The sequence below is a fragment of the Leptosomus discolor genome, chromosome 4, assembly GCF_034619465.1.
Source record: "Leptosomus discolor isolate bLepDis1 chromosome 4, bLepDis1.hap2, whole genome shotgun sequence".
NCBI classification, from domain to species: domain Eukaryota; kingdom Metazoa; phylum Chordata; class Aves; order Leptosomiformes; family Leptosomidae; genus Leptosomus; species Leptosomus discolor.
In genome coordinates, this window is record NC_141394.1 from 26445107 (window position 1) to 26589285 (window position 144179).

The 144179-nt window shown below is 38.9% G+C and overlaps 3 protein-coding genes across 5 annotated transcripts in view; 1 reads left to right on the top strand and 2 right to left on the bottom strand.

Annotated features, from left to right (window-relative positions):
- Positions 1 to 18483: 18483 nt before the first annotated feature.
- On the bottom strand, positions 18484 to 91175 carry GSTCD (glutathione S-transferase C-terminal domain containing). Its single transcript, XM_086464208.1, has 12 exons — positions 91158 to 91175; positions 85339 to 85770; positions 83244 to 83705; positions 77239 to 77493; positions 76452 to 76545; positions 33896 to 34011; positions 33638 to 33682; positions 33105 to 33233; positions 28162 to 28295; positions 26326 to 26356; positions 22067 to 22136; positions 18484 to 19095 (listed from the first exon to the last, which is right to left on the bottom strand). The coding sequence occupies exons 2-12, from the start codon at positions 85747 to 85749 to the stop codon at positions 18959 to 18961; spliced, it is 1884 nt and encodes a 627-aa protein (XP_086320334.1). The 5' UTR covers positions 85750 to 85770; positions 91158 to 91175; the 3' UTR covers positions 18484 to 18958.
- A 5150-nt stretch (positions 91176 to 96325) lies between these two features.
- On the top strand, positions 96326 to 112959 carry INTS12 (integrator complex subunit 12). Of its 3 annotated transcripts, XM_086464178.1 has the most exons (7): positions 96326 to 96344; positions 100055 to 100218; positions 103339 to 103491; positions 104039 to 104226; positions 108066 to 108225; positions 109553 to 109705; positions 112039 to 112959. In XM_086464178.1, exons 2-7 carry the CDS (start codon positions 100063 to 100065, stop codon positions 112618 to 112620), a joined length of 1392 nt encoding a protein of 463 aa, XP_086320304.1. In that variant the 5' UTR covers positions 96326 to 96344; positions 100055 to 100062; the 3' UTR covers positions 112621 to 112959. The 3 variants fall into 3 exon arrangements, with proteins under 3 accessions (XP_086320304.1, XP_009946123.2, XP_086320305.1); XM_009947821.2 differs by lacking the exon at positions 96326 to 96344 and having other exon boundaries at positions 99769 to 100218; XM_086464179.1 differs by lacking the exons at positions 96326 to 96344; positions 100055 to 100218 and adding an exon at positions 102557 to 102625.
- An 8157-nt stretch (positions 112960 to 121116) lies between these two features.
- ARHGEF38 (Rho guanine nucleotide exchange factor 38) overlaps positions 121117 to 144179 on the bottom strand; it is a 37184-nt gene continuing 14121 nt past the window's right edge. The window contains exons 4-14 of the mRNA XM_086464446.1: positions 140806 to 140953; positions 137826 to 137843; positions 133212 to 133411; positions 132563 to 132696; positions 130808 to 130912; positions 129483 to 129605; positions 126801 to 127121; positions 125056 to 125196; positions 122522 to 122720; positions 122081 to 122340; positions 121117 to 121302 (exon numbers count right to left, since the gene is read on the bottom strand). Of these exons, the coding sequence (XP_086320572.1) occupies positions 121117 to 121302; positions 122081 to 122340; positions 122522 to 122720; positions 125056 to 125196; positions 126801 to 127121; positions 129483 to 129605; positions 130808 to 130912; positions 132563 to 132696; positions 133212 to 133411; positions 137826 to 137843; positions 140806 to 140953 (1835 nt within the window). The remainder of the gene's footprint in view (positions 121303 to 122080; positions 122341 to 122521; positions 122721 to 125055; positions 125197 to 126800; positions 127122 to 129482; positions 129606 to 130807; positions 130913 to 132562; positions 132697 to 133211; positions 133412 to 137825; positions 137844 to 140805; positions 140954 to 144179) is intronic.

The window sequence follows — 144179 nt, forward strand, 5'->3', positions numbered from 1 at the left end:
TGGCATGTATGTACATAAGGTGTCCCAGCCCTTGTCCAGAAGAAGAAAGTGACAAGTTTAAACGCTACCCATGCAGCACCTAGCGACATCCTAGAACCACTACCTATAGCAACAACTGCAGCTGCGCTCTACATTAACATGCTAAAATACAGCAGTTCTTTTTGCTCTGTTTCTATGAACTACAGCTTGTGGGACTTACTGGGGGACACCTTTAATAACAGCCTATCACCAATATAAGGTCAGAGCTGCTCTGAGACCCCTCCGATCACAGACGGACTAAGTTGCAGCATTGGTTTTGATTTGTGCCTAAACCAAGGCTAAAGCTCATCAGCTGTTCCTAGGAGCTTGGAAGCAGAAAACAAAGATCTTCTGGGTTGTGCTGTAACACAAAGCCAAACCCTTTAGGGAGCATTTGGATGCCAAATAAGACTTCAAGCTTAAGATTTAAGCTGGTAGTTCTGTACACAGCATTTTCCATCTTCAAAACACTTCCCAGAAAATTCAAACAATGCTACACAAAGGTAACTACTTTTTGCACAAGATACAAATTGTGCCAGTGAGCTTTTGAAAATTACAGCCTTCCCCAGAGTGGTTTTCCCACTTTCTGCTCAAGTTTGCAGCAGAAAGCCCCCTCCAATGCTCCTTGCCCTGTTTTTGTCATCTTTTCAGGACCACACGTTGCCCATGCTAAGCCTTCTGTCCATAGCCTCAGCCCAGCACAGTTCAGCCACAGAGAAAAAACAACCGCAAAAGCTATGAGGTGACAATTCTGCAAGGTGCTCGTAACTTATGCTTAGGTAACAAGCAAGCCCCCTTAGAGGACTCTAGTAGATATAAAACCTGCACTGAGGACCAAACCTGGTTCCCTCCATTCAAATGAGAAGCTGGGAGCCAAACAGTGAAGACAACAGCACAGTGGCATCTGGGACAGACAGGAGAGTATCTGGCTCAGATTAGATTCTTGCTGAAATATAGAGCTGATTTCCAGCTCTTGACTGATCAATCACTGTTGTTTTGTTTTGTTTTTTGGTTTTTTTTTTCCACTTGGATGTGTGCTGTGGGATAACAGACCATGCAGAATTAATTCACTGTCAGGATTTTATGGGCAAAACAGGAGAAATCCTACTTGTGATAGCCACAGGAATTTCTTTCTCGTAACAACATCTGCCTGCATCTCTCTGACTTGTAGAAAAAAAAAAAGTGTCCACAAACTACACTGCAGCCAAGTTCAGGACAGCTGCCAAAAGCAACATTTGAACTTCACTGTGAATTAAGGTCTAGGGCAACCTGACACTTTCCCTCTGTTTTCCAAAGGGACATGTCATAAAATCAATTCCTTTCATGCAATGCTGGATAGTGGTACTTCTGTACCCAGCAACTTTAAAGCACACGCTACTCATTTAAAGCTTGTATGCTCACAAATGATTGTAAGATCATTTAATCTCTCCAGACTACACTGAGTATTTAAGATTTCCTCAGCAGCCTGTCTGGCACTCTTGTATGTTAAAAGTAGCGTGCTGGTCAGCAGATTGTCTGTTCTTGGTTAACTTCTGCTGCCTTTACAATTTGTTTTGGAACATCAGCCTGAAAAAAAACAGTTAACCAGCCACTGAAAGACCACATATTGCACTTCGTTACCCACCAATGGGATGAACATCCAGTCATTTATGAATTCATTTATTTTGGCAATGCTTTATCAATGCCAGCAGAGTTTTCTTAATGAGGTAGTTTCTCATACCCAGGACACCAGAAGGATTACTGAGTGAGCTGGCAAAGAACCAAATCTCTTGACAAGTTAAAGGTGTATAAAGCTGTCTTCCACACCCCGCTGCTGTGCCGGTGTGCATCAAGGTAATACACAGAAGATGGAGAAGTTGTTGGAAGTACTACTAGAAGCATTTTTGTGACATGTTTGGTGAAGCAGTATGAAAGCCTGGTAAATGTTGAAGCCATAGGATGGGCTGACCTGATGTTCAGCAAGACATTAGCAATAAAAGTCCATCAGCTGTGCATCAAGCACCCGGATGGATGACTAGCACATACTCAACTACCAAGCAGACGATGAAGTGGAGCAGAGACAAAAGAACAAGTATCCAAGAAAGTTTTTGCAAGGATACTGATAAGACACTTCATTGAACGAAACATGACAGTCAGGTTTTTAGCCGCAGATTAGCAACAGTGAAGCAGAAACACAGAGGAAAACATAGTATTTTGAACAGCAATGCTGTACCCTTGTCTGTGAAAAAGTCAAACACGCATGCAGCAATTGCAAATAGGAAGGTAAATTCTGCCTGAAAAGGTGTTTATTTTATGCAAGCATAGTGACCCTTCCCACCGTGCTTATTTTGCTCTTCTCTACTCCCCCATAAAGATCTTTATTTACCTTGTGCCAAAGCAGCCACACTATCAGCCATGATCCTTATCTCAGACTTTCAGTCTCATGGATATATTGAGGTCAGGTTGAGACCCTTTGGCGAAAATCAAGACCCTAAACTTGTTAAAATACTCTGTGTTGAGAGCAGAGGAAAGGTCTACAATACTTGCAGTTGCCTGTGCCACTAGAAAGCCCGTCGGGTTCTAAATTATCCAGAATTTCCCAGGGGATGAAGTCCTAGGTACTCTATTGCTGTATTCTACACCATAAGTGATAAAGGCACATCTGATGACACACAAGACAGAATTTTGGCAATAAGGTGGCAGAGAGTGAAGAAATACTCTAAAGAGCGGGGCTTGTGAATTCTGCTGCAGCGAGGGTGAAGGTGTTGATGACAACTGCTGTTTCTGGGATGGCAAGTGTGACAGAGTGACATCTGGCACAGTACAGTCAAATGACACATGCAGGAATGTGTTCAATGTACCACTCAGTACAGTATTCATATTTTTCCAAAAAACAATACAGGGCAGTGTTAAACTCCATTAGAGAACCGATGTCATGAGCACTGTATGTAACGAGTAATACAAGTAACATCAACTAAAAAAAACATGTAAACAACAGGAAACCCAGGTCTAATGAAATGACGCTTACCTACAGTTTTCCCTAGTGAAATGAATCTGTCTTGTATGCTTGGGACCTGTTCCGCTTTAACAGTAATACTTACTTTTACGTCACTTGGGGTAGACTGTGCCCAGCGGTCTCAGTGTTTAAAACTTCAGCTGCAGGGCTAAATACAAGTTTATAATACACTCTCTGGCTATAACCATTCCTGAGGGGAAAACACAACAGAACAAAAAGTTTCTGGAATACTCCCTGGCATCGACTGGACAGGCAATATTAAGAAAAAAAGAGCTGAAGAGATACAAGTGGTAATACGTGAGGCTGTCAGATACTGGTAGATAAGGCAGATGATAGAATATGGCAGATATGACAGAAATCACACAGAAACAACTTGAAAATTTTTCTTCACTGTTACAGGTAGCTATGAACTGGACATAGTCACACCAGTAAAAGATACTGCTTTTTAGGGCAATCTATTGCCAGCTAACTTTTCTTTGAGGGAGGCATTAAATGAGTAACTTCTCTCAAGTCCACTTTTTTAATATTAACTTCCTCTTTGTTGTCTTAAAACACATCACAAATATTAATAAAGTCCTCTATTCAGCACAATCAGGCAATATTTTTTTAACTCTTCCATTTACATAAGCAGAAATTAAGGAACAGAAAATGATTTTCCCACAAATCATCTGTCATCAAACCAGAAACATATCTCCCGTTTTCCATTTTTGTACTTAAACCACAAATCCATCCTTCCTCCCTTCTAAGTATTGCACCCTCACTGAGGCTAAGAAAGTTAACCGCAAATACCACACTACCCCAACCCACTGTATCACACTATGACTTTTGTAAAAAACACTTTATTTGTAGTTAATGGCATGCGTGATCATATTCTGCATTTAAGATGCTAATGTAACATGTATACTTCTTGCAAAATGGAACAGAAGAAAAAAATCCAAGTCCACATGATCTATGAAACTTCCAATGTCACTACTTTTCCTCTGGGGCTATGCAGTTCTGCTTTTCAACCAACTTTATACATGGTATATTTAAAAGTATTTATTGAGTAAATATTATCTCCGTCATATGCTAGGTAACAATCTCTGTCAGTCCCACGCTAGTAAGAAAACTGTGAGGAATCAAGAAAATTCAGCAATTCAATCATCTAAATCAGTCTTGGCACTCCACCTCCCTCTTAGTAAACTTACTTGAAATGGTAAGAGAGTCATCAAAACTATCAGCCACTGTAGTATCAAATTACCTTCTGTACAGACAAACACTGTGCTTTGGAAATACTAATTAAAAAATTTCCAAATGCTTTTTTCTACATCAGGTCTTCCAAAGTAATTTGCTTTTTCCAGTAAGTTTTTTCCACACATACTCGATCCTTCTCTAAAAACAATGAGTAGTGTTTGTGTTGAAGCTTCCTGCATTTCATTACAATGAAAGAATTTATTTTCCCCATAAACAAACAATAATTTACCATTCAAAGCCCAGTAAAATCCCACTCCCTTCTACATGTGTCTTTTAAACAGATTTCTAACTGTCCATGTTATCAATTTTTGTATTTTGCATAAGGGATCAGAATAATAATCCTCCAAACCTAACATTACCCTGATCATTAGAGAGTCAGTCTTACTTGGCCTCACTTGCAATGCAATCATTGAACGCAGAATAACCTGCAACTGATGTAAAAGACATCTTCAGTAGGATGGCGAGGGACAGCACAGCCGACTTCAAAACATGGTGCTAAACTGCCTGCACTCATCCCAGCCTTGCACATGCTGCACTTCTCAGTGATGCCAGCAACGAAAGGGCTGCAACTCTTGGAAAACATGGGCTCAAGAAATGTTTTTGTGGACAGGACCAAGGAAGTACATTACACTGATCCCCACTTGCAGGCAGGCAACAGGGTGGAACTGGGACGAGTTCTACATGTGAGCGAAACAATTGTGAATGCCTTCACAGACTGAGCAGAAAAACACACGTGTGGCCTCTGATGCTGTCTTGAAAAAGGGAGAAAGAGAAAAAAGCTTTTGGATCTTCTTGAACAAATGATCGACAAACTACTTTATGCAATCAGATTGTCAGCACTGAACAGAACGACTCCAACAACATGTTTGCATCATTGTTACCTACTCCAGGTGGTTTCAGCTCTCATTTTTCAAGGCTCTAGTTCAGTCAGCCTTTGGGAAAGCCTCGCAACAGACCAGCTACGTTCGATGAGAAGGAGGCAGGGCTAAGTTTCCCAAGGAGCCTGGCTTAGTCATGCTTCCGTAACAGCATTTTCCACATAATGTTTGCAAGGTTCTACTGTTCCAATAATACACTGAGTCCAACACAACTCCTATAGTTTTAGGGCATGTGTTTTGCTGATCGTACTATAGCTCTTCATGTCTTGTTCTACACTGTGCAGCCAACCTCCAATGCTGTCTCCTTTCCTCAGGACACCAAACACTTGAACACAAGCAAACTGTTCAGTACATCACTTATACATTGTCACCTAAATCATTATCATCTCCACGGGCTACATGGACACGCACTTAGCAGTCAGAGAGAAGAGACCAGAACTGAGGCACAAGCAAGACTTTTAGCCTGAGTGGAAGTTACCAAAGAAATATTACTTACATGGCTGATGACAGATTCTTTAAAAAAAAAAGGCAAAAATCAATTCACCAGATTACTATAACTAAAAGAAAATATAAAGAAAACAAAATTGGAAAAGTGACACATGTCATACAGAGGGTAAACTATAAAAAAGCTGTTAAGAATCAAAAAACCAAAAGTACATGAGCTGAAACCAAACATAACCTCACACTTTCTGCCATAACTTCAACAAAATAAAAAGACAATATTAACAGATCTCCATGAAGACATGTTCTTGACCACAGTTCTAATGTAAACTGATTTGAATCAAGCACGTGAACTGTTTTGTTCATTACCTGAAATAATATTGACTTTACATGAGTTTTCTCTTTCATGAGCCCAGAATGCAAGCTAGGACTTCTTGGGCTATGTCAGAACTTTAACATATAAGGAACAGCCATAAATCAGCCTGAAAAGTTACCAGAATTGTCTTCAGGACAAAAGCAGCAAATAATCTGCTGCAGCATGGATTCAATTGTTTCGGCTCATGAAATACAGTCCCTATGGCAAGGAATACACTGGGAGATGCAGAACCAGAAGGAAATGATTTACAGTAGCCTAAGATACCAACTTTGACTATCACACAGTTTTTGTAACTTTGTCTTTCCCCATGCCTTGGGCTCATTGCCAATATCAGACAAATCAAAAAGTCAGAGGTCCATATATTAATACAGGTATGCTGCCCAGACTAACTATATAAATTATGACAATGACTTTCCAGAGAGAATTGATCAAGCACCACTTTAACCCCACCCTTCAGATTGTTTTTCTTTTTTCATACTGAACCTGAATTGCTACATAAATTCTGGCAAAGATGGAATAAATTTGCTCAAAATATATAAATCACCCTGGGTCCTGATTTTCCCTGTTTCAGTTGGTTTCAGGTGCTGTAACTTTGTCTGCCTGAGCTGAGCTATAGCTATGTAATGAGATGGATCCTCTGGTACTGGTTGCAGATAAATTGACCTAGAACTACACACATAAAAGGCGACTAGCAGGCAGGAAAACCTACTTCAGATGCTCTCAAGGAGAGTTTTCATATAGTTACAATATTGTTGTCCCAGCTCCTGTGTTCAGCTCCATACTGTAATCTCTGAAAGAACTTTCAGAAGTTAAAACAGTGTGCACAGCTGATTATTTCTATCGCTGTTTCACAGACTCACAGAATGGTTGAGGTTGGAAGGGATCTCTGTAGATCATCTGATCCAACCCTGCTCCTCAAGCAGGGTCACCTACAGCTGGTTTCCCAGGACCACATCCAGGCACCTTTTGAATAGCTCCAAGGATGGAGGCTCCACAACCCCTCTGGGCAACCCATGCCAGTGCTCAGTCACACAGTGAAAAAGTGCTTCCTAATGTTCAGATAGAATCTGCTGTTTGTGTCCATTGCCTCTTGTCTTGTCACTGGACACCACTGAAAAGCACCTGGCTCCATCTTCTTTACACCTTCCTTTAAGATATTTGTCCACATTGATGAAATTCCCCTCCGAGCCTTCTCTTCTCCTGCCTAAATTGTCCCAGGTCTCTCAGCCTTTGCTCATAGGAAAGATGGTCTCTTCCCTTAATCACCTTAGTGGCCCCTTGCTGGACTGTTTCTGGTAGCTCTGTATCTCTCTCGTACTGGGGAGCCCAGAACTGGACACAGCACTCCAGTGCTGAGTAGAACAGACCACCTCCCTCGACATGCTGGCAACACTCCTCCTGTCGCAGCCCAGGACACCATAGCTGCCTTTGCAGCAAGAGAACACTGCTGGCTCATGTTCAACTTGGTGTCTACCAGGACCCCCAGGCTCTTTTCTGCAAAGCTGCTTGCCAGCCAGGCAGCTGTCAGTGTATAGTGCACAGGGCTGTTCCTCCCCAGGTGCAGGTCTTAGAACATTCCTTTGTCAAACTGCAGAGGCTTCTTGTCAGCCTGTTGCTCCTGCCCGTCGAGGTCCCTCTGGATGGCAGCATGACCCTGTGGCATATCAGCCACTCCTCCTGGTTTTGTGTCACGAGCAAACTTGCTGGGGGTGCACTGCACCCCATCCACCAATTCATTAATGAAGAAGTTAAATAGAACTGGAGCCAGTACTGACCTCTGTGAAACTAACAATTTATACTAATACATTCTTCATATGCTTTAAGTCAAAACAAAGTAAGATCTCATAGAAGTATAGTGTAGTAATAGTTAAATAAAGCACATGACTGGTATGAGGATTATTGCACAGATAGCTGCTTGTGAGCCTTTTAAAGCCTTTCAGCATTACAGATTTTGTTTTGTGGTTTTCGTTACGTAGGACTTCAGAGACTAAAGTGTGCACGAAAATCATGTCTTCAGAACACAGCACGAGAGACAAGAGAATGGAAAAGATTTAAAATGGGTTTAAGTGCTCAGTATGAAAGGAAATGAAGCAGCTTCAGGGTTATCTACAGGTTTTGGTAGACAGTTACTGATTCTTCTATACTCTGCTAAAACAATGCAGTAACATTCAATTTTACTTTGTATTATGTTCTTCTTGAAGCTGTACATTCAAAACCACTAAGTCCAAATTACACTTCTAAAGACTTCTAATAGTTTTCAGGGATACCTTTTGAGATAAGACAATAAATTTGGGATTCTGTTTTAAAATGCAATTCGACACATGCCTGAACTGCTGAAATAAACCAGAATTCTCCTGAATTGTAATTTTCATAAGGTAAAGAAATATAACAGTTCTGGCTGAGATGGATTGGGAGCACCAGACTAGAAGCTTTTCCCATCCATAATAAAGACACTCTGCAGAAGGAAAAGTGGGAAAATTTCAGGAATAGAAACTGAATGGTAACAGCTAGCATGAAAGCAGAAGGGAAACCTAAGAAAGACTAGCGCAAATCTCCAACAATTTTGAAAACTAGTTTGTAGACTACATGAAGATGTTCTAGGACAAATGAAAAACAGTCCAAATTTTAAAGGGCTCTGTAGAACTTTAAACAGCAGAATCCAGAGGTGACAGACTTAATGAACAGTTCTATGGACAGACAGAAGGTGGAACTAGGACAAAGGAATAAAAGTTGGTTCCTGTCACGTTTCAGAAAGTACATTTTATTCCTGTCTTTTTAGTTCTAGCACATAAATAACCACGACTGATAACTATGCTTGGTCAAGTAGGGGAAGTATTAGAGTTGAAAAGAGAGACAGGAAAGTGTCTATAAAAAGCTCTACTTTCAAGAACTACAGCCTGAACTACTCTAAAATATTTTGCAATAATCTGAATAGTGTAAAAGCTGCACCTTGAAACCAACAAACTGTCAGCTCTCAAAGACAGAGGGAAACTATCCAGATAAATGAGAGGTCATTAAACAATGTCAGCTGCCCCTCAGAAAATTAGACTGTCAAGCTTGCATAGTACTGTTCCTGCTTTTACTGAAACAAAAGGCAATGATCATGCAAGGGAAAAGGAATACATCGTAAACATGTCAAATGAGGAGGCAATCAAAGGAAGTCCACTTAAAGGATCAGATTTGTTTGTACTGTAAATGACATTAAAGATTCTAATCTCTGGTTCTTGGCTCCCAGAAGCTTATGATTTTGGGATTCAAATCAACATAGGATGAACCCAATTGAACCTGAACCTAGTTGTACCAAACTTTTAGTTAATTTAGTTTATAAATCACTTCCCCACTTACTGGCATGAATAAAAAGTTGGGTGTGCACACTGGTAGGGATACTTTCTACATCACACGCAGCCCCAAAGAACATTGCATCAGTGCGCACTAGGGATGCATTTCATTAAGCAGACAGGTCATAGAAATTTCTATAGATTCCTTCCTGACTGATTTTCTCACTCTTCACACAGTGACAGCACAACGGGGTTTGGAGTACAGCTTAGAATTAAACTAGCACGTCCTGGCATTTTCTGCTTTTAGTTCTTTCTTCCCATTTGGCTTCATGGGTGTTGACTTCGGCTTTGATTTTCTTGGTTCAAACCAGAAAATTACTGAGTAAAGAAAGGTATTTTCTACTCTTTCTCACTGTGTGGAAGCTGCATACAATTAGAAGAGGCAGGCAGCACTCACAGAAAACCTGCTGCACTTCATGTAGGGTATAAACCTAGTGGACTTGAACACCCAGGCGTAAAGTGTTAGTGTTCAAAAACAGTTTGAGAGCAATAGCCGAAACCTTTGTCTTACTGCTTTCTGCACTGCGTTGACTCTTCTCTCTTGGTGGTAGGTATCAAATCATACCAATCTGGTGCACGTGCATGCCTACATGTTAATGGATGACCTTCAGATAGATACGAACATTCTTTAATATTAGATGCACAAGACTGACTATTGTGAAATATTTAAAACTATACTTTCTAGGTGATTTCTCCACAGAGCAGCACATTCTGAATAACAATAGCAGACACTGAACGGTGCCATGTTATGACTTGAATGCTCCCACTTCTTTCAAGCAAGTTAAGTCTAACATCAAATTAATTAGATGATTTATGTCTGTCAGGTTGACAGTATACATGTCAATGATGATTATTCTTGTAACAGTAACTACTGTATATACCAATAGCATACAGATATATTGCTAATGTAAGATTATTAAGAGCTAAAACCAACTGCAGTTGCAAATTCTCTCAGTAAGGGTTATTCAGCTGGAACATGTTTTACTTTAGAGGGCTCTTTGGTATTTATTACAGAGCATATAAAAGTAATCCAATTGTAATAAAGATTCATAAACTAACTGAAGGTTTCAAATTGCATAATTGCTTTAAATCACTTTAAAAAGTATTTTCTTTTCCAGAATCCTACTTTGAACATGAAATGTTACTCCAACATGGATGAGGCTTCTATTTATAACCAAATGTTTGTGTGTAATGGTCAAATACAAAAAAGAGGAATTGAATGTTTATTTTAGTCTTGATTTTCATCCAATACCTTGTGTAATTTATCCTGAAATTCTAATTATATCCCCCTACATAAGCACTGCAAATATGAAAACAGAAAAATCTATTTGCTAGAGCTTCTTTCTTCTTCTTTTTCCAAAGTAAAGAGACGCTTGTGGTCGAATTACTTAATGAAAAGAATTCAATGTGTCAGCAATCATCCTAACAAAGAAAACATGTCCATTTACAGTATTGTTTAACTATTTCTATAGTTGGTGACCACATTAAATGGGTATTTGTATGGGAACATGCCAGATGAATAAAAACAACCTTCATGGATGCCAAACGTTAGCTATTTCTACAAAATCAGCATGCAAAAGCAATGTGTAAAAGTACACACACCTACTATAACAACTGGCCTCTTAGGAAACATGCACAGTCTACAGCAGATGTGATTTTGTTTAAGAACTCAATGTCAGTAAAACACACCAGGAGTTATAACCAGCCCATTATGTCATCAGCCAAGCTTATCTTGAAGCGCAGCAATATATATGTATTATAGCTCAGGAACGGTGACACAGCAGAGGTATGAAAATGGGTATAAATTCATAAAAGAAATCTACAGTTTATGCTGAAGTACATGAAAAATAACGTTAGCTGGACAAAAACCATAATAACCAGGAACTGTGCAGTTCAGTTTAAGAATAAAACTGAATAAAGTTAATTTTAGGAAGTCAGCCACTGCAGACCGCAATTAAAGGAAGGCGCCTGGGATTTGCAACAGTGAATCAGAACTCTGATTCTTCTGGTTGCCAGTAGTGGTCCAGGCTGGAGGCCTCTGAGAAAGGAGCAACAATGTTTTTAACGAGCAGCAGCTGGCTCCAAGTTTTTGGCCTAAGTTCTAAAACATGAGGCTTCCATCCCCCATGATCCTTCCCTATCGTCTATTTTAACTATGGATAACTTCATTATCCTTATTTTAAAACCCTCTATTTAAAACCCTGATTTAAAACCTGACTCAGTGATAGTTTGTCATGGGTAATTCCACTGGCTAAATACAGATACCACAAAGAAACATGCACGTTATAAACACTGTCACTTACATTTACGTTTGCAAACTTAATGGCACTCTCAGAGTTCTACACTAAGCTGGTTATATTACCCCAGACCACCACTTCTGTATTTTCTTTGCAAAATAATAGGAGTTTTTGTATACAAGCTATTAAAATCACCTACATGATTGTCCTGGTTTGGCTGGGATAGAATCATAGCCCAGCCATGCTAGGCAGGCTCAAGCCAGGCAGGGCAGCTGACCTGAGCGAGCTACAGGTGTAGCCTGTACCATGATGTCACACTCCTTATAAAGGGGGAAGGTTTGCTGAGGAAGGGGAGCTCCTGTGGGGTTCCTGCTGGGGTTCTTCCTCTGGCTTCTCTCTGCTCCTGAGGACTGGATATTTGTTTGGCTAAGTAGGCATAGCTCTGTTGATACTGGTGTTATTAAAATCTCTTCTCACTTCCTCCCACAGGTCTGCTCTCCTTTTCCCCCAATTCTCCTTTCTGGCTGGTGAGGGGTTGCTGGGTGATAGAGCATCTGTTATAGTTTAGCCCCAGGTACAGGCTAAATGCAGACAATTATTTTTGTCACCTTATGTTTGTGTTTTAATATGTATTTTTATACAGACTGAATGCAAACAAACAGTAGGTCAGCTTGTACCAAAAAAAACCCCACCACCCACATAAGCACCTCTTACATCTATCAATTCAAACAGCCATACATGATCCTGAAGTGGTCCACAGTCCAAGAAGTACCACATGAAAAACCACAAAAACATACAGGGGGTAGGGAAATAAAATTGCTAGAGGGAGTGATTTCCACAGCTGGAATATCTCAAATAACCATCATCCACTCAACTTACCCTTCCCTCTCCCCATTACACCCCACTGCTCCTCTCCACATGCCTGCACCCAAAGTACCCTGGCTGTCTTGAAACTATTAGGCTAAAACAGCTGATAAAAATCAGATGTTCCTCAGTGGAGTAGTTACTGTGCAGCTTTTTTTTTTTTCTTACGTTAATTTTAGACTTCTTCACATTTATTTCACAGGTGAGACCTGACCTGTTTCCTCCATGTTTAACATTTCCCACCATACCATAGCCACAACCTGTTTCCCCCACTTGGACGCTGCTCTCCAACTCATACAAATACATAGGAGTAGGTCGCACACATCCAAGAGTACTGGGAGAGCTGGCTGCCATCATCACAAGGCTGCTCTTTATTGTCTTTGAAAGGTTGTGAAGCCTGAGGAGGTTCCCCAATGATTTCAGAAAGGTAAATCTCACAGCAAGACAGACACAGGGAACTATATGCAGGCCACTCTCACTTCCGTCCCTGGGAAAATCACAGAGCAAGGCCTCTTGGAAGCCCTCCAACCTCATAGGTCTATGATTTCCATCTAACTTTGTAGCCTTCTGAAGAAACAGGCGTCACCTCCCCATGCAAGCTCTGAAACCGCAAAAATTCTCTCTCCTCTTACCTGCAACATCATTTTGGGAACATTTGTTCTGGCACATCAATCCCTAATCATTCCAACATGACACATCTGTAACTGGAGCCATGCCAAGGTCTTTGACATGTTACTGTTTGGGGGTGAACAAAATTACTGAAATCTAAAGAAAAAACACTGAAACTGAGAAACACGTCGCAAGTTGGTCATCAAGACAACCCTTGAGATAAAGGAAATAATTTTTGAGTTTTCTGTTCCACAGCACAGATGAATTTACCATTACATTGTTTACCTTAGATATGCCTTTTCCTTGTTACTTCCATAGAACTTTGTCTCCTGTGTCCATGACCAGACAATTGCATTTCTCTTGAATATAACTTAGAATTATATTGCTTATATAATTGCTTATAAATCTAATATATAATACATATATTATTATATTTCAATATGTATAATTGAAAGTTGTACTGGTAACAGTTCAAAGTACAGTAACTTATTCTATCTTCATACATTTGAAAATATATTCCTTCCAAAATGGTCCAAATTCTAATTATAATGTTAAATGTTACCACACTAAACGCAGCAAAAGCAACCAAACACTAATAAAAATGTTGAAAATTACAACAACGACAGAATAAAAGGCACAGTAAGTACACTGGCATGTTATTTTAAATTGACAATTTAACTCAGAAAAAGCTGTTAAAAATATGCATGGAATGCTGTACCAACACACCCAAAGTAACCATCTGGGTTGGAAAACTAGCACTGGGAGAGGGGAAAGCAAGAAAAATGGGAGCTATCACAACACAATAATTTAACACCCCCAAAAAGATCAGTATTCACATTTGATGTTTCCAAAATAGAAGCCCCTTAAAAACTTCTCAAATACCCTCAGCAATGAAGTCTAAACATAGAAGGGGCTCAGTACACAAAAATAATTGAAAAGTGATGTTGCATGTATTTGAAAGTCAGTGGATGAAAACCTATTGTCCTCATGGAGAGCTTGCCACCTTCAGCACAGCTGTGATTTCAACCCTCATGTATCCTAAGTGCTCTGCTAATTCTTAAAGCTCAAAGGAAATCTTTCACTCAAGAAGAATGACAATTTTATCACGAGGAATGTGACAGTAAAACTGCTGAAGCCATACAAGTACATTTCCATTCATACAACAAGTTCGCATTTCTCCATGACACTGGAAAACTTTTTTTTTAATAAAAGATTAGCACTAAAATTAGTAGTCATATTCAATATTAGTAAAATTATCATTTAGCAAACCTGTTTCAAGGGCACCATCACACCTGACACTATGCAATCTTACAAAAGATCAGCAACAATCAGGTAAAATATAGTCTGAAGGGGAAACAGCATAGACTTAGTCAATAATTTAATTCCTAGAATCAGTGATTACTTAATTAACAAGAATACTCAAATACTATCATTCACTTTCTGTAACATGAACATTTCCACTACTGCCTTAAAAAAAAAAGGCAAAAAATTCAAACATTTAAATACAATAATTCTGAGTTACAAGCTAGGAAATATACCACTTGACACATACAAAGTTTAAAACCTGTTCTGTTTTCACTTAGAAATTACCCGAGTGATTTGTTATAAAACTATCCTAAACACTCTTCCTTACATATGAGGCTTATCAGGGGAATTTTGAAAATACAGATATTTTCTTAAATTCACTCTGAGGAGAACAGCGCAGAACAGGACACTTCATTACTCATGTCATTTCTGAGTAAATAAAAGCTACAAGCAAAGAGAAAATTAATTTGGTTTCAGTTTTACTGTTTGCATATAATCTTAATATACTATTAATTTAGAATTGATTTCTTTTAATGATAGTTGTAGTAAGGTGAAACTTGCTAAGGACAAGCTACTGAACTAAAACCATGATAGCCAGGCAGTTTAAGCACAAGTCTGAGCGTGGAAAGTTCTGAGGTTTTCTTCACTTTAAAGAGGCATGTAAGTAACATTTTTGACACTTGACATACCAACAGTACATGTACAATAACTACATTTTTCCTTTAAAAAAAGAAGTGGCAATAAAATCACAGGAACGTTGACTGAGATTGTACATCCGGAGTTTTTTATGATAGGTGAATTCTCCCAGGCAAAACCACTGAAAGTAGTACTTGAATAGGCTTAAAGGAAAAAAACGTGCTTTTCTTTCTGCTAGCAACTAAGCACTGGGTCTGAAACCAACAATTCAAAAGCAAAGCTTTTCTAGTTCAATACTCTAAAAAAAAAAAAAAAACCAAACCCAAACACGTATATTCATTGAAAGGGTAAATTAGTAATGCTGAACCAAAATCTTGATAGAAAATAGCTGCAAGTACAGCGTCTAGCCAAATAAGATCCATATAAAGCCATTATCAAATCAGCTGTGTGTCAGATTACTTAAAGATCAAAAACTTACATGTGTCCATACTTGACCATACAGGTTTTTTTAAATTCTTCTTTTCAATGAGAATACCTGGCATAGCATGTCACCTAGGAAGACAGCTATTTAAAAAGACACTTCTGCTTATCATCATTGCTTTTTCACATGACAGATCCACCAGGTAGCTGAAAGTCAAGCAATAATCAGAAACAGAAAACATCACTCTAAAATTTCTGGCAACTCTACAAATGAGTCATTTTATATGTGTCTTTGTAAGAACGACTGATGGGTAATTTTGATAAGACATGTAATTTTCATTTAAAAAAAAAAATCAATAGATTGGTTTACTAGAGTAATACTAATATCTCAAATTGGTTTTGTTAAGATCAAGCCACAGAAAAATTAGGGTTCACAACATACCTAACTAGGAATGTCCCTTGTTTATTACTACCCATGCCTAAATATGGTAATACTAACCTCTTGAAAGAGGACTAAGGAAGCAGATAACTAACACGATAAAGACAAAAAAAAACAAAAACAAAAAAACACACCCCAAAATAAAGATATATGTACTCAAAGATGACTATCACAGAGGAGTTCAGTTCAGTTTGGCCATCTGTTTCCTGTTTAAACTTATTTTTTCCAGCATTACTGGCTACAAGGGTAGCATAAAAGAAGACTGGCATGACAATGGAAAATTATGACTGTTAGGACAATATTTTGTTCACCCTGCAGCTGGTTCCAGTGAGGGCAGACACACAAGAAACACAAATAATATTTAGGTCTCCATCTTGGACATCAAGCTAGCTCCTTGCATAACAAGCTGCTAGATGAACAACAGTTGTTCACTTACCAGGACCACAATGTCCAGTCACCTTCTTCAGGGAATTCAAGGCTCTATTAATTCCATACCATTTATGTATATGGAAACATGTAACAAATTAACATGCCTAAAAATTAATATAATTAAGCTCACATTTCTAGAGGGAGGAACATGGCACAGAATGGCAATTTAATCTGTGGTAAATTAGTCGGTGAAAATACCTTCTTTTTATGCCTTTTTTCCTCTGGTTCTCCTCAGTTTTCAATAAACAAAACATCAGCTGACCTCAAGTATATTTCAGGCTTTACTATTCATAGTAAGGTAACTCCGTCCTTAGATATGAGGAAGATTCTGTTCTCCTGAGAAGAAAAGAAACCAGAGCGCATTGATGCCAACAGTGACAAGGTCACAAAGCATAATTACAAATGGGATGCAGTCTCACTATCATGTAAGCCATCAAAATGATGGACACTATGAAATGCCACCAAAATATCCCTGATCTCTGGGAGAAAAAAAAAAAAAAAAAATCTGTCATTGTAACAGGTCTGCCTGAGATGCAGCCCTCACCATGCTGTGCAGTGGTAACCAGATAACACATCAGTGTTTTGACTACTGCTGAGCAGGGCTCACACAGCACCAAGGCTGTTCCCCCAACATTTCCCCAGTAGGCTGGGGGTGGGTAAAAACTTGGGAGGGGATATAGCCAGGATAGCTGACCCAGACTGACCAAAGGGATATTCCATATCACATGACGTCTGCTCAGCAACAGACGCTGGGGAAAAGAAGAAAGGGGGGGACATTCATTTCACATTTGTCGTCCAGAGCAACCACTATGCGTACCGGAGCCCTACTTCCCAGAAAGTGGCTGGACATCGCCAGCTGATGGGAAGTAGCGGATAAGATCTTTTGTTTTGCTTCTGCTTCCACGCGTGGCTTTTGTTTCATTAAACTGTCTTTATCTGACCCACGTGCCCATTGTTATATTTTCTCTCCCCTGTCCAGCTGAGGGGGTGAGAGTGATAGAGTGGCTTTGGTGGGTACCTGGCATCTGGCCAGGACCAAACCACCACAGTCTTAAACTCACTTTCTATAGTTTGGCTCATCCAAGAAAAATGGGATGTCATAATGCGTACAAACACAGCACTAGTTTTGCAGGTTTTTCTCCCTTGCTTCTATAAAATTTTTCTTCCTGTGAAGCCCACTTCTATGTGGGGCAACAGATATACTAATTTACTTAAGTCACAAATAAGCAACACTTGTGGGACACTGTCATTAACATGGAAACAAGTACTTTAAAAAAGAGAAAGAAAATCCAAATGAAACAGAGATTGATTCTTGTGTGGCTTTAGCTATTTTTCTTGACTGTGCTAAGTACCTAATAACCTGTTGGACAAAGTATATTGCCATATATTTTATATCTGCTATATATTCTTCCAACCTCCAGTTAATCCTGTAAATACAAAAAGCTGCAGAAAAAGCACTGCGTCATTATCTACTTGCTCACCTTTGTGCTTCCAAGTAAGTGTGCTGCTTCCTTCAGTCTTCACATTAAAAAAAGGAAGCATTTAGATCTTTTAGAGCTGTAAGTTTCATGAAGAATAAAATATTTCAGGATTTTTAATTTTTTTCTTCAATACCTATTGTTTGTAATTCTGTTTGCCACATCCACTGAAGGTATGTTCACACTGACCAAACTCCAGATATATTTAAATTAATCCATGGCAGAATTCATAAAGGTATTAAACCAATAAACATGCAGTAACTCTCATTAGGAGCTGTTTTCCATTGTGTTAGTGTCCACAGACAATTTTAAATTAGGGTAGAAAACTGCCTACTAATAAGAGCACAGAACAACTTTTATTTTCATTTTTACAGTAACATGACTGTGGTTGATCTTTCCAAATGGTTCTACAACTTCAACTTTGTTCAGATTTTAAACTGAATACAAAATCATTGAAAATTATGTATATGGACACATGAACTGTCCTTAAAATTTTCTTCTGACAGCGTATTTCTTCAGAATGGGAAGCAACACACTTCAATTCGCAGAGGTGGCAGTGAAGTATCCATTTGTTGACATCACCACTAGGTTCTTGTTATCTGGTCAATGGATAACTAGGGGTTTGCTTTCTTTAACTAAACACACTTTCAAATGCCTGGTTACGGAATCTTTGTGTAACATTTAAAGATAATTTTTAAGTCTTTTTAAAAAGATTGCTAAGTTAGAATACATTTTTGACATGCAGAATGATACCCAAAGTATTCTGATGAACTTTTATTAAAAATAACCTTCCTACAGTAGTATGGAATTCTTCAGCAAAGTCAAGCCACAACCTGTTGCACAGTCTTCTTCACCAATACAATAAATTTGATCTTTTCTGTTCCTCTACGGATCTGCATTATTGGCTGATAACTGAATACAATTTTGAAGCAGGCAAGACAGCTTTAGTAAAAAGGAAATCACCTTCCCTTCAATGCGACCACCTTTTTTCTAAGCCTTTACAGAGGGCTATGATTTCATGCACAGTCGTTAATCCAGAAACTTCTCAGTAAGAGAACCAGGAGTTGCTTAATGACACAAGTATGATTTGAGATGCTCTGCATGCAGTTCACTTTCTAAGACTCTTTGTGCTGCTTCCTTTTCAGAACGCAATGAGATCAAGATGTGTGATGTCTGGTTCCCAGCTATGCTTGTATCTGCTGGATGTCATTATGCACTGAAGATTTATGTTCAGACTTCAAATCAAACGCAGGTTTCACACTCTAAGTGGGAACGCCCACAAACATATTGTTCTTTGGAGAACAACTCTCTGGCTCCATTGATATAACTTGGACAGAGTAGTTATGTTCTTCTGCAGCCCAAGCCCGATCCAGATCCACAAGCCCCATACACTGCTTTCCTAAAACAAGAGCACAGGAGAGCATGGAAACTCTAAAAATGTAGAAACATTATCAGAAATGTGCACTTCAATATTCAATGTTAGGAAAACACACCAGTAAGTCATCTAAAAAATAAGTTCCAAATCCACTTAGGAATCTTAATCTGTTTTACTTCAAATAGATAGTCGTTAAGAGTTCTAAATCACATCTGTGACTTGAAAAGATCTTCAAAAGGATTATTAACTCTTTATATATGGAGAAACAGAACATGCACAACTATTTTTAAGTATTCTCAAAACTTACAGAAAAATACATGCATAAATATAAAAGCCACAAGAAGAAAAAAATGCCCAGTTTACACCTTATTGCCTGAACTGCCAAATTTCTGCTTCCTTTATAACCATAACTGTTTTCCTCCTGTACTTTCATCTAAAATCTGAAAACCTCTGGTTACTGAATATCAATAAAAGACTAAAATACCAAACAGTGACCCAATGTAACTGATTTCAGACATACAAATGTAACTGCTTATGAACAAAAATACTAATTAAAACTAATCTTATCTCAGATTCATCTGCAGAAAAAAATGGGAAAGATAAAATCAAGGTTTTTTTCTGCTTAGAAGTTTGTGTTATGATACAGCCATGCCAAGATGATGAGGCCATTTGTCTTTACATATTTACACATTATACTTTATTATTATTTTCTGAAATACAGAACTGATTTGTCAGATTATATTTTCAGCAGTTTGAAACTCTCTTCCAAGAAAGACTTAGCACTTCCCTGAAATGTTTTAGAGTCATACAGTCTCAGGTCACAAACCAGGCACAATCCTATTTCAGTCTCAAAGACAACGATCCTACCTCATTTCTTGCTTCTGAAAGAGTTGTACAGTTAAATATATTGGGATCTGAGATGAAGGGAAGAGAGAGGAGCACTCGTTCTGTTTACCATCAGGATACAAGTGTGGCATTCCAAACCACCCTCTGGAACTGCCTACCTCCTACCCCTGAATATACAGAGAGCCTGAGCACCTGTATCATCGCAAGCCCCGGCATGCGCCTGTTAGATGCCTGCAAAAGTTTTGGGTAGGTGGCACAAACATGCCCCTCACTATCCATTAAATGAAATCTACATGGTTTTCTCTATATCTGATCACGCATTGCACAAATTAAACAAACAAACAAAAAAAAGTCAAAAAAGTCTTGCCATGGCTGGGATCAATAACACTGATCTGATTCAGTCTTCAATTATTTGCAAGCAAAACTTAGAAGTACCACAAGATTCCCATAGAACAGTTTCAAAGCTGAAACAGAACACTAAAGAGGGAATGATCTTCACTGAAAAAGAATAGTATGACATGGAACTTAAAGAAAAAACAGCATTCTTTAAAACAGAAAAAGCAATGATGTAAGGGAAGTAAGAAGAATAAAATTTATGTGTTTATGTGTGGATGTTTTGTCAGGGCAAAGCACATAAAAGTTAAATTTGTGAAAAAAAATTTGCAGTTTCAGAGACAGAGAATGGATAAAAGTTACAATCTTTCAAAAAAGTTTTTTGGGTCCTTTTCCAATTTTCAGTCCACCTGGCAAACAGCAGGAGACAATGTGGGTGTTACACTGATACCTGAACAATGCCTTTTTTAAAAATTTTTTTTTTTTTCAAATTCTGCAATGATAGCAAAAGAGCCAACAAATTTATCATAAAATAGTTATCTCTATAAGTATTATTTTCTTTTTGTGCAGCATGTATAGGAAATACTTTGAATTCTTCAAATGAAGCTTTTTTAAAACATTATGATTATTTGCTACTACTGCTTTAATATACTTTCAAAGGGTTTCTTGCAAGCCAAGAATGCACAGTTATATCCTGAATGTTCCCAGCCCCTTCTGCCTTTTCTGACCTGGAAGCTAGTTTATCGCTTCCATCAGAACATTAATACCAGACAGGAGCAGATTATACCTTTTTGTAAGTCTACGGACACTACAATATGACACATAATGAAGAAATGGCTTTGCTTATTCCAAATATTTTAAGTGTTATGTATTTCGCTGTCCTTCTGAGTAATGAAATTCCTGCTATCACTCTTAATGATAGCTTCTTGCAGTTATTTTCCTCAGAAATCATTGACACCTGACCAAGAAACTTAAATCTCAGGGATCAACTTACTCTGGCTGTTAATTGCACAGAAATGACCAACAGAAGGCAGCTGCTCTTACTCAGAATGGCAATAAAGTACAAACCTGAAACAGAACTTATTACCAAAAGGCAAAAATTGACTTATGCTCTGCTGTAGCTATAACATAACTTTTCCCACAATGGCAAGGCTGGTAGACCAGATAAGGGGTAAGCCAAACTGCGTTCTTTGCAAAGTTTTCAGATTATAAATATTATTCACTACTGAAAAAAAAAAAAATCCCAGAAAACCTTCTGGTTTTTTTCCTAAAATTATGATGATGATCCTAATAATGAGGTGGGCCAAACAGGTTTGTATGCTCTTAAGCCTGTCTGTACCAAAGCTAGCCCAGCCTCTGCCTTATTGTTTCCAGCTGGCATTAGATATTTGCCCTTTTAGCTAAGAGAGTTACCAGCAGCAATTTACAAGCAGGATGAAGGGTGCACACTGAAAATCATGACTATGAATAGCCTGTGCATTTAATGTAAGATAAACTGGCAATAGCAGGACTTCAGTGAACTTTACAAAGACCTCATTCTTGTCAGAGAATGGTGGGAGGAAAAAAAGGTGAAGCAACAAAAATCAGTAAAATGCAAACCCTCTATCTCTTACTGATAATTCTGAAAGAAGAAAACAGTGTCTATACCACAGTTCAGAACAGCAAGAGGCGAAATGTGAAGAAACGCAAAGTTTTCAAATGTTATGTGAAGACAGCAACTTAATGTCCTGTTCACAAATGTACTACTACTTCCCTTTATATATCAAGGTGAATTCATTACTAAGATAGTTTACACAACCAATGCAGAAATTCATACCAATTAGCCTGCGTTCAGGTGGAAGCTGAACAGCTGTCTGATCTGCAAATCGGCAAAGGATCATGTGCTCCTAGGGGAAAAAAAAAAAAAACACAATAAATTTGGTCCAGTGGCATTTCCCTCTTCCAAATAAAATAAGAAAAATCTAATTGAATGTTTAAAAGTATAAAAAACACTATCATATTGAAGACGGTATTTCTAAAAAAATTATCTATGTGCAAATCCTAATTTTGATGCTGATTTGGCTCGTAAATGTGTGTGTAAATCAAGTGTTTGTAACTGCAACCACATCTCGACTCATGAGTATTTGTTTCTTGCTAAATTTTCTCTTATTTTCTGCAGCAGTTGAATTGGATGCAGTGTATACAAGATAGAATTCTTCAAAGACATACTGCAGACTAGTTTTGCCTTCAACTACTGACGAGCAACACAGCCTTCTCTAAGCACAGTCATCATGGGGCATCCTCTCTGCATCAATAAACAGCCAAGACAAAATTCTTAAATAGGCAATTTGAACTACTGTACATTTCTCCCAACCACTGATTTTGAATCCCAGAAGAATTGCCTTATGCTCTGCCAAATCCATTCAGGATCAGTCCAAACGATCCCAAAGGCAAAACTTATCCTGAAGGTAGAAAATACCTGGCTGTAAATAGGAGAGTTTCCTACACCAAAATGAGCACAATTCACTTTCAAACTATCCCTGCTCCACTTAAAGTTTCTGCAGATGCTTCTACAACAGCTGCTGTTGATTTCTTCCAGTCTTGTCACCCAGGGTTATGGTACAGTGGAGGGTTCACCCCACCACCTTACTCCTTACTTAGATCACTACACAAGCAGGCAGAACCCCACTGTCATTCGCCTTCAAAAATCACTGCCTGTGCTAGCACAATGGTTTCTCAAAGACCAGCCAGGCCAAGGAAGGCAAGTTAGCCAGATGGTGAAAGAAAAAGCCTTGAAGGTGTAGTAATGACATTAATGCTTTGACGAAGCTGTGCACTTTGGGACAGCTGCAATATTAAGTACAGGACAGAGGAAGTCAGAACCATTTCAGAACTGTACAACATTCCCAAGTCTCCTATAACGTCATGGGAGAAAACAGAAATGGACAACAACAAAAAGTGCTCTGCTAAGCAAAGCTTCCAGTGCTATAGTTCTAAAAAAAACAAAAACAAAAACAAAAAAAAAAACCAAACAAACAAACAAAAAAAACCCCAAAAAGGACATGTGTCTTGCATCAAAAAGAAAACCTTTCTTTTTATTTATTCTTGTCTGACAAAAATGATGGTTTTAAATGTCTGGTTCCTGTAGCAGATGAAGAGAACAACTTCACCTAAGGATACTTCAATATCCTTCGGTATCCTGAAGTAAGGATACTTAGCCCAGCTTTTTATTAGGGGGACATAAACGTCCAGAAGTCTTCATTTCACAAAAATCCTGAATGAAATCCCACTTCATGTTAAATCAAGATGGTAACTCCCTCCATAGTACACTCCATCCAATTAACAAATTTAGTAGACATCTGACCACAAAAAAAAAGCTTGCCCACATATAAAATAAAATATTATCACTACTTGATACTCAAATATTACTCATTTAAATAAGTTTACAGTATCTTGAGGCAGGGATATTTGTTCCCTAGTACAGCTCATTCTCATGAAGGTTTTCAGCTCAGAGCTCCATAGGAAATATGCAAGCAAAATCAGAAGATGTTATAACATGCCCAGTCAGTTCAGTTCAAATATGGCTATTTTTGTTGTACAAGAGAGCTGAAAATGTTTAAACCCAGATGTGACTACTGGAGAACAGAGGAAAAGAGAGCCACAGGCAATGAGGCTGCTGTTTGGAGAGAAGCAGCAGTGACAGGCAGCCTGGGGAGAAAAAGCACAGAACCCCTCACCAGCCTTCGGGCACCCAGCACAACTTGGCTTTTTGCAACATGAGGTTCTCAGCTCACCTGACTAGACCAGAGCCAAGACAAGCCTTGCCACATAACCTGAAAATCTGAACTGACTCTAATGACATGGCTTCCTCCAGAGGTGATCCAAAACGTTAAACTAAAGCCTAAGTTATGACTACATCATTTCCCCATGACACAGTCATTAAATTGTCACATTCTCTGTCAGCAGAAATAATAAGAAAAGCATTTCTAAAATAATGAAGAAGATAATTATAAACCGCCCAAACTTTGTGTGTGCATAAGCAGTTAACTTGCTTACTAGAACACCCACACTTTTAATTCCTATTAAGTTTTCAAAGCCACATGTGTGAAGGTATTCGGTTTTACTTTCCAATTCTCCTGTAGGGAGAGTGTCTTAACAAAGTCTCAAAATGTATCATGTAGGAATCTACAGCTATCACAACCTTCTTCTTTGCAGCTATAAACTAATGAATTACAGCATAATGTTCTCATCAAAAAAGTTTTAGAATCGCCAGACTTCTGGATGTCTTTTTAGATCTCACTAAAATGAAAGATAAGAGAAATCAATTTAAAATGGAAACTGAAGGGGGGTGACACAGGCAATGTCTGGCTAACACATGGTAGTTTTGGCTACTAGCCAATAACCTGTAACAATTTATTAATACGAAATATAAAAATGCATATAGCTAGCTGTATAACTAAAGTTATTTATAACTAGGATTATTTGAGGCACCAACCAGCCTAGACCATTTGTATAGACTCTTAAATTATTAAGAGCAGCAATATTCTTTAGCACTGCCCTTGGCCCCTGTGCCCGTCTGCAACACAAATAATCGAATGCTAGAACTTCTAAAGTCTTGACAAACCCTGTCATTTAAACGTCTACAGATTATTTAGATTTAGATTATTAAGAAAACATTCACTGATCTTTACTGAGATTGTGTACACACTGTCCTAATCTAGGCATCTTTGACTATCATTGCCACCATCTCCCTCTGTAATGTCAACAGATCTGTTTTTAATATTATGCTAGTAAATAAACTTCTTCTGAACTGAAACCTGAGTTCTTTGTGATTATGTGTTAGAAACATATAAATGTGTTGAAAAGAATGCTAATTGAGCAAAAATAATGGCAGGTCCAAATCCACTGTGCCGCTTTTATCATCTCAATCTACAGACGTTTATTTCCATTTAAATTAGTGAAGTGTACCTAAACTGGACTTTCTAAGATCAGTGTATTACCAGGTAACTGAACTTCCCTATGTAAGACTGCTGAAAATTTTCTGGATTTTTTTAAAAGCCCTCTTACTTGAGGATTAAAAAGGATAATCTTCATTTTCCTGCTACATATAGCATCTTTGCTATGCTCACTGTCCCAAAAAACACTGGACATTAGAAATACCATCTCTCATATTTCTAATACAAAGGATTATTCTGCATCTCCAAAATTCATTTCTATATTGTAAACACCAAGACCCTTGTCTAGGATTTGACATCTAAACTTAGTAAAGTTTCTATGTAGCCTTGCTTCTCTCAAACGGAAACCTTTTCTTTCTAAGCCACATTAAGTGCATCTAACCTTCAAATTTCTGGTTGCTCATCACTAATTAGTTTAAATGCACTAGACAAAGCTGAATAGATCAGTACCAGTTGCCTGCTGTCCACATCTCTGCTCTTGTCCTCCTTCACTCCTGTTACCTGTTATCTTCATTCTGTCAGTTGTGTGTCTCATTGATTTTTTCCCAATTTTCTCTTAGACCATCTCCACACAGATCCTGGGTCCCCAGCATCAAAACACATTTGAATATTTTTGAAATAATTTTGAATAACATTTTTAGAACAATACTGTACAAAATTCTTCCTGATGAGTATAAGCTCCTTCTGTTCACTACATCCAATCTTCTAGACATATATTAGAGGGAAAAATCTAATGCTTACCAGAAAATAGTATCTATAAAAGCAATAGTTTTACTTAAAAAATGATCAGACATTTCCACAGTATTAACAGTTATATTCAAGACCTAAATAAATTGGTATCCTGTAATTGTTAACTGATAGATGTTGGAAGTATCTTAGGAATAGCTCTCATACATAATAATAAAAAAATTCTTTTGTGGAGAAATGATTTAATTGTATTGAAGAAAATTGTGCCTTAAAAGATGGATGGTGGAGAGAAAGCAACACAATGACATCTGCACTACTAATGAACAGTTCACATAACACACGCTTCTCCTTGCAATTAAAAGATAACCACTTATATTTGGTATCATAAGAACATACAGTGAAATGCAGGAAACCGCACATAACCCTCTCCCCACCCTGCAACCCTTTTACGTACCTTGTAGGACAAAATTTCTTTGAACTGATGACTGAAAAAAAATAAACCAATTCAATTAACATCTAAAAAAGCAGAGGTGGAAAATAGAAGCAATTGTTACATACCTGAGCACATTTTAAACAAAATAGCAATATCTGTATCCTACAGAAAGGCACTAAAAAACCCAGAAACCATTACAGTTCCAGTTTACTAAAAAAGAAAAAGCATATTTGGTGTTGTATTTTTTTTTCTGCTGTATTATTCATAAAAATTCTCTCTTTAAATCATTATAAACACTAACACATTTACTGATGTTTCCACATTGTCACATAAATACTTTATTACATGTACACAATCTCTTGACATGCATGTATTTTGTTTGTATCACAAAAATAAGGTGCCTCTATGAGGGAATTGAGTATAGGACACAGACAATACGGGGATATGGTTGGGCTATCATGTTTTATGATCATATAAAATAAAGAAAAAAAAAAGAAAAAGCAAACCCTAAAATGCAGCTTAAGCCTACATAGAAAATTATCAACCCTAGCTCATGATGTTAGATTCAAAATTTTAGCAAACAAAACCATAATTTACATTCTTGCAGTGTCTACAGCAACAAAAGTTCTCTAACATAGTGAGCATTTCCAGTCTTCATGATCTAAAAACATTATGGGTCAAAAGTTAAATAGTATCCAGCCAATTTTAAAACAAGTCAGAGAAAAGCTATATGCTTGCTGACTTTAGAAGGCTTAGATTTTATTGCCTCTTCCTTAGGAATATTTACATATTTTACTGTGTCACAAGAGAAAATACAAGGGACACACGTAAAGAGATGAAAGAATCAAATTGACTAAGAAAACACTGTTAAATGCAGTTTATCAAACTGACAAATTCTGAATATTCACTTTCCAAGCACTTCTGTGACAGCACACCTTGATACTATAGAAAAATACGAAAAATATTTAACATGGATATGTAAGATTTTTTTAGATTTGTTGATTCCTTTTAAGACAGCATGTTTCAGTTCCTTATTTTAGCAAATACATACTTAAGACAATGTTGTAATTCCTAGTAGAATTGAATCTAATTCAACTTGGACATCCAAAATGTGAAGCTCATCTTTATGAAAACAAACAAACAAACAAACAAAAACCCCAAAAACAAACCACAACCCTCTTCCCCCATCTAGTTCTGCCTCAGAAAGCTGTTAGCCTCTTATCTTCTGCCACTTTATGCTTACCCTTCACATTTTATTTACATCAAAGGCATTGCAATTCTTAAGCCCAAGAAATGTAAGTATCTCCAACATGGCAGACTTGAAGACAACAAATATCTACACAGTCTGTTGAAAAAGTATTAAAAATACGAACTGAAATATAGGAAAGCTTGTCTACTTGGGAATAAATCAGAAGAGTTTTACAAGCAGTAAACTGCGGTATAAAACAGACCCATTTATTTAAGCTGATTGCTTACATCTTTCTCCAATGTTAAAATGCCAATTCCCCTTCTGACAGTAATTTTCATATGTTTTCCATTAACTTCATGATTTCAAGGTAAAGGGTCTGCATATTACATAGATTCCCACATAGTATATCTACTGTGTTGATGGTATAAAGTCTTCTGAACTATGAATAGATAAATCGAGAAAAAAATAACCCAGGAATTATCAATCTGTCTCCCTTTCAGGGTGAGTTTACAAAGAGAAACACGAGGAAACAGTTGCATGATAACTGTGAACCAGTTTAGCCTAGACACTTGCAATAATCTTCAACTGATTAATTCTATACTCTTTTAGAATTTTCTTCCTTCATTTAAGTTAATATTTTAAAGCTTATCTTGTTAGCTCTAGTTTACCTTCGTGGATATTTAAACTTCACTGTGTTTTGAATGAAGCCGTAACAACACGGGGAGATGACAAAGGCTGCCCGTGCCTTGATGCAGTGTTCAATCACCATGTCTGTTGCCACACCACATGCATGCAGAGCCACCTAGAGCGTTAAAAACAAAAAACAAAGAAACAAGCAAATTCTTTATAGCAACAGTCTAAATACAATCCTGTTGTAGGATTGTTTTGGTTGACTGAGTTACTTAAATACATGAGGAAGTTTTTGCGATGAAAGCTGTTATGCCAAAGGCCTGATCCGTAATTCCTCAGGCCTTCCTTTCTTTCCTTCATATCTATGCCGAAGAAAATTTATGACCTATTCCAGTAACAAGGGAACCATCAACACTGAACAAGGGTCACTCACCAAAAGCACTCAAAAGGTAAGTGTGCCACATTGTGATATCAAATAAATTAAAAACGAAGCTCCAGAAAAATACTAAAAAGAAAAACTACTGTGGTGATTAGTTAAAAACTTTTGTCAAGCAAAAAGGACTCAGAAATACAAAAAACTATTTCAAAACTGGATTTCAACTTAGCAGATAGACCTGAAGGTCACATTTAAAGGACAACATTTATGCATAAATTTTGATCATTTGATTGTACGGTATTGAGTAAAAACTTTAGAAAAACATTGGCAGGGAGGGTGGAAAGCATCCAATACAACTTGCCTTCCTTTTTTTTTTTCCCCTCTTCATTCTTTTCTTTCTTTTTCTTAGTGATGGGCTCTCAAACTAAAACTAGAATGCCATTCAATCACAACATCTACCTGCAAGCATTGATGTGTGTTTGGGCAACGCACAAGCTGCACCCAAATTCGTCATGCTCTCCTACAGAAAGGCAAGTTATTGCTGTGCTCAATCTACTGCAAGGAAAGGCAAGCGGCTCGCTCCTATCAATACCTGCGATACAAATGGGCCAGGTGAACGGTGGCATTACTTTCTCTGCCTTCTTCCATGTACTCAGTAGCTCAAAGAAAAAGTAAAGTTGGTGCATACACATTGCTCTATGTTTTCATTAAACTAAGGACACTTTTGAGGTACATTTTTAATTTTATGCAGCAGTGTGGATTTGTAAAAGTGCATTGTTTTCTTCACTTTTTGTTCACTGTAAATTTTGGAAAAAGGTTTAAAACTGCAAAGCTCAGATTTCAGGGTTCAAAGTTGCTTTCCAAGGTACAGCAATGGGAAGATAAAAACTTTGCTCTCTGATATAGATTAAAAAAAGACTTTTTTGTTTGCAGACTGCTTGATGTAAGCTCAGCTGAGCAGACCATTAATCATCAACTGAACTACATCTGCATACAGATAGTAACAAATATTCCTGTCCCATGCAGAACATTAAAAAATACAAAAATAATTTCACAATTAAAGTTTTCTGCTCATATGAATTTAACAACAATAAAACTAGTTTAACATCAGAAATAGATTCTTAATACCACAGCTATTAGACTATCATGGAATATAATTATAGTTACTTCCTCATCTATCCAAGCAGAAAACAAAGACCTCTGCTTTGCTTGCATGTTTGGAAGAGAGACTTTAAAACAGCATCAGATAAAATCAGTAGCTTTGCTGAGCCTGTATGACCTTTTACACCAATTGATTTCTTCTTTGTGTTTCTCGGAATTAATTTAGCTAAGCGAAATAAAATTCCAGACAAAGCTTCTCAGGATATCCTATATATTAAATGCACTATCTGAAAAAATAAAGTGAGGACTAATGCAGATAATGCATTTGGTTAACAAATACATACATCTGTAGACACAGAAAAACAAAGCAGCACCTGAAGAAAGCAACAGAGCTAATGCAGTGTGAGATCATTGCCCTGTATTACTCCTCCGGCACTGCAATTCCTCAGAACAGCCTAGTGCACACAGAAGAGTGAAGGGAAAAGAACGTTTCATGAAACCTCAGGTTCACTTCAGTGACCTTAAAAAAAGAAAAAAGAACTCACTCTCAAAAATATAAACCCCCAACCAAACCTTAAATTTTTCAACTTCTCAAATTAGCTGAGAGACTGTGAGTACTACAGAAGTATTAAAAACTAAGATCTCAGAGGGTCCTCTGGGCATTGGCATATAAATGAACACTGCATGCAAATATTTGGAAGCTTTCACTTTCAGGCTGAAATCCTTTATTGTGGTTGATAGCTGTACTACAACACGTAACAGTACAGTGTACCAATATGCTTGGCACTCAAACAGGTTGTTTCAGAACCTTGATCTTCATTATCCCAACAACTCATAAGGGCAGAAATTTTATATGGAGCACAAGATAAGTGGTTGATATAATTTTTTTTAACCTGCTTTTGAACTCCTTGCAGATAACAGTTAAGAAAATAGCTAAGTAATGCAGATTTGATGTCAAGGTAACTAAAATGCATATAATCATGTTTTAAACTAATACCAAAAGCAGAGAGATGATGACTTCTAGTCATGTTCATTTTTCTATACCGCTTTAAATTTCAAGTACTATAACCAGTGAATTTCTTGTGATCATGTCCACTCTCACATTTACACAGACTGTTTTACTGAAAATGGTGAAGTTGTGCAACAAGTGAATGGCTTTACAAGCCTTAGAAGATGGGTTTAGAAATGATGCGCTGGCAAACTTTGTACATATCTATGTATTATGGTATTATATCGTCATTTCTGTATCAGACCAGTGTTTATGATGTAATGATACAAAGAATCACAGAATCCCAGAATGGTGGGGGTTGGAAGGGACCTCCAGAGATCATCTAGTCCAATCCCCTGCTAAAGCAGGTTCACCTACAGCAGGTGGCACAGGACTGCATCCAGGCAGGTTTTGAAAGGGACTCAAAAGGGGACCTCTCTCCAGGGAAGGAGACTCCACAACCTCCCTGGGCAGCCTGTTCCAGTGCTCTGCCACCCTCAGAGTAAAGAAGTTTTTCTTTATGTTGAGGTGGAACTTCCTGTGCTCCATTTGTGCCCATTGCCTCTTGTCCTGTCACCGAGCACCACTGAAAGGAGCCTGGCCCCACCCTCTTGACACCCACCTTTTAGGTATTTATAAGTGTTGATAAGGTCCTCTCAGTCTTCTCTTCTCCAGGCTAAAAAGCCCCAGGTCTCCCAGGCTTTCCTCATAAGAGAGATGCTCCAGTCCCCTCATCATATTAGTAGCCCTCTCTCCAGTAGTGCCCTGTCGCTCTTGTCTCAAAAGCAGCTAAACTTTACATTATTTACTTTCAAACATATCAACCACTTGTGCTATCTGTCTGTAAACCAGCCAGCTTCTGTCCTAAATGTGGCTGCATAGAAAAATTAATCCTGAGTTAACAAGTTAATCCTGAAGAGTGGATCATGGTACGATACAAACTAATTCTGAAGCTGATATTGATACAGGTCTCCCATAACCAGAAAGCTCCAGGTTTGTCTGTTGAACAGATTACAGAATCAAGGCAAAGAAACTGAAATCACAGGCCCAGAAATGAAGAACTTCCAAGGGAATTTTTCTGACATATACTTCAGTATTTTCCTTATCACAAAGGCAAGAATATAACACTTTTATCAAATAACAACTCCACAGAGATATTTGACTTAGTATTAACCTTAAAAATAGACCCCAAAAAATTAAGACAGGAACTCCAATAATCACAAAACTGGAGACTCATTTCACTGAAAAACTTACACATTTCACACACAGAATTCAGTAAATTATTCATTAGATCCTGATTTTTTGAAATAGATCTCTAGTTCATCCACTGAGGTTTCTATGACAATGTAGCACGGAAAATAAAGATGAGGAATTGGAAATTTACACTTGGAAGGACTAGGCTAAAATAATTTATTCTCTCCTCTTTCTCCTGTACCATATTTCTTTTCATTTATTAAATAAACCAAACACATAGTTAAACAGCACTGTTCACGTACCACAAACCTTCAACATTAAACATCCTCAGCTACGGCCAAAACAGGCCCTTGGATGGATGATTTAAAGAATAGTCAGACTAGTGTTGAAAGCTTGGGGCTTGCTGCAAAAGTTCATCATCTGTTAACAGAATATAAAGCTGGAAGACAGGAATCTTTACAGAGTTACAAAAGACTATTTATGCCTTACTCTTCACTAGTGCTGCAGAATTCTGGAGAGGACGTTAATCTAATTTACTTTCAGGCTCTAACCTATCTATGAATCATATCATATCTTATGAATCATATCATATCTTTGAATCAGTATTCAAATCACCTACTTTGCTCCTGCAGAACTCAGATTCCTGCCTTGGCCTGCTCATTTACAGTTAATTGGGAGTCAAAATAATCGCCTGTTGACTGCAAGTGGAATGCTCAGCATGAGTCCTACAAAACTGAGATATCATTCTGCCTTTATAAATATAGCTCAAGTATACACATTGAATCACATGTGTTCCATTATTATAACATTCCCTCTGTCATGACAGCTCCTTCTCAGTTTTCCTTCATGTAGTTTTGTTCGTTTTATCTTAAAATGCTTTTACTGTCACCTAACTACACTTCTGACCTCACTTTACTGTACTCAGGCTTAATTTGGACAACAGTAGTCTTCTCTTCCCATCTTCAAAACCTTCTCCAGAGTATATCCATTAATGAATCCCTGATTTTAAAAATAACATGATTAAACCAAGAATCTACCCCACTGTTTTATAAACATGGTGAGGCAGCACTCATATTTTTGTATTTGATTGGAGCAGGCACTGTTTCTTCACTCATGTAACATAAAAGCGATGCCAATTTGCAACAAATAGTAAATACAAAACTAACTTAATACAGATTAATATAACAATGGTGCTTCTCATAGCATCAAAAATACCTCCCTGTAAGAACATACAGAATTTTCTTCTCTCATATATTTTAGTTGTTTTAAGAATAATTAACTGGATATTGAAGTTTTCAGGTGGCAAAGTTATAATCACTTACCCCAATGTTAAAAGTCCCATTAAAATAGTCCAAATTCGCTTGAATGAACCAAATGTTGTTTAAACCTAGTTCATCACTTCTATCTTTAGCACGGATCAGAGACAACTCCTTATTTTCTATGAGCACCACCTAGATTTCATACATAAGAGAAAGTAAGGCAAAACAGTATTGAGAAATCAAAGTACAATATTACCAACAAACACAAAACTTTGTAGTTTAGTTGAGAAAACCTCTGAATTACTTCTGGCAGAGATGGATATCTCCAAAAATGATTAGCAGGAAACCCAACAACAATGGAAGGCATTGGTAACATCAATCAGCTTGCAAATATTTTATATTTTCCTGTAACTTTTGTTTTCTTGGGAAAGCACTGTACATATTTGGGATTACGCTAAAAATTTGCATGTTTCAAATTAAGTCCTCTGCTGAGACAACTATGTCTGCATATTTATGCTCCCTACATGCACTTCTTTTTAAGATGACTATCAGAGACCAAAACCTTGCACCGTCTGTACTTTTTATTTAGAATTTACCTTACATGATGGCATCATGTGAGCAAGAACAATTCCAACATGGCCCTACGAAAACAAAAACAACAAAATCTCAGTCACTTTTCAGTGTCTCCTGTTGTTGACTTTTTTACAGGATAAGCATCCCCTAACCTGTGGCAGAACCCTTGAAAGCAGACAAAATTTCAGCAGATGCACTTTTGCTTTGCTTTGTGGCAGCAACCCCCTAGAACTGGAAAGACAAGAGCTGAATTGCATCATGTAAACAAAAATATACATTACCCCTCCACTGCAAAAATCCACAATCACATCTCCAGGCTTAGCAATCTTCGTCACTGCTGCTACCAAATTATTCAATTGCTGCTGCTTCCTCAGAGCCCGGTCTCTAGACATCTTTCCTGGGGATGATAGAGAAAAGGCCCAAGTAGTGATCAGCAGTTCTCAACAGTGATAATTTTAAATTGGTAACATCAAAGCACGGCAAACGAAATTTATGGCTGAGACTAAAAACTGGCTGGAACAATCGGGCATCTGAAGCCACTTTGAGCTAAATTCACAAATATTTGTGAATATTTTCCATAAAGAAACCTTCACCATATTTAAAAATTTACTTTCCAGCTCTTGCTGTTAATGTATCCTTAGGAACAGACTTGTATAAACTTACTATAAAGTAATCAAACTGGTGTAAGCTTTAGCTTGATTATATTCCAAACGTGAGAATCATGCCCAGAAACAGAGCTAAAACCCATTCACAGAAAGGTTGTCAAAAGAAATCCCTATTTTCTCTATCTATACACTATCTTTAAGGCATCTTGTTTTAAAAAGCTGTACTCTTTCTCCTGTCAATTTTCACTTTTCTTAATAAGCAGCCCCGTTTATTTAAATGACCGTGTGTCATTTAAGGAGGTACTTCTCAAAGCAACTACTCCTACATAGCAAAGTCTGGCTTTCCATCACATCTGTAATACAACCAGAAACAGAAAAACTATTAATTTCTTTCAAATTGCTTGGAAAGTCCAACATACAGTTGCTTAAGATATAATGAATTTCTTTAGTCAGCAGTTACATATTTGTAAAGATGCATTTTTTGTCTCAGTGGGGCTAACAGAGTGCTAATAGACCTATTTAATACTCTTTTTCTTTGTTCAGAATCACAGAATGTTAGGGGTTGGAAGGGACCTCAAAAGATCATCTAGTCCAACTATATACATAGATATTGACAGTAAAAATATTCATGAGCTCATCTTTACAATAAAAAAAGGTACTGAAACAACTGTCTTGAATGAGTTTTCATGAAGGAGTTTTAGGTGTATCAAACAAACCTAACGTTCTCTGAAATGTGAACATATTTCCTACTTGGAGCACCACATCATATTTGAGTATGGGCACTCTCCAGTTTTCTATTAAATTAATTAACTTTGTCTATCAAAAATACATTTTTCCCAGTACTGAGGAGTAGTTTAGAATAAAACCTACAAATCAGTGAAGTTTCCTGGTTACTACAAAAGCGATTTAATTCTCACAATCATCATCATAAACTGCATTTATTACACAGTTTACAGTTTAAATCTCTACCCTGAAAATGTATTTTCTTCTATTGTATTTTATTGTAAATAATATTTCACTTTACAAATAATCCATCAAATTCAAACTCATCAGATAAAATTATCACTACATTGCTCTGGGTAGAATGAGGGGAAAAAATAATCAGTTTTCAGGATATTACATTCTATACTGTCAGGGCAAAGAAAAGAGAAAAACTGACAACAGAAGGCAGAGGAAGTCGGGCAGAGATCATTCTGCACAGTTATTGCACAGAGACGTTTAAAAAAAAGAGAGTAGTGACCTTTTAAAAAATATTCCTAGGTGACTGCACTGCATGGTGACATACTAAAACACATACTACTATTTAACGGAAATTAAGAGATTGAATGCAACCTCCTCACTTCTTATCAACTTTGTAAGTATGAAACAGTTCATTCTATAAAAATAAAACCACTGTTACATTTCAAACAACTTTTACACTTCGTGAAAGTTACCATAAAGGAACAGTCCCAGAAAATTAAGTTTTCTAATGACAAAAATGTGTACAAGGACTGTGCATATGAAACCTTTACTCCATTATTTAAAATGATAAATACATTTTAAGGAATAATCTCTTTCACATGAGTAGGTCCCTAGAAAAACCTTTTATGAAAGACTATACTGGAAACACTAATTCCTTGTGTGCCAAATATCCATGTGAACTGCTCCACAGCTTGCCTCCAATTTTCATGCTTTGATTCGACAAAGTAATGTTCAAATGTTCTCAACACCTACAGTTCTAACAGTAGCCAATGGAAGATGTAGGCATTCCAGCATGCACAAAATCAAGTACTGTCACTGTGTTTGAGCTAGAAATTCTGCTTCTGAGGTCAAACCTGTAATTTGTTAGGTAGACAGGGATTGTGATATTAATTCCTTGAAAATCCTATACCTAAAAACCACACAAGTACGTTCTCTGCGTATGTATGTATGTAAGAGTATGCACATACCCTACACACACACAATCAAAATGGATGGTTTGAGTTTTAAAAAGTAGCTGTTGTCCTGCACATAGCTTTAATCTAACTGAGGCTACCTGAGCAATAAATTAAAAGAACAAAGAAATCTAATTTGTATTTGTCTGCTATATCCTCCACGCCTGAAACACAGCTGTGGCAAGGGGGGCACTATTAACAGATACTTTCATCTTGATAATGCAGGCTACTACTCGGGTTTGTTTTCATCAGTCAACAGATCTTATTGGTTTCAATTATTCCAATCCTACCTGATAAAGTACTTCATAAAACAGTTGTTGCTCTAAACCAAAAATGACCAGATGCCTTCCCTTTTTATGGAGGCAGCAAGAAACTGAGTCACATTTCTTTCATCTGATAAGCAAATGAGCAGCCAAGCAAGTCCAGACTTCCCAATAGATACAGCTTCTTTAGAAGCCCACTAGAAGCTGTCCACACACAGTATCTACATCTGACTATGATTACACAGCTGTAAGAGGTGCGACTGCAGCTCAGCTCAGTAAATGTGAGCTTGCTTTAGCAACCCAGTTTGGACACAGACAACACTGCTATGAGAGCTCTCCATCTAGGGCAAGTTAGCCTTCCAAAAACCTGTTCAGCTCCTCTGCTGCTAAAATCTAAGACACCAGATTAAAATTAGCTCGGCCTATCTCTATAAACTGCAGGCACACTTCCAGCTGTGGTATAAGCCTACTCTTGTGATATTGCAACTCCAGAATCAGTGGACACGAGCAGCAGGCGCAAATAGCAAGAAGGAAGCAGTACTGAATCAGTACTGAGTAAAATTTCAGGTTTAGCTAAAAACTTTCCAAAAGCATGATAAAAGCATAAACAGAGGGGTTTTGTTGACAGAATTCAGGATGGACTTGTTCTTTTAACCTCAGGACAGCCAAAGCACACTGAATCCCTTTAGCCTGAAATACTCTGTGAAGGCAAAAGGTCAGCCCTGTTCTCCAAAATGGGTTTGAACACAACAAAATTTGCCTCATAAGCTTAGGTGGCTTCATTTACACGATAACTCGTTTTTAACAGGGGTTGGCTCTTACAAGCATTATCATAAAAAAATCAAACCAAAACAAAAAAACCCACACAACCTACTTTGACCTTCACAAATTTTCTTTCTTTCTTTCTATTTGGTGAAAACAAGTCATAAAAGTACTTAAAGCTCCTTCACGGTATAAAGTTCCGAGTTCTCTTGGTGGAAAACCTTCAGAGTTCAAGGCTTCCTGAGCTCAAGTAACTCCCTCAATTAATTTAATGGGATTTGTCGTAAATGCTTTTTTCCCTGGTAACTTTTGTATCACTGTCTTATATCCACTTTCAACTTCAGTCTTCATAATGATGAGAGGGACCAGGCAGACAATTTTGTTTCAAATTCCTGCCTCTCAACAGGCATCAGCACAAATGTTCTGAGCCATTTACTGCACAATACCGAAGGACAGACCACACCTGTCATGCCACAAACTGCACAAAAATCCATGCATGCAAATGCTCTTAGTTTCTCATCCAGCTTCTCTGTTCTTATTCTCCAACCCTAAGGTTTTTCCAAGAGGTGTGGAATTTAATAATATCAAGTACAAATCCTGAAAAAAACATCGAATTTTCATACTGTGCATAGTTTGCAAATAGATCTTGGAGTCACTAAAAATCAAAAAGTAAAATGATGACAGGTTTCATCAGCAACAGCAGATCCACCACCAAACAGTCAGTCAGTCGACCTCCTGAATATCACACTAGTAAGAAACACTTTTAAAAATTATTAGCTTATAGCCTCTAAAAACACTCTAAAAATTAGCTCTCCATGGTCACCAACAAACAAGGTTTCATCCTCCCTTACTGTGCGGACACTAGGTAGCATATGCTCCCTTGAAAGGAGGAGAAAACCAAGTTGAATCAATAGATCTTTTATCTGCTCTACCTCTGCATTTTGAGCTTGGTAGCTAGAATTACGGACACACAGCAAGCTGCAACATACCCTGTAGAGATTGCTAGTTAGCAAGTCAACTAGTCCTTCATTACAGCAAACAGGCAATAAATTCAACTAAAACTTCTGCATCTAAACATACTACGGCTCACTTTGCATTTCTCAAGCCCTGTGACGGTAAAAAACGCTAATTGTGGTCTTCAAGAACAATAAGAGAGAAAGTAGCTTGAAATTTAGCACGACAAGTCAAAACCTTGACGAACAGGACCTTTTCCTACAACACGCTGAAAGGCCCCCTTAAAATGATTTGTTGCCTTTGTAAGAACCCAACTGACAGATTGCCACACAGTCCCTGAAAGAGTCATCTTCATTTTAAATTAATGGTCACAACAAAAATATTTTATTTGGCTTCACAAATTACAAATTTAACATTACTGTTAATTCAGCCCTTCTCAAGCAGAGCTTTAAAGTCTCTGTGGCACTTAGAGGTCTTACATTTTGGCACAAAGAAATATAACTTTTCAAAAGGCAAAAAGCCCTTTATTTTTATATTACCTTTTGACAGTGTTCAAGCTCATATAATCCTTCAGTCCTCAAATAATACTTCCATATTTCTCAAGTTAAACTTGAAAAGTCATTAAAGTTTCCTTAAATAAACAAAACCCAAACATCACCTTCTAAGACTTTATTCAGCACCCTATTCAACTTTGAAGTCATAACACAGTACAACTGAACACACAGCAACCAAAACATACATACAATACACAATACATGCATTCTCCTATTCCATAGAGCAGAACTGCATACTTCTATTGTTTTAGCACAAAAATCTTTTTATTAGGTTTTCCATAAGCCTCAGCTAACTAATTCAAATGACAGCGTGAGTCTACTTTCCACAAAAATTCAGGCAGAGTACATCTATTGCTATATTGATTGAGGAGATTTAATCTTAGTACAGCAAAAAGGCTCAGTAACTCTAAAGCAAAAGTGACAGTTTTATTATTTCATACTAAACTGAAAAAGTTTTACAAAATCAATGCTTTTTTTTTTCCTAGTAGCTCCTTATGATAATTCAGCATATCTATATCTAATTATTTCTTAATACTCAGCTCATAAATCCTTCACCTTTATGATGTTATCTCCTGCTACAGTATTTTTGGTACCTGTTGGCAGGAGGGAGGGTTGTTTGCTTCGTTTTGGGGGTGGTTGCTGTGGCTTTGTGTAATGGGTGTTTTTTTCTTTTTACATATAGTGTTTGTCAGATTAATATAGCTGGTACAGTGGTGCCCATGCAACTGCTAGAAAAAGCAGAAGTCAAGCAGATGAAGGATGCTAGCTCAACTGACATTTATTTACAAAGAAATATTCTTACTAGTGAAAAATAATACCTTCTTATAATGAACTCTGCCAAATCTTGCAATAAATACAATTAGCAAGGGCAATAATTTTGCTGTGGTCCAGTGGTCACCTTGGTTACTTGAACAATATTCTTCATCAACTTCAGCTGCTTTAATTCAATCTGCATGGGCCAGGGCTGAAAGCTGAAGATCTGCCATCCCCTTCTCCAGCCTGGGGCTACCTTCCAGCTGCCCCCTTTCACTGCACCGACCTGTCTCCCTTCCCCTCCCTCCCAAAAAGCCACATCTGTTTCCTACTCTTGTTGCATGACCACACCACAGGAGAGAGGAGAAGTAGCAGGAGATGGGCCAGCCTGTCTCAGCATCACCTACAAGTATGCCATGGTAAAGACCCAGCTGAACCACAGTCTGAAACACATACTACATCAAATGGCAAAGAGGCATGTGAGAGGCAAGTGTATGTCAATCCTCCTCTACCTCTCACCCCCTTTTATAACAATGGAGGGAAGCAACTTTGATTGGGAAAACAGCATTATTATCTTTTTTGAGTAGTATTTGAATTCAATGTAACAAATAGCGTGTTTGTGGTTTTTACACTTGGTGTAACTCAAAGTGGGGGACCCAGAAAAGAAAATCTGGTTGTTGAGAGAGAAGTTTGACCACATCCTCTATTGGCACTTGAGTATGTCCTAATTGGTATAAAACTGTCCATTTAAAAGAAAAAAGTTACATTCTTCAAGAGTATGGTTTCAGCTTCGGGAATAAAGCAGGCTCTTACTCCAGAATAGCTGTAAAACAATTAACACCGCTAAATGTCCCTAACGGATTCCTCACGGTAGTCAGACTGTAGAACGACACTGACCTTGGCCCTCCATTTGTCAGGCTCAGTATAACTTGTTTTCCTTGTACCCAGCTCCCTAACTGTTGCATAGCTTCGGGAAATAATTCAGTCTGGCTGCTTCCAGTGATGCTGGACTAAAAAGTTCCTGTCACTGGAAGTCTACCTCTTATTTACAAAGATTGTACTCCTTTACTAAGTGCATTAAGTCTAAGGGTCAGACTTTGAGCTCTGACTTGAATGCAGCATTCAAAGCTCGGCCTCTAACACAGAGTAGTTTTGAAAAAGCATTTTGCATACTTGTTTTTACTACTTACACAGACATACAGGACAAAGTCATTTGTTAGCAAAGATCTTGCTGCTTCATCTCAAGAACTCTCTTTCTTTCCTTTGCTAAGAAAAATATTAAAGGGACACCTAAATGTGAAAAATAAATTTGAGTCCACTCAAAAAAGGAAGCCTGATCCAGACCAATGCTAAAACAAACCATTTGACATGCTAAAATGAAATTTTATAAGCTTATGAAGATATGAAATAGACTGAGAAGCAATGCTGAAAATACTCAAGAAATGCAAAACCTGCTGAATTTGGTCATAAAAGTATTTCTTATAATGTGGAATACTAAATCTGCTGGAATTGACAGTGACAAAGAAAACATCAATCGAATTATTGAAAAAAGTTTCATTGTTTTTACATTTTCCACTACATCACTTCCTTTTAAAAATTAATACAATCAATTTGCACAATAGGTGAATTTTCCAAATCACTCTCATCAAGAAGTAAATGGAAACATTTACCTCAGAATAGCTTCACAGAATTTTAAAGTAGGTATTTAATTAGCATTTTCATTGTATTGAGAGATAGTTCTGGGTTGTCCTACCTGCAGCAACATATGAAGACTAAGAATCTAATTCACAGTTTGGAAGGCCAGGGAACTGAATCATCTGCAACAAGACAGACCCACTTCGGAGCATCACCAAATATCAAATAGTTCTGCAGCCAAAGTTCTATTCTGGAAATTACGTTTTACTGTAGAGAAAACCACAGCAAACCTTAATTTTTTCTGTTTCATTCTTTTGATCTTGTTGCCTTTCCAAGACCTTCTTCCTAAGGTAAACCCAAAAGGCAGCTTGCGGGTGGGGAAAGTATATGCTTTTTGGCTCTTCAAACAATCTCACAGAGTTGTAATGTGATATAAAGACAGAGGGGCCAGAGATCTCCAGAGACCACTGGGAGAGCTAAACACTCAAGCCATTTCAAGAGACACAGCTACAAGATGCAGTAGAAAGATGCAGTTACACAAGGTGATGGCAACTGCACTGGCTCTTCAAGCAGTAACAGTCCTGTTAGTGCAGTGTTAAACTCAAATTTCTTTGTCTCTACTACTACTTTGTCTACTATTCTTTTGTCTCTATTACTACTTTCAGGGATCCTTACTTGTCTGTAAGGTGCTGCACTGCACCATATGAAGTAGGTCTCACTTACAGCTTATTCGAGCACGCCCTAGTGCTGTACCACACATTTACATGGTATACGCACACTTCAGCTTGTCCCTTGGCTTTCTTTAGGCACTGTAACACTGTCCCAGAAAGCAAAAGAGCATTTCAGGACAGAATAGAAAAGCTTTGTACTTACAAAGACTGCTTGTAACAATTCTTGTAGGTTTTCTTATGCATATGGCCATCACTTCCTCTACTTAACCACATATAAATTCCTATGCAAAAATCAGACTAGAAGATCGGCTTTACTACCTGTATCACCAAGGGACAACATTAACCATCTTTTTCCGTAATTCTGGATATAATATTAAAAGAATTCTAGGGTACAAAAGGGAGCTTGCAGGTGAGGGGACAAATTGCTCACTGATCAATTCTCAATAGAACACTAAGTAAAGCAGAATAGCATCTATGCTGAGCAATCACCTGCTTCCCAACTCCTACATCAATGACTGAGGACAACCTATCATTATTTTTTAGTTCTCAGAGAAATAGAAGCCCATTCAACTACATTCAAATTGTCATGATGTTTACACAAGCTAAAACATGTGTTCAATCAGACACAAGATCAGATAGCTTAGGGGTTATTATTGACTCATTTGCTCTTCCTTTACTTTTGGAAACTGCTATTCTGATCTTTCTTACCACCACTGAATATGAAAAAAAAAGCGCACATATATATGTACATATGCATATATACATATATATCTGTATTAAAGTACTGTATTTTAAGCAAAACCAATGTAGATATTCAACATTAGTTAATATAACATAGATACACTAAAAATATGCCAGTGTCTCATTTCTTTTCAGCTTGGACTTAAATCGATTGCATTGGCTTAACCCGATTTCCTCTTAAAACAGTTTTCCCACTGATTTAATTTCAAAAGTAACTGAGCTGGGCCAAATGTAAAAAAAAAAAAAAACAAAAAAAAAAAACAAAAAACCAAAATCTGGCTCTGACTGTATAAATATTTCCTTACTTCTGCATCAGAATTTTAATGCATTAATCCTATCATGATGTATCCTACTTCATAACAGACATAAGCAAAACAAAGCAAGTGAGTAATAAACCCCAGCAACATTAACTGAAGGACTGTGCTTTTATTACTGTTCTCCACACCTCACCTCCTCCCATTTTCATGCTATCTCTCCATTCGCTCTTGGAGAACAAAAGCATGAGCTAAAGATTCAGGGAAGTGTTTTATAGATCAGGTTAAAATGGAGAAAACCTCATTTTCCTCTATTTTTACTATTAACATTTTATAAAATAACTTGTTTTATAATATGCCTGTTTGAAGCAGACAGAAAGACATCCTGCTGCCCAGAGAGTATTTTTATGAACAGAAGTAATCAGCAGCCACATTAATCCAAACAGTTCAGAGGAAAGCGATTTTTTCTTTTCATTGTTTGTTGGGGGTTTTTTACCCTGAATGGTTGTTTATCAAAACATATTCTGGAACTATGATGTTTGGAAACACCCCACACACCTTTACTAGTTGGTAAAAGGGCATGTAAATGCTCACTTTTAAAAAGCAGTAGCAAGTACACATGCCAATTCTGCAGCTTCATATATTTCTAAAAGCAGCAATCCCTATTAAATGAAGAAAATTTATATTAAGTTGTCTTGGCATAGAGTCTGTTTACCTTGTCCTTTCAGACCACTGGATATTTTCATTGTTACTTTTCCAGTTCATCACAACAATAATTAAATTTTCAGGAAAGTTGTGTTGCTTTGTGTTATTTTGGTTTTTTAAGCAACCACTGATGAGGATGGGACCAACGAATGGGTTGACAGAAGCCAACATTTGTCTCCCGGAGCCTCCTTAGAGGTAAGAATACATAGCTGCTCTGCAATTTGCGGTTCAGAGTGCATCAGTCTTCATTCTGCAAAGACCAGACTTTGCACACCTGAATGTTCCTGGCAAGCCTTAAGAGAACTAACAGCATTCATGAAGTTACTAGTGTGCACACATGTAAAATAACAGCCTTGGCATTCACTGGGGCGGGGAACAGAAAAAAAAAAAAAAAAAAAAAAAAACCACAACCAGAAAACAAACCAACCCTAACATCATAAATAAAGCCTACAAACTATCCTTCTGGAGAATGTATAGCATGCACTTTCAGTCAACACTTAAGGCCAGAAAAGAAAACCTTGGAGTACGCATTATTTTTTACTACATAAAGGTTTTTATGATCAAATGTGGTGATAATTTAGCTAGTCAAGGGAGTGAAAGAGAATGCTACAATGCGTGGTTTAAAATACAGAGATACAGGGCAGTAATAAAAAGGACAGGAAAGACAACTGAATTCCACGAGATCATTTTATTGGTTTTTTAGATAGGAGTCCCTCCTGGTCTTACTAACCAATCTGCTCCTTATTAAGGCAAGCTTTGCAAAATAGCTTTATCACTTCAGGCATAAAAAAAATCCCTTCATCTCACATACACTATCTTGGTGTAGTCTCAAAAGGTCAGACAGCTATGAAAACTGACCTTTGACAACCTAAGCAGGAATTTGGCCTGCTTCCTTTTTTGTATTAGAGGATTTTAAGCAACAAAAGAATAAGTCACCTTTAAAAAAGTAAAGATGAATATACACTAGTCAAAAGAAATGGAAATTAATGCTGGGCTCCCCCTGAGTGTAACTACAATCTACTTAGAAAAGTTTTTGAGTTTTTTCCAATTGCTCGTCTTCAAAACCCATCTTCTGAATATTCAACGAAAAGCAATCCGGACATAAACAGCTAACAACATTTTTTACACATCTAATTTAGTATTTACACCATTTTTAAACTTTTTTGTACCAGATTATGAAGCCTCTATATGTACTCAAATTAATGAGTGTTATCCACACTAGTATGCACTTGTTAGAGCCATGCTTTTCTAAGTTTTTGACATTATAGTATTGCCAACAGCAATCTTTAGTAAAATCATGTATCAGCACCTTTTCCAAAACACTAGGTTAGTTCCAAAATTCTGAGCTACTACACCTTTACGCTCACTGACGTGTTCATCCTCCTTCTCATTCTGAAGCCTTTGAGATTCCTATTTTCAAGCTGTTTTTCCAGAATCCCAAAGATTAGGGAATAATTTTGTTTTAAAATGAAAGCAGGCAACATTATGCTGTCATGGGATTTCAAGGAACATATCAAACGCTGCGTCATGACAGAACTGAGAGGGAAAAAATGACATTGCATTTACCCTTCTTTCACTTTTTATCACACTTATTCATACACTGCCTCTCCTGCACTCCCCTCTCTTTTTTCCTTCACCTTTCTCCCTTACCTTCACTTCTTTAGGGCCAAGATGCCATAGAGAGAAGTCAATGTGTTCAGAATTCATGAGCAATTCCAGGACCTCATAACTGACCCTACTGGACTACATGACCGCCTGAGGTCCCTTCTAACCTGACTTAACTTATGATTCTACAAGTGGATATGTTACAGGTAGTAAGAATGCTAAACATCTTGCCCAAAGAGCAGGTGTCAGAGCAAACACAGTACAGCAGATAGATTTGTAATGGCTTTACAGCAGTGGTGTACCTTTAAATTTACATCTCCTGTCCTCACCTTACCTCCTCTGTTCCTGCTACCTGAGCAGCCACCCTTTTGCCTTTATCTTATGTTCCTCATGTGCCCAAACCCACCTACCACTTATAGCAAAGTGTTTGAGTAAGATCTGAGGAGGAAAGAACATCAATACAAACCTTAAAAAGTGAAAGATAATAAAACTTTTGGGGAAGAATAAAGGAAAGGGAAAAGCAACCTCTGCTGTGCTAAATGTGGAAAAAGGTCTCTAATCCCAAAAGGAGTGTTGTTTTACCTATGCACAACATTATACCCCATCTCCAGGTTTGAGAGGGTCTGCTCACTTTCTGCAAAATTTCTTCAGGCGAAGATGTCACTGCCTGACAATAAAACAAGAATAAAACGGCTTCTTTGCCTCTCATAAGCCTAATACACTGATTGACAGCTACTGTCTTGCTGAGAAAGGGGAACACCTAATTCCTGCTGCAGTCAGTGCTCACCAGGGGTTAAGAGAGGTTGTCTTGCAGAAACAGGAGAGCTCCTTCCCCAGCAGGAACCAGAGATGGGTCCCTGCTGAGGTCAGAACAAGGGCCAGAAGTCCCTGCTATTCACATTCACAGCTGTTCAGCAGGACCTTGGCTCCAGGGGACCAACTCTCAGTAGTTAAGAGGCAGCCTATTCACAGTGCACGCAGAAACACAGTAGATTTCCTAGAGTTCCTTATGCTGAATATCTATAACCAACTGTCAAGGAAAAGGTAAGAGGTAAACGCCTCTGTACAGTAAGGAGTAGTGAATCACAAGTAGTTGAGTGAAAGACCGAAAGACACCTTCTGATATATATAATCTCATTAATTCCCACCACAGCCTCCAAATAAGCAAAAAAAAATTTAAAATATTAGGTATATTAATAATTTGGGTGATTCCTGTCTCTGATTTGCTTATCAGTAAGAGTGACAGAGCCTGAATTAATAATTCAGAAACGGAAGAGCTGGCTTAGAAGACAGACGTGATTTATTTGGCCCTGATGTGTCAAGCAGTTCAACAGCTGGCTGCTGGACAACAAGCAGTACTTTCAGCTTCATGTCTGTTTACTGCACAAAGATTAGTGGCTGGAGGAAACCCTCCAAAACACCCTGAGGAAAAGGAATTTCATCCTTGAAATTTCATCCTGCATTTCAGTCACTACAAAAAAGTTACATCCCACACTGCAAAGGGTTTAATGATAGATTCATAATTCATTGACATTTTAATACACAAATAAACACATAATTTCACAAAGGCTGGATATGACTTCCAAACAAAGGCATTCTAGTTGCACACAGAAAGGCCAAGGTTACAGATTTCTACCTTGTCTGATCTACACTACAATTACCACAGCGTTTATAGCTTCTCCTGTATAAATCCGGAGTTTATAAAAATTTTAGTACAATTCAATTTTTCCCATATTAAATGAGCATCTCTTCTATTCATGTGCTTTATGTTAGTTAGAAGGGCTGAAAAAACATTCCATAGTTCATAGAAAATATAGGAATTACATGACTCCATCATAAGGTTTTAATTCAGTAATAGTAACTGCTTGACCACTTCACTGTTCTCCTTTCATTTATTTTTCTAATTCATTTTCTTAGTGAAGTTGGAGTGGGGGGGGAAGTCAAAGTGAACTGCAGCTTAGACAGCAAACACAATTAATTCCTTAGAATACCTAGCTAACTAGGATGTCTTCTATACAGTTTTGAAATGAGTCACCAGCTTTGGATAAGCGCTCTTTTAATCTCCGATGTTGAAGGTCAGTATCTGCTTCTGCCAGGTTACCATTCTATCACTGTAAATGCTGATGACCAGCACTGAAGTTTGTATAACCTCCAGAATTGCATTCTATAATAAATAAAATTATGTTATAACAAGTACATATGACAGATTTAAAAAAAAACAAAACAAAAGTTACTTTCAATTTGCATTTCTATTTCCACAGTTTTTTCCCTCCAGTGCTTTCTCATACTACAAACACGAGTAAGCCACAAGTGGCTGAGACTGCAGTCCTTTAGCCATAATTAAGTTCCTGTTACTGAATGTTAGCTGTGCAATTTTGCAGGTAGCATACCACAGCCAAGTACGGTTACCAAGTAGTCCTTCGACATGTTTACGGTGCTCTGGGTAACCAATCAGGGTCAGAACCAACATGTATCTCAGTGTTCTCAGCTCTGAGGAGCTCTGTAACCATGTAGAGCCAGACCACTTGCTAAGCAACTTTGGCATTTACTATTATGAAAAACCCCAGGCTTCGTAACAAACGTATTCATAAAGACAGTCTACTGGTACCCCCGCCGCCTTTAGAGCTGTGATAGACAGGTTATTTATCCACAGTAATACCATCAGGGCATTTTGCAGAATGCTCCTGTTCAAACTACTCCTTTTCATTGCTGTCAGTAATCCAAACCACCCATTCAAATCCTTGCAAACTAGGTAAAGCACAAATTGACTATAATCAGCACCAGCTAATTATAATGCAGTGGAAGATAAACCAACGAAACTAACAGAATAAATACCTACTTTTTTCCTTTTAATAAATAATGGTGCGATCATGCGGATCATACTTCATAGCAATAGTTGTCCATTATGAACAAATGCTACTTTACGGCACGCTTATGACAGAAAGATTGTGAAGTTACAACAATCCTGCCATAAACAGAAATTTTTCAAGATGGATCAAAAACATGAACATGTAGACAATGTTTCACATCAAGTTTATACGAAGAAAATGAACTAAAATTTCATCATGTTTTAATGCACTTCTGTAGGACTACATGTAAGGGGAAATGCCTCTCATGACACAGAAGCGTCAGCTTATGCTATACAGCACTTATTCACAAATACATTCCTAGAAGACTTTCAGAGCAAGTATAAAATATCAATTAGAGATAATTTGGATATATCAATTCAGAAAGCTGCCTAAAGACAGAAAATATTTTAATTCTGAATAATCTAATGTAAGATCACTTCAGAATCACTGCTGAAAAGCTAATTGTGCACACAGTTCTCCACTACAAACATACATGCCCTTGACAAAAGGGAAAAGAGAGTCTTTCCTTACTGATATTGTAAGGAATAAAAGTACTCAAGCTTGAAAGACTGTCACAGGTTAACTCATTTTCCTGAAATCCAAAGCAGAGGCAAAAATTGTGTTTCCAAGACAATGAATATCTACACTTGGATTTGTTGCCTAATCAAAGGTTCTAATAACAAAAAGCTCCTTTCACTTGTGTCTTAAGCAGCTTTTGCTGGGTGGCCTTTTGTATTATTCTTACATAGTTTATGAAAGCAACTAGCCAGGAAAATCCATAAATCCCTTCAACAACCTTTGAAACAAGAGACCAGGATTTAAATGGGAAAAAAAAAAAAAAGTTAATGAAACTGTGGGCACCAGCCTGGTACTGTACTCCAGTCCCCTAGGCTTTACATGTAATGAACGTTAGAAAACAAAGACATGATTTCATTTGGCCCTTCTGTAGCAAGGAACTCTGAACAGCTGGCTGCTGGACAAACAGCAGTACTTTCAGCTTAACTTTACATGTCACTTCTGTTTACTATACAAACTATCAGCATACTTAAGGTCATCTAACTTAACAGTAAGGTCAGCCATAAACTTATCTCCATCATGAAAACTCTGTATTAATTAACTTAAGGGAGGAAATGTATGATAGTATCTTCCTGCTCTTTATGGTCTCCCTTTGCAGAAGACAAAACGTCAGCACATTTCTCTCCATCTTCCCAATATATTTTAATTACTTTATTATACTTGAACAAAAGTAGACAAGCAGTTTTGAGGCGATGGAGAGACAGAAAAATTGGGTAGCATGGACTGAAGTCATTCAAACAGCTTGCTGAATTTCCATAAATATTTCAGGAATTGATCTGAAGCCAACAGAAACGAAAAACTATTAACTCTTTTCCAACAGAAATTAATCAGCTCAGCCAACTAAACAAAGAACTCAAGCTAAAGAAACATCTGCCTTCAGAAACTCAAAAAGAAAATATATCTCCTACTAATCGCCAGAAGGCAGGTTCATCAAAACATCTACTTTAATGAAAAATACACGACTAAACACAAGAACATAGTAAAAATATGTGGCAATTCAAGAGTATCATAACATAAACCTAGGATATTTAAACAACAGGCAAATACTTGTAGGGCGTTGTGTAGAAAATGGTCTCTGACACAAACTTTATATGCCAGTATAATGTCAAAGGAGTCAAAAGCTGGAAAATGCACAAAGTAAACAGCACAACAAATCGTCAGAGCAATGTTTTTTTGGATAAGACCTCCGTAATTATTCTGGTACAACCTCCTGATCCAATTAGAACTACCATCAAGACTTGGTCAGGTCTAGCCAGGTCTTAAAAAACCCCACACGCAAGTATCACAGGTCCCTGGGTAACCCATTCAAGTGCCATATTGCCCTTCTAGGGAAAAAAAAATCATCTCTCATAGAACTCTTTTTCCTTCATCAACATCTGTGGATACAGAGTTGTGGTACTGAACATCACACAGATATATTTACTGCATCATCGTCATCATATAACACTGATGAAGAAATTGACCTAACAGGTCACCAAGCATCTGGCCAAGAAATGCCTCAACAGTGCCTCTGCTAAGCAGTGCCTCACCTAATAGTTCTTAAACATAAAATCTATTCTAATTACATAAACACACAAATTTCTGATAACTGACTGGAGGAATGCTTTGCATCATTTACAAATGAAGACACTCAAAACCGACTACATTAAAGTGGAAAATAAAATATATTCTTTTTGAAGTTATTTAACTTTTTTAAATATATGGATAACATACAAAAGTTAAGCCACTTTAACACCACTTCCTCCTTAAAATTTCTTCAGTTTACATTTTCTCAGGCATGCAATTACAGTCATCACATATTGAAAAACAGTAGTTATACCACTGCTCATCACTATTCTAATGAAGGAAATCAAGCATCACTTCTGCTAGAAAGATGAGAAACTAAACTACTATATACTCAAGGTCAACAACGTTCCCACTATCACAGCTAAGACTAATAAAGAATCCAGAGCAGCAGCAACATAAGACATATAAAAGCTCTGTACTGCACGGATTGTTTGGTGTATTTCAACAAAGTTTGCCTGTCACACATGTGCATGGACAAATTGGGCTTAAGCAAAGGCCTATGAAGCTAAGACAGCAATATAGTCACCTACCGCATGGTCACTTCAGAGTGGGGTTAGTAGTTTGCCTTTTTTGTTCTCCTATTTTTCCTTTGTTTTCCTATTCACAAACTCCACGCAGAAAAATCTGCAAGATTTGTACTGCATCCCATTCTATCTACAATGGAGGCACTGACAAGCAGAATTATTTCTCTGGACCTGTAACTGTGCGGGGAATTGAGAAGGGAAGATCCCAGTAACACAGGTCACAAGGAAATCAAAGCTCCTCAAAGGAGCTGAAAGGAACTGAGAAACATGGGGACCCTTCACCTTTGCATGGACACCACCTATGACAGCAAGGCACATACATACTCCTGCTGTACTTCTGAGACCAAAGTTCTGCATATGCTTGAGCCCTTATATACCCTGAGCACAAAGCAAGCATTCAAACAAGAGCAAGCTAAAGGGGTATTGACATTGCAAGCACATTCTCCTCAAAGCCAGAGACATAAAACTGTTTTGACAGTAACTAATACAGACACAACATAGCACAAAGCCTAACCAACAGAGAAAAGTGTTATCAGTCAGATCAATACTGTCATACAAACATAATCCTTCAAATGGGCGTTTCTGGTATAAGAATGTGATTATTTTATTTAGATTAAACCGCTTGAGTAAACCAAACTGAAAAGACCCCAAGCCAGAACAAGCACCTCTATACTAAAAGAATTATATTGCAATTACAGGGAAAAGCATTTCTTACAATAGGGAAAAAAAGACTATACATGAGTATAGAAGTATCCACAACTGAGTGTTCAGTAAATTTAAAGGGTATTTTTAATTACAAAATGCAAGAAAACTTGAGATGTGATAGTAACCACAACCTCCGTTGTGTACCTGTGTAACAGTGAATAGTGGCAGAAAAGTGCAATATAAACAGTCTACAGTCACTAAAATCTGACCATGGAAGATAAAGTAACTGATGGTTTTCAATTTATTTCTCCCTTAAGTACAAAGGAGCTCAACACCCCTTGATAATCAACGCCTGTTGTGAAGCCCATTTCTTCTCTTTTACTGCAGCTTTATATAAAAATATAATCACAAAGTATGTTTCTTGTTTTACTCATCCAGCACCTGCTGGATGTCTTATGAATGGACTATGGACCACATTCCATCAGATCTGACTTCTCCATGAAGTTGTTTTGAGTCAGTGACTGAAATATTACAGGGTTAGGGTTTTTTTTAATTAATTAATTATTACTGAGTTGAAAATACTTCAGAAAAGTAATTGAAAATAAATGAGTTGAGCACTATGCTCTGTCCCTCTCTGACACATAATGAAGTTAAATCAAATGTGAAATTAATGTCATATGGAGAACTTGACTATGCAGCATATTCGTGATGCAAAACTGAAAGAATACACTAAGAGTCTTAAAATTTATTTCTTTGGCTTTGTGTATACTGCACAGTAGCCAATCTAACTGAATCACCTTAATGAACAACAGAAAATTAAAGCTGTGATTCTACTGAAGCTCTTGTTGATTGCACAGTTTTTACACAGGACTGCTCCTACATTCAAACAATGTACAAAATATGGTTGCAGTAGGGAAGAATAAGCTCTACAAGTCACTGTAAAAATTAAGTTTACTAAAGCCAACAGAAATAACCAAACTAAAACAAAAGGAAGTTTCCCTGTATCCTTTTAACTAACTTAAGAAACTACTGGTTTTTAAACAAGTACTTCCCTATGGTATTTACTAAAATGAACAACTTATGCAAAACAAGCTCTACATTCATAAAATGCTTTGGACTAGATACGAGATACTACCTAATTATTAGAGATTAACTTATCCTTGCAGGACCTTCAGGAAAAAAAACAGCACAAAATCTGCTCATCTCCCTGATAACAAAATCATGATAACAAAATCATGAACAGATACGTTTGTATAGACCTGCATGTTTTGAACAGGACAAAACCAGGTGAAGCTGAATCTACAACCAACCAGCGTGTTCTGCAGAAAGCTACTGCAGTGGTTTGGAGCCTTACTGTTCACCATTGCAACACCTACAAACTAATCTTTAAAAATAATTTCTGACATTACGGCTCAAATAGTTCAATACTCGTCATCTCTGCCATATATTCTACTTGCTCCCTACAAGCAAGAATCAATTGTGGCTGTAATCTTTATGCCTGCAAGATGTGTCCATCAACCACAAAACAAGAAAAAAAAACAAACAGGGGACACGAATATAGAAAGAAGAACCTAATCTTTGTTTACAAAGCAATTAAGATCCAAAATGTCAAGAAAGCTTGATTGAAGGTATGATTTATTTTCTGCATCACATCTTACTTAACATTGTCCAAAATGAGTTACAGAGAACTTATAATTCAAATATACATCAAGCGGGATCACAACTGGGCCAAAGCATCCAGTAACAAGCACAAGCAGAGGAATGTCAAATATGTGCTGCAGATAAGATGGAAGTAAACCATTTGGCCAATGCTTTCTGAATAGCATAGAACACAGGATTAAGAACTGTTCTGTCTCAGCTCAATTGTTTTTTGGGGGTTTGTTTTGCTTTTAGAGAGACAGATTAATTAAGAAATCATTTCCAGTCTTTCAAAAAAAGATGAGAGTATAGTGAAGGAATTATGGCAAGGTTTCCCAAAAAAATTGTACATCAATAGATTGTGCTCAAAAAAACCACATTACAGAATATAGAGATACTAAAAACATTGAAAGATGGCTATATACCCATCTGTGTTGGCCTTCATATTTTTAGACTGGGCAAACTGAGACGAATCATATGAACAAAATTGAACTCTATCGTCAAAATTCCTCAAAACTGATACCTGCCTAGCAGGCAATGGTCACTTCACATAAATCTGAAATACATTTTGGGGATGACAAACCTGAATTTCAAAGAATGAGTCTGGCAATAGGCAGGCAATGGAGTGCTCAAACTAAGACTTTTACTGTTTACATTAACATACTTCAAAAAAATCAACTAGAATCAACAATGGCTAATTTAAGAAAGCATGAAACATCCACTTGATTTATTCATTTGTTCAAAATGCATCCACCTCCCTCAAAAACTAGCACCATCACCAAATGTTTTATGAAGAGGTTCAAAACCATCTGACTCACAGTGTCTTACAAGAATGAGAGGTTCTGCAAACTTGGAGAAAAGATATGGAACAAAATGTTACCACAATTTTAAGTGCCAGACTTATTTTCAAGATTTTTGGTGAGTCGTGTGACAGAGAAAATAAAACTCTACGTATAAAGTGACTAACAAATGAAATGTCTTATTCAGAAACTACCAGTCTTAAGTTACAGGACCTGAATGTAAAATTCGGGATTTGCTTCCACATTTCCTGCACTTGAAGTGCAGTAACATTTATATTTGCCTACTTCCAGTTTGCTACAGAAGCCACCAAAGAATGCAAACAATTTCAGGATTAGCACACACAGAAAAGCTGTACAGCTACTTTATGGTTAAAGGGCCAAATCAGCTATAAAAATAAATTCAGAAGCTGTTCAAGAGTAAACAGTCTTTCTTAACCCTTGATTCTAAAAATTACATATGAAAAAATAACCCTAAACCCCTGACTACAAGACTTTTCGCAGTACTTCCTTATGGTTTTATATTTCCATTATAAATAAGAATGAAACATATCCATAAACACAATTATTTTAAGGGATGTCATAAACATCTTACAATACACTTTTATACTGAAAAGTAAGTTCTTGCTACTTGCTTAATATAACATCACACTGGTCAGTAGTAAGTTTCCAGATTACAGGTAAAGTAGGCCTGGAAATCCCACCTCATTATTTTGGAAACCATTTAAATTACTATCAGGATTCAATACAGTCTTCAACAAGTAAGGCCTAAATTCTTAGGTGATGTGTCATTGTAGAGATAGATCTATATATTCCAATATTAAGCAGTTATGCATTTCAGATGAAGCCATTTACTGAATTTGCTAGGACTCCCACATCTTCCTGGATCTTCCTCCTTCCCTTAAACTTCAAAGGTGAAAAAGTGGGAGCAGAAAAATTATTCTGAAAACAGTTAAGTTCCACACACCAGCCTAGCCACAATATTCAATGTCCAGCATGATTAAAATACATTCATTCTAACGTTACTACACATCATACCTAAAGTTTCAATTTTAATTGAGAAGAAAAACATGGGTCATTGGGTAGTATGCCAACATGGAAGCAGAGTTCAGGTTCTGGCTATTTCATGCTTCTCTTGTGGACCTCCTCAGGCACATCAGGAAAGCCCAGAGCCTCAGCTGTTACACGGATATTACTGTTGGCCCATGTCACATGTCAGCTCTGAATTTTAACAGCTGAGAAGCTGTAAACTAGATACCACAGCCAGAGCAGCGACATAAACATCAATGATAAAACGATACAATTAAAGTGTTCCCACTTCCAGAAGAAACTCATGAAAGAGACCTATGTTGGAAAAGAACAACCAAGGAACAACCACACTGCAACAACTCACTCACCAAAAGAGATTTTTAAGGTACAGACAACTAAAGTATTTCAGAGCTGCACAAACAAGGAGAAAAGACACAACAATTTGATTCTACAAAGCAAACAAGAAAAGAGACCAAGATGAACATTACAAATGCTTTCTTGTGGTGTTTTTATTTTATTTTTAGTCTCAATGTATGCTAAAAGACTAAACGCATTAATCTATCTCCTTCTGTTCTGCAATCTCTTCCTCCTTCTTTCATTAAAAATCACTAACTAGTACTAGGCCAAATCCAATGAACATTTTCTGGAAAAATAGATGTCAGCAATGAGAAGTGTTAAAAATGTACATCCTTGTGATTATAGTAATTGAGTATGTAAGACATTCCCATGTAACTGTCTTGCAAAAAATTGGAACTACCTGAATAAAGACAGAATGAAGACTTGATGCTATAACACATGCACTTGGTTCAAAAAAACAAAACAAAACAAAAAACCCACACCTTGGTATGACCTTGGGTTTCTTAATTTACCGATTCACAGTGACCAGAGATGCAGTGATCCCAGCCAAATTATTTCAAATCCACTCATACTGCTGAATTACAGTCAAAAGAAACAAAACGTACATTGTTTTTATGTTAGTCCAGAGTTGGGCTTAAAATGTCTTCATAACACTTGTGGGAGACAAGTTTGATAGTAAGGAGACGGTGAAATGAACAGACTGGTCATCCTTTCAGATGTTCAGTATTGGAACTGAAGAAGGACTTGATATTAGAACTGAGATACCCATAACTCTCTGCCAAGCTCTACGTCCTTACCTTTTATTCCTTATGAAATCACTCTGGAAATGAACCAAGTGAAATCAAAGTACAATTCAATATATAGAGGAAGTGGCAGAATCAAGACTCTTCTAGGAAGAACAAGAGATATTCTCCAGGTAACAAGCTCTTCTGGGACAAGGATTACAATTATGGGTACATGCAGTATTAAGGACAAGAAAGGACTCTAGTTCAGATGGAAGCAAAATAGGTTATTAAATCATACTTGAGTGCTACTACTACCAGACCAAAAATACAGCTTCTTCGTACTGCAAAGCATTGAATTGACATCACCCTTGGGGCAAAAAACACTTCTAATTCCTCCCCCTCTTTTTTGGACATTTAATTTGCACTGAGAAGTTTTAATTCAGATAATATTCTCTCTACCTATAGCACTGTTTTCAAGCCAAGACACGTTTCAGGTGTCCTTTCACAGCCAGAATAGCAGTATCTAGGCACAAGTCTCCAACTGTATGCTAATTTGTCACAGATAGAATACCATGCCACTACCTAATTCAGATCAGACTTCTACTGCAAAAAGATCTGGCAGTGAAACCATTGCTCCTGTTGAGAAACTTAAATACTACAGGAATGTAAACAACAGAAAAGTCCCTGGCCTTAGAATTCTGCAGACCAACTGATGCCTACTATGACTAGAAAGCTCAAACCAAGGAAATATTCACAAACTGGAAATGAAGGAGGTCACACCAAAGCCACCCATGACTAAGGTCATGGTGACAGGACTGAGGCAGTCTCTCTTATTTACCTGGATTGTTGTGCAGCACTGCACTGCAGAAGTACACTGCAGTGCTCTTTGCAACAGAGAACACCTTAAAGTCACGCCTTCAAGAAGACACATAACACAAGACCAAACAATATAGAACTAAATTAATATAACTAAACAAACATTTTTCAGTGTTAGCATTATTGCTTCATCCTTTTTTCCATCTTGCTAAATATAAAAGTAACCTTCTTCAAGGTCTGGAGGACACTCCTCAAAGCAGACTACTAACCAAAAAAATTAGTTTAACTTCTCACTGCAGAACAAACTATGCTTTCCATCTCACATTAAGAAGAAAAAGTTTACTGATTTCAGAATCAAAAGAATTCACTTCCATTCAACAAGCAACATCAACACCTGAGAAGAGCCTTCTTTGGTGAACAGCCTTCAAGCAAACTGTTAACTTCTGCTTTCACACTTATTTAAAAAAAAAAAATCCCCCAAAGTATCTAGCCAGAGGATTCAAAAATGTGCTCAGCAAAAAGAAACACATTGAGAGAATGTGGAAGAATATAGATACTACAACCTCTAAAGAGCAGTAAAAAAAAAAAAAAAAAAAAAAAAAAAAAAAAAAAATTCACTCACACTTGGCTTTGTAACATTAATATGAGGCTTGTTAAAAGCAAAAACAATAATCCTGTCTACTACAGTTGACAAGGTTTAAAGAACATAATTTTTAAAAAACCCAAATCATCAATTTAAAATATGAAAAACATTTTTAATATACGCATATTAATGTCAAATCTGTCATTAAAGTACACAAAATTTATCTTGTGCAGCAAGTCTGGTTTCTCAAGCTTACCTATGTATATTTGATATCCTGGTACATTTTTAAAGTTACTACTTCTGAACAAAGATTTCATTACATTCTTTTCCCTGTATGAGGGAAAATGAGCTACAAACACCAAATCCCTATTCAAATTATTGAAACATGCATTTTGAGAACAGGTTACATATATACAAGCAGTTTCTGTTGACAATATGGAAACATAAGAATGATATAGATAGATAAACAAAATTTCAAGCAAAATATGCCCAGTATTACTATAAAACACAATCGAAATATAAGGCATGATTCAAGGTATTATATCTACAAATTGCCTTATTTCTTGCACAAAAATAAGCCTGTCAAGTAACAGCAAGTAATAGCAAAAATGATGATGTTAACCTTTCTGGTGTCACAGCAACCCTGAAATTCAAGTAGTGTGCACACACCTACAGCATTTTCTCACAGCCACTATCAGCGCAGCCTGAGGTTTAGAGCTCAGGTTGTGTCTCATTGTTCACTGAAACAACCACCTCCTCCCTGGTACTGGAATGGATTTAGAGAGGAGAGGAAAGATGGATGCATCTCTGCTGATAATCAGGTCTTTACTGTGCCTGCACCCTTTCCTAAAGATACTGTCTAGTAAGTCCCACTGAACTTGCACTGAAACACAAGAACCCATGCAGGATCCAGCATGAAATGCTAGCTTGTGAAAGTCCATGACGCATACCAGTATTTCCCAATGTCTTTAACTGATGAGGGATAGGGAAAGGAAGCCAGTTTCCATACACAGTCTTGAACATCAAATATATAGCCTAGAAACAAAATATATTTACAACCAGAGCTAACTTTCAGTGCAGCCTTCAAGATCTCAGATACAAAACCTAGGACAGCAAGGAGTGTTTGTATACAACAGAGACGTTTAAGACTGCACTTTTATTTTTTCCAGTATACTCTTCCTAACAAAGGAAAGACTGCAGAAAATATGCAATGCAACTCAAAGCCAAGATAAGAACTTTGTCCAGATTAGCATTTCTTCCTGGAAGCACTCAGAACAGTTCTACAGCTAAGAGGTATCTTAGTCTTTGGGGTGGGCGGATGTTGTTTTGGTTCTTATTTCTTGTCACTAGAAATTCAAGAACACTGGAAAGATCTGCAAATGGGATACTTAAAAGCATTTAAGCAAATTTAAGAGCACGTCACCAATCAGGCACATTAGAAAATTCCAGGTAGAGGGTGCTGATGGAACAACTAAATGAATAGTATCTCTACTGGCCTACTCACAATACTTACACAAGTGATTTAAACATCAACACAAAGACCAACAATTCCATGACAGATCCGCAAAAGTTTTAAAGTAACCTCCTGGCACAAACTGAAATAAAACCATCGTACACCTCTCTCTTTCTCTCTTATCTCTGGATTTTTAGATTAATGTTCAGCAACAACAGGAAACAAATTTATTGCTTCAGATTCTATTTGACTGATTTTAACACTGGGATTATTCTCCAATTCTTCTACACTTACAAGGTAATTCTACAAACAGCTGAACGTCCTACTTGTCTTTGCTCTTCAATACTTTAAAACTTTTTAAAGGATGTGAATTCCTTTTGATATTGCTATGGTAAGATGCCAGAAATTTGACATGAGACATGCGCCAAAAATTAACTTTTCAGAAGCTATTCCAGACCATCTGGAGAAGACGCATTTCAAGTACAATGAAGTACATTCAAGTACAAAATAATTAATACCACCTTCACTAAAACACTAAACACACAGTAGTCTGGCCTCTCCTTCGTGCAATTAAAAGCTTTGAAAGTATCAGACTACTCAGAAGAGATTATGAATCACTCAAAATAATTTCACCTTTTTTTTTTTTCTTTTTTCTTTTTGTAACACTATCAGTCTTGGGTTTTTTTTTCTTAAACATAGCGGTGCCGTCTACCTTTAAATTGATGATTAGAACTTGAAATGCACAATTGTGGCCTAAGAACTCACTTTAAGGAAACTCCTGACCTCATCCAATGTGGAATTGTATCCAAATGAAGTAATATGTTCATGGTTCTTAACATGGAAATCTAAAAACACTGAAAGTGCAGATGGAAACCATAAGTAACTTCAACAGCCACGAAAATTCCTCCTTATCTCATGTTTTGTCACAAATGATTTATAGATTGGAAACAACATCTGTACCTCAAATCTGCAACAGATAAAGATCGTTAGATGGACAAAGAAGGTATATGCAGCCACCTGTACAATGCTTACCTTTAAGAGTACACACAACACCTGTGTTTCTAGCAGAAACATTAGTTTCAAAGTATGTTTTATATACACAAGCCTATCGTATTGCCTTGATGAAGTAAGTTGTGATTTATAAACTCCTTATAAAATGTCAATAAAGAGCCTGCAGAAATTCACTAATGCTGCACAAAACTTGACAGTACCTCAATAGTGCTGTTTTTCACATTATGATGAGGCAGTCCCACCCCCCCAATGTACAAAACTCTAGCACTGCAAAATAAGGTTGTTCAAAACATGTCTGCCTACATTTCTGAAGGAAACTGTCTAGTTTAATAACCACAAAATAAACCTCCATTTTATTTATTATGATCATTTATGAACTGACATAAAATCTGGGCAATCACAAACTCTGGAAACATTCAGTAGACTTAGAAATAACTCCTTAAGGATATCAAATACTAAGTAGGAGATTAATAGAGTTTCAGTAATCCATTAAAATAAGAAACTGCAAACTAAGAACACAGGTTGAATTATTTTTCACAAATAATCTACAAATAATCTAATGGGTTCTCAAAAGACCATTACAAAAAAACGTAATGTAAATAATCTATGAAGTATTTCAACTTCCAGCATATCCTCTCCTCCTTCCCTCCCAAATCAGTAACTATAATGTTTTTAAAGAACCTAGCCCCAGAACAAAATATGAGTGAATGTCAATAAACTTCAGTGAGAACAACCTATAAATTCTTTCAATATGTTTTGAAAAGTGTTTAGTTACCAAGGAAGAGGAGAAAGACACACTCAGGCTTAGTTTCCATTGTTCTCTGGGCTGTAGCCTTTTCTGCACCCAAGCACAGAAACTATACCTTCCTTATTTTAACTTCTGAGTAATTACAAAGGCCCTACATTTCCTTTTTTGAAAGCAAGATTATACCAGGAAGACAAATTGTGAGAGGTTCAATTAAGAGAGAATCTTTTGACTTGTTTCTGAGGCACATTTTCAAATGGTTGCATAGGCTAGACAGCTCTTTCACATTCTGACTACTGCCCTCCCCTCCTAATGAAGAGGGTTACATGTTCTCATGTACTCAGGGTGCTGCTACAAAAAAAAAAAAAATTACTGGTTAGTTGCTTAAAATTCACCTTTTCACAATCTTCCATTTGCCTACATATTTCTTCTACCATATCAAACAAGTTCTTTTGCTTTCCTCTGAATTCCAGCCATAACCTAGCCTTTGATGCTACCATCTTTTCCAATTACCAAAGTGTTGGCCCTTGAACTATGCCAGCATTTATCAATTAAAAAAAAAAAATTATAGTCACTTGCACAAATTTTCTCATATTATTACATATGTTCCAGGAAAAAATTCCCAGAAGTTTCCATTGAGCCCCTCATTCCCTTACAAATATCTTTCCGGCGTTCTCCTTTATCCCAAAGAACATAAAACTCCAACAGAGGAAGTTGAGCTGATCAGCTTTCCCCCTCTGTCCCTCCCTGCTCAGCTGTTACCTCTTTTCTTAGACTTGAAAACATTCAAGGCAGAAGGCATTACTCTATGTGTTTATACAGCACCTAGCACAACAGACTGTAATTACTGCTTTTAGGTCCTACTCCAACACAATGAATATGTCAACTATTAAATCATCATCTCTAATTTAAAGAAAAAAAGTTTTAAATCACTTTTTCCAACAGGTGGTCGCAAATTTTGGTATTGGAGGTTATTAAACTCAGAACTGCCACATAAAAAGCACCTTTCTCTTGGGTGACTCCTTAGTCGCAGTGCAGAGCTCCATCCATCCAGGTACTTTCTTATCCAAACAGATTTTGCTGCCCTCCTGTGGCCTGCGATGATCTTAAGCTCCAAAGTCACACACACCAGCACACTGATGAAATGGCAAAGAAAAACTCTGAGATCGCACAGCTCAACATTACCCTTTGAAGAAAGTAAAAAAGCCAAAATGCTGTTGCAGAGGTAACGAAGGTCTCCTGATGCCTCTGCTTGAAAGGACTGCTTAGTCTTTGTAGCAGAAATACAGAGATCAGTCATGCTCACTTAACAGTTGAACTGATAAATTTAAAACTCAGCTGTTCCTCAGTCACAATGTGTAGAAAATGATATAAGCGACCTATAAAAATATTGCAAAGAAAGGGAAAAAAACCTAACTTTAAATCCTTGTGTTGATCATGCTACATAGCTATATGAATTATGAACCCCCATACTCTCAGATACAGCAAATGGATGACACATGAAATAGCTAAAGGACACAAGCTGTACAGTGGTTACACCCTATCGTCGACATAGTTGGGATTTAAGACTAACAAGAAAACTTACAGAACAGTCTTCAAATAAGCAGTGAAGACATTTTACAGCAAGAAATATTAGAATACTGAAACAGATTATATGCCTCAGTGCTACAAAAGATCAATTTAAATTGTACAGCAACTGGAATACTAAGATATTAGTATATTTAGGAAAAAAAAATATGAAAACTAATGTCATTAACAATTTAACTTTTTATCTAATAGCATATTTAGAGTATTTGGAAACAAAGGCATTAACTCCCCCTCCTCCTAAACCTTTTTAATTAATACAAATATGCTAATGCACATGGAATTCATTATTACAACATTTGATTAAAATATTTAGAAAGTTAAACAGATCTTTCAAAACAGAAAATATGGGCCCAAATGAAGTAAAACCAATTTCTTCACTTGCTTATATGGAAACAGGACAGGATTTCTTTACACATCTTTACAAGTTTTTAGATGGTATCCAAAGGTTTTTAAAGAAATCTGTATTCCAAAGAAGGGCACATCATTACAAAAGCACGCTGAAAATCAGGTACATACAGATTTAAAACTGGACAAGGTATAAAAATGAATTTACTGTAAGTCTGAACACTATATATACTCTGTAGGAAAGTTCACATCTACTAGCACAAAGAGCAAAACCCGCAAAACAGGCATTTAGTTCCTCATAGTGGAAGACAAAGTCTGTTTTGACCTACTCTGAAGCAAGCAAGAGAAAATTAATGGAACAGAACAAAAAAGCCAGCATTCCTTCATCTAATTATCTGTTTATATTTTTGCTGAAGTTCTGAAACAGGCAGACTTTTTTGACAACTAGTAATCCAGCTGCCATGAGGACCTTCTGAGGGCCAGCAGTGCACAAATGGTCAGCATCTGTGTAATTCAGACCGGATAGCATATATGGAATCAGTTATTATGAAATGGCAACACTATAAACAGGACTCAAAAAAAAACCCACACCAAAGTAGTTAAATGCCTGCTCATGCGTAGTTTCCAGGCAAAAAGGAGCAAGAAGTGTGTCATCACCGTCTTCTCTACAAGGTGTCACTTTGTACCACAGCATCACTCCTAAGTACACCCTACTGACCATTAAAGGAGAGAAATTTCTATATACTCTGGCTTCCCCAAAAATACCCCTACTGGTAATTTCAAGCCACAGAACCATAGAATCATTTTGGCTGGAAAAGAGCTTTAAAATCATCAGGTTCAACCATTATCCTAACACTACCAAGCCCACCACTAAACCACGTCCCTAAGCACCACATCTATACGTCTTTTGAACACCTCCAAGGATGGTGACTCAGCCACCTCCCTGGGCAGCCTGTTCCAATGTTTGACCACTCTTTCAGTAAAGAAATCTTTCCTAATATCCAACCTAAATCTCCCCTGGCACAGGTTGATACATTCCCTCTTGTCCTGTCATTAGTTACCTGGGAGAAGATACCAACACCAGCCTCACTGCAACTTCCTTTTAGGTAGCTGTAGAGAGCAATAAGGTCTCCTTTCAACCTCCTCTTCACTAGGCTAAACAACCCCAGTTCCCTCAGGCGCTCCTCATAAGACCTGTTTTCCAGACCCGTCACCAGCCTCGTTGCCCTTCTCTGGATACGTTCCAGGACCTCAACATCTTTCCTATACTGTGGCACTCAAAACTGCACACAGTACTCAAGGTGTGGTCTCACCAGTGCCAAGTACAGGAGCACAATCACTTCCCTACTCCTGCTGGCCACGCTGTTTCTGATACAGGCCAGGATGCTGTTGGCCTCCTTGGCCACCTAGGCACACTGCTGGCTCATGTTCAGACGACTTTCAACCAGCACCCCCAGGTCCTTTTCTGCCAGGCAGCTTTCCAGCCACTCTTCCACAAGCCTGTAGCGCTGCATGAGGTTGTTGTGACCAAAGTGCAGGACCTGGTACTTGGCCTTGTTGAATCTCCTAAAATTGACTCGGCCCATTGATCCAGCCTGTCCAGATCCCTCTGCAGAGCCTCTACCCTCAAGCAGGTAGACACTCCTGCTTAATTTTGTGTCATCTGCAAACTTACTGAGGGTGCACTCGACCTCCTCATCCAGGTCATTGATAAAGATATTAAACAAGATCGGCCCCAACACTGAGCCCTGGGGAACACCACTTGTGACTGGTTGCCAGCTGGATTTAACTCCCTTTACCACGACTCTCTGGGCTCGGCCATTCAGCCAGTTTCTAACCCAGCAAAGAGTACGCCCGTCTAAGACATGAGCCGTCAGCTTGTCCAATAGGATGCTGTGGGAGACTGTGTCAAATGCCTTACTGAAGTCCGGGTAGACAATATCCACAGCTCTTCCCTCATCCACTAGGCGGGTCACCTGATCATAGAAGGAGATCAGGTTGGTCAAACAGGACCTGCCTTTCATGAACCCATGCTGGCTGGGCCTGATTCCCTGGATGTCCTGCACTTTGCCATGTGAGCGCACCCATGTTTAAAAGAAAACATCTTTTTAGATCACAGTAATAATCTGTCCCAGATTTTTGCTGGACATTGTCCCAAACCAAAATTGCTAGAATGGCTCATCAATCCTTCTTTCCACAACAGTATCTTCCATAAAGAATGACCTGCACCTTCATGCTATGGAGTACTTAGAAGAAACTTGCTCTCTAAACCTCCGGCTTAAGTGATAAAGAATATAACTTTGGGGCTCTACTATCCAATGAACAAGGAACACAGAAATATAACAGGGGCAAAGAAACAAGTAAAATCTACTACAAGGATATCAGGAGGAAAAGTAAGACCAAATAGTTTAAATGAAACAAAGGCCAGAGTTACTTAGCAGGCTATTTAACATCCATTACAGATTTCTGAGGAAGACATGGAAAAATAATTTAACAGGCCTGTTAAAAAAAAAAAAAAAAAGAAAATCTACTAGTCATCTACGAGTTAGTGTTTTTGGGTTTTATGTCCTTCCATATGTGTGAGAACTTCAGAGACAAACAGAAAAAAATCCCAAAATCCCACAGTTTAATAAATAAAACTACTTTTTCTATCTAGGGTAGATCATGCCCAAATTCTATCTACACATAAACAGCTTAGGCCAGTGACTGTCAAATGCAGACACTTCATAGAAGTTCACTCTGATTAATCAAGAACATGCTTTAATTTAACTGTCAGAACTAAGACTACTGTGAATTTATAGAAAACAAATCAGGAAGAATTGCCTTCAGTTCCCAAATTGTAAATCCCTAAAACACTTCAACTGGCAAATTGCAGCATTTAATTTTAGTACTTTAGAAATCTTCAGTAAACAAACACAAACCACAACAAGCCTAAAAAAAGCCTCCACTGAACTTTACATACTGTATTCTATAAAACAAATCTCTCAGAAGCCTAATAAACTCACAATTAACAAGGGCCTGTGACTTGTAAAACCACACCTCTAGGGAATAAACTTCATCAAAAACTGAACTCCTGTTATAGGGGATGTTCAATATGAAGGACTACGGCTTCAGTAATTCTCTAAGGGTTTACACTTATTCCGCAAAGCAAGGCACTAAAACAAAAGTGACAACATCTCAGTACGATTATCAGCTGTATGGGAAGTCCATCAATCACCCTCACCATAATAATTTCTTACAGAACAAGCCAGACACTAATGAGAATGTGTCCTGACTGAATCAAAATTAAGCTGTTAGAACTTAACATTATTCTTTCTAGTATGATTTTCAACAAGGTACACTAGCAACTGCTGTTTTTTCTTTGCAGATTTTAGTATTTCGGAGGCTGTTAAGCATGTCATTTAGATCAAAAAAATCACTTAAATATGCAACAGACTTCAAGCAAACTTAAATGCACTGAACTTGTATCCCTCGTAACGCAGATGCATTGTTTTCATGAGGCATACGAACCTTCTATGTTTTCAAAAAGTATTTGTTTCAATAAAACAGTGTACATAAAAATCATCATTACATACTAATTTAATTTAGTCATGTAACAGCTTTGCCTCCTGTCTCCAAATACACATCTTAAAAAATGTAAAATAATGCATTCCCTTCCCTTGTTTAGTTTGGTAACCAAGACAATCACAAAAGAAAAACGGAGGGAGAGCACAGTAACAGTAGGAACGTGTACCTTGCCACAGAAGAGTCATCTGGTTTGGTGGCATGCATCAGTTATTATTTCCAGCTACACATAAAGACTTTGTCTAAAAATTAGTAATTGCATTCAAACTCCCACAAAAATTGTCCTCAGGCCAACCATGCAATGCCAAATCCCAGAACAGTCAAGAGACCCAAAGAAGTCACATATGGAACCTAAAGTTTTGCAAGAATCCTCTTTTTAAGATAAGCCACATAAAAGAAGAGTGAAATTGAAGTAATAAGCCTCCATTTTCTTACACTTATCACCTCAAAATACCAATGCTGCCTATATTCAAGCCATGAGCATTTCTGTTTCTCTTTGTTACTGAAAATTATTTACTTCTCAAGCATTTATTAAGAATATGAGGTAACTGGGCTCCATTGCCATCATGGGTTTTCCAGATCTTGAATTGCAAAACACAATACAACCATAAACGTGGTTTACACTTATTTAAATCAGTGCATAAAAACTGTAACTTTAAGGAGAGGTTAATGAGAAGCAGCTTCAGTTGAGTTTTCCTTGGATTGTTACCCATGTGGCTTGCAGGCAAAGAGCTGTCTGATATGGAAAAATCAGTTGAAGAAGAAGGATGAGTTCCTGCTTCAGGATGCTTGAGATACTGAAATAGGCTACAAAACTACTTAAAAAAAATCTTCAAAGTCTTTCAAAAAGTATTGACAGGCTTGGAAGGGAAATAGAGAATGTTAAAGGGTTTCTTTTAACTCTTTTTGTTTTATGGAATAAATGACTGCCTGGATCTCATTTTAGAAGCACTACTGCTTTTAATATTTAAAGTAAAATACATAATTTGCATCTCTTCATTAGCAAAAATTTTAATAAAGTATCAGTTTCCCTTTGATTTTTAAGCATCACGTATTCTTATCTCAGAAAGCATCTCTGAATTCTAAAATAGTCCAAAAGTAATACCAATATAAAAAGCAGAACAAAATAAAATAACTGTGACTCATCTTCATGAAATAATCCTAGAAGCAACTGGGATATATTGATGCAATCTTGATAACAATTTCAAATCAAATAACTGCATCTAATCAAGCATTTATTCCAGTTATTATGCTAGTCAGTTCTGCTAGCAGTTACAATTTTAATATGGACCCAAAGTCAGAAATTTTAAATAGGTTAAAAGACAACAACACCATTTAATGCTGTTTTCCTTCAATGTTGTGAAAAAAAATAATAATAATGCAGCAACCATTAAAGCACCAGTAATCTCTAATCCCATGAAGTTAGAGAACAGTTGATAGCCATTTGGTATAAGGCTAAAACCCAAGAAATCAACATTATATCCAAAACACAGGTAATGCAGTGGGAAGCCAGGCTTTTCATTGCTCGATCGATCAAATCAAGAATCTCATCTGATGTCTTCTCCTTCCTTTCATTAAAGCTAATGTTGTATATGATAAATGAGGACTTAAAATTTTTCAAAATTTTCTTCTGCCAAATTAAGAAGTCTCTGCATCTTCCCTGTCGAGAGGGGAAAAAATACATTTAAGTATCTTTTACTCAGTATCAGTTCTGGAAGCTGAAGCTAACACTAATCCTCCAGAACTGCTGTCTGGTATACCACTAAGACTGCTTAATAAAAACATCAGTTCATTCCCCAGAACTATAACACTATGTTCTGTGTTATCGTTACTGTAGTAGCCTGTGTTATTTACAGGTACTTAAGTTGTGACGACATTTCTAAACTAAAGTGGTAAACACTGGTTTATTCTTGTTGATCCACCCAATATGTTTAACAGAAGCTCTTTTTAAAAACTGCTGTCCTTCATAACTTGTTCTTTCACTTTAGAATACCTAATTTACAGTTTAAACTCCATTCTGGAGAAATAAAATTATACTGTGAACCCACAACTCTTCCTTCAACCAAGTATCTTTTTAACATCATTATTATTATTCTATGAATCATTCTGCTTGATGCAAGCAATTATGAATTTAGCTTATAGCCAGAATCAGGCAGGAGACAGGTACAGATGACCACACAGTCTATTTAGCTTTAAAATGTATGGACTGATTAATCTAAACAGTGTTACTGATCTAAAGAAACAGAGTACAGAGGCAATTGTTTCTGGATTAGTATTTCAGATCTGTCCAGGTAAGAGAGTTATTGGGCAAAGTAGTGCAGTAGGAGGAGCTGGGGAGAATTTGGGGACCTGAGAATTCACTTTACAAAACAACATCCTCCTAAACAGGTAAATTAATTTTTAAAATAGCTTCACAACTATTTGGTTAGTTAGTCTTCAAAGAAAGACCAGAGGTTTTATCTCAACTGTACACAAATCAGCTGATGCCTTAAGTTATGCACACTGGAAATCAAGACCAGAGATCACTCTGAACATTGAACCTGATGAACAGGCATCATGGGGAAACTTGTTCTGACTGTGCTAATTTGTCATTTGATGAAGAAACTGCAGCTCCTAAACTAGACTGTATTTGTATTGTTAAACTGTAAATGGAAAAAAACGTTAAGTTGATGTCTCACAGAAAGCAAGTGAGGAAGTAAACTGTCGAAATAAAGTATGCAGAGGAATTTATTTACAAATACTTTCTCAAAGCCTCATGAAAGTTTACAATAAAGTCCTATAAAATCAGTGTTTATGGACAGAGAAGGAGAGTAAGGTATGGAGAGAGAGTATGCAGAGTAGCAAATTACTGACACACTACTCTCTATTTGCCAAGCACTTAATGATGAACATACTCAGTCCTTGAGAGCTGACCCTCGACAACAAACCAAATTGCTTTGGAATAATATACATAAATGGGATTTCCCAGATCAATGGTTGTCCAACTATAAAAACATTTTTAAGATCAACATCCCAGTGAATTTTTATTTAGCAGATTCATTTTTGCCTATGAAGGAAAACACTCTTGCCTTCCTGAGATATTTAAACAATTCCAGTGCAACAAAGTGTCAGCCAAATATCTGTAATTCATTTTTCATTCTACCAGAAAAGGATTTCTACTACAGTAACCCTAAGTTATGTCAGACAGTAGGTTAAAAACAAAACCTGGTTTGCAAATAATTAATGCCACAAAGAAAACGTGAGCATTAGCTCTATGCAACAGTTGTGGAACACAAAGATCCTCCTTCTACAGAGAAGCAAGTTTCACTACCTTGGACTTTCAATGATATATTTTTAAAGAGGATAAGAAATTGTGACAAACAATTCCTCTGCAGACATATACCATCAAGAGCTTTTTATTTTTTTCTTTCAGTGAAACACTTAAAGGTAGCAGAAATTTCCATCTTTCCACATTCTTAATTCATAAGCAGTTTATTAAAAAATAATTTTAAGAAAATTTTCTGTTCTTCATCTGGCCATACATATTGTGATGTCAACTCTCAAAGCCACCTACTAGATTTACTCATAATTTCTTATCATATTCAAATGATTTAAGATAACCAGTCATCGGAAATTATGTTCAAACAGTTTCACTTACGTTTTTGCCGAATAAAACAATATCCCAATCTCAAAAATGTAGCATTTCCTTTTGGGGAAAAAACTATCAGCACTACCAAACATAAAGGTGGCACAGTAAGAGCAGCTTCATCCTCATGTCACTATTCTTCCTGTGAAACAGACAAGCTCTCTATTTCTAATGTGAACATTCCTCTATATGTACATAAAAAACCGAATACGGCACCTTTAGTAAGATTTATATTCATGCATATATCAAAATACTCCTATTAATAAAAGCAGGCCTCAAAAAAAGAAAAAACAATGATCAAACTCTGGGGTGACAAATTATTTAGCAAAAGACGACAACATACAGGCATATATGCCTTTATAAGGTTTTAAATATTATATACCTGTATTTATTGAATTCTGTTTACATTCCCCCCCCCAAAAAAAAAAAAATTACAGTATATTATGAATGTGTGGCTTAAAAATAAAGATAAAAAACTCTTAACAACTGTTTAGGGTCAGCCTTACCCCTGAACAGGAGATGTTTGGCTTTCCAAATTTTGTCTCATTTTGAAAGCTAAGCATTCTAAAAATCTAGTAACTTTCTCAAAAGTCTATGAATGCCAACAAGCGGTAAGTATCAATCAGGACATCACAGAATCACAGAACAGAATAGTTTGGGCTGGAAGGGACCTTTAAAGTCCATCTAGTCCACCCCTCCACAGTGAGCAGGGACATCTCCAGCTGGATCAGGTTGCCCAGAGCCCCGTCCAACCTGACCTTGAATGTTTCCAGGGAAGCGGCTTCTGCCACCTCCCTGGGCAGCCTGTGCCAGTAATCATTTTATTCAGGCTAACCTTTCTGTGACAGTTTTATACAGTGATTTAATTTGGCCATCAACTTCCTACTGATCACAAAGGAAGCATAAGTTAAACAAATTTGATCAGAGTCATTCTGTCTCCAGCTAGGCACGTATGCCTTGCCTTGCAATGAATTAACACCCTCTCTTACACCTGTACACCAGACACAGAAGATGTGAAAGGCCTTTTCTTTTTTTATATTGGCTTTTTAAAATTCATACATGGAAAATTTCACCTCCTCAAGTCAAATACTTGTCCAATCAATTCAATACTAGGAATCAATTTCTTACTCGGAATAACAAAGCATATATAATACTTGACACGCTTGATTAGGAGTTGTGTTTATACACAGCCCATTCAAATGCACTTGTTTAGGAGAAACTGGCCCTCTGAACAGGACCAACTACAAAGTTAAAGGGCTACATGTCTTCCGTTAATTGATAAGAGGGAGCTGCACTTGTAAAATGTATTCATTTATTTTGATATAGCTTTATTTATTTGCCTACATTTTTTAAACTAACTTACTCAAACTCTTCAAAGATTCTGTAATTGAACCCTGTATCTCCCACTATGCATGAACTCCTAGGTTTTATTACAGTGGTCTTTCCACATTCACCTGACAGTAAGTCGTACTTCAGCTAAGGAGCTATTTTCTGATCTACTACAATACCTCCATGTAAGAAAATATATTTTTTATGAGGAATACTTCTATGAGGATCCAGGTCCTGCACCTGGCTTGGGGCAATCCCAAGCACAGATACAGTCTGAGCAACGAGTGGATCAGGAGCAGCCCTGCGGAGGACTTGGGGTTGCTGGTGGATGAAAAACTGAATGTGACCCAGCAATGTGCGCTCGCAGAGCAGAAGGCAAATCACATCCTGGGCTACATCAAAAGAAGCGTGGCCAGCAGGTTGAGGGAGATGATTCTCCCCCTCTGCTCTGCTCTCATGAGACCCCACCTGCAGTGCTGCATTCAGCTCTGGGGCCCCCAGCACAAGAGAGACATGGAGCTGCTTGAGTGGGTCCAGAGGAGGCCACGAAGATGATCAGTGGGCTGGAGCACCTCCCCAATGAGGACAGGCTGAGAGAGTTGGGGTTGTTCAGCCTGGAGAAGAGAAGGCTCTGGGGAGATCTTATAGCGGCCTTCTAGTACTTAAAGGGGGCCTGCAGGAAAGGTGGGGAGGGACTCTTGATCAGGGAGTGTGGTGATAGGACATCATGTGATTATTCCCCTGTACTGCTGATGCAAGTACACCGTTTTCCTTCAGTTTTGAACTGAAAGAGCATAGATTTAGATTGGATATTAGGAAGAAATTCTTTACTGCGAGGTGGTGAGGCACTGGAACAGGTTGCCCAGAGAAGCTGTGGCTGCCCCCTCCCTGGCAATGTTCAAGGCCAGGCTGGATGGGGCTTTGAGCAACCTGGTCTAGTGGAAGAGGCAGGGGGGTGGAACTAGCTGGTCTTTAAGGTCCCTACCAACCCAAACCATTCTATGATTCAAGGGGGCATTACTTCCAAGCCCTCAGAACATAGCTTACTACTTGCTACATTCATTCCGTGAGCAGTTTCACACTTTGGAAAGAATAGTACAAATTTGTTCACAGCTAACCACTACCTTTGTAAGTAAATACCATCACATGCACACCCTGTCAGTCTAGCTGGTAATTTCAGAATGAGATATTACAAATAAAGCACTTTTCTTATTTTGAGTACTTCCTGCTTAACAAGTATTTCAACTCAGGAGTAAAGCAGTAAGGGTTTGTGAGACTGTGGGTCAGTTAGTTCTCATTCTTGAATTTCACAATTGGGTAAAAAACTTATATAAATAAAAGGCTGTTCTAAAGAAAAAAAAATAGATTCCTGTTAAAAAAATACAACCTTTCTCCCTTTTTTTGTTTCAGAGAACACAATGCTTGATGAAAAAATGACAGTACCAAAGACTTACATCCCCATATAGCATCAGAATAACAAACCAGCGACAAGGGTTATCACTCTCTGCTCCCATGTACACACACTTTCCCCCTCCCCTTAATGTGCTTTGGGTGAGCCTAAAGGAAGCATCTCTAATCATAACCAGTCAAACTGATCTTGATATCCGCAAAGCCTTTGCAGCTAACAGGAAATTAACCTGAATACAAGGAACAGTTTCACAGACACACAGGACCAGGAACACAAGCAGACCCCAGAGTTGACTAAGTTCCAAAAAGGATTAAAAAAAAAATCCCTTTCTACTGCTGCCTAATACAAACAGTGAAACCACAAAAAAGATGCCCCATTTTTTTGTTGGTCACAAATCTAATTAAATATAACCTCCTCTTTCCCAGATCTCACATTTAATCAGCAGCAGCACACTATTTCCATTCAGCATTCTTATTTCAACATGCCCCTCTTCCCAAAATTTCAGCCACCACCTTGACAGGGGAAAAAGTGAAAACATTTTCCATGCTGACACACATCATATGATTATTTCCCTGTACTGCTAATGCAAGTATCTCATTTTACTTCAGTCTCACATTGTGACCACCTACACTTTTATATTCCGACCTACCACCCTCTTCTTTTACTGTCTGTACATATTTACAACCGTATCTACCTTTTCTTCTATGCCAAGCTCAACACAATCAAGCACTGAGCTTGGTTAGTACCTCTGGGCTGTGACTACGGCCAACTAAAGTATTTATTGCAAGTAAGTATTTTATTAACTATTATAATGGCATACAAGTTTCCAGTATTTTTCTGATATAACTTAGAAATACCGCATTTTCATTTGAGATTTTGCACAAATTAATTTTTCGATATCAAGCAATGTGTTTAGCCAGACAGACTTGGTTTGTGTGCTTGGAGTAAGTCTTTATATACTATGTGATTTGGAAGAAACAATAAAGTGCTGAGGGGTTTTGGCTTTAATAGACAATATCAACATATTTCTGATCTAAACATAGATTTGGAAAACAAGGTTAGAAAGAATACAGTTAAAGCACTGGCCAAGTTTTTACACAGTATGCTAGAACAGAAACCAGCATTTACAATACATATTTTAAAATAAATTAAACCTTTTGTGCTAAATTCCTTCCAAAAGTGAAAGTTTGTAACAACAACTACAATATCCTAGAATATCAACAGTTACAGAGGGCACTAAAGTATTATATTTTGGGATATTTTGCAATGTTTCAAATACAGTCTAGACACTCACAAAGGCTTACAGATTCACACATGTCTCAAGGCTGATACACAACACTTTCAAAGTCAAATATTTTAGAAGTAATCGACATAATGGCAGAAACTTAAAAGGCTAGAGGATATCTAAAACGTAAACATGAGTCCATTTTGGACTATCAAATACCTTTTAAAAATTGCATGAGGACTAGAATTAACTGAAGTTTTCACATGGGAATGGTTCAACACTGCACTGGAGGAGGTTCAGACTGCACATTAGGAAGCATTTCTTTACCGAGAGGGTGGTCAAACACTGGAACAGGCTTCCCAGAGAGGTGGTCAATGCCCCAAGCCTGTCAGCGTTTGAGGCATTTGGACAATGCCCTTAACAACATGCTTTAACTTGGTCAGCCCTGAATTGGCCAGGCAGTTGGATTAGATGATCATCGTAGGTCCCTTCCAACTGAAATAGTCTGTTCTATTCTAGCTATCTCATTCCGCTGCAGAAACATGACTAAGCAAATGAAATGTCATAAACTTGAGTTTTGCAACAGTAAATAATCCCTATCAAAAAACCTGAATGAACTTAAAAGTATAACCTAAATAACACATTAGAAGTGCAATCACCAGTAATTCTTTTCTGTAGCAAACAGTTGTGACACCAAGGTGGTCTAATTAGACTTACAGACTGAACGATTCAATTCCAGAATTTCCATATACATATAACACAAATTCCAAGTTATCTAAGCTGAGACAGAACAAAGAAAGCATATCATGTGTGCTATTAAATTAAGATTTGACAGCAAATTAAATTTACTGTGGATAAAAAACAAAGTGAGTTTTACCTGAAACATTCTCTACTTTGTCTCAACTGTTACAGACATTAGTAAGAGGAAATTTATTTACCAGTTACAGGTATAATGAGCTTTGAGAGCTCGAATTGCATTACTCAAACCCAGTTTAAAACCCTGTAAGATTCAGTGACTATTTTCTTAGCATGCCAGATAGGATTTAGTAGTAAAATACAGAAAATTCAATTCCTACAAAAATGATTGGGCTGTACTAGCAAAAGAATCAGGAAACAGAACAGTACCACTTAGAACAGCAGAGGTAAACATGCAGATGTATCCAACTGAAAAGCAAAAATCAATCCTCATATCACGAAAACTTCTTTTTGTCCTGTGTGACTCTGTTGTGCCTGGGCTAAAAGCACAACTTTTTGGAGTTTCCCTAAATTAGAAAATGGCATCACCATCACTGTGATTTTGGGTGGAGGGAAGCAAAATTCTCTCTCTCAGCACCTTGTTGAGCTAGCAAATCTACCCAGAAATCGGACTGAAAAATGATTTCAGATATTGACATCATTAGTAACTACTTCAGCAAACATGAAAAAGAGAGATCGAGCATGCACGCAGGCAGGAAGCAGCGGGAGTTGGTTTTTCCCCCAGTCAAACCAAGTCCAAGAGACTCCTTCCTGCAAATTCTTTATGTGTTTTTGTACCTTATGCATCTTTTTCAAAATTTTATTTCAAATAGAAGAAAAGAGATATCTTGGCAAAAGTACGAACTAAAACTTACAACCAAAACCCTGAGCATCGGAAAAAAGCAAAAGTTTATTCACTTCTGACAAAATACTGGAACTTGTCACAGAAATTCAATGCATAGAATCTTCCTTAAGCATTTCAGCAGTCAGACTACAAAGCTATTTTAAGCAAAGAAGTATACCCAAAACATCCACATAAAGCCTGAAGATACACAATGCAATGTTGACAGATACAAAACCAAGTTTTGTTTTGTTTTCATTTTTTTTTTCCATGATAATGGAAAGAAAGGATCAATAACTAAAGCAGGGTGTGCAACTTCCCAGTAAAGAGTTCTCTCAGGACAAAACCAGAAGAAAATAGTTCCTGTTAAAAGGACAGACACTTCATATAAAACTATACATCTACTTATGGCACACATGAGGGTTTTGTTATGGCTTTGTGAACTGCACACAGATCCAAACCATAGGAAACAAACATCAAATTTGATCTTATTTTTATAGCCTGTATATTGTAGATGGGAATACATGCTTGTTCTCACATAGTTAGACATAAAAAAAAATAAATAAATAAAGTATTTTTTGTAAGTGCCTATAGCTCTTCAGTGATTCCTAACATATTCTGTGAGGAAATTCACATACCGGTCATTGAAGAACTTACATATATATTTCTGTATTCTTTAAATCAGAAGTTCTATGTCAACTGAGGCTAGACTGACTCCAGTATCTAAGTTACCTTACCTATAAAAAAGAACACAAATCTTTTTCTTCCCTGTAGAAAGGAGTTACTATCTACTAACTACTTCTTACTGTATGGCAGTATGTGTAAAACCTTTTAGAAGAAACTCTACTGTATGGTGGAAGAGGTATTCAATATTCACAACACCAACGAAAACAACAAATGTAGTGATAAGTCAGTCTTTTCTCTGTAGAAGCCACTAGGCATCAGACTGCCCTGCAACCCAGAAAAGCAAACCACCCCTACAGGGCGGGGAACACGGCCACAAAAGGGAAGCCTCACTCATAAGTAGCTCCCAAACTTTGATAATGAATATTATTATCACCAGAATAAAATCTGCTGCTGCTGCTTTGGGAGACACAGTCCATGTACAACATTCATGCCAATTACATTAAGATCATGTGGTCAGAATTTACTGTTCAAGATATGAAGAAAAGTTCAGGAAAGTAGGAAGCAGTGGGAAAAAATACAGTTCAGAAATCAAGGTCAAGCTTTTGTTCCCAGTTTGGTCATCAGCTGTTGATGACCTGAGGGAAGTCATCTCACCATGTGTCCCAAACAGAGTGAATTTTAAAACAGATTTAAAACTGCTTACCTGTTTTACAGGGCTCTGAAATACATTGAAAAGTGACATATTTTCCTATGAAACAGTTAAGTAGCTTCACCAGAAAAAGCCACTGTTAAATACGTACATGCATACATAAAAACCCTTACCTTCTCCAGGATTGACTGCAGATGGTAGATTGGTCCAGTCTAGGGTCCAGTTGGGGCATGGATGAGGAGAAAACTTTGCTTCAATACCATTTTCCTATGTGAAAGGGGGGAAAAAAGAATTAAGAACCTGATCCTTTACCCACTGAAGTTGGTAGCAAAATTCGCACTGAGTTTAATGGCATCAGATTAAACTGTGCAACACTTTCAGCCTAACTGAAACTAAACAGGTATCTGACTTCACATTATACGCGGTTCAAATTAGGTATTTCTCTCATTTTCACAAGAAAGCCCTGTTAATTTTCTTTAGGAAATCTTGTCAGCCTCTATGCAAAAGACATTGACTTATGGAACATGATGGAAAGCTTTCTTTAACAAAACTCATTAGGGTTCCCAGATGTTCCAAGCTCTAATCAAATAGCAAACAATCAACAGAAACGATAGAATAATGAAGCCAAACATAAACCAAACATTTTTTGTCATCCTTTATATAAATATCTTTGAGAGGGGAACACAATACTGCAATTCAAACAAAAAGTTACTCTGATTACTCAGAACTATTGATAGGCTTCCAGCAGTCATATCTTTGCTCAATTCCCAAATCAATCAAGTACCGTAACAGAACAACAAAGTAAAATCACCAAGTCAATACTCATCAGATAGAAGACAGGCAGAAGGTATGAAACTGTTCAAGGCTGTCAGACTTAGCTTCTGCAATTCTAATGAATTTCACCTATTCCAAATCAAGCAGAATATTATTAAAAATAAGCAATAAAAAAGCTTAAATTACCATTAACTTAGTCATAGTTGGCCTCGGACCACCTACAAAATGACTGTCTTCATTCTCCTCTTCTAATTCATCAGGCACTGAAGAGAAGTCTTGTAGCTGTTCCTCTGGAGCAGACATCAACTCTGGAAGCTGGAGAAGCTCCATATTGCATTTGCCAGCAGCTCTTTTTACTCCAGGTACTTCTTGAACTCTTCGATACCAACTGGATATCAGAGGCAAATTTACCAGATTTTTCCCTTGTTTTTTGCTGGAAACCTAGAAAAATAAAATGGAAAGGTTACTTCTACCATAAATTTCTTCCTACAAGCCACAAGAGGGCATGAACTACAGAAGTTAGTTCTTCCCCATGCTGAGCATGCTTACTCATAGCATCACAGTAATGCAAAAAGTGAGCTAGTTAGGAGCCCAGGCCTGCAGGTGGAAGTGCCAGTTGGTCATTTAGACTTTATCTGCAAGTCCCAGTTGCTTAACAGGATGAAAAGGTTTACATGACCAATTTTAATCATTTCAGTTAGTAACAGGAAAACGCAATTTAAATAATATTCTTAATTATCTGCTATTTCCTAACAAAGGCATGGTTCATTTTGGTTGGTAATCACAAAAAAAAAAAAAAAAAAAAAAAACCACACAAAAACCACAACAAATCCAAACTCAGTAATTTGCAATGAATACTGAACTTATCTAGGCAAGACATTACAGTACCTGAATGCTGCTCGTTCCCACAGGACCCTGCAGCACTTAAAAGCTCATCCACTGACAGCTGTTTTACTGGCAACTGCAAGCCCAAAATACCTTTGACTAGGTTGTAACAGCAGAACATGCACAGGCGTACATTGTCCCTGGTCTTTACTGAAGTCTTTGCACTACATCTGTGACTTTTTTTTTCTACTAGCACCAAATCCAAACTTTTTTCTTTAAATCACATATTTACTCCAACTTTACCACTTTAACTTCATCTTTTTATACAAAAATGGTAACCAGTACATTTCTTTTCTGAATTAAATATATATAATTGTGAGATGAAGTGGTCTACAACAGAAATTAGAACTTTAAGTGTAAAAAAAAAAAAAATTAAAAAAAGAAATTTTAAGTAAGAATACGATGCACATATTACAAAAAAAAAGATACTCAAATCACATTTCTACAGGAGGACCGGCTAATTTTAAAAAGGATTCATTTGGTGAACTTAAGTCATTTTTGTTCAGGTTCCCAAATGTTTTAGAACAGCAAAGATCATCCTCTTACAGGAGAGTTTGTGAAGTCTCTATCCTTAGAGACACAAAACCTGAGTGGACATGACCCTGGGCAACCAGCTCTGGCTGACCCTGCTCTGAGCAGGGGGTTTAGACAAGATGATCTCCAGAGGTATCCTCCAACCTCAACTATTCCAGCCTCAACTATTCTGTGATACTGTGCCCGCTTTAAGCAGAAAATTAAAAGTCACAATTACAGAAAAAGGCAGAAAAGGCCATGCAAAAACAGCGCTCCTCCACATATTTGTCCTCAGTACGGAAACAGAAATTGGTAAAGAACAATTGAAATGACACAAAATTTCAAGCAGCTTTCTGGCACGCTGCATTTATAATGTTCTTAGGGTAATCGCAAGTAATTAGTAATAGCTAAAGGAGCAAAAGGAGGATGAACGGTGTAATTTTAGTATCTAATTCAATATCCTAATAGTAACACAGGCAGAAACACATTAATTCAGTTAAGAAAGAAGTCTTTTGGAAAGCAATTCTAAGAGGCACTGTTACACTTGATAACAAGTGTCCTAAATTGTATTTTAAAAAGTGAATAGTGTTTTCTCCCAGATGGAGAACGGAGCTTTTGTTATTCTTCTATTAATTTTGAACAGTTACAACTAATAGAAAGCGTAACAAAGCTAACCTCAGAAAGATAACAGAAATGGAATGAGGCAATCAACTCTTCAGCTTCATTATCTTACTTTCAGTAATTATAATTACAATCAGCTAGTCAGGTCTCCTCGTATTTATTGTATGATACTTTCCAGACACATACCTATTGAAGACTTCATTATTATTCACACCCTTAAAGCAAAATGGAAGTGCAACTATAATGACTTTTGTTAAACATAATCCAGAAAGTCCAGTTATGTAAGTGCAAACTAACATTTTAATACAGAATTAAACTCTGGCACTTCCATCAACAAGAAGAGTTTCAACTCACTTCCTGCAAGAAGCTGTCAGACACAAGTTATTCAATTTTGATGATAATTGTAGGAATCAAGGTATAATTGCTTAGAAAACGATCATTCACCAGAGAAACGAAACAATATCCCAGAGCTCTTATAATTTAGGTAAAAATGAATCTGAAAGACATTTTTTTAGGACAATCCTTGGTGCAAGCTAACACAAGTGTATTATACAATATATAGTTCATCAGCTGCAGACCACCAGAGCTGAAGGGTCACACAAGCAAAGCAAATAAATACAGCATTCTCAGCAGCTCATGGTACATCTACAGAATGGTTTCAATTGGATTGCTGAAATCAATTAAGCATCTGATCCAAGAATCTTCTCATGCTTAGCACCAGTACATCAAACATTACTGTAAAAAGTTATGCTCTTATATAAAAAGGTCTTGGAAAAATAAAGACAACTGAAATACATTAAGGTTTTTTAAATAGTAGGAAAGTATTTTGTTTTACTTCTTTCATTTAGTATCATCCAGAAGTTGCTGTTAATCCTCAATCAGGTGATTTACAAAATAGACAAAGCACAGATGAATTAATAACCATTTCTGTAAAATAACTCATCATCTTAATTCAAAGGTAGCAATACTAACCTTCTTCTGGACTCCCATATTGCTATCATCATACAGAAATACACGATTTTGGTTAACGATTGTGGTTAAAGAAGCTTTAAATTGGAGATTTGTAACATATTAATGTTCACTAGTAATTATCTTGATTTTAGAGATCATTTCTCTAAGTCTGACTGACAGCATCTTCTCCAGGAATTCCATTTGTTTCCAAACACCATAAGGCAAACTTTGCAAAAAAACTTGCAAAATCCAAATGCAAATATCAACTTTACTCAGAGCTCTTCCTGGCAACAGACACCAGCTTCGCTATCAATCTCATAGAGTAACTGCAGGAATACTGGCAGTAGGCAAACTCATTGTTTCATTTTATTGCCATGGGAAACAAAGACACAGTTGTCATTTCCTTAATTCTTTTCTGGACGTTCCTTAATTCTATTCTATACGTCTTCAAAAAACTAAGTACACAGACTGGGCTTAGCAAGACTCTCATACAGTCTTGCCACAGAAGTTTTTTCCACTCCAATATTGGTTTTGAAGCTGAGCTCAAGACACTTGCACTACTAAGGCCTACCTCTTTCCAGAGGTGAGAAAAGGGTATAAGGAGAAAAGAGGGGCCGGAGGGCATTAAAAAAATAGTAAATAAAGATCAAATTGCATGGCTTTATTAGGCTCAAAACATATTTTGATATATTTTCCTAATCCCGATGTTAAAATATTTGTACAATAGAGTCTGAAAGATACTGGCATTTACTAGATAAGTACTATTAAAAAACCCCAACAACCAGCACACATGCGTGTGGCATCTCCTTCTCAGGCCCACATAAATTTTATACAAAGTGAGAGATCCACCACAAAACATTCAATAACCAAGTGACTAAGGCTCTTCCCTACAAGGGGCGTGAAATGAGTATTTAACAGATCGTTGAACTAAAGGTACAGAGACATATGTATTTTACTGATTCAAATCACAGTCAAGTCGACACAACCAACAGCCTGGCAAACTGCATCCTGGGGTTTGAAACTTCAAAAATTACTTTTGCCACTTGTGACAGTGTTTCCATAATGACATTCTATGTGGGGGAACAAAGATTTATCCCCCAGTTTTTCACACTCTATGTGGTGCCCTGACTGCCAGCTGTGTCAGTACTTTTCCTGTTTCATCCGGTGAAACTCTTTGAAGGTTTCAAATTCCTCCATACACAGACCGGGAGGCCTTTGGAGATCTCTAAACACACCATAGGACACAAAACAGTCCTACACTCAGAGTAAAATTTTGCATATACTCACTATATACAATGTCCATATTACTTTGCTAGCATACACTGGTTTTCCTCATTGTGCTGCAAAAACCTCTTTATGAGAAGGAAAAAGACAAGGATTAAGACAACTGAAAACAGCCCATAGGTGTTTGTCCAGTATTGGGAATGTGCTAGGTTGGCTGCAAAGGAGAAGAGACAAAGGCATCTTTGAATAGAACACATTCTTGGCATTTCCAAAATACTTACACAATCTGGTAAGAAAACATTTGACTCCCCTAAAGGAAAGTGTGGACTTTCTATCAGATGTTATTGGACCATATAGGTAACACAAGATACTATTAGAAAAAAAAAATTAAGCAGCCAACCTCATAGGACTGCAAGGAGAATCCTAACTTTTCAGTTATAAACTTCACTCCAAGAGCTTCTAGCAACGTAATTCCAAGGAACTTTTCCTTTCACTGTACTAAACAAAGGACCTTCCACAAACTGTGGAAAACAGTTTAGTAGCAACAATACTATGAATGACAAAACTACAGATTACTGAAGTTTCAGGGGCTGAAGCACATCCTGAAGAAGCTGGCTCCCTAGACACAACACCTCACTTCTCTGCGGGGTCACAGTGATCAGTCCTTGCTTGAAGAGGAATACAGACTAAGTTTTGTAAAAACAAAACTGTACAGAATAAAAGGTTTCCTGATATGCAGGTATTATGCTGTCCTAGGCACCCATCTTTATCTACAGATGTGCAATGAAACTGGCGTATTTTGTGGGAGGGCTTGATAAAAAGCTGGGTTGGCTACACACGAATGTTTCCCCCCAAATAAAGATGTCATTCCTAGGAACTAGAAGAGAACAACAGCAGATATTAAGAATAAATAACCTATTACAAGGAGAAATAAGCAAACTGGAAGTCATAGCACACCATCTTGTAAAATGAAATATTTGTAGACAAAAAAACGTTCTCAAGAGAACCTCAAGAAATTACATACCAGTAGCACAAACAAAGGAGCTTTTGGAAGTCTTTCCCTAGTCAATAGCCGAGTACCTCTTCAGCTCTAGTATGGGTAAGGAAAGTCAAGAACTTGCCTCTAAAAAGCCATCATAGTCCCTAAATTTCCCTCCAGTCACTGCCTCCCTAAAAGGCATTCTTACTTTCTTAGAAGGTACTTGTTTTCTTTTAGGCATATCTGTCCATGTCAGGATAAAGTCACATAAAGTTTAAAGTCTTTGCTGAAAAGAATACCAATTCAGATAATATCCATGTAGTAAAAGTACAACAAACTGGGAAGGAATTCATTTTGCCTTGCCCCTTAGTACATGGAATCGAAAATTAAAATAGGTTCATGCTTACCTACTTTTTTTTCTTATGCATACTACAATGTACTTTAAGTATCCACTTTAAATCTCTCATGGGGGACACCCATTCTAGTATTTTGGAATTATTAAAACATTCTCAACTCTCCCTCCTTTTAAAATTTGCAATTTACAAGGGAATCAAAATTCCAAATCTCAAGAAATTACTCACGGATAAAATGGTCTCATTTTAGTAAATATCCACTGAGTCTTGTCATAAATCTAGTACACTAAATTTGAGCAAGAAAATAGGTTCATGCTTGCCTGCTTTAGCTTTATACATATTAAAATGGACACTTAAAGTACATTCTAAGTATTGTGATGGCGGAATTTTCTGGGCAACTTGGTGCCAAAATATTTCAGCATAATATTTTAACAGTTAACAGTGTTTCCTAAGTATTAAAATGCTATGTATCTAAAAGTAATTTTGGTGATCTCACCGATCTCTGGTTTTTGTTTGTATAAAACCAAAGACAAATGTTCTGTTTAAGTTAAGTTCACATTGCAAACGCCACAATACATTAATACAATTAATACATTTTACAACTTTCCAGTTCTCAAAAATAATACATATACACTGCTTAATATTTGCAGAACTTGTCGTCTTACCAAGAACTGATGGATGCATGGCAAAAGCACTATATCTGCCAAAGTAAAATAAAGCCCTTCTGCAAAGACGTGGTCCAAAGGCGGAAGGTCAGAGGTTTTTGTTCTCCTGATGTGAGGGGCCTCCCTGTTGACTGCACCTGATACCTCTGGGACAAGTAGCCTGGAGAAAGCTATGCTCAGTTCCAAACTTGGGAGTGGATGTTCATACATATCCACTGTTTTTCCTTCCTCTGTTGCTTCTTTGCCAAGTACAGTGACTGCAGCCTTGGCACCTGCCTTCTGCTGTTGAAGTTTTTGCCTTCGAATTTTGTCATCATTATGTACTCGGACAGGTTCACCAAGCTTTCTTTCAAGCTGTAAAATGTCAGGAGGAATAGTCTGACAGTTCTCAGGAGACGCCGTCAAAAATCCTTCAACAGCCAGAGGTATGCTGATCTCACAAAGCCTGGTCCACTGGCTAACCTGTCAGATAAATTTATGCAATTAATGTCTCTACAGAAAGAGAAATAAAATCCAGGGTACTTTTTTGTCTCCTTTAAGCAAGAAATTCCAGCTTTAAATACAATCTTCGATAATCTTAGAAGGTCAGATACTCTATATTACTTTTGCAAGAGAAGAATTAGGAAGCTAAATCTTTTATATAACAGAATGAACAGTTATCCGCTACAGCATATTTTTATTCCTTATTATTGGCATGAGATTAGGGTGGCTGCGTAACTTAGGAGAAGAAAGGCTGTGATCAACTTCTATATGTCACCTCTACCAAGTACTGGTAATAGAACCAGATTACACCAAACATATTTTGAGCACTTTTACAGAAATGCATTATATTAGTGGGTTTTTAGCATGTAACATCAAAAAACTTTAGTCTAACTGAACAGCATCTTAAAAAAAAACCCCTTATTTTTCATGTTCTTGTCCTTGTCCTCTTTTTCTTATTATCTCAAAAGGTTTTAAAACTCTTAAACTCTTGTCGTTCCTCATTCAGTTTACTCACTTTGCAGCCATCTGAAACATGGAATCAAGTTTTCCAGCAGTTCCAAGAAGAGATTAGAACCAGAGGTTTCTGTAGGACAACTTCTTTATGCTAGTACTAGATGGACTAACACAGGGATACGCCTCCCCAGATCTGCTAGTCACCAACACAGATGAAAGGGGTTGGAGGCACAGTAATCAATGGCAACCATGGATGTATCAATCATGAAATAGTGGAGTTCAACCACCTCAGAGGAGTGAGGAAGGCAAGTCTAGATGGATGGGTTGCCAAAATGAGTAAACCGCTATGTGATAAATAGGCTGAAATATCAACTCAAAGGGTAGTAGTGGTCAATGGTTCACACTCTACCTGAAGGTCAGTTAGATGTGGAGCTCTTTAGGGGTCCATGCTGAGGCCTAATCTATTTAATTATCTTTACCAAGGACCTGGAGGGGAAGATGGAATACACTGTCATCAAGGATGACAGTGAATTGAGCAGAGCAGTCTACCATCTCCAAGAAAGAGCTGCCTTTCACAGTGGCCTGCACAGGCTAGAGAACAGGCTGACAGGAACTGACATGAAACTCAATAAAACATCCTCCACCTAGGATGGACTAAACCCCTGCAATGGCACAGGCTAGCAACTGACTACCTGGCCAGGTAGCAGTTCTGCTCAAAAGCCTCTGGACATCCTGGTGAGCATTAGCTAAACATAAGCCAGCAACACACCTTGGCAGTGATGAAGGCTAACAGTATATGGTGCTCTTGAAATCAAAATTAACAATAAATTATATATTTCTTAGTTTACTTCCAAATGCAAAAGCTGTACTTTATAACTCACTGAAACTACACTCCTAGACATGAAACAAAGAACTGACCCGTTTTTTGAATCTTAACATCCTTTTTGTGCTGCTAACAGGTAGTATCTTTAAAAATAATTCTTTTTCATCTTTATGCCAAAATACAGACACTTCTCCATTGAGGAAATTTCATTTCCTAAGCAAATTAATTTTCTTACTAAAAGAACTTAGTTTAGATCAATATTAAGAGTCTACTTCAGAATATTTAATGCTTATAAAAAACCTTATTAATGTATCTAAGAGAAACAGAGGTACTCACTTCAGCACAGGCTTTTAAGCAGGTCTTCTTAAAGCCTAAGAGTTCCAAAACATCCTTCTTAGATGGATCTGCCTTGAACGTTTTCTGTACTATATGCCTTAAGACAACAGAAAGCCCAGCCCGGCAGAACTTGCCATCTTTCACGACAACAGCAGGCAAACAGCAGCTCTGCACAACCACTGGAAGCTGACATCTAGAGATTAAATGGACTTCAAGATCACCAAGGAGGTTTTTTGTCACAAACTGATCATCCACATCTTCACCAGTCGGCACCAAGAAAATTTTGAATAATTTGCAGTCACAGTAGGATAGCAAAAACAGCGAAATAGATGTATGAAGAGGAAAGATACTATCTCTGCACTGATGAGAAAAACCCAAATATAAATGTTCTTCAGCGACACTATCTTTCATCTTCCTCCTGAGCTGAAGTTCCTGAAACAGAGATCAGAACACAACATTCATAAAAATACAGAATTTAGGACAAAAAAAGATGGTTTGAAACAGTGGTCCTTCCACTATCTGCTAAAACTGATTCTAACGTAAGACATTACTAAAGACATCCAGCCTGAATAAGTGGACTGCAGGTCCTTTTTGAGATAAAACAATAGTTTCACATATACGCTGTCTCTTCACGTACAAATCAGTGACAGGGAAATGATCTGTGTAAAATTTTTTTTACATTTTAGAGTATTTCAGACATTAAACAAAACATACAAAACCAAAAGAAAATATTTCCTTTTAAATTTTTTAGTGTATAAACATTTTATAGCAAGCCTTTTTTTAAAACTCAGTAATCTCCCACTAACCATATACTGTTGAAAAAACAAGTTCCTGAGCACACATCTACAACAGTCAGTTTCCTACTGCACACGTTTGTCTTTCTGTAACTGTTAGAAGGAATATATATATATATATATATATATATACAGGGTATACAGGGCATGGGAAATAATACTGGTTTCTGTATTAAAAATTAACCTAGAGCGTGGTGAGACACTAACCAAAGGTCAAAAGGACACATAATAAGATGAGAACCGTTCATTTCAAGAATGCTACAAGAACACCTCAAACACACAACTACTTTAAAGCAGTTAAATACAACAGTAACATAGCTGAAATTAATGTCTCCTCATTATATTAAAAACTTCATTTTCCTTATATTTGGTTGAAAAGTTCATTTTACTATTAATATATTACATACCAATTTAATATAAAACAATGAGGCAATAATTTTTCTGGTCCATCACTCAATAAAATGGCCCATTAACTTCTAAATCAAAACTTGGACTGAAAAGCTTTAGACACTAGATGGCACTCTTAAAACAATCATTACAGAGGAAAGCTTTATAACAAGAGAAAGGAATCTGAGTGTTGCTAAGAAAGGACAGTGCGTTTTTTAAATATACATACATATATAAAGCACAAGTGACATTGGAACAGCATCAGTCTTTCCAATAACTGTCTATATTAATAAGGTCTCTGTACAGTTACATGAATATAATGTAATTATTTAAAAAGCAAAAAAGGTTTTCATTTGATGTATCTAGATTATTGGATTATTTTTCTCATGTAGATGGTACATCAAATTTACTAATTCTTATCATCCATCACTGGGTCAAATCAATTGTCCAAAAAGAGGCAGTGGAAGAATAAAATCAAGTCCACCTGACATTAAGTAAAGATCATCATGATGACTGATATAGTGAAGTATTTTTAAACCATTACATTACATGACTATCTCAGAACAACAGTAGCTCAATATAACAGAACTGTTGCTTTTCTCTAATTAATACACCTGCCACACAAAGACTAGTACAATACATAATGGAACACCTATTTTCCTAAAAGCATATTTGGATAAATCTTGAAAGCATATAAGTCGAGACAGATTCAATACTGTAAGTACAGCTCTGTGGAAAAAATCATATGGTGAAGGTACTGTTGAGATTGGTCAAGAGTTAGTCTTACCTGCTAAGTCCATAGTTACTAGCATTTAAACTCGCATTCTCAACTATAGTACTTCTTTCAATATTAAATAGTACCCTCATATGCATTTGAGTTGGTTTTATTTTCCATGGGAACCTGCAGAGCACACAACTCCATCTTTTCCCAGCCACTCTACCCACTCAGACATACACATTCACCTTATTAATCATGTCACCACTGAATTTTTTCTTCTGGATGACCTTACTGGACTCGTGACAGCCAGCATGGCTTCACCAAGGGCAAGTCCTGCCTGATCAACCTAGTGGCCTTCTGTGATGGAGTGACATCAGTAGACAAGGGAAGAGCTATGGTTATTATCTATCCGGACTTCTGCAAGGCCTTTGACATGGTCCTCCACAACATCCTTATCTCTAAGTTGGAGAGATACGTGTTCGATGGGTGGACTGTTCAGTGGACAAGGAATTGGCTGGATGGTCGCATCCAGAGAGTAGTAGTTCAACAGCTCGATGTCCAGATGGAGACAGGTGACGAGTGGTGTCCCTCAGGGGTCCGTGCTGGGACCAGTGCTGTTTAATATCTTCATCAATGATATAGACAGTGGGATTGAGTGCACCCTCAGCAAGTTTGCAGATGACACCAAGCTGAGTGGTGCAGTCAACACACCTGAGGGGCAGGATGCCATCCAGAGGGACCTGGACAAGCGGGAGAGGTGGGCCCATGTGAGTCTCACAAGGTTCAGCAAGGCCAAGTGCAAGGTCCTGCACCCAGGCTGAGGTAATCCTCACAATCAATACAAGTTGGGGGATTATGCGATAGAAAGCAGCCCTGCCGAGAAGGACTTGGGGGTACTGGTGGGTGAAAAGCTGGATATGAGCCAACAATGCATGCTTGCAGCCCAGAAAGCCAATCACATCCTGGGCTGTATCAAGAGAAGCATCGTCAGCAGATCAAGAGAGGGGATCCTCCCTCTCTGCTCTGCGCTGGCAAGACCCCACCTGGAGTACTGAGCCCAGCTCTGGAGCCCTCAATACAGGAAGGAACATGGAGCTGTTGGAGCAGGTCCAGAGGAAGGTCACAAAGATGATCAGGGAGCTGGAGCACCTCCCCTGTGAGGACAGGCTGAGAGAGTTGGGGTTGTTCAGCCTGGAGAAGAGAAGGCTCTGGGGAGACCTTATAGCAGCCTTCCAGTACCTGAGGGGGGCCTACAGGAAAGCTGGGGAGGGACTGTTTACAAGGGCACATAGCAATACAACAAGGGGCAATGGTTTTAAACTAGAAATAGGTAGATTTAGAATGGATATTAGGAAGAAGTTCTTTACCATAAGGGTGGTAAAGTACTGGAACAGTTTGCCCAGAGAGGTGGTGGAGGCTCCATCCCTGGAGACATTCAAGATCAGGCTTGATGGGGCTCTGGGCAACCTGCTCTAGCTAAAGATGTCCCTGCTTACTGAAGGGGGTTGGACTGGATGACCTTTAAAGGCCCCTTTCGGCCCAATGCATTCTATGACTCTATGATAATCAGCTTTTTTTGGTCATTATCATGCTATATAAAACTACTAAATATTTTGCTAAATTCTGAAGAGGTTTCTGTTTCCAAAGTATATTATTGTAATTTTCATCTGTTAATCACCTGTTCTTACAAATTATTCCAAATCTATCACTCTGGACTGCACAAGTAAAACATTAACCTTTTCACCGCACGAGTATTCTCAATAGGTACACCAGCCCTTGCCCATTTTCATCCAGATCAGCAGTGCTGAAGCAGCATTTCCCCACAGAGGCTAATATATCGTTAGAATAAAAATAAAAAATAAATACTCGAGAGTTGCCCAAATAGAGGTACTTCTTAATCAGGCTACTGATTAAAAATCACAAAAATGTCCTGCTATGAAAACTGGTAGACGAAAGGATGAACACTGTCAATGTGAATTCTCCTCCAACCTGTTGAACGAAACCCAGTAGCAATGAGTAATAGATAGCAGCCATCACATCAGTCCCAGAGACAGTAACCGACTGGAAGCAATGACTTGTTGGTTATTGGTCTGCTCTGTGTTCAGCCCAGTAAATGCCACAGCTGACACTATCCCATTAATCCACCTGTTTCTTTGAAGTTTGAGATTTGACTTGAAATTTGTCTGGTTAAATTCAACTATTCTTATGCTCGGGTATACAACTACCACATACAGAAGTTACACAAACCAGATAAACCAATACAAGGATCTTGCTGAAGCAGGATAAGCAGATGCTGTCCAGAGCTACCCACTCCATGCCACTGACAGGGTCAGCAACTGGGAAAGGGCATGCAGTCCACTTCATTTAGTCCACAGTATTTTAACCTAAAAGTCACTTCTCAACCATTTTAGGTAAGGCTCTGGCTTTTGCACCGACACAAAGGCACACTCGGGAAAGGCATGTTCTCAAATGCCTTGAAGAGAGAACCTCTAGGAGACAGCTAGGCCAGATAGCTTGAGGGTGGTTACTACTTCAAAACTAAAAGTAGTTTTTTGTAAACATACACACTATTCAGATGCAAGATGCAGAACTATGCAGGAGAGACTGACTTCTGAACCTAAATGAACTCCTACAAAGACAGCAGGAAACAGAAAGAGTGACATTCATGATCTATTCACACAGCAGCACTATGCTCGTGCTCCAAAATCAGAAAAGCCTGCAGAATTGATTGAGAACAACCTATTTTGGGAAGGGGAAGAAGCAAGGGCCGAGACTTTTCTTTCCCCTCAGCCAGAGCAGTAAATTAATGTCATTCAGTACGTAGCCGCAAAAGTGTCCGTGTAAAGGACATGGTAGAAATGTAAAAATGTGGGCGACAGGGAGCCCAGGAAATTACTTGTTTTGACAGTGGCTCAGACCTAGACAGCGTCAACTGGTCTTGGTATCCCATGCTGCATCAGCATAGTACCCTCCACTCCCAAGACTTGTTATACCTTCTCCACAGAGTCAGTTCAGACTCTTAATTTTGTTGTTTCTGATATTCTCATTCCTCAGGTAAATCCACCTCACACAGGCTTGGTAGCGCTTAAAATAAGCTCAGACAGCCTATGAGAGCGATTCTCACTTCAGACTATTCAGTACAACACAAATTACTGTATTCAGTGGCTACTAGTCCTCCAGTACTGCCTGTAATTATCTACTCATGAACCCAAAACGACAAAAAAGTTCTCCAGTAACTCTCCACAGAATTGTACGATTCAACTCCATGAAGCACAAAGAACCAGTGGTCTACAGAGGCAAGCATAATGCTCAGTATGATTTGAATTTAGTAGCTCAAACACAGGTAGCTATCCTGAACCAAATAAAAACAAACCACAAATTGCTAATTTCGGAAAAAAAAGTGCAAGCAACTAGCATCTTCCAGTTAACAGCAGAACAAATTCCAGAGGAGGACTTAACTCCAGCTGTCATCACAAAAATACAGATGTCTTATTTCTTTGGTTTTCAGGGAGAGTTAAGAATATTGCACATTTTACAAGATCGGGTCTTAAATCTAAGAATAGGAACTTACCTACATAAATTATTTCCAGACCCTGACAAAACAATCTGTCATTTCATCATTTAGACGGCAGCAATTCATTTTGGTTCATACAGACAATCAGATCTCTCTCAACTAAAGGCCCTGATCCTGCAAGTACTCATGGTGCCTGACCTGAAGATCTCTTTGCAATACACTGTCCCATTATTTTCAGATATAGTCCTAAATTCTTCTCATACGCTATACTACTACTATTTCTGCTACCAAATCCTCTTTCTCTTCTCAAATTTGCAGTGCTACGATTCTGAAATTGGTTTCCCAGAACTATACTCCCTGTTCTGCTATTGATACGGTCAATTTAGATCCGAGTTATTAGACTTACTGTGTGGAGTGGAACAAACTCTATTCTTAATTAGGGTTCACTTAGGACAATAATACTTCTCTGTTTCTGCAGCTAACCTTCAAGGGATGAAAAGATGAGCTTCACTCAGCAGGAAAACAAAAGAAATGCTCCACTTGAAGCTCCTGTTTGCATCCTCCAGCTGTTTCTCTCCTCCTTTGCTAAGCCCAGCATAGTGGTCCAGGGATACAACTCCTTTACAGCTGCCAAAGAACTGGCATTATCTAAACTCCGAGGAGCCAAATTGAACATGTTAAACTACGTATCTTTAAATTCATGATAATTCAGGCTCAAATATCAAACCAAGTATTTTTAAGACCTTAACTATTAATTCAATGAAGGTTAAGAGTCACTTGTCAATTTGCTCAGGTTTGCTCCTCCCTCTCCTTCCAATACTCACACTTAATTCTTCACTTTTATTTCACTCAATTGAAAATATGAATTATTAAGATGAAGGTACCACCCTCAAACAAGAACAGACAATCTTATCAGCTGGTATTTCTGTTGGTGACCAACAGCTGGGCAATTAACAGTGCTCATGATAAAATCAGCTACCAAGTGAACACCCTTCAGAGCTGTGCAGTAGAAGACAACGTTTTTCAGAATTCTAAAGGAATAAAGGCCACTGTTTCGGTTTATACTTGGAAGTTACTTTTAGCAACTATATTGGCTGTAAGTTGTTTCTAAGTTAATTCTTAATACACAAGATTCTCAAGGAGAAAAAGGACTTTTCTTTCCATCCTGTTTTAAAACAGTCAAAAGTTTAAGGAGTTTTTGCTTTTTTAATCTATTTGTATCCCACATAAGAGATTTCAGAAGGCCAAATCATAGCAATTAAGTTAATTTTGTTCATAGATACGTAAGTTGAACAGCCAAACAGCATTCTGAATAAAGTCAGTCTCTATTAGAGATTCAGTTTCATTGCAATTATAGAGCTTATAATGCATAGGGTAAACACAGAAGAAATTTTAACCTATTTAGAACTTCCTACTACACCAAGAAGAAGAAAATAAAATGGCCTGAGCTCAACTGCTGGGAAAATCTTTTGTAAATCACCTTCTCCCATTTTCTGACTCCTAAATGCAGGTGTGTGTCTCTACCAACTTCAGAAAGCACTGTCAAAAGTTCTCCACCTCTGTTTTTCATAATGCACTTACATGGAAAGTGTGATTTCTGAACTCACAGAACTTTCATACAGGCCGTCCCATTGCCAAATAACATGCCTACCTTGGTAACTTCCAATTTTTTTTTAATTCATGTTTGAAGTTAGAAGATTTAGACTAATCCAGCTGGTTTCTCTTACTTTTATCCCCTAGACATCAAAAACCTCTTCGCCACAAAAAAGATCATTCAGTGACTACCTCAAGTTTATCTAGGAAACTTTCTTTTTCAGCCTCAGACAGATACTGACCAATGGAAAGCCACCTGCTACATTCAAAGGCTCAGAGTCTTGGATTACAGGGTAACCATTCAAATAGAGGATTTTCCTCTCTCCCCAATTCAACACTCGTTTCTAGAATTACTAACATGAGAGCAGCATTATTAAAATATTGTAACAGAGATTTTAGAGATCGATATAATGCACACTAGCTAAATCGAGAAACAAGACTTTCGTCCTGGACACAAGCTTTGCCATATACTCAGCTAAACTGGCAGAACGGCAAACACCTCAGCGAGGAGCTTCCAGCCAACCCCCCTTGACAAGACGAAGAACTAAGGGCAAAGGGGGCGGACGCGGCCGTTCGCAGGCCGGGAGACCGGGCGGGGAGCAAGCCGAAAATCGGGACTCCCCAGCGCTGCGCAGCACCCGCCGGCTGCTCTCCCTCAGGCAGCTCCGGCGGCACCCACCTGCTCCCGCCGCCGCCCGGCCACGCCCACGCCCCCCCCCCCCTCCCCGCAACACCTCCGTGTCCCCGCGCGCCGACCGCCACTTGCGCCGACCGCCACTTACCCCGCCCCGCCCGCCGCGCTCTCCCGACTCTCACACGGCACGGCACGGCACGGCTCGGCTCGGCTCGGCACGGCACGGCACGGCACGGCACGGCCCTGCACGGCTCGGCACGGCTCGGCTCGGCTCGGCCCCGACTCCGCCCCTTTCTGCGCGCGCGCCTAGCCGGGCCCAGCCCCGCCCCTCCCAGCACTCTTCTCCCCGCCCACTGCGCTAGGCGCGCGCCCGGAACGGCTGCTTACGGGCCCTGGTTGCGCGGGGGGAGCGGCGCGGCGGCGGACCCGGCTCCGGGCGGTGTGCGGCGGTTGCCCCTGCACGCCCTCCTCCTCCTCCCCCTCATCATCCTCCTCCTCTCCGGTAAGAGCGCGGTGGGCGGGCGGCTCTGCGGGGAGAGACGTGGCTTCGCTGGGACTTGGGAAGAGGGGGTTTGGGGGAAGGAAGAGGGGAGCCCCTGCGCGCACATACACACAGGCGCACCCGGCGGGACCCCCGGTCCTGGGGCGGGGCGAGCGTTGAGTCTCCCTGTGGCGCGGGGAGGGCCCGGGCGGAGCCGGCGGGGCGGGGAGGGGAAGCGAGGCGGCCGCGTTGGCCCTGTGGGTGCTGGGGTCTCTCCTGCTGCCATCTGGAGGGACGGTCCTTCCTGGGCACACGGGCGCGCCCGGCGCCGCGGCCTTGAGAAAACCGAGCCAGGGCGGTCACGGGTGCGGGAGGGTCCCCGGAGCCGTTTGGGTCTGTGCCGGGGCGGGGAGCCGTGCGGAGCTGCCCGGGCTGCTGCCGGCCGCGGGGCCCGGGCGCCGCAATGAAACGGGAGGTTCCGCTGCTGCCTTGTGACCGGGACTGGCCGCGGGCTGGGCTCTGTAACGGAGGCGGCACCGGCCCGCCGGTGAGGACGGCGATTAGGGAGAAACCAGACCAGATAGAGATGATGTCTGTGTAGTGCAGGGCATACGACTTTCAACCATAGCAGAGGATATTTTTTGATTAAAAGATGGTGGCGTTTTAATCTCCTAAGCGTTTTATTTTAAAAGGTGTGAGTTTGAGATGAGAGGCCTTGCCTTCGTTCTTAAAGGAAACGTCAGGGAGAAATTTGCAGCAAGTATGTTGTGAAGGATCGGGTTGTGGCTTTGGTGTAACTAATTCAGAAATTCAGTTTTAACTAAGTTTGATTCTTCCACTGAGAAATTACCAGGAGGATGATACCTAGTGAATTTGTTAACCTGCTAAATTTCAGTAGGCATTGAATTAGGGAAAGGTGAAAACAGTAATGGAGATATAACAAATATACCAGTGACTTAAAACGAAGGGGCAGTGACGTCTATTCAAACTGTATCTTCAGGTCCATTTTTGCAGAATACTGAAGCTTGGTGGTAGCAGAGATTAGCAAATCTCAATTGCGTAGGTATGATTATCTCATTTACTTGAATAAATGTTTTTCATGAAACTGATTTTTGTGGCAACACAACTGTTCATGAGAAAAACATTTTGTAGAAAGGTAAGGCAGCTGTAACAGAAAAATGGGCTTGATTAAACAGGGAACTTGTGACAGAGCTGCAGTGCAAAAAGGACACGTACAGGAGGTGGAAGTGGAGGCATGGGCTGCAAAGGACAAATGTACAAATATTGCCTGGGCATGTGACGGTGCTCTTAGAAAAGCCAAAGCAAAGCTAGATTTGAAACTAGCAAGTGATGTCAGCAGAATGAGATGCTGTTTATCAGGAAGAGGATTCACAAGGAAAACGTGGTGTCACTGCGGAGTGGGACAAGTGTTTTCGTGATAGCAGGCACAGATAAGGGTGAGATAGTTAGTGTCTCTGCCTCAGACTTAACCAACAACGTCTCCTAGGCCTTTTGCCACAAGGCAGGGTTCAAGGAGAGGAGGAACTACAAGTTGTGGAAGAAGATTGAAGCAGGAATTGTTTACCTGAGAAGTTCATGGGCCCAGGTGGACTGCATTCGAGGGTGCTGAGAGCTGACAGCATCTTCGTGAAGCTACTCTTTGTCATCTTTGAAAGGCCATGAGATTGGGGGAGATCCCTGAAGACTAGAGAAGGGCAAATCTTACATTCCTCTTCAAAAAGGGCAAGAAACACAATTCAGAGAACTACAGGCTGGTCAGCCTCAATCCTTCCACCTCCATCATGGAGGAAGCCATTTATAGACATAAGAAGGAGCAGGTGGTGACGGGATAGCCAGCTTGGGATTTACTAAGGATAAATCATGCCTGACCAACTGGATTGTCCTCTGTGGCAAAATAACTAGATCTGAAGATGAAAGGAGAATGTTGGATGTCATCTGCTGTGGGCTTAGGAGGACCTAATGGAAACCTTCATATACCTAAGAGGAGATTATCGAGAAGATAGAGCCAGTCTTTCCACTCAGGTGCATTGCAGAGGATCGAGAAACAGCACAAGTGGGAACAGGAGAGGCTCCAATTCAAAATAAGGAAATGAGGACAGTTAGGCATTGGGACAGGTTGCCCAGGTTTGTCACGTTCCTGTCGTTGGAGGTTTTCAAGATACAAGTGGACAAAGTCTCCTGGGCAAGCTGATCTGAATTCAGTGTTGCCTTTGCTTTGAGCAAGAGGTTGCACAGGGTCACCATTTGGGGTCTTTTCCACATCATATGATTCTGTGATTCTTAAATAATGTACTGTTTGAGAGGAGCAGAAAACAGCAAATATAGGGCAATAGTGTAATCTTATAAATTTTGTATAAACAGGTTACTGTGACATTGATTTAAATATTAATTTAAAAGTATGGTATAAAATATGCTGTAGAATAGAATGTAAAATGGAGGACACCAGTACTAGTAACTCCATAGCAGAAGATTTTATTCCAGTCTTCTAAAATTCTTTGAAGAAGAGGTAAAATGAACCGATTAATACAATTGTTCTGCTTAATACAGTTATCCAGACTACTAAAGTGTATGAGTTTTGAAATATCTCTCATGGGAGATAACTGAAAAATTATGTTGTCATGAATCAAGTCCTGATTAAGATACTACAATAAAAACTGAAAGTCGATGTTCAGTTTTTCCTGCTTTTAAGATTTTCCTTCATCTACTTTTTTAAGACTTACAACAAATCTGAAAGTGATCTGGAAAAGGCATTATTGGTAAATAAGCAAAATCTGTCACTGTTATTGGATTAGTCAGGAAGAGAGAAAATTCTGAGGAACAGAAGAATCCAAAGGGGGGAAAAATGGTGAATTGATATTATAGTGGTAAGTTAAATTAATTATTGATGAACACAGTGCAGTGCAGTGGAAGGAATTTCGTGCTACTGATTTCTGTTATTGGATTTTGAGTTTGCTGCTGATGTTGAAGGTAGCTGAAAAGGGTGTGTGAGTGAAAGTCCTTTTAATTATCAGTGTCAGTGAAAAATAAAAGTATTGCTGAGTTTATAAAGAATGGGCTTGGTAGTAGTATTGCCGTATAAATTGAAGGTGTGCACTTTCTTGGAAAAATATCTTCAATTGTACACCTGTCTCAGAAAATAATAGAAATAGGAGTTCAGAAACAGATGGATGAAAACATGACCATACCTGAAAATGTAATGTAAGTAGAACCATTTAACTGAAAGTGATGCTGAATAGGATAATACATGTGTAGACATGCAAAATAATAGCTGGTGGATAAATGAAAAGGGGCTCTTACACCCTGGAAATCTAGTAAGTCTATTAAATTGGAAGACCACATATTCTGTATAGTGCTCAGTTAAGCTTATATAGATTTAACAGAAGACAATAGTATGCTCAAGCAATGAGAGACTCAAAATTAATTCTTAGACATTTTAAGAATAACAGCCCACTAATTCATGTGGTTTTTTCCCCCAGGGATTTAAACCACTTAGAGTAGTCTGCATTAGGAGGTTACTCCATGATTGTCCATTGTGGGATTTTTAATATTTTCTCAATACTTCAGAGTTTTGTTACCATGTGTTTGATCTTGTCTATACATCATCAAACAGTTCTTACACAATAGTGATGAAGTGTCAGACACCTAAGTTGAGAAAGGTGCTTTTATGTTAACACTACTGGGTTAACGCTTAGTTGCAACAGGGTGCGCTTGAGTTCCTGTCCCTGCTCCATGAGTTGCTTGCGTGTCCCCTTCAGTTACTGCTTTGTGCAAAGCCAGTTCTGCTCTGAGTTCAAGGATTATAATGCAGCCCTCTAATCTCACAGCTATGTTCTCAAACTGCTACACAAAAGGCAATGTCGTACTCGCTTTTTTTCCTATTTCTTTATCCTAAACAACATTTGAATTGTTTTCTGTACAAAGTTTCTACTTAAACAAAAAAGGCACGGTGTGCTCTCATGCCGAATAACCTATGGTGTCATTAAAACACGGTGCTGTTCTTGCTCAAGTTGCTGTATGCCAACTTCACTACCACCAGAGGAGAAGTTTATGAATGAAAAGGTGAATGTCATTGGATCTTAGGTTTGAAAGTGTCAAGCCACTGTTCTAATCAGTGAACATCTGAAAAAGGCCACTACCAAAAGCAATAATTTGCCTTTAGGACCACACCAGTTATTGGCATTAATCTGTTTGCCAGTTGTGTTATTGTAGTCCAGTAAGGAGAGCACATTTATAAATCTACTTTTTTTAGATGATGCTATTTTTAAGACAGCTATTGATGTGTTCATCTTTCCATTAAACATGCTTACCTCTTTAACTTACAAATAGATTTTTTTTTTTTAATTTGAAAATATATGCCTAAACAGGGTGTACTTTAGCTGTTTCATAGCCCAATTCCCTCCCTTCTCATGAGGAACTTCTTGTGATAGTTATAATTGCAGTAGCCTATGACATTATAATTTGCCCTTCAGAATACAGAATTGCTGCAATTTTGCATGCAAATAAAATAATATATACAGAGAAATTTCCTTTTGAAATTTGGATTTTAACAGTTCCTTTACAGTAGGTGTCTTTAAAAATCTTAGCTAGAAGTAAATCTGGGAAGTGTTACCTTCAGAAAGATGAAAACGAAATTAGTATGCTGACACTTGTTCTCTAAATACTACAGGCATCCTGAATTGGCTGCTAATGACTGTTGAGGCTACCTGTTCCTTGCATATGCAAGTATATATTCCTAGAAGAAGCCTCAGAAAAGAACTTAAAGGAATTTTTTAACAGGGAATTATTCCAAATTTCTGAAATTAGTGGTTTAATTCTACTGTTTTCACTCAACGGAGGGTTTAGCAGAGTCCTAATTGAAGATTATATGGTACTGAAATTTGGAAGGCGTATTCACAGAACAAAGAAATGGGAGAGATAACCTACCCACAGAACTCAGGAGCAGCCTGAAAATTTTATCAGAGGTAGATGTATTAAAAAAAGAGGGTGTGTGCTTTCCACGTGTGTTGGATTCACTTTTTGTAAACATCAGAGAGAGACTGAATTGTCTGGATGGGGCTCGCACTGTAGTCTCTGCTTGATCAGTGAAAAAGCAGAGTAGCTGGTGTGTAGTACTTACTAGCAGAAGTTCTGTGGCCACTAGAAAATGATTTGACAAGTAGCAAAGATTAAGGAAGAGAGAAGAGACTCTTGAAGAGGATCCTTAACTCTCTGCTGGGTCCATTGATAAAATCCCTGTGAAGTCTACTCTATGTTGAACTCCTTGATGATCTCAGTCAAGCGATTCTCTGGTGTCTTGTGAAAGCTCAGCATGAGATAAAGGTTCCTGGAGACTTCTAGGCGAGTGTTGAGGGAGCAGGCTGCCACTGTTGGTGTTTTGGCCAGAGAGGTAAAAGTTCACTGCCTTGAATATCAAAAGGAATTCATCAGACAAAACCTTGGAAGCTCCAGCTGAAAAAGCTGTCCAGGCTGTGCTTTTGAGCAGAACTGATGAAAGCTTTTTCAAGAATGTCTTCTGGATTACTGTATTAAAAAAAAAAAAAATGTCCTGATGTGTTTCAAATGAGATTTGAAAGAATTATTAACAATACCGTTGCTCATCCATTTTGGAAAAGAGCAGGAAACTTCCCTTCCCGTGTTATTTCTTACATTATTAATTGTTAATTACTGATTAAGTTAGAGAGTTGTCTATCTTTGTAGTGACAATTTCTGATGTAAATGCAGTTCCTTAGAGCTTTTGTTAAAGAAGTTAACAGAGGAGGCTTCAGAGTGCGGGAGTGTATTGCCATGAAGCAAACATTGCTTTTTTAATTCATTCTAACTTTTTCCTCACTTTATTCCATTTGCACTGACGCTGTGGCATCTTAGAGCTCTGAATAGTTGTTACTTGACTAAAAAACAAACTAGAAAACCCAGGCTATCACAAGGGGACTTGGATAAATCACAATCTGAGTTATAACTTTTCTCACTGTTTCAGATAAAAATCTGAAAAACACATTCTCAATTTTTAAATTTAATAGGTATATAAAATCATATACTGGCTGTTTTATATGTCTTATATTGCATGTTACAATGAGCTGTTCTTTTCAGAAGTTTCGAAAGTTAACTTTTCTACAGGTAAGAGATTTTTCTTTGTTATTAAATGAGCAATGAGATAGAAATCAGTGTATGCAAATAATGTTAAGGAGAAGGGTAGTAATTGCTTTTCTTGAAGTTTACACTTATTTTGCATACTTTTCAATATTCTGTATGTATGGAATATCAAGAATATGGAATATTTGTTCCATTTATGTAAACATGATGAGTTTAATTTCTGAACATCAGATATGCCAAAGAACGAATTTGACATAATTTCAATATAAAGCTAAATTCAAGTTCTGCAGCTCTGAGGTTCACAATCAGTCATCTTCTAATGATGTTAATTAATTCATATATCATCCTTGCTGTGATTTAATATAAATTCATTTTACAAAAAAAAAAATAATCTGTGATAGTTAGCCACACGCTGTTTGAGTTATGCTCCAGATGAATAAAGTTGTTGTTGTTTTTCTCCCCCCACCCCCACCTTCCTCCAAAGACACCATTATGGCTGCTACAGTGAACTTGGAGCTTGATCCCATTTTTCTGAAAGCCCTGGGCTTCTTACATTCGAAGAGTAAGGACTCTGCTGAAAAGCTGAAAGCACTTCTTGATGAGTCTTTGGCCAGAGGAACTGACTCAAGCTATCGTCCATCTCAGAAGGTATTGGTGTTGGAGAGTGTGGGTCGTTTTTCTATGCCTTTTTAAAGCTCCTGCTATTCCTAGTTTTGTCTTTTATAGCTGAAATGTTAAAAGAGAATCAGAAATTGAGGAAAAATAAAAGGTAATTATGGCATGACTGACTGGGCGGACAAGGGAAAAGCAGTGAATGTTGTCCATCTGGACTTTAGCAAAGCTTTTGACATTGTCTCTCACCACATCCTCATAGGTAAGCTTAAGAAGTGTGGGATAGACAAGTGGACAGTGAGGTCCACTCATTGGATTGAGAACTGGCTGAAGGACAGAGCTCAGAGAGTTGTGATCAGTGGCGCAGAGTCCAGCTGGAGGCCTGTAGCTAGTGATGTTCCCCAGGGGTCAGTACTGGGTCCAGTGTTGTTCAACATATTTATCAACAACCTGGATGAAGGGACAGAGTGCACCCTCAGCAAGTTTGCTGATGGCACAAAACTGGGAGGAGTGGCTGACACACCAGAAGGCTGTGCTGCCATTCAGCGGGACCTGGACAGGCTGGAGAGCTGAGTGGGGAGGAACCTAATGAGGTGCAACAAGGGCAAGTGTAGGGGCCTGCACCTGGGGAGGAATAACCCCATGTACAGGTTGAGGGTCGACCTGCTGGAGAGCAGCTCTACGGAGAAGGACCTGGAAGTCCTGGTGCACAGCAAGTTATCCATGAGCCAGCAACGTGCCCTTGTGGCCAAGAAGGCCAATGGTGTCCTGGGGTGCATTAAGAAGAGTGTGGCCAGCAGGCTGAGGAAGGTTATTCTCCCCTTCTACTCTGCCCTGGTGAGGCCACATCTGGAGTACTGTGTCCAGCTCTGGGCCCCTGCAGTTCAACAGGGACAGGGAACTACTGGAGAGAGTCCAGCGGAGGACTACGAAGTTAATCAGGGGACTGAAGCCCCTGTCTTATGAGGAGAGGCTGAGAGACCTGGGGCTCTTCAGCCTGGACAAGAGAAGGCTGAGAGGGGACTTATAAATATCTAAAGGGTGGGTGTCAACAGGATGAGGCCAGACGTTTTCACTGGTGCTCAGTGACAGGACAAAGGGCAACACGCACAAACTGGAGCACAGGATGTTCTGCCTCAATATGAGGAAAAGCTTCTTTACGTTAAGGGTGACAGAGCTCTGGAACAGGCTGCCCAGGGAGGTTGTGGAGTCTCCTTCCCTGGAGTTCATATTCATCCTTCCACTTTTATGCAGCATAATCCATTCAATTAATTGAAGTTAATGTAAAAAGAAAAAAAACCCAACAATCTCTTTACCTTGTTAGTGTACCAAGACCTGTAAAAGAGATATTCAACGCTATTGCAAATGTCATGACTTCATAACAGTACATTTTCTATTCACTTTTTTATTTGTTATGGCATTTTTGTTCATAAGCTATTATACATATTATCCAAGTTGAACCCAAAATTATGTATTCCTTCAGTTACAGTCAGAGCAAAAAAGGTCTTTAAAATACAGATCATTTTTGCTACAGATAAATACAAAACCGAACAAGCTATTTACTGATAAAACTGGGTCTCTTTTCTTGAAATTCTGTTGATGAAGTCATACAAGAATGAAAACCACCAAACGGTTCAAAGCAGAAATGATTTGCAGGTTGAGACCATTGCCATCCAATGAGCAAACGCTATTTTTCATCTACTGAAAATCACTGAATACCTGCTAGAAAGAGTATTTGAATCTGAAATTAGTGTACGGAAATAACCAAGCAGAGACATCCTCATATTGTTATGTATTGCCATATGGGTAATGAGGCAGTGTTCTCCCCTAGGATGCCTAGAAGTCAGCCTGGTAAGTTCTAATGATGGTCTGTATGCTGATACATTAGTAATACTTCATTTCTACGTGTACGTGGTTCCAAATAACTAAAAGGCACTGTTACTGCTACAGCATACATCATGCTTGTACTGTGTGGTCCAACTCCTTTCTATTCAAATTGTTAACTCCCTGTAAGCTAAACTGCAGTTCCCTCCGACAAAGGTCTCAAAACTGTCAGGAGCCTTCTATGTCAGAGCTCAAAGAAGCATTCGTTTGTGGTTTAAAGGAAGCAGGGAGCCTAATAATAGTGCAAAGAGGTTTGGGAAGCCAATTCTAATAACTGCTCGGCTGGTAGTCACGTGCCCTCAGGTGAGACTGAGGCTCAGGCCAGAGGAAGAAATCTTTTGTTCTCCTCTTTTCAGTGTGTCTCCAGTATCAGCTGGGCTGCAAAGCTCAGAAATGGAAAAAAAATCAAGAATTCCTTTCCTTGCCTTCTCAGGCTGAGGATTAATTTGTGGATGACCATGAAATCCAAGAACAGCCTAAGGAGCACAGGATTACCACAGTTGGGCAGATGAAGAATTCTGTTTCTGACTCTGGATACAACAGGAAGTCTCCAAACTTGGTGCGGGCTGAAGATCAGGGCTCAGGACCCACCCCAGTATACAGCAGAGAATTACTCCTTTGTACCAAGCTGGGAGGGGGGTACCTTGCTCATGCACATTGGTGTGATTAATCACTTATTTACAGACTCGCTTGCTTATTCATTGCTGACCCTAATGCATCATTAATAAGAACTATTGATTTCTGTTGAGGTCTAAATTTGTTAATCCGATAGGTGAATATGGAGTGAGATTAAGCAGAGGTCAATATTTTTCTCCATGAGGGAGTGAAGTATTGTTATCTGGTGACATCAGATGTCAGCTTGTGTTTTCAGCTTACATTGTATTTTGTCCTTCTGTCTGAAAAATTGTGTCCATTATCTCTTTGAATTTTGAAAGCAGGGAAGTTTTCCTTTTTAATTAATGTTCCAAAGGGGATCTATCTTTGGAAAAGGAGCACCTTTTCCTCTGGAAGGTGGGTGATAAGGGGAGGTTTCAATAATTGACCGCAGCTTAAACACACTAACTTGTCGATGTGATATGAAAATATTTACGAAATGTTTTGGGTTTTTTTTTAAAAAAAAAAAAAAGAAAAAAAAAAAAGAAAAAAAGAGTTTATATATAGATGATCGATGTTCTATGACATGTTGTTTGTCTATCGTGTTATCTAACTAATTGCAAACTGGGAAGTAACTCAAGTGTAGGGTTTGCCTTCAATTTTTGTTTCTGTTTTTAGGAAGTAGAGCAACCAAAAGTGTCTGTAACCAAACCTGTTTCCAGTAAGCAAGAGCCTAAAGCTTCTTCTGTTTTGCCTTCGGGCAACAACAATGGCAAGCCTGCTTCGTCAGAAAAGGTGAAAAAAGAAACAGAAAAGAGATCTGCTGATAAAGTAAGTAACTTTTGTTCTCTAATGAAATAACTCTGTTAATAAACTTGAAGATGTTTTAGAGAAAAGCTCTCCTTTTTAACCTGTGTGAGTCAACTCATATAGTTGTGCATAGCCTGTGAGCTGCATTATCCAATCTTGTTGGCATTCAGACAATCCAACAAAAGTCTTGTTGTAATTATTCTGTGAATGTTTTCCGTGCTCATTGCAGGGGGTTGGACTAGATGACTTTCAAAGGTCGCTGCCAACCCAAACTGTTCTGTGATTCTATATTTTAAATATCTTGGTAATAAGAGATTACTAAAGTGTAACAAGCTGAAATGTGGGATTCCCAAAGCTCTTTTTCAAGGATTTTGAGGCAAAGTACAAAAAATGGACTTGAGCTTCTAGTTCGTAAATATTTTGAAGAAAACATGTATCTAAGGAATGTGTAAGCTGTGAAAAGTATCCCTTCTTACACTGATAGCCTAATTGTTCCAGTTATTTTCTCATTTTAATAATATCCATTAGCTTTTTGCATTTTCACATTCTCTGTGTGTGTCCATAATAGATAAAAGGGGATAGTGCTGAAGGAGCTGATACACCAAAGAAGCCCAGACTAGAGAAGCAAGAGGCTCGTTCCTCTCCTATTACGGTTCAGACAAGCAAGGATTTATCCATGCCTGATTTATCTAGCTTTGAGGAAACCAGTGCTGATGATTTTGCTATGGAAATGGGATTAGCCTGTGTTGTTTGCAGGTAAGTCAACATTGCTTCGTTGCAATTGTGTAGTTACCTTTCTTTTTTTGTTGTGTACTATTGAGTTAATTCTTTCTCTAGTTTTTATTCTGGAAATCACTTAAGCACATATTCAAAATTAATAATACATTTAAGCATCCTTCATGAATAAGTTTGGTTTCTTGAAAATGGAACCTTTAATGAGAAAACCAACTTTTTTTTCTTCAGGAAAGGTCAAGTGATAAATAATAAAACTAGACCTGATGCAAAGCCTATCATGACAAATACTGATTTTTTTAATTATTGGAAAACAAGTTAAAATATTAATGGCTAATGATAAGCATTTAAAAAAAAGAAAACAAACCAGTTTTCTTCTGAAAACATTAAGTGGCTTTATTATGAGATCCATAATATGGATATCTCTTTTCATAATCATTTGACATTAGTTTACACATGGGTGTGTTCTTTCAGTTAACAGTGTAAATACATCTTGCAGTCAAGACAGTTTCTTTTTACTTTTCAGTAAGGGCTCTGAAATTGGATCTTAGTAACGTTCTGCTAACAGTACATTTAGAGTTAACTGAAGTATAAAATACACTTTTGAATATCTACCCTGGGATCAAATCAGTTGAATTGGGATTTGGTTTCATAGATGATTTATATAACTGTAAATCCCCACTGCTGCCAAAAAGAACAGTTTGGCTCACCCAATTGTACCTCCTTCCCTGCCCTGTTCAGGGTGTGTATTGCCCACACAGGTTTGTGATCAGCTGAATCAGCTTTTCAATTGGCTCTCCACTTGGGTTTTACAGTAGGTTTAGGTTTCAGGCAGCTTAGTGAGTGTAAATGCTTATGCTGGCACCTGTGTGGATGCAGGAATGTAGAGCCAGGACAGAGGGGAAGGTGGGACTGGCCATTTGGTAAGCAGTATGTATTTTAGCTCAGCTTAAGTCAGTTGGGAAACCTTTATAACTTTGTTCTTCAGTCATTTCCATGGTCCTTCCATTTGTGCAGATAAGGATGTGTCTCCAGTCTGTAGAGGATAAATTTCCATTGTTACAGTTAATTATACTGTTAACCAATTGTGGACTGGTGAGATTTCATGTCGCGTTATACCCCCATGTTAGCTCAAATGTTTAATTTCTTATTATAGGCATTGAAAAAGGAAGAACAGTTAAAATGTTTCAAGTATGAAATAAATATTTTGATTTTACCCTTCTTCCTGTAAATTCCATTTTGGTTGTCTCCTAAAGGGGCAAAGCCCTGTTCAGCAGTGTGTTAAAATGCTACTAAAAACAGTATGGTATTAACTTATTTGGCAGGAGGAGATTAAAAAAAAGTTTAGACAGTCTTGAGCTGCTGTGGATTATTAATTTTGCATCTTCCCTGGCAAAGGAAGACACATGCAGGCATAATGAGAAATGCCTGCAAAGTAAAGAAAGAAAATGCAATTACTGTGCCTAGCATGGCAAAGACTTTGCTTTGAAGAGTGTAAGCCAGGTATGTGGTTCCATTATCTGTTCCACAATCAGTGTTTAACCTGGCTGCTGAAGGCGCTGCTTCTAGCTAATTGTGCTCACAAATTCCTAGTACTCTTGCAAAAGATGGATCTATCCTGACTAACTAAAATAGCTGTCATTAAGCTGATGCTGCAGGGAGAGAGAAGCACAGCAGTGAAAGAAACAACCCATTAGAGAGAGGATGGCAACAGTCACCCAGCGCTCAGGATTTGTTTTCATTTTACATGAAACCTGCTGGAACTGATATCATGTGGTTCTCGATCTCCAGCTCATGCTAGACAGGATGTTTTTCAAAGTGCTCGTGTTTCAGACTTTCTGAATCCAGCACATTGGTTAGGTAGTATTCCACTAGTTACTGCTCAGCTTTCAGCATGTGGCCCTTTTTGAGGATGGCCATCTTGAGCTGAAATAATATCCCAGTATATATGAAATATAAAAGCACTGGGTACCCTTGTAAAATAACTCAAGTATGAATAGTATTTAGAAAAATGTCATCTTTTAATAACTCAATCAATTATTCAATCAATTGTGAATGAAAATATCATGTCCAGTCACAGAGTAGGTGGGATTCATAGCCAAAGGGTTTATATTTGTATTGCTTAAGAAGACAATTTAACGAGAACCCAGCTGTGGGTTCACAAGTGCAAAAGAGTGCATTTGAATAGATGTAGAAACTAGAGACATTAAATGTTTCTTCAAGATTTGCTAAGTGCCAGATTTCTTAGTGATTAGGAGTATTGAACATTAATGCCTGTAGTGTTTTTCTTCTTGTTCTTTTATACCAAGTTAGGCATAAGTAGAGAGGGAGTATTAAAGTAACTTCATCCTCTCCCATACCTGGTGATCTTAGAAAAATAAGACTCACCAGTTATATGGCTCCTTTGTTACCTGAAGAAGAAACACTACATGCAGTTTGCAGATTATAGTGAATTCTGTCTCCCAAAAAAAGCAAATAATAAATGTCTTTGTAAAAGCCTGGTTTTGCAAGAGCAACCTTATTCTTCTATTAATGCTTTTTTGTTTGTTTGTTTTCTGAAGATAAAAAATCATTAGGTTTGTTTCTTGATTATCTTATTATTTAAAAATAACTCTGGTTTAACTTGTTTCTGGGCGTGAAGGGTTCATGGCTTTTTAGTCAGTCTACGATTGTTCTTTGTAGTTTTAAAATAGGGTGAGTCTCCTCCCTTGAGACTTGGGGTTGAAACATCACTGCTTTTATTCTGACCCAGTTTATTTAGGAATAACCAAAAAAATGGCTTTTGAAATATCCTGCATCTAAAATAATGGGCCCTGGAATTTCAGAAAGGTTTCTCCCTCTGTTTTTAAATGGCCCATTTAAAAGAGAAATATTTCTTAGAAAATGTTCTGGTATTCATATGGACAGTACCTTCAGACTTCATTTTCCTGTTATATAAAGAAATAAGGTATTACCTTTCCCCACCCATTTACAAATAGTTTCCATGGTTACCTGGGTACCTGCTCCTTGGGGATATGAGTAAAAGCAGCTTAGCAATTAAATAGCCTGATTTGTCATCTGAAAGAAGAAATCATTAGGAAAATGGTATTTGGCTAATTCACAGACATACTTCCAGTCATGTGTATATCACTAATTTGTCATTTATACAGCATGATTACTTTCACCAGAGGCCCACGCAAAATTAAGTCCTCATCACCAGCTTACATGTTTGCTTCAAGGCGAGACTGCACAGTTAATCCTTTCTGTTCCATCTTTCCATGATTCTGGTATTATCTCAAATTCCAAGTGTCTGTTTGTGTAGTGGGGACCAAAAGGATGGCTAATAAAACATCTTTAAAATAGTGTACAGCTTGGAGGGTGACGCTTTCAAATCCTGTAACAGAAAGCACTACAGGATTGTCATCAAGAAATTATTTGTTCTTGAACTGTGTTGCTCTACAGCTTACAGCAAAATTATCCAAATGTAGACTAGGCCTTCATCTGCTAATATAACGAGGAAGTCATAATTGGTATACAGTGAGGTATCAGTAACAAGCCCAGGTGAAGCAAAGCAGGTGAGACATTTCTAATATAAAAATTGAACAGGGAAATCAAAAGTGTTGTATACGCATGTTTAATAATATAGAAGTTTTAGATTTTCTTGAAAGAAATTACCTTTAAAAAATACAAAATTTCTAAAATATTTGTTAGGAAAATCTCATACAGGAAGAAAAGAAATACATTTCATTTGCCACAGGTAGAAAATATATATGAAAGAAAAAAGTATTTTTAGTTTTTATCTTAAGCCTTGCAATATTTGCAACAGTTGGATAATCCTTTAAGTGCTTTCTCCCATAATCTGTTCTTAACTATTTGCTCTGCAGGCAAATGACAGTTACTTCTGGGAATCAGCTAGTGGAGTGTCAGGAGTGCCATAATCTCTACCACCAGGATTGCCATAAACCTCAGGTGACAGACAAGGAAGTGAATGATCCTCGACTTGTATGGTATTGTGCCCGCTGTACCAGGCAGATGAAGAGAATGGTAGGAGTCAGTTTTTTGTCTCGTATGAACACTATTTGAATACAGCAGGCTATTCCTAGTACGTGGGAGTATTTTATAGGTTGCAGAAATCTTTGGAAGCATGTTGGAGAACCATTTTTCTCAGCAGTGCTCCGCTTACTGCAGCTGTGTGTTTTAATGTAGCGTCTCAAAGAGTATTCTGTCACGTGCTTCTTAAACAAAGCTTTTTAAAAAGCAGAAGTTGAGTGAAGAAAAGTGCAATACAATTATTTCCTACTTGGTAAGCAGCAGTTGAAACTTCTTTTTATTTCAGGTGATACTCAATTTTTAGTACATGTCTACCAAATAGGTCTACAGTTTTAGTTCTCTTCTCAGATTTGGACATGAATGGCTGTTTTCCTGCAAGACAAGACTGCAAATTTTGGTCCGGATCCTAACTGTTAGGTGTTCCCAGGCTCAACAATAAGCTGAGGGTAGCACATTCTAGGAAAAAAAAAAAAAAGACTTTATTTTGATTGATCTGCATGTGATTTTCTTGACTAAACAGACTAATTATTCCTGAGCCCATAGGAATCCCACTCATCTTGTTATGAGAAACAAACATCAGAGTAAGAAAAAGTGTCTTTGGGTTCATGAAATATTAGCCATTAGTTTGCACGTCAGTTCTGATGTTTTAAAATCAAACCATTTTAGACAGCAGAAAATGTGTTCTGATTTTGAACTGTTCTGTGATAACTTAGCAAATCGTTACCTGTTGAACCAACAAGAAAAGAAGGCAATGTACAGTCCTGGTCTAGGAGTTATCATCCCTGACTGAAATACATGATTATTCTGATGATTATCAGGCCTTTGAACTCAGAGGAGTGTTTGCTTTAGGTCAGTTACTGCACTGGATAGCCATTGCAGCCATTTAACGTTCGCCTTCAATATGCCCTTTTCTTTTTTTCTTTCAGCATAAATTCTACCATTTCACCTGCCACTTCTTAGCAGACTCTTGCAGCCTGCATCCCAGTACTGATGGATTATGTCCCTGTCTTCCTCAGGTTCACCTGTCTTTGCCTTATTTCTGTGAAGGCCCAGTGTTTTCCTGTTCCTTAAGTCTCAATACTGCCTCTCTTTCCACGCTGAAGTTCAGTATGCTTTTTTTGGCTGGACTCTGTCTCCAGTACCATACTCAGCACTACCTCCGCATCCCCTATTGCCTTATTTCTCAGGCACCATTCAGCTTGTAAAGGCTGGTTTGCCATCTGATAATGCTCATGCTTTTTGTTAACAGTCAAAACAGTCAATGTTATGGTACCCATAACTAATTTGGTTTGGTTTGGTTTTTTTCCTATCACTTATACAGGCTCAAAAGACACAAAAACCACCTCAAAAACCAGCTCCTGCAGTGGTTTCAGTTGTACCAGCTGTGAAGGATCCGTTGGTTAAGAAGCCAGAAATTAAGTTAAAACCTGAGACCCCACCAACTTTTCTAGCATTCAAAAGAACAGAAGTCAAGGTAACGCATTTTAAATTTTCTAGAGGAACAGTTTACATTTCACTGCATAGATTATCTTTTCAGTTAGACCAATCTTTTCTCACAAGAACCATCAATGAAAGTAGTCTGCTATACTAGGTGTACTGAATAATGCCATAACATAGTGGTTTTGCTTTAACACTAAAAGAGTGGGGAAAAAAACCCTCAATTCAACTATAAGTCCCTAAAGCATCCAGCTCTTGATGGTGTTTTTATTTTACAAGAGAGAGAATTTATGGATTATTTTAAATGGTGTTTTGTACAAGTAGAAATCCTCATACATGTGCACTCACAGCCCAGAAAGCCAATCACATCCTGGGCTACATGAAAAGAAGTGTGGCCAGCAGGTCGAGGGAGGTGGTTCTCCTCCTCTGCTCTGTTCTTCTGAAATCCCCCCTGCAGTGCTGCGTTCAGCTCTGGGGCCCCCAGCACAAGAGAGACATGGACCTGCTCAAGTGGATCCAGAGGAGGGCCATAAAGTTGCTCAGGGGGCTGGAGCACCTCCCCTGTGAGGACAGGCTGAGAGAGTTGGGGTTGTTCAGCCTGGAGAAGGCTCCAGGGAGACCTTATAGCGGCCTTCCAGTACTTAAAGGGGGCCTGGAGGGAAGGTGGGGAGGGACTCTACAAAGGCAGGTAGTGATACAACAAGGGGTAATGGTTTCAAACTGAAAGAGGGAAGGTTTAGATTAGACATGAGGAAGAAACTCTTTCCTGTGAGGTGGTGAGGCAGAGGAACAAGTTGCCCAGAGAAGCTGTGGCTGCCCCCTCCCTGGCAATGTTCAAGGCCAGGGTGGATGGGGCTTTGAGCAACCTGCTCTAGTGGAAGGTGTCCCTGTCCGTAGTGGGTGGGGATTGGAACAAGGTGATGTTGTAAGGTCCCTTCCAACCAAAATCATTCTGTGATTTTGTGTTGTGTAAAAGATATGATTTTCCCTCTGTGGTCAAGTAACATATGCATGTGTTTATAGTTAGAAGGTTTCTCCTCATGATAATAATGGACTTGGCAGTGCTGGTTAACAGTTGGACTTGATGACCTTGAAGCTCTTTTCTGGCTTAGGTGGTTCTAAGATTCTCTAGTAAGGAAACTCTACCTGACTCTGTGAGATCTAATTTAAGAGACTGCTGCTTCTTATATGTGTTGCCTCATGTTTCTCTTTCTCCAAGTTATTTAGCAAATATTGTCATAAATTGGTCAAAGGTGGTAAACCAGAAGTGATGTAACAAATAACATTGTTATTTGTAGTCTGACAAAGCATGACCCTTACCTAGGAAAGCACATCTTTAACTCAGAAACAAAGCAATTATTCATGTGCTCAGAGTTATGTTTGCCGTTGCTTTGCCTGTATGCAGACCATCATGAATAATGTGATGGCTATTGCCCAAGCACTTACTTGTGAATAACTTTTTTCACCTCAGCAGAGTTAGCTAACTCTGCTAGGGTTATAAGAGTGAGGCCCGATTTCATCCATCATCTTTACTGTTTAGAAACTGTCTGCATGTATTATAGAAGGGGTATTACTTGAATAGAGGGTTTTAATTTCTGTTTTGACACTGACATTTGGTATAACTCTGGTTTCAATGTTGTGTATTATCCCTGTCTGAAAACTGGGGATGACAGGATTTAAGGTGTGGGAACTGCAGCTAATGTGTACAGCACTTTGCAGGCAAGGAAACCATTGTTTGCAGGAGGTTTGTCTTTTGCAGTACCTGAATGGGAAGACTGCAGGAAAGAAGTCCAGTAACTGCTTTGTTTTCTATTGTTTTTTAAATTGTATTTATGGTACAGGCTGCTGAGAACCAAGAGGAGGGAAGGGAAGGAAAGGAAAAAGTTTAGACACTGCTACAAGTGTCCACAAGACAGTAATAAATGCAATACTTAATTGCTCAGTGTCTGATTTTTGTCTGAGCATCTGCCGTCTTGTTAAAAAGTGACACTAGGTAACCACAGTAAATAATAAAAGGTGGTGGCTTCCTTCTCTTTTTTTATACTTCACAAATTTAGACTTCTTGTAGTTACTTCAGTTAAACCATCTTTCAGAGTTTATATGGAGGTCGCAATGCTGTATGATACCCTGCTAGCTGTATAGAAGAAAGGGAAGAAAAGGTAATACTGGTTTTGCATGGCTGGGAAATTAAAAGTTGGCTGCACCTGTCATCCTTTCCTTGTCAATACTTTTAACTGTAGTGACCAGTGATGAAATATTGTCCGCTGGGTGTTCCTGGGAAAAGAACTGAAACAGAGGCTCAATCTAATCCTGCTGTGATGAGTCACACAAATAGATGCTACTATAACAAGAATACTTTTTTTATTTCAGACCTCAGCAGCAATTTCAGGGAACTCAGCCAGTACAAGTGTTTCCTCTTCAGCAACCAGTGGCCTTACAGGATGGGCTGCTTTTGCAGCCAAAACCTCCTCTGCCAACCCATCAACTGCCAAACTGGGGTCAACAGCACAGAGCGCCAGTGGGAAACCTGCAGCTTCTTCCAATAACCAGAAACCTGTGGGTTTGTCAGGGTTGGCAACTTCCAAACCAGGACTAGGGTCAAAAGTAGCTCCTGCTAACAACAGCACAAACCCCGTTCAGCTGAAACCTCCTCCACCTCTGACACTGGGGAAAACCACTCTTAGCCGTTCGGTAAGCAGCGACAATGTCAGCAAAGTAGGTCTCCCTAGTCCCAGCAGTACCGTGCCGAGCACCAGCAGCCAGGTGAGCAGCGGGAACGGCAGCAGCGGGACCGCAGGTAACAGCGGGGGCAACGCAAGCAAAACCGCGGCAGATACTGGTAATCAGCCAGCCTCCCTGAAAGGCCCGACTTCTCAGGAATCTCAGCTCAATGCTATGAAAAGGTTACAAATGGTCAAGAAGAAGGCTGCTCAAAAGAAACTCAAGAAGTAGTATGGCTGCTTGCTAATTTTGTTGGTTGTGTTCTGTAAAACAGCGGTGTTGGTGTTTTTCTTAAAGAAAATCCCCCGGTTACTGGACTAAACCAGCAGTTAAATCAGGGAAGCCCAAAACCTATGTTATACAGGAGGTCAAACTTTGATAATCCCAGTACTCCTTCTGACTCTGCAAACTGAATATGTTGGAGGAATTCACTATTACATGCTCCTGGTTTTTAGCTCAAAGCACTGAAACTTGAAATTGTGAAAGTTGGGTATTTTGGAGTATAAAAAAAAAATTATGTGGACACTTAATAAATTGAACTTACTGAAACTGTCATTCTTAAACGTTATTAATAAAAGTATTATTAATCTGGGAAATCGTTGCTGCTTTTCTTTCACCCTATTTTCCAATACTTAAAATGCTTCAGCTGTTTGGAGTTGTCTATATTGTGGAGAGTTAATGAACTTTATCCCAAATTATACAGTTCCTTAGGGAAAAAATACATTTTCTTTTAAATAATTTAAAAAGTTAACTGTTAAACACCTACTCTATTTCATGTGAGAATTTTAATTGGCCTATTTTGGTTTTATACAGTGAGAAACTTCGTGTCATTTTGTTGTTGTAATTCTGAGGGAGAAGAAGAGAGCGTTGCAGAAGTTAAATGGCCCCTAAACTGTAAAAAGAAAGGAAGAGAGTCAAAACAGTGTTTTCAAGCTTCCTTAATCTGTAGAGAACCTTAATACTTTCCTGTTGAATATGAATGGAAAATAAGTGGTAGGCAGTGTGTATTTTAATTAAAACAATCCGATTGAACAACATTGTTTTGATGATGCAAGAGAGGGAAAAATAGAAGAAAATGAAGGGGATTGTCTTGGGGGTCAGTAAGTTAGCTTGCTTTCTGGAACACCTGAAACACAGAAGACTCTTTGATTATTTAAGTATTCCATGCTGTAAGTATTGCTATAAATTCCCCAGCCTTCCAGGTTTCAGAGTAGTATTGCCTGCCAACCTATCTTGGAAAATTAAGCCTCTAGTCTCTTAACTGTTCTACCATGGCCTGTATGATTATTATCTAAAATTACTGCTTTCTCATGCAAGGAATGAGCAAAGGCAGAAGTCTCTTTAGTAGTTAGTGACAGTGTTGGTCACTGTTCAACAGTTCAGGTAGATGCAAAACCTTTTCTAGCTCTGTCGGCTAGTTTGGGGTGGGGGGTGTTGTTTGTTGCTTTTTAAAAAATATGTCTATTACAGTTTTGAAATTGGTTAGAAAACCTTTTCCAGTAGTTTATGTAGGAGGTAGAAACAGAAGTAGATACCTATGAGTGCATGTCTTCATGATGCTGAAAGTATCAGATGGATTCTGTATATTCTAAAAGTTCAGTTTCTTTCTCCTTCCCTTCAACGTTACGTAATTTAGAGGGAGCGCTCTGCTCACGCGTGCTTTCCCAAATCTGCTGGCAGACCCTGTATTTGAACTTACTAGCAAGATATTGGCACTGGATCTTTCAAAGCTTGTGTGTAGATGGGTTTAAGCCTGGGCAGAAGGGTTGTATTTCCAGATGCAATTTAGAGAGAAGGGCCGGGTCATGTTGGAGATTTTTAGAACAGTCTTAAGCTTATAGGAAGTTGGTTGCAATCTCCTGGCTGTAAAAACATATTCCCAAAGTAGTGCTGGGACATGGATGTTACCCAGCTGTATTATGGTACCTCTTTTATCCCTTGAGTTGTAATTAGACAGAGGAAAAACTACAAACCACCGCAGTGTCAGATTCATATTAATCGAAGACCCGTGGCAAGCTGCCTGCTTGGGTTTCAGGTTGGCTAGCCTGCCAACAGTGTCTGAAGGCGCAAGGGCCAGGGTCTGGAACTTGGGAGGCCGAGTATTAGGATCCATGTAGCCCAGAACTGGGATCCTAGGATCCACTGTCCCTCCCATAGCATTAATGGGACAAAGGGTTTATTTGATTTGGGCAGGGGGCAGAGGTATTCAGGAACCCTTTTCCTTTCTCCTCAACCCACAGACTTCCTTTTTCTCACCTCTGCTAGTTCCTTTGTGGATTTCCGAGTGTCTGAAAGATATAAGGCATATTAACATATGTCCGAAATACTTGTAATAGCATAATTTTCAAATAGAAAAGAAGAAATAAAGGAATATTCCTTTAGCCCTTTGCGAAAATGAGGGTTCATATTTTGCTTTCATGAAGAATAACGAAAAAAAATGGGTTTTTTAACCTTGGGTAGGGTAAGTTCTCTTGTTATACTGAGTGACGTATTCCGCATAACTTTTATGGGAACTGTCATATCTGTGTTTATGTGTCTGTGTTTCACCGTTAGTGTCTCAATCCCAGGAGCAAATGAAGCAGATGCCACAGCTTTATTGCAAGAGAGAAACTGTGCCAGGGCAGAGTTGCATCCAGACATCAGCAGTGTCGAAGGTGACTTGTATCCTACCAGCACCTTGGGTCCTCCGCCTGACTGTTAATATAGTACGAATGTGAAGGGGGGACAGGTGGAGGAAGAGGAGTCTGCGCGTGGGTATTGTTCAAGCTGAATGCATTACGTTCCCTCTGCCAGGGCCTTGGGTGGCATCAGCTTTGTCTCTCTTCGTTTTGCAGAACATAAGCCGCTCCACCCCCCAGCTCCAGCACAGCCTTGTGCTTAGCCCAGCTGCTGTTACAAAGGAGGTTTATAGGTCCTGTGACTGCCTCTCGGGAGCTTTCTGTGGAGGCATTAATGACTTTTTCTTGACTAGACCTAGCTCTCAGCCTAACTCTCTAAGCCTGTGCTCGTAGGCAGGTGAAAGCTACAGCTTTTTTTAGCCATCCTGTATTTTAAATATTTGTAAAGCTGATACATGCAGCCATTTACCAAATACGTCTTTTCCTTTCTCCGGGGGAGGCTAAGGTTTCTTTAACATCCAAAGGAATAGTTTAATTTATTCAGGATTGCCTTAGCTATCTGGAGAATTTGCATACTCTTTCAACTATTATTTCCTGTGGAGGAAAAAGAAAAGAAAGTCTTTGTCTTTGTAGTCCCTGTGTCTTCCAGAGCGATTTAGAAGTAACAGCATGAGGAGAGGAATCCAGGACTTATATTGTTTTTCAATCAGCCCGTCCTTCTTCCTCACTGGCACAGAAGATACTTAATGGTGGTATAGTTGGAAAAGGCGCTGAAGTAGTTTCCATTAGCAAACAGAAGACATGTTTTCTTCCTGAATGTTAATTAGAAGAATGTTGCCTACGCTATGAAGTAGAGTGTGAAGACAGATTCCTTTAATGGCTGGAGTGCTCCTATGTGAAGTGTTCACTCTAGTAGTAAAACCTGCTCCCACAGGAAGGCTCAAGGTGCTAGCTGCCTCTGTCTTGCCTGTGAATATACGTATAGTTTTGCTTGTGAGAGTTCTGGAGCTTACATCTGAACTCTGCAGATTACTTCAGGTACCACGTATGGGGTGAACAAAGGCAGAAAAAGTGGATCTTAGGTTTTAAATTGTGGTAGCTAGTGCCATTTAAAATATCTCTCAGACCTGATTCAAGTGTATGCTGATGTTTCTGCATCTATGACTCTGACGTGGGTTGACTGTAGGTTAATCTCCTATTCATTTTGAATAAAATAACTTATGCTATGCCTTTCCCTCTAATAAGTCCAAGTCTAGCTGGACTTACTGATATCACTGTATTAGCAAAATCTGCAATAGAACTGCAATTTGTATTGGTAAAAGACTTTCTTCCACTGTGACTTTCCCAGCTTCCTAAATGAAAACTAAAGTCTCCTTCTGTGGTATAAAAATGTCAGTTAGGATTGTGATTCTTTGAAGTATTATATCAGGAAGGATTTATAGCGTAGACCTGGTCTTTTAAATCAAGTGTTCAGCTTGAATATGTGAGATAGGCACTGCTGAAAAACAGAGTAGATTGAAGCGAACAGTTACTTTCTGCTTTGAAGTTATCGTTAGGATGGAATTAACAACTGTGTTTTCAGGGAAGGAGTCTGTTCTACAGGATCGTATGACTGACTTTGCACGTCAGGTTGAGTAATCTAGTGTAGGGCAGAAAGAAGGAAGTGTAGGGCAGAAAGAAGGAATTTTGAGAAGCATACCTTATATTTAGAAAAAATAACTGGGAAATAGTCCTGTGATTTTTCTATCCCCAAACCAAATTGCTCTGTGATTTACTATAAAAATAGCTACTTGACTTTCCCTGTCCATTTATGAATTGGTAAGGTAATATTTTACTTCCACTTACATATGATGTTTTTTCATAGATGCCCAAATTCTGATACCCTTAATAATGTGAAACAATAGATTACTCTGGTTCCATGAGTGCTCCTTCTGGTCAGACTAGGGGATGCTGGTAATAGCTAGGTCTAAGAGGAAAGATCTAACACGAAGTTCTGTAATTTATTTTAGTAACACAAACTTTTATTTATTACAACTCATGACAGGCTTCTGGTTGGACAAAACGGTAAATAATAATGGTCATGATCTTAGGAGCAGCTAGAAAAGAGCAGAACTAAGCTGACATTTGGAAACTTGAAGTGTAATTTGAAACTTGCTCAGTATTTTGATAGTGTTTGACTAGTTCTAATATACTGATAGATAAACTAGGATGAGTACTAGAAATGCAGCATTTTATCTGAGGCAACTGTCATATTTCCTGATTTTGTAGTGATGCTTTTTGTAGTTCTCAACAACAGGCAGATCTTGGATAGCATACAAAGCTCTTTGCTTGTGGAAAAAGTCTTGCTTAAAAAAAAAAAAAAGAAACGTATCTTTACAAAAATAGATTTTTATTATTACAATAATTTAAAAGAAGATTTTTTCACCATTTCTGAACAAACAATATTGGAATTATCAGTAATAGATCTACAGGCACAAGGATTGTCATGGCTGTTTCATGTTGCAGGTGTTGGGTCCGCTTCACGTATCTGCATCTTTACAAACTATCTTAAAATGACAGCAAAAGTATACTTTAGTGTTTGAAAGAGGTAATTATTCAGTGAAGCTTTCTAAGATGAGAAGTCAGAAGGAATAATTCTTCACTCTGTGCTTGCATTGAAAAGGTGAATACTTACTTAGGGTTCACAAGCACCATCCAAGCAGAGGGAAGATAGTGAAGCACACATATGCCAGAGGTCAGAGCCAGGGACTCTGTGCTGTTCATTGGCTTGAACATTTTCTGGGTTCCACGTTATCAATGGCAATGCTTAAAATTATTGCCTGAATGGAGAAACACTTCAGTTTGAGTGGACCCAACCTTGGAAGTACTTGTACATGCTTATTGTCACCATGGTTCAAGTAAGTAAAACGCACATTTGAATAAATGCAAGATTCATTCATTAAACTGCAGCCTGTCCCTGCTTCGATCAAAACAAATTAGTTTTGTCATTAACCAGAATAAGAAAACTCTTAGAATACCATAACCTTCTCTACATTAAAGAAAAAGCTGCAAAAACATTACATATTCATAGGAATTTCTGGAGCCCTAACATAGCTCAGTTTCTAGTATCGAAAGCACTATCTTGACAAAAATCTGTCTGAGCAAGTCTAATGTGAATTGTTGTAAATCTTAATGTAGGAGGGCTTTAGATTCAAAGAGTGTCTCTTAATTTTTTGCAATTGTACTTTGCATTCAGCTGTTTTAAACAAAACTAAACATATATCTGTAATGTCAAATGATAACACCTAAAACTTTGGATTTCTGAAATGAAGTACACCAAACCACCTGCGTATCTAATCAAGTACTTTTTCTGGATCCCAAGTTACAAGACTATAATGAAGTCATACAAATTATCCCACAATATAAAAATTATTATGGGTCCTAACTGTGCACTGGGATTTCCTATGGCCTACTAGCAGTTCCCAAGTCCCACGAAAGTTCAGTGAAATTTAGGTGGTGGCTCCACTGTATTTCATCCTTCATTCCTTGTTAGTTCAGGATACCTAGTGAATATTTCGGAGAGCAGCGTCTGAGAACACTTTGAGACACCTTCACAGAGCCTGATTTTTCATGGGGAATGTACCAAACACTCAAAATCAGAGCTCTCTGTATGACTCAAGCCAAGTTCTCAGAGCTAAGACTTCCAAAATCTTTTTTTCTGACTCTTGCCCTTACTGAATTTCACTGTCTGAAATACAAAACTTCATCGTTGTGCTTACATGACTGCATTAAGCCTATTAAGTACGATTCAGTTCTTTCTAAAACTGTTTCAACTATTGCAAAGTATGGATCATCTCTAGATAAAATATTCTAAATTGTAAGACATAATGAAAAGTTTCTTGCATGCATCTTCCCCGTAATCTTAAAATAAAAAAGCTGAAGCAGTGCAAGCTTAGTAGGGGAGAGTCTTTCAGTCCAGTCTCCTGAGCTGATACTCCCTCTCCAAAGCTTTATCTTCTTCATTTAACTAAAGGCAAAGTTTTCTGTTAAAAAAGCTGCATCCTTTGATAAAATGAATGAGAACCATTTTCGCTTGCTGTGGAAACAACAAGACTTAAGTGCATGAGGTGATGCACAGTCAGGCAAAATGTTGCATTATCTATTACTACTGCTCATTGGACTGCAGTAGTTCACAGAGTTTCACATACCAGTTTCTGGATGTCCATCTCTGAGAACTTGAAAAGTTTCTCTATCACATGATTTAATCCAGCACAAATTTCAGGTTCTGATCTCTGTGATCCACTGCATTTATCTTCTAAGCAAGATTGAGAACTTTCTTTACCTTTTTTAGGAAAATATGAAAATCTAGGACATTAAAGAAAATGAAACTATGTTCATTAGTGTAGCAAAAAACATTGTTTACATTGAGTGCCCTAACTTTTCTCATCCTTTCTTTGCTGACAGGTTATTTCTGATTACATCTTGGTAAGGGTTTTGAATGATTCCATCTTCATACCCTACACTTCAACTATAGGAAGTAGAAACTTGCGTAAAAGCTTTAGAGCAAAACCTGTATACCCTTGATCAGCAACACCCACCTCCCCCTTTTAATTTTAATAGTGTTGTCATTTTAATGGTCAGTCAGTAATAAGCAATACAGAAAATACCTGACAGCAGTTTACTTTCAATTACACCGCCACTCTTGTGTTTCCTTTTTGCAATGCTTAGCACAAGAAGGTCCTCACTTGGCACTGGAGGACCCAGGCATTGCCGTATTGAAAGAAATTGTGACAGAGGCTCCGTTATCGATGTAATAGTGCTATTCAGTCTGGCACAAGCATAGGCACCAGCCTGACCTAAGGGTCGCTGTAGTCAGCGAACCTAAAGAAGTACCACTTGACATTCGGATCCTTGGGATTTTTTGTTTTCTGTGCTCATTGACGATGCAATGGGAACTATACTAACTTCTTAAAACAGCCTCGACTGTTTTGAAGATACTTTAGCAAAATACAGGGCTTTTGACTGAGTTCTGCAAACAGTGAATCAGCTCATCGATGCATTCTTCACTATTCAATCTAACATCAGACACTTTGAGAAGGATGATTCATTTTTTTTTCTGGTAGAGAAATTTTGAGGCATCTGAAGTCCCAGCTTATTCACTAGACATTATGATCCCTGTGTCTGGCCTAAATAATCAGACAGGCAGTAAATATTCATTGAAATGCACTGCTTGACTTTTTTTTTTTTTTTTTTAAATCTTAATAAATTTCCCATGTCTAATAACAAAAGTTTCATTTCATTACATAGATCTTGCAATATAAAGCAACTAGTGTGGAGACATATGTGGAATTTCAAACCTGGAGTGCTTTCATATTGCTACAAATGGTTTCTTACCAGATGAAGTAGTTGTGCAATTCTTTTGACAATTATAACTTCATTATTTCACAGTACCTGTTTCTTGTGCCCCCCTTTCCCTCCCCCCGTTTCCATGTTTCACTAAACATACCTTCTTCCCTGGGACCAGCCACTGGTACAACCACATTTGATAGGTTTTAAGTTGAAATGTTTCAAAAATGAAACCCTATTTCTTTTCCCACTCCAATAATCTCCTCTGAGAAAAAGGTTTGTTACAAAAGTGGCTGAGGGTAAGAACAGACAGCCAAAAAGCTCAAGTTTTAAGACATGCCTATGTGCACTGAGATAGTGGTTCAGGAACAATCCAGCCTGAACTACAGCATGCCTGAAGACTGAATTTCAAGGCTAATTCTCTTTGTCTTAAATATTATTTGCTAAATATCATGGAAGAAAAACATAATTTTAGCTGTGATTTGTACTTATAGGTTGACTTCTGATGTGGGATGCTTTGACAAAAGCAAAAATTATGGGGTAATAGAAAAGCAAGCTCTTCAGCATGTTAATCAGAATCAGTCTTCCTGTTAAATGTTTCCTCCTTCAGGTCTTGACAAGGTGATGGCTTTTGGAGAATGGAGGTTCCTAATATCATCTATGTGCTGTACCAGATACCATGGCTTCTGTCAATCACTTGTGAGTTTGCCTTGCTGGCTGCAAACCGTAATAGATGATTATTTTGTCTACTTCAGAGAAACTGGCTCAGTGGGCCTTTCTGTTCCTAAGCGTATGTCATCTTCCCGAGATAATTAGATGGTACATATCCTTTCTGACCTTTTGCTTCTGCTAGCCACCATTCTTTATTGCCACTCAGGTCAGAAAACCGAAGTATCCTAACCTTCTGGTACTCCTGAAGACTGAGCTCCTGATCATTTCTTGCTTGAAATGCATAAACAGCATAGAAGGTCTGAAAAAGGAAAGCCACAAAACCCAAACTCTGAATTCAGAAATGTAGCCACATCTTAACCTGTCATTGTGTATTAGTATGAATTCTCTATCCAGAAAATGTGTAATAACGTATAAAAACCAGTACACAACTACATGGTCTGCAATTGCTAGACAGACTATAATGAACAAGGCCAAAAATAAAAAAAAAAAGGTAAAATTGAAAGGTCTGGGGAGTTCTGTCTGGGGAAGAACAAACCAAGCTTCAAGACCTCATCACTTTACTACACTGGTAAGGTTTTCAGCTCACACCAAGTGCCTGTTTCTGTCACACAAACGGCCTTGGATTAGATGGAGATTTTTCCAGTAAGGTTTCCTCAGGGAGGATCACCGTTCCTAAAGCTCCTGTACTCAAATGTGGCACACAGGCCTTCTGTGCCTTGCTGATCAACATTGCCACAGCCTTCTTGACAATGGTAAGTGGAAAAATCCCCCAAACTGAGCTATTTCGCAAGTTCCTGCTCCATAGGAGAACCTTGAGGTGTTGTACATAGGGTGGAGTAATGCAACGATGTGTTTTCTGTCAGACAGGACTGCAATTCATGGTTTAACTGATTATCTTTTCCTACCTCGTAGCTATTCAAGAAAGGCAAAGAACAGAGGATAACAAATTCCCATGTCACACTGACAGATTAGTGCCCATCTTCTCTGGCGTAAAAGAAAACCATTTAAATTACAAGCAGTATAATTCTGATTTGAAATAGGAACAAGAAGACAGGCACAGTGTGTATCATACTTACATGCTGGTCATCCATATCCTGAAAAGCATCAGTCCCTGTGCCATTGCTTGTGGGATTTTCGCAGATGTGAAGAGATGAGCTGCTGTCACTCTTCTTGTGCCCTGGACTTCTTGAGCTGCTGTCAGTGGAGGGCCGTGAAGAGACAAAGAGGCTGATATTATCAAAATCGTCATCACCAAAGCTGTTTTCTGCTACATCCTTCTGCACTTTGGCTGGATTGTAAGGCCTCAGGAAGGAGGAATACACATACCCTTTAAGGACTAGATACCAGAATAAAAAGAAAGAAAATAAACAAACAGTGAAATACCGTGAAAACCTTTTCAAACCCAACCATTTTATGCAGCTGTCAGTATGACAGAGGCAAACAGATGGGGCCAGAATGAAAAGAAATCAATATCCCAAAGGGAAGCTGTTATTGGGATGTTTGTGCAGAGAACTTACTTCCTGTGTCAACAAGCCATCTGCTTGTACTTCCAAAGGGGTCCTTTTGCTCCACAACAGCCACCAGTTCTCCTTCATGTAAATCAATATCAAATTCCTGTGTGGCATTGCACTTGCGCTTGGCTTGGTACAGCAATTCTGTGCTGTATGTAGACAACAGCTTGGACCTGTGGCCTTCCGTTTGACGTGGAGATTCAAGCTGAAAAGCAAAAAAACGTTATTCACTGAAGATAATGCTGAGGCCATTTCTAGAGCAACAGGGATGCCTAAAAACCACTGTATGGTGTATGTGGCAACTGACCCCACGGTTTTACACGCAGGTCAAGGAGGTACTTACACAGCTATATGTAACCGAATCTCCTTTGCATATGCAGCAAGGACCTGTCCAACTGCTATATTAATAGGTGAGCAGTAAAGGGCAAATTTTGAAGAAACGTAAGAATTTCACTAATTAAAGACCTCTTAGTGTGTCCCGTGCTCTCAAAGAGCCGGTGTTCTCTGTGGACTGTCACTTGCTTAATTGTTTTTCCATGGCAATGATCTTTGAATTACTGTGTAATATCACAAAAAAAGCATAATCCAAAAATCGGCTGAGGTGTGCTAAGGTCCCATAACAACTTGCATGATAAGGCATTAGGCAAAAAAAAAAAATCAGTGGTACCCAAACTTTTGTCTGCTTTTTGTGTGAAATTACCTCACTAAATAAGGGCAAGCTGCTATTAACTGCTGGAAGCATAGTCTCGCCAAGTTTGGTTAGAGGTCAGGGAGGGAGGTGCTGCACATCAGTGTGATCTTAACATACCACGTGTAACGGGTCTGCATGGCAAGGTTTTGGTAGTGGGGGGGTTACAGGGGTGGCTTCTGTACGAAGCTGCTAGAAGTTTCCCCTATGTCAGATACAGCCAATGCCAGCCGGCTTTAAGACGGACCTGCCGCTGGCCATGGCCGAGCCAATCAGCGACAGCGTTTTTCGCCTCTGTGATAACGTATTTAAGAGAGTGAAAAAGTTGTTGCACAGCAGTAATTGCAGCGAGTGAGAGGAGTGAGAATATGTGAGAGAAATGTTCTGCAGACACCAAGGTCAGTGCAGAAGGAGGGGGAGGAGATGCTCCAGGCGCCGGAGCAGCGATTCCCCTGTGGCCCGTGGTGAAGACCATGGTGAGGCAGGCTGTCCCCCTGCAGCCCATGGGTGGTGGAGCAGATGGCTGCCTACACCCCGTGGAGGGCCCCCGCGCCGGAGTAGGTGGCTACGTGAAGGAAGCTGTGACCCCGTGGGAAGCCTGCACCGGAGCAGGCTCCTGGCAGGACCTGTGGCCTGTGGAGAGAGAGAAGCCCACGCTGGAGCAGGTTTGCTGCCAGAGACCCCGTGAGGGGGCTCACGCTGGAGCAGTTGGTTCCTGAAGGACTGCACCCCATGGAGGAGACCCATGTTGGAGCAGTTCATGAAGGACTGAACCCGTGGGAGGACTCACGCCGGAGAAGTCATGGAGGACTTTCTCCCGTGAGGGGGACCCCACATTGGAGCAGGGGAAATGTGTGAGGAGTCCTGCCCCTGAGGAGGAAGGAGCAGCAGAAAACAACAGTGTGATGAACTGACCCTAACTCCCATTCCCTGTTTTCCCCCCTGTGCTGCTAGGGGGGAGGAGGGAGAAAAAACATGATCAAAGTTGAGCTTGGGAAAGGAGGGAGGGGTGTGGGGAAGGTGTTTTAAGATATGGTTTTATTTCTCATTACTCCTCTCTGAGTTGATTTGTAATAAATCACATTTTCCTTTAATCGAGCCTGTTTTGCCCGTGACGGTAAATGCTGAGTGATCTCCCTGTCCTTATCTCAACCCCACAAGCCTGTTGTGTTTTTTTTTTTTTTTTCTCTCCTCTCTCCTGTCCAGTTATGGAGGGGGAGTGATAGAGTGGCTTTGGTGGGCACCTGGCATTTTGGCCAGGGTCAACCCACCACACCACAGAAGAAAGAGCACATGTGCCTTACTGATGCTAAAATGAATCCTACAGCTTTCGCAGCTTCCCCTGTAAATCTGCACTTGAGTTTTTATTTTGCTGTAAACTGGACTCCTAAAAGCTCTGGAAATGTCTGATAATATTGGGAACCAGGGGGACACAGATTTCCTGCTGTGGGGGTGTATATGTGTGCATATGTGTGCAAAGACAGTACACACGACCACAGCTGAGGATGAGGAAACAAAATTTCTGAATTAGAACACTAAGATGCACTGTAAGAGTATTTAACAAAAGCAGTAATCAAAGTTTACATATACAACTTCAGACTTAACATGTGCTTAAAGACCTAAGGGTAATCAGAGATAATTTCAAGTGGATTTTCAAGATAATAACATGAAAACGTAGTGAAAAATCTTTGAAAGATACTGGTCAATGGAACTGCTTCAGCCCAACAACTTGATTCAGAGTCCCAGTGAAGAGACCAAGCCCAAACCTTTAGGTGGCATAAAAATGGATTTGTTTCAAAAGCAAAAAAATAAAAAGGATACTTCATACACAATTCAGATGTGTGGTACTCACCAGAGAAGGGACAGGTTTCTTTTTTTCCAAGCTCAATTTTCTCTCAATAAAGGTTGCACTGCTGTTTTCTTTTACAAAATTCAGCTTGTGAACCTCCTCCATCAACTGATTCTGCACTTCACAGATGCTTGAGGAAGACAGCTGCAAACACAAAGGTGGGTTAGATCTCATAAGCAAAATAGCAAGGAGATTTGAGAGAGCAGATTTGGTTTGATAGGCTGAATGCCAGGTGTCAGGAAATCTGACAAGCTACTGCTGTTTTCTGCAGAGCCCATAGTGTGCTAGGTACGAGATGGAAAGAAAGGAAAGGTCCTTGCTTAAAGAAAGTTTCTAATGATTGCTATCAGATTTAAAAGACACACTAATTTAAGTTAAATCATTAAAAAATATTCTAAACATGATGAAAATGAACAGCCTTGCACTTACACTACTGAGCCACCTGCTTTCAGATGCAAATGTGCATCTCAGCAGCTATCAGAGCGGCCAATGTGCTGTAAGGTTTGGAGGAGTTTACCCTACAGCTGTGTGTTTGTGCTGCTGGGTGCTGCCACCAGGTTAATAATCGTTGGGTAAGCTGAAGCTCTGTCTGTGGCACTGGATAAGTGCTTTCGGTTTATGCCTAATCCAAATGTAATTGCTGATGTAAACAGAAAAAATAAGCTAGTTTTGTAGGCAGAGCCTCACCGAAAACAATGCTCGATACAACAGCTTTCAAAACATGAAATGGTCGAATTACAGGGATGCAATTTCTTCATGCGGGAAAAGCCTTCATTTTCCCATTAAACAGTGCAGCTCTGTCTTTTGATCCTGACCTCACTTTCTTAATTTTTCAGCTGCCCCTAACTATAAAGTGCTGTGATCAAGCCAGAATTGCCTCACTGCAACATGTTTCTTATCTGTAGTCTTGCTCCAGTTCAGGTGAGCGGATTTGGATGTGTGGAAGGCAGCGTTGCAGCTGTGTTTCTTGGGGGGGTTCAAGTCCTCTAGGCAAACGTACAACAAAACTGAAACACTGTAGGATTTTCACACAAATTAAGAATAACTTCTCAACTTCAGTCTTCAGGTAATGATCATAATGCCCAGAAAGAGTAGAGTGGGCTGGAGGAACTGATGCCTTTTTTTGTAGTTCAGACAGACATCTTTGGTACTTTTGGCTACATAAGCAAAGTGATTTGAATGTTCTAAAAATTCTAACATAGACAAAACTATTCCTTACTGCCTAGAGATGTCTGCAGGAGCTTCTGCAGCATATTTCGGTTTAAAAGCGACTTGCTTTTCATAGAAATTATTTCATCAGATCTCCTAACCTGCTTCTCTTCTGCAGTCATCTGTGATTCTGCAGGTCTAGCAGCAATAGGAGTGTTCACGTACTTGCTTAGAATTCTTCTTCCTGTGTTTTCTGGGCTACTCAGGGTATACGCTAAGAAACAAAGACTGAAATGCTAGCAGCTGCCTCCTTTTTGCCTTACTGTAATGTTCTTGATATTACTACCACTGTAGCAGCTGGAACAGTTGCATTAGGATCATTCTCGATTAAAAGTCCAGGCCTGACAAAACTTAAGCTCAGAACTTAACCTTTGCTGAGCTTACATGGAAAAAAAAACAAATAAAAACTGACTGTGCTTAGCAGAACACACAAAATCAGTGTAGCTTGTAGGTATGTGTCCTACATAACTCCAGCCAAATCATACAGAAAGAAAAAAGACAAAAAAAGGCAGAGCTACACCTGTTTCTAATGTACTTACTGGAACAGGCACCACCACAGCAGAATTTGATTGAAGTGCTGCAGACATAATATCCCTGAGGAGGGTAATGAAACAATGCAGGCAGTTCAACACAATCTTTTTGGCTGCTCTGTTGAATACCTGAAGTTCTTCCACTAACTGTGCATTTAGAGCCTCATAGTCTTTCTTTGCCAGGTCCAGCTCTATTCCCGTTGACTTCTGAAGGTAGCTGTTGTAGTCCAACAACTTGTCATAGCGCTTCTGGATGAGCTTTAGTGGGCCTGAAAACAGGGCTTGTAGTGCCGAGAGAGGAGCCAAAACAAGCTTGTTCAGCTGAGCCATCTGGAAAGGTATAAAACAGACCCACTTACTACTATGTTCATACAGTCCTTCAGACCCAGTAACAGGTTAAGCCTGATGGCAGCCTATCAAGCAACCTATTAATGACTTCACAAGGCACTGCTGTCAGAGGCAGCTTCAAGCAGGGCCTAGCATGAGTTAGAATCTCCTTCACAACACTGCAAAAGAGAGGTAGCAGTTTTGCAGCTTAAAGTGTCTGGTAGCAGTCCCTTGGAGCACGCAGCCTGTGGTACTGCCCTTAGTGTGTTACCACTGAGGAAGAACTGGGCAAGGATTCATAATTGGAAGGCCATGCCAATACACAGTCTAGAGGCAATGAGATCTTGTTAAATGGCAGTTTGCATCTTGAACCTATCAAAGCTCTTTCTTTTTTTTTTTTTTTTTTCCTGGAAACAGCTGTAACTCAATTCCTGTTTAAACAAACACAATCAATCACTTGATTTGATTAAATTATGTTATGCTTGTTGGTTTTATCTCTAGTAATCAACAAAATTAGACACCTGGTAAAAAAACCAAAGTATTTCTCAGACTTTTCCATTAGTCTCTAATTTTCTCAAGGGATTAATATTGCATGAAACAAAATTTATTTTTGTAAGTCACTTGGTCAAATACAGCACAGGCTTGTAGTGAGTGAAACTCATCATCATATTAAAGCTCTTGGACATTCTATGTGAATTAAATTGTTGGGTTGAATGTGAGAATAAAAGAGCAACTGTCCCTCTACCCTCTGTAACACACCACAGTTGCGGACAGATCCATTTTAGCACCAGAATTGCTCTCCCAAGGCCAAGATGATGTACACTGGCTAGATAGTTCTGACTTCATTTCCACCTGAAAAACTGGGCTGTGTTTAGCAAACCAATTTTTGATGCATTAAGAAAACAATTTTTCCAAACTGCTGGACCTGATTTCTGGAAGAGAAGAGGCTATTGTGGATTTCTGCCCTAAAATTTTCCCTAAAATATAATGAGAGAGGAACGTATTCATTATTGACAACTGCACAAAGGAAAAACGAAATTAACCTGAGCCCATTTCTGAGATCTCCATTGATAGTACCCTTTCAGGAAAATATGTAAAGAACACTATGAGTTGCTCAATGAGACTATCTACTCGTTGTGTAATGTCAGAAAAAAAAGGTTTTTTTAAACCAAACTTATTCATAGGATAGAGAATCCTTGTAATTTTGTAAATCCAAGACACAGAAATAGATAATAAGTAGAAGTTAACACGGTTAATAACAATATCCACAATTAAAACAAATAAGATTAAGATTTGTTTTTTAAATTATATAGACCTTCAGAAAGCTGGGTCATGAGCCAATAGAAGTTATAAGATTTATTCTGAAAATAAAGTGGAAAAAATTGTGGAATTGCTTCTGGTTTTCTTTGATGTTTCTGAATATGGGGGCATCTTCTATACTGGGCACACTCACCACTGCAACGACAGCAAGGTACTCTTCTGCACTTCATGCAGTCATTCATTGTAAAGACATTGAAAATATCTTTCTGAATATTGACATTAATTTTTGAGATTCTTTTAAAACGTGGGAACCTCAAGGGAAAGGAAATACAACATCTTGCTTCCCTGTCATTATCTGGGAGGATGTGGTCTGTTAAAGATCCTTCTGCTTCTTGGCAGACTCTGTTTTCAGTGTTTTAGAAAGGATTGAGTGGCTATATTTTAGTCAGAACAAGCTTAGGAAAGTATAAGAAAACCTCCACCTCTGAATTTTTCCAGCTTGAGCAGCTGTTTTAAGAAGCAGCCTGCCCCATTTTGAGGAGGCATTTCAGCCTATCTTAGCAGAGCCAGGCATTACAGTTTGTTTGGACTCTGAAAGCAAGAGACTAGTTGAAAAACTAACTTAATTGCTGTTTAATTTCTGTGGGCTATATTCAGATTTTTCATGGTTCCCCTATATGAAGGACAGTAACTTACCTGAAAAGGTAATAAAGCTGAGATTTTCACAGATCTATGATTCCAGGAGCTAATAGTTCACAAGTACAACAAAGATCACAAAAGTCACTCTAAAACTGCAAGTAGCAGAGCAAAGACCTGTTGCTCTTGTCTGAAGCTCAGGTGAATTGTGCAAGTTTAGCAAAAAGATTTTAGTTTTAATCCAGAAATTTAACTTGAGAAGTTTTCTTTAGCTTTTTTAGGGAAAACACAGTGCACTTACATGGAATTTTATCTTATTTCTTAGAGAAACTCAACCAAAAAACCCACACATCTTTCCCAATGGATTCCTAGGGTTTTTTGCTCTTTTCTGCCCTAGTCTTCCTCTCATACACCTGTTTTCTCACACATACAGATAGCTGTGTAACACTGGACATTGCATAAACTTACAAGGTCTTCACAGAGATTTGCAGTGTTGTTCCGTTTTTCCAATGAGCCGTTGACTTCATCGTCTTTGTCTTGCAAAATTTCCTGAAGCCCAATTATATTCTGTGCAGCCAGATGTATAGAATCCTAAATGAGAAGATGGTAGGAAGAGGAAACTGTATTACAATCTGTTTTAATATACTGCGTTCACTCATGCACTTACTGCAATAATACTCATGGAATCAGAAATATTTTCCATCTCTGGCACCTGTGCAGTTTCTGTGCAGTTTCCAGCCATTGTGGGATGTTTTACTATTATAATATTTTCCTGTGTTTTGTCTATTTTCAATCTAAACTGTTTGAGAATCTAGTTGTTAATGTTCAATTGAAAAAATGACACCCCAACCTAATGAATGTCCCACTGGAAGTTAGCTGCTCCTCAGCAAGTAACCAGCTCAAGACCCATGTACCCTCGAAGGCCTCTTTTGGAGGACTAAGTAGGACTACGATGATGTATTTCACTTATTCTGAATTTTAATCTTGATGAAGTGTGCATCTGTTTGGATAAGGAGCTGTCAACACCATTCCAGGCAACAACCCTTTTCGGCTGAGCTCACTGGCCTTCCTCTGTTTGCTGAACCAAACAAGGAACGTTTGCGATAAGACCTGGCCAGCTGGCTATTGATCTTACCCAGTTCTGAAGCAACCTTCGTGTCTGGTTTGGGCACACTTACACTTTGAAGGCCCTCGTGCCATCTGCAAAGTTGGCAAGTTGTCCATGAGAAGGAAAAGTTGATAAGTTACAAGCCAACCCACATCTTTGGAGAGGAGGATTAAAGCAAAGACATATACAGCACTTGAGCACTCTGTACATCTAATGCTAGCCCTCAACACAATCTAGCAACAGGATAAAGGAAGGAGTCGTCACATCCAAACTGTGTATGTTAGGATATTTTAATTCATGTGGCTGCAACTCAGTTCTTGCATTTTTAGTGAGGAGCAGTTGGTGCTCCACCCATATGACCCATATGACAGCTTCACACAGCGACTGAAAGTCATAACTGTGCCACCAGGCAGCACCTTCTTTTCTGCACTGTGCACACGGATCTCCGTAGAGCCTGCTTGTGTAAGGGGAAAAATGCAGAAGTGTGGGCTTCAAAACTTCTTTGCCATGGGCTCAGTAATGCAGCATCAGCACAGCTCATTTATTTAACTTTGTGATGTAGACATAATCTATATATCAATGCCTATAAATAATTTGGTGTTACCTAACCAGTAGGCAGAAACGTGTGTTAAACTGGTTATGGACATGGTTTGTGGCCACAGATTTCAGAAAGACCTGTACCCACCTGTAGATGTTGTGAGGAAAGTGAAATGTTCTTCACGCACAATTTCACGGTCTTCTCTAAACTTCGAAACAACTTTTCTTCCTTATTAAAAGTTTGATCTTTCACCTAAACAAATGTTTACACTGTTATCTTGGCAGCCCAAAAGAGCCTGGCTAATGAAAGAAATGACCAGAGCGCTGCTGGAAAAATCCCAAACCTTCCCTGAACTCCCCCCTTTGAAATCAGAACAGATTGGCACCTAATTCACCCAGACTCCAGTTCCAATCCTAGAAAAGTTAAAAGCACAGGGCAACATGACAGAAAATTTAACTTTTAATCTTTGAGGAAGCAGGGAGTTGTCTTATTACAAGCACACCTACGTGTGCCAATAAAACTCTTCATTTTCTCTATATTGTTGCTCATTTGAGGAAACCATGGTGAAAATTGTAAGATATTTTTATGCCACGGCATTACTTCCCTGGGTGCTTATTTGTGGGTGACGGGGAGATTTCCCCCAGGCCGGCGGTAGGTGGAGCTGTTACCTCTAGAGCGGTGCCAGCTCTTGAACTAGAAACCTGAGCAGCTGGAAATAGGCTAGTACTACATTTTTATCCGAGCTGAAATAAACCTGAAAATACGTTTGTTTCTGCCTACCTTTTACTTGAGGAATTTGAGAAATCTCAAGTCTTGTTTTCAGTGGTCTTGCTGTAAGGGTCACAGAGATGTGGACTGGGAACTTTCTTAGTCTAATTAAGCATGAGAGAGGGCTGACTCTTTAACAGATGTATCCTGATTCTAAAATGATTCTCAAATGTTTTAAGCTTAATTAAAAAACAGAAACAAAACCACATAAAACAGACGCTTCGAAAGAAAAAAAAAAAACAATGAAAAATCACATCTTCTCTTAATCAAATTGAATTCCCTGTTTTTCTCTGATTTTATAGCCCTACTGGTGCCCCATTCTGAATACAAAAATTTCCACTGTGCAAATAAATGAACAGAAAAAATAAATGTGGGTAGTCTGCATCACAGAAAGGGGGAAAACACTGATAGAAAACAAAACAGGAAAAAACGGCACGTACCTTGTAAAGTCACATCTAGAAAGGCAAGTGACCTTGTACAATCAGCCATCTCATGCAGTGAGGTGCACCGGTTGTAATTTTCAAGGTCAGCTGTAATTGATTTTCTTTGAGATTTAGGTTTAAGCTTTCCTGAAAATGTTTATCCTTCTAGGTTTTGAATTACAACCTCAAATTTATGATGGAGCGTTTATTTTTGGCCACCTATCGGACTTATCACAGAGCTCTTTGCCTCTGGCAGTGTTGTCCTTACACATGTAGAGGCAAACCCCATGGCCTTTCCTAATCAGAAGTATTGCTCGTCTTCCTTGGTGGGTTCAGAACCTGAATGTTACAATGCGGAGCAATACAGACTGAACATGTTCTCAGCACCGACAATAACTATTGCCAGTCTATCCACAAAGCGCTGATCTCAGGCTGAGTTTCACAAAACTACCAGTCACTTCCTCTCTGCTGAAGTTCAGAAGTTCAAGAAACTCTTAGATAGGAAAGGAAAAGGTGAGGAACACGTTACATTATTTTCTATTTCAATCACAAAGATCTTTCCTGTCTTCTGTGACAGTCAGAAAATGACTTTATAAATGATGCAGAAAAAAGCAACAACACGAACTCCATTTCCAACATGTTTTAAAAAATGCCCAGTGTAAAAGGAGAACTGAAGCTGTCAATGCAAATCTGCAGTTGGATGAGTAAGTACCTGAGGTTCTCCCCCCGTCAGTATTTTCAGATGGCTGGTGACCCTCTTGGATTTCTTGCTAATGGAGTGGATATTCAGTCGGGAAAACTTTTCTTTAAGGGTTTCATCATCATCATTCCTCTTATACTTCAGCACTGCAGACAGAGAATTCCATTAGGCTAATAATCTGTATTCACAGGGCCTTTCATAGGGATGGGCACACAAATATAAAACCATTTGAGAGTAGACATTTTGATGTCACTTGCTGTAATCTTGTGTGAAAATGCTCAAGATGATGAAAACCCTATTATCAATGCTAGCCTTGGGAAGAGTGAAGTTAGGGCTTCAACATGGCAAGTCTATGGGAAGTATTGCTATTACAGCATCTTAATTATTATCAGTGTTTGCAACTACGTTACAGACAATGAACACAGATATAACATGAATTCTTTAATAATTTTCATATTTCTGGAGTTACCAGTCAGATAGCATAGCTGGCTGAGGACAGTGACATTAAAGCATCCGTTACCTTCTTGAAACGCAGCATATTACACAACTTGGGTAGCACCAACCAAAACAGTTGTAGTGATATGACTGGAGGTGAAACCTCTCTTGTAATTGCCAGACCAAACCTACAAAGACAGGAGAACCTACTGTGCTTTTTTCTTACCTAAATCTTTCCTCCTTTTAAGTTCATTGATGTTCACATTAATGTTTTTCACAGCAAAAAGGGCATCTTGTAGTGCCTTGTGGTCAGGGTGAGAAGCAGGAGTTGAATTCAAGAGTTCACAGAGTAACAAGGGGTATTTCATCACCCGTTGCACGGGTTTGATCATCAGGGATCCCATGTCCATTAGATTTGGCTTTCCTCTATAATTTATACAAAAAAAAAAATTGTCACATAAGAAGAAAACCCTTGAAGACAAAATCTTCTTGTTATTTCTGTCTAGTCATTGAAGTTGCTGCCTTTTATAGCCTTCAGTTGAGCTTTCAACTACAGAAGATATCAAAACCAGAGCAGTGCTTTGCACTGAGTCATAGAAGTGCAATTACCACTTAAGCCAAAAAATAAGATTCATCTGTCAGGGAACAGGGGCCATTGTAAATGAAACCTCCTCTTGCCCCCTCAATGAGAAATACACAGCTGGTCTGAGTTTTCTGTACTTTCAGCAACCGACCAGACTATTGCTTAGACATTACCTCTGAAACTGTCCCACTCAGTCTGAGGGTGCGTGTGGTACAACTTACACACCATAACACCCAGGAAGGGAGATGTAGGTGGAAGAACAAATAACAGGAAGTTTGAGAAACGCATGAGTGGGGCTATTACATCCTGCTCCGGCCCCTTAGGCTTAAAATTGCAACATCTCCCTACTGCAAGTGACTGGGATGCCTGTTCACTTCCCACAGCGCATCTCAGCTCACCACAATGACCCTTAAGCTTTACTATCTTTTTACCTGTGGCTTTACAGTGTTTTTACCTTTTTCTTTGCTGGCTGCCAGCAGGCTATTTCTAATGACGCCTGAGCTTCCAAAGGGTACCAGATCTGGCCTGGGGAAACACTGAATGCTGGAGGAGGTTCACCCAGGCTTGATCCAACCTGCTGGAAGTCACCTTACACAAAGACAAAGCAGGCAGCTGCCTAGGGTGGCAGAAGGATGAGGGTAGGAAAGTCACAGCTTCCTGCGCGGGCACAGGGACACTCTGAGATTCCAGGCACGGTTCCTGCTGGCTTGGCAAGGGCAGCAGAGTAGCTTCCCCAGGCAATCAAGCGGCTCAGGCTATCAAAGGCGCCTGAGTTCTCTGGCCCCTATGCAAGGGAGTTACCAGCCAGCTTGAATTCATGCTCCAGCCCCACTCTAGAAAAAAGCCTTTGCTCACACTCTCTAGGCTCGAAAGGAAGAGGCTGTGCCATTTGCAGGGTGTCACAACAGACTGGAAGAAAACATAGAAAGCCAGGACAGAGCCACGTGTGCCTTCATTACCTTCCACACGGCCAGTAGGAACATGGGGTCTCCCCAGAGGAGGTAACACCAGGTGGCCAAGACCTAGGGCCAGAGCCAGCCACTACTGAGGCTTCAGTGGCAGGACAGACATGTCCATTGTCTCTCCTCATTACAGCATGCTCCTGAGCAAACCAGGCAATGCTCTCGCACCAGTGCTGGCATGAACTGCTTGTGAGTCACAGACCCCCCCTTTGAAACTGAGCGTGAGCTGTTGGTAACAGCATGAAGGGCAGTAAAGCAACGCAATCTTTCTGTTTGCATGCCCAAAAAGGCTGCTTTGGAGGGGAAATGGTTTTTTGACATTAACTGTGCAAGAGTTAATGCTAGACAAAGAAGGATATCTGCATATGGAAAGACGGAATAACACAATGTAGAAGGAAAGTACAAAAACCAGGGAACAGCCACTTGGTTTTGCAGGCTGACGTGTATTGTTTTGCGCAGCAGAAAAAGTAAAAGTAAAAAAAAGCTTTCATACCCACTTTTATATGTATAAAAAGTACAAGAGCCAATCCTTACTGCTGACTAATTAACTAACAATTTGAATGCCTTTGAGAAGAGACATCTGCATATTTAAACCATCTCTCTCACACAGGCAGTATCTGTAAGTTCTGAAAAAAATTAACTGTAGATGCCTTTTAAGGCTTCTTGATGTCCCCAAACCTTCTCATCATTTCAATCCCCCTCATTTCCCCTGTATCCTACATTAAATATAAAGAGCTATTTTCCCTTCTTTCAGCTTCTGGCAGCAATAATGAAAAAAAAATCTTAAATTGTTATTGTTTTCTCTGAAAAGCTCCATGAATGCAAATCTATAAAAGCTGCCTCATGAATGGAAAAATCTTCAAGTGTCTTCTCTTTATATAGTTGCACTTTGGACAGCTGCCCAAGTGATAAACAGCCCTCTGTTCGCATATCTGCATGACACAGTCTTGCAATATGGTTGGAAAGATAGTAGGTTTGTTATAAGATAATGACTCCCTGGGGCACTAAATGCCACAAAGTTCAACTCATCTAATTCTCCGCAGCAAGATTAGCTGATGATAGCCACTCTCCCTGGACGAGTCCCATTTGCAATGTGCCCCGTTAGGATGCACCCGGCTGCGGGGCAGGACACGGCCTTGCCATGCAACTGAAAGAGGCGAGTAACGGCTTGTGACATCTATTGTGCAGAAAATTAAGTTGATAATTCATTTGTGATGCTACTTCAGCCTTCCCCCCCATGTTATTGTGAATTTATCAAGTATTCTAGGTCATACGTAGCCGTACTAATCTCATCACAAATTATTACTGTAGCTCTGCAGTAAATGCAGCTGACTTAACTGCAGTGAGCTTCACAGCACACCCTCCTCCCAACAAAACAAAGTCACAAATGCAGAAAGATTCCTGCCTGTTTAAAAAACATATGGTGGTGAGCTATGCAAGACAGGTGATTCAGGGTTTGCTTTCATCACCCAGCAACAAGGTCCAGTGGCAAACACGATGGCCAGTATGGCACAGCAGAACTAAGGCCAGTGTCATATTCATCTTGGCAGTTTTGAAGTGGTGTGCAGGCATCATAGGCTGCAGCGCGACTTAAAGTCTTGGGCTTCATGGTTTACTGCACGTGAGTTCATTTTAGTACAAGATATGTAGGGCAAATAATTCACTGTGCCGTAAGACACACTCATGCAAACCCAGGGAATTCACTGAGGCTGCATAGTTGTTAAGCCAAGCAGAATTTAACCTATCGAGCTGCTAGCAAAGGGCAGCACTGTCTGGTATTTATGTAATTGTTTTCTTGATCATGCTTGAATGAAAAGCAATCTGGGAGCAGCAACATCACAGACTGTTTGGGGTGAGTTACATTGTATTTTCCAGCTCAACGTTAACCAGATTTTTGGGCGCAGTCCTGCCCTAAGGCTGCTGAGACTCCGCAACCCCTCCGCTGAGTTGCAGGTGATGGCATTCTGAGTGCCCTGCCGGTCAGCGGGGAAGGCAGCCACCACACCATGCAAGGTAGCCGAGCTCAGGGAGGGTCTCGCAGCTAAATCTGGCTCATTGCACTCTGTACAACTTTAGAAGAGCCAGTTTAAACTCAGAAAGTGAGTTGTATCCTACACTCCACTGGAAATTGTTTGAAGGAGAAAACTAGGCATTAATTTCCAATAGGGTTATGCAAGGCAGAGGAACCAGTCTTGCACTATTTCTGCATATGTTGCTGTCTCACATGATCTTACTGTGACTCTCTCAATATTTTGTTCCTCTTGGAGCCCTGCTCCTTGGGAGACAGGAGTATACAAGAATGTCCCTTACCAAAACAAAATGCAGAAAAAATATTTCCTGTCATAGACTAAAGCTTGAAAACTCCAGCTGTGGAATTTCAACATGCAAATCCTTCAAAGTGTATTTTACACTGATCTTATTTATGATGTGTAATTGACTGATTAACAAATTCTCTCTTTACAGGTGTTCTTCTCCTACCACTATAGAGCACATTTGCTCTTCTTTTCTCTCTTAACATTTCTGTCAGGGGTTGTAATAATTTTCTTCAGTTCAGCTAACCCATCCTCTGACCTCTCCCTGCAGGTAACTTCAGGAGTTGCTGCATTTCAATGATCCCAACCTACTGGATGTCCAGAAACTGCAGCTGTGATAAACTCTCCTTTACAGCTTTTCAAAGATGCCACATTTGGCACAGAAGTCTGTTAACCACAGGTTATCAGTGGCTGGGTAAGTGTTCTGTCAAAGTGTTGCAATGAGCTTGTTCTTTTCTGATGTTCTTCCAGCCACTGGTGGATGATCCCAAGGTGGACTTCTGATATAGGGCTACCAAAGGGGTAGTCACCTTAGAAATAGCTTTACCTGTGAACCTAATGTGTATCGTAGCAGGTCTACAGAGGCCGATACAAAATTATTTCAGATTGTCTCGATTTCAAAGACTGACACTATGTTGTTGACAAGCAGTCTTGCAGACCTCAGAGCTCTCTAAGCACATTTATAAGACAGCAAGGTAATACTAAAGGGCTCCAAATGAATTGGCAACCAAATTAAGTAGCTTCATAAACCGCAATTTTTGAGAGATACTTACTGCAAAGATACTGCAGTGGTAATTAGAAAACTAAACAGGCTTAGGGAAATTAAAACTGAGAGCCTTTATCACATATGTCCTGGAAAAATCTGTGGGTTATATTGACACAAAAGGCTTGTGTTCTTAAAATTTCCGCATGTATTTTTAAACATACTGGAGATAAAGATATTTTAAAGATTATTTTAAATGTAAGAAAGGCATAGTACTTACTCTTCCTCACATATCTTTCTGCAAAAGAGAAGAAAACAAAACATATATTAGATTCCTCCTAAAAGGATTTGTACAGACCAGGGGCCAGATTCTCAGATACACTTCAGTGACACAGAGCAGCCGTAACTGGCCAGTTAACTTAGGTTTATGGCTGCTATGTGTCAGCAGAACTGCACAAAACAGCCAGAGGGTACCCTGTATCTTTTTGAAAGGACAGCCCCAAATGAGAAAGGATTGTCAGAAACCTGGCTTTGGCTACGAGACTCAGCCTTGTCCTAACACTGTTAGAGAAGTAAGTTTGGGTCACTATGCTAACAACAGCAAGTAACATGAAGTCCTTAACACAAAAATTAAAATTAAACATGTCATTCTTATGCTTTACATACATTCCCCTGTACTCTCTTTAAATAGAAATATATTTCTAAGTGACAAAGAATACATTTCAGCCTTTTAGGATATAGAATCAATGAAGCTGTTAACTTTTTTGTAGGCTACACATCAACAGAAACCTCTTCAGAGTAGGATGGTGTTGATACATATACTGAAAGCAGCAGGGACATACAATTGTAGTTTTGAAACATGCAAACGTGTGCATAGAATATTTTCCTTATGGTATAAAACCACTCAAATGCAAAGGAACCAAAATGTTGCTCCATCTGTGCGTTAGGCTTTCCTGACATCACACCGTCAGCCACTGCTTTTTGACTGCCTGCACCCTTATCTCCTTGCCACCAGCGCCTAACTGAGCCTTTGGAAGCTGGTGCTTTCATTGCAAGCACTTTGCATGCTTATGATGTCCCTCTGCTCCTGTAACAGTTGACCAAGCTACCTCAGGCTGAAAGCAGAGCAGGTAGTTACCAGAATCTTTTCATTTCTTTGGCTACATTTCTTTGGCTAAGCTAGCAAACAACATCCCCAGTTTGAGTAATTGTTGCTGAAACATGGGACTCTATAGAATTTGGATTTGCACAGATCTCCCAAGGCAGATATCTACAATTTGGGATGGAATTTCTTCTCTTCAGTCAACAGGAGGAATAGGAATCTCAGCATGGCTAATTAAATCTGATTTCTGTACAGATGTGCAGAGTGCCACTCTCAAATTGCTCCTGATATAGAACTTGGTTTTCACATGGCAGATATTACTCAGCTGAGGAACAGAAGCCCTTAGTAGCATTAGCCCATTTTAATATTAAAAAAAAAAAAAAAAATGGAACAATATTCTTTCCAAGGAAAAGAAAAATCTTTAAGAAGTAAATATTTTTCAAGAATAGTCGTCACCAGCCCCTGCATTTCTTATGTCTCACAATGGAAAACAGCCTATAATTTATTTGCTAAAAATACTGCATGATTTTCTTTGTAGGGCAAGTATTCTCCAATCAGCAGTAACAGGTTTAGGTGACCACAGCTCTGCATTTGAATGTGCACTTTCAGGTCTTAATATTTGAATTGGCTGCAATCTTTAGCCACTGGGAAAAAAAATAATGTAGTATACATGCATCAGTGCTTTTTTCGTTCGTTCCTGTTTAAAGGTTAATCAGGAAAGAACAAGACAAAACAAGGCTTCATTGTGAGGAAGGCTTTGTCACTTCCTGCTAGCAAAGGCTACAATGGCTCATCACAAAATATCCTTTCTCTTCACAAATCCCAGCTGTGATATTGGAACAGGAGCTCTTCTTTCTGGCTCTGGAATTCAAGTAGCAGCATCCACCCTAGCATGTACATGGACACTATCTTTTATCTTTATTTCCTTTCATGTCCTCTTGCTCAGCAGCGGGGATGAATGAATGACAGCAGCAGCTTCTCTTGATTAGCCCCTAAACCACCCCCTTAGGGGAGATACCTGGCCATCCGTTACCCCAAAAGCTGGAGTTTGTATGAAAATCTATTTATTTCAACTTCCAGGGTAGCTAAAACCTAAGTACCCTGCACATATGCTTTGTTACATATTTAATAACTGGACATGTTGCACAAAATAAGTCTTATTTGCAACACAACATGTCTTCAAAATGAACATTTAGTGCTGTTAATATTTTCCTCCATCACTTGGAAATTTCACTTGGACATAATTCCCACCTCCTAAGTCTTAACAGACCTCTGCAGACTGATCACTAACTGGGGTGTGGTTGAAATATCTGTTGCTGGGGGACACTTCATTATCTGTGATAGCTTTACACCTCTCTTACAAGCACGCAGCATGGACCTTTCCTGGAGGTGGAGCTAGACCTCCAGTTGAAAGACTGTGGCGTGTTCCCTCCTGACAGCTCTGTGTGATGTTTTTGGGAAAGTGAGGGGGCAAGGGGATTTATGGGTGGGAAGAGAAGCACTCTCCATGGAGTGGATGAGCTGTTTCCTGCGACTGGCTGAAGGAGGAAGCTTCACTGAAGGAAAGATGGATATGTTATTCTGCAGCATCCCCAGTTCTTGACACATTTCCCCGAGGGGCTGGCACTGGAGTCGATGGCACAAAGCACCTTCCACTGGTGGGACCTGGCAGCTTGTTCCAATGCTGGTTGTTCTCAAATACCTTCATCATGAGGGGTCCAGCACCACACAGCCACTCCAGATCCCTGGGGTCTTGCAACGGGGACCCAGAAACGCCAGGGCATGTGAATAGCTCTGTTACAGGCTATTTTAATTCAAGCAATAGAACCACTGAATATGGGGGCAGCAAGTTTCTTGGGAGCTGGGCAAGGTGTTCCCAATAGTCAATGACATGATGCAGCATTTTTTTTTGCGAGTACAGGGCACTGAAGCTAAGGCAAGAGCAACCTTTCTTGCGCTATTTTTGGCCATCTTAGAGAAAGAAATCTAATCATGGCCCCTGGCTTGTCATCTTTTCATGAAAGCAGCAAAAGCCAGAGCTCCCAGCAAGCCTCATAAAACTCTGGATTTACAGGGGACCTTTCATCTACATCCATTTAAAATGTTCCCTGCCAGGCAACTGACTACGGACGGAAATCATCATTTGAAAAGATCTTACTTTAAGGACTGTACACAGTGTCTTAAATGCTGCTTCAGTTCTTCATCCTTTTCATAAGATTCCAGCATGGTGTGTGCATCATCGTGGCGATAGCAGTAGATTTTATACGTGTCTTCTAGTGGGCCTTTAATCTGCAAGAACACTTCCCCTGTTAAGGAGAAAAACAAAGCATGTCAAGTCAGACAACAGCATCGCGGAAGGAGTTTTATTATTCCATCACATTAGCCGTGAGCTAAAAAGGCTGGCTTCCACTTTACTTCCCTTAGAAACGATCTTGCCTGTTTATGTGCATTATTTATTACATGTATTTCTCAGCTGCTCATCTTTGTCATAGCCAGGCACTATTATATCAGTGTTAATGCACAAACATTCCCTCAGGAAAAGGCATGAAATCTCTACACCTTGTGCCCCTTTGTACACAACACCCTAATTCACTGCCCCAGCTTAATGCCCATTCAGTGGAAACCACACAGGAGAGCTTAACTGTTAAGGGCGGACCATTTTGTGGCAGCAGGGATGAATGTAAACCTGTTAATTTTCCTTTTGACTTATTTTTCAACTGAATATGAACTTAAATGGGTTATAACAGGAATAATGACTCTATCTCCTGTTAACCATTTCCCTTTTATCTGTTTTGCAAGATCCTGAAGTGGCAATTGTTATGGCCTGGAATAGAGATTTTTCTTCACATCACAGAGGAACAACCACAACCCCTCCCCTACTTAAATAAAACAACTGTGGATTACAGTCATTTTTATATAGTATCTAGGTTTATATACAACTGAAGGGAGAAAACAATTCCATTTCCAGTCCTCCACACCACCATTTTCCCCCAAAGAACAGCTGGGAATGTTAGAGGCACTAAAGTAGTCCTGCACCCATTTCCCATTTAATTCTGGTGCCTAATTCTCTCAGCCTAAAACTCCCGTGTCGGTTTCTGTGTATGTAAGAAGTATTATCCGAGTGGAGAAGGCATGCTTCATCTCTTCTGCTGAGATATTAATTCAGTTCTTACACCCTTACATAGCAGCATCCTGATCAGCATCCCTGGCAATGCGTATAATAAACAACAGCAATGGTGAAAACTCCTGTCTTGGGCATTTATGTCTATGTGGCAGCCAGTCCAATGTTTTAGAAACGATCCTCTTGAGTTATAGCAATGATTATTAAAGTTAAAAGAAGAATGGCACATTAATTGGGAGCTCTCTATTCAGTCACAGAGTGAGCGCCAAGCTGTCAGGCATCCTGCATGTTTCATCCTGACCGGAGTGGGCTGTTTCATAATACGTTGCATTGAACTGCTCCATCTTAAAGCGAAAAATGATTCAGTTACCACAGTAACACAGCTCTGGGTTTTTTCCCCTAGCAGTGAAGGTTAACTGGGCTGTCTAATGCATGTTGGTTTCAAGGCGCAAATAAGGGAACAACAATGACAGAGCTACGACCACACGAGTTCATTTTAGTTACTGTAAGGCCACAGTCAGAAAAGCACCAGCATCCTATGGTTAAATGTTCTTTAGCGGCCTGTCTTCTCTGTCTTGTGCTTAATGCTAATGCTGATGTCTACCAACACACATTGCATCCTAACTTCCCCATGAATTCTCTATACAAGCCAATGGTGTAAAGGAAAACCTTAGCAAGCTTTCTTTTGATCCTGCTCCCGTGGCACCTGATTCTCAAAGATGCTGAGCTCCCACAGTTTTCACTAACTTTAAGGGGAGCTCCAAGTGCTTAGCACAGCCCGTACTATGCTCAGCCTTCAAGTGAGGTTATATTTTCAGTTGCAAAAACGCAAGCTGTAGGTTACAGCTCATTTCAGCACATTCTAGAGGCTGGAAATTATCATTCTCTTCTCCAGAATGAAAAAGATGAGCAAGATCTGATCACTGATGTATTGTGCCACAATGACAGATACCTTCATTGATGCTTAATGATGAGAAAAATTATGTGCTGATTTCACGGATAGGGCCTTTTAAAAGCAGATGGATTTCTTAAGCCTAAAGCCCTTCTCGGTTCTGAGCCATATGGTCTGAATCAGGTGAGCTTTGGGCATATCACTGTGGCAGCTTGCTTTATGGACCGAAACCATATTGTATTTGGGCATGGTTTTAAAAATACGGAGACTTTTGTGCACTCTGACAGATGCAAATCTGCCTAATGCCTCTTCTTAAGTGTGGCAGTCATCAGTCTCAAAGAGAAAATCCTAGGACAAAGGTTTGAGCAACAGAAACAGCTTCTCCCTGTGGCTTTCAGTGGTGTTTCCTGTGTGGACAGCAGTGGGAAAGGGAGGAAGAAGGGGTCTAATAGCTAAAGCCAGGGCAAGGTTACTAAGTCTTCATATTCCTCTGTATACAGCATATGGAACAGAGACAAGAAAAAATACAGGAAAGAACTAGAAAGGTATCTAACCTCAGCAGCATTTAGCAACAGAAGACCAAGTACCACAAAAGGTCTGTCTACATTAGCATTTTAGCACAATTAGTAGAGGGCTTTTGAAGCCAGTGTCTCCATAGTCCTCATCTCCCATGCGTTGGCTGTGTGGTTGAGCAGTCACAGACACACAAACAGGACCCCTTTGATAATTATCAGAAGATGCACTCCGAGAGCACTTCTTATGCAGTCCAACCATAAAGGGCATCTCTCAATCCACAGGAACATGCTACAGCCAATCCAAAGACCTCTTGAAATGCGTGGCATGGATACCAGGTCCTTAGCAGCAACTGTCTCACTCTACATGTCTGCTCCTACTAGACATTACTACTTGTCAATGTGAACATAGCATAAGATGTGGAGAACATAGACTAAAATAAGACATGAATATGAGCAATCACATCGTTTTGGTTTCAAATCAGTGAATTAGCAGTTCTCCTCAACCTCACCATGACTGGGTTGCCTTTCAATGTCAGATATTTCGATGCAAGATGTTTAAATACCATAAACATGATAGAATTTGGTGTGTGTGTGTTAAACATTCTCATGCCTCTTTTTCTATAAACAGGCTTTAACATTTTTACACTGATTATGAAGATGCTGAAAACGAAATTATCACCTTGATGCACTTTCAGAGGATGACAAACTTACTAACTTACTGCTTACAGTGATGCAATTATTTCCCTGCTTTTGTCTCAGCCTCTGAAAGAACGTTGCACACCTTATGTGCCATCTTTTTCACTGCCATAAGTCAGCCAGCTGCATGATCCACAATCCCATACATTTTCATGGTTCTTTGTCTGGTTCTGGAGAAATATACTAATAGATGGATGAAATGGTTTGACTTTACTTCTGAATGTGGCAGGGAACTAAAAGGATGATTCTCTTGGCTGTGAGAAAGGCACTTCCTGCTAGAATAGAACATTGCTTATTAAGGGTATGAC

What these genes read in the sequence shown, in the direction of transcription:
- GSTCD (XM_086464208.1), bottom strand. Translation starts at nt 85,749, where the DNA reads ATGAAAGATAGTGTCGCTGAAGAACATTTATATTTGGGTTTTTCTCAT. An exon ending in TGGATTTTTGCAGTGGAGGG is followed by an intron (nt 33,683 to 33,895) that starts GTAATGTATATT and finishes TTGTTTTCGTAG; the next exon opens with GGCCATGTTGGAATTGTTCT. An exon ending in ACATGATGCCATCATGTAAG is followed by an intron (nt 33,234 to 33,637) that starts GTAAATTCTAAA and finishes TATGAAATCTAG; the next exon opens with GTGGTGCTCATAGAAAATAA.
- INTS12 (XM_009947821.2), top strand. Translation starts at nt 99,994, where the DNA reads ATGCTCCAGATGAATAAAGTTGTTGTTGTTTTTCTCCCCCCACCCCCA. An exon ending in AAAAGAGATCTGCTGATAAA is followed by an intron (nt 103,492 to 104,038) that starts GTAAGTAACTTT and finishes TGTCCATAATAG; the next exon opens with ATAAAAGGGGATAGTGCTGA. An exon ending in TTAGCCTGTGTTGTTTGCAG is followed by an intron (nt 104,227 to 108,065) that starts GTAAGTCAACAT and finishes TTTGCTCTGCAG; the next exon opens with GCAAATGACAGTTACTTCTG.